The sequence below is a fragment of the Haemaphysalis longicornis genome, unplaced genomic scaffold (genome assembly GCF_048455015.1).
Source record: "Haemaphysalis longicornis isolate Haplotype H1 unplaced genomic scaffold, Haemaphysalis longicornis Haplotype H1 scaffold_5, whole genome shotgun sequence".
Lineage (NCBI taxonomy): Eukaryota > Metazoa > Arthropoda > Arachnida > Ixodida > Ixodidae > Haemaphysalis > Haemaphysalis longicornis.
Window position 1 is genome coordinate 124,422,280 of NW_027526385.1, and position 144,179 is coordinate 124,566,458.

A 144,179-nucleotide genomic window follows, 5' to 3' on the forward strand; every position below is an offset into this window, starting at 1 on the left:
TAAAGAAAGAACTGATCAGGCTGGAGACAAAGAAGTTAGGAACTATGGTGTGGGCTGTAGAAATAGCAGGGGGGACCTACTAGTTGAGTTTGCAGAACGGAATAACCTACGCATAATGAATACCTTCTTCTGTAAACGAGAGAGTCGGAAGTGGACCGGAGGAGCCCGCATGGGGAGCACAAAAATGAAATACGCTTCAAATTATGCGATAACCCTTGCGTCGTACAGGATTTGGAAGTGTTCGGAAGGGTAAGGTGTAGTGACTCCCGTATGGTAAGATCGCGAATTAGGCTAGATTTGAGAAGGGACCGCAACAAGCTAGTATGAAAGAAGCCGATAAATGAGCAAACAGTAAGACGTAAAGTAGAAGAATTCAGCATCGCGCTGCAGAACCGATATTCCGCTCTTAATGAGGAAGCCGAGCTTACGACACAGGAAGCCCGCGACAACCTTACACGCATTATCACGGAGTGTGCAGTAGAAGTCCGGGGCACTATGGCTGGACAGGATACTGGTAAACTTTTACAGGACACGAAAGATCTAATCAGGAAACGGCAAACCATGACAATCTCTACCGCAGCTGACCAAATAGAACTAGCGGAGCTCTAGACGTTAATCAATTAGCGTAAGACAGCTGACAGACGGAAGTGTAATATGGACAGGATCGAATACGCTGTAAAGAAGGGAGGTAGCCTGAAAGCAGTGAAGAGACATCTTGGCGTGGGGAAAAATCCGATCTATGTACTTAAGGATAAGCAAGGCAATGTCATCACAAATAGGGATAAAATAGTCACATTGGACGAGGAGTTCTATAGGGATCTGTACAGTAGCCGGGACATCCAGGATAATGCCGAACAAGACAGTAGTTCAGAGGAGATAGACATTCCACCAGTAACGACCGAAGTAGTGAGGAAGGCTTTAAAAGAAATGAAAGGGGGCAAAGCACCTGGTGAGGATCAGATAACAGCAGACCTCTTGAAGGATCGCGAAGAAATTGTACTTGAAAAACTGGCAAACCTGTATACGCAATGCCTTATGACCGCAATGATACCAGAATCTTGGAAGAACGCGAACATCATCCAAATTCATAGGAAAGGCGACATGAGGGACTTGAAAAATTACAGGCCGATCAGTTTACTGTCAGTCGTCTAGAAGGTATTTACCAAGGTATTCGCTAACCGAATTTCTGCAACCTTAGATTTCAGTCAACCTAAAGAACAAGCACGGTTCCGTAAAGGTTATTCAACAATTGACCATATTCACACCATCAATCAGGTGATAGAGAAGTGCGCTGAGTATACTGAACCCCTATATGTAGCCTTCAAAGATTATGAGAAAGCATTTGACTCGGTCGAAATCCTAGCAGTAATTCAGGCATTACGGAAACAGGGGGTAGATGAGCATTATGTAGATGAGCATTAGGATGAGCATTAGGATGAGCTACCATCATCCTCCACAGGAAGAGCAGTAAAATACCTATAAGGAAGGGTGTCAGACAAGGAGACACAATCTCTCCAGTGTTATTCACAGCATGTTTACAAGAAGTATTCAGAACATTAGATTGGGAACAGGTGGGAGTAAAGGTTAACGGAGAATACCTCCGATACCTCACTTTTGCTGGTGACGTTGCCTTGCTAAGTAACTCGCGGGACGAATTGCAAAGCATGCTTTCCGCACTGGACGAACGGAGTAAACCATAGGCCTGAAATTTAATATGCAGAAAACTAAAGTAATGATCAATAACATCGGGACAGCACAGCGGTTTGAGACAGGTGGCTAGGCAGTGGAAGTGGTAAGCAGTCAGGGAGCAAACCGGTAATTAAGTATAAATTAAGAAGACATGGACGTGGGGAGGGCATGTAATGCGAAGGCAAGATAACCGCTGGTCATTAAGGGTAACAGAGCGGATCCCTAGAGAAGGCAGGCGTTGCAGGGGGTGGCAGAAAGTGAGATGGGCACATGAGATCAAGAACTTTGCGGGGATAAATTGGTCACAGTTGGCACAGGACCGAGGTAATTGGAGAATAATGGGAGAGGCCTTTGCCCTGCAGTGGGCTTAGATAGGCTGCTGCTGCTGCTGATGATGACGCTGACCTTGCGCGCTGCTACCGGTGGTCATGGTGGCCGAGCTGAGCGTATGTGCAGTCGCTCTCCTTGTTGCGGAGGGTAGAAGCCCGAACTCAGGCGCGGCACCTTGAAGCCGACGACTGCTCCGCTGATGGACGGGCGTGAACTCGTTGGCTGCAGTCGGGTGTCGGACAGAACTGTCATCTCGGGGAATGCAAAGGCTTTACAGGAGTCTACCCAGCACCTCTACCACAATTGTTATGGTAAAACAAATGTAATTAACCAATATACGTTTATTAGGGGCGAACTTGTGCTCAAAACAACACAAAAAAAACCAGCGTGGCGTTCACGTTGCGAAGCACTGCCCAGCTGCGCCCGCTTGATCCTCCACTTCTTTTTCTTCTACTAGACATCTCAGCGCATGCTCACGCTACCCCCTTCGCCTCAGAGAGCTCGCGATCCCGCTTCGAGAGGGGGGAGCACGGGCTGGTGCGACTCGCATTGCGCCAGTGCATGTGGCAATATATCGTCAGCTTTCCTCTCTGCAACCTTCACGTTTTCTTCCTAAACATTGGAAAACGACGCTTAAGCGATGACAATGTCTTGTGCCGATGGTTGCGGGGAAGCTGGGTTGTCTTCGTCGGAGTCAGGGTATCTATGGGGCACCACGGTCAGTTATTGCACGATCTTTTCTTCGATAAGCGCCGCGCCCAACACTATGTTCGTGCCCGCTGCAGCAAACTCGCCAAAGGTAACGGCAGCGGGAAAGTCCTTGCTACTGCTGCAGAACTCATCAATCAGTTGCGCACCGTTATCGACTTCCTCGGTGCCCTATGACCACAAGCAAAATTGTGGCCTCCAACATCGAACTTGTTACCCAAGTGGGATTCAAGCCAGTCCCCATCCAATCTGAAGCTAGACGGGTGGCTTAAGTTTCAAAATGGCGTCGTCGTGGAGTCGCACGGTTGCTGTGTCTCGGAAAATGTCCGGAAAATTGAATGTTTTTGTCCTAAATATTCGTTGTGCACATACATTCTCCTATGAGACATCTCGCGGTTCCTCAGAAAAGGCTGCAATTTTAAGCATGTCGAATTTTTTTTTTTCTGAAAAAAACGGTTTTTTACTGTAGTGAGGAAGCGAAGTAAAAGAAAATCAGATCAGTTTCAAGTTCTTAAGAGCGACGTCTTAACAATGATTTCGGAACCAAGAAAGAAACAATTCAACAACACGCTTGGAGAGTTAATAAGAGACCATCTATTGAAATTCTGGCGCAACTTGGGCAACACTAAAATTGGGGTTTAGAAATTGAATGTTGAGGTCGTCTTTTCGACATGCTACAAGCATAGCGGAAATTTCCCCTCTGTACTCTCAAAGTGTATTTTCTGAGCATAGAGCATATCAACCCCGAACAAGCGCATCGAACTTGCCAAATAACTTTTGTATAAAGCCTGAAGGTGTTTTGAGGATGATTTTAAGTATGGCGCTGCGTAGGGTTCTTGGCCGGTTTGGCTCAGGAAACCAATTTGTAAGGCGATACACTGAACAATGTTCTCAGTACCTTACAAAAATTTACAGGATGTCGCCAGCAATGAGCGCGATTCCAGACGATGTGGCGTCAGAGACCTATATTTCCAATACACAGGGGCAGCTGTGTTGTGACTTATACCGACCCCGGTTTTGATGACAATCTAATGCTGTAAGATGATAGACAATGTGAGTTCTAAACACATACGGCATTTCCTTCTCGAAAAAAAGGTGTTGTCGCTTTTTGATACGTCTTTGGTGTTTTTATGTCAACTGTTACCTAGCTACATAAATATTACACGGTTTGTTTTTGGTTTCTGATTCGGCTGCCCGAATGAATTATTTATTTATCTTTGCAATTCCTCCGACAAACAACCCAAGGTTAAATTTTATAGAAGTTCGAGAGAATTGGACTTCTTTCCTGTTGATTTCCGTATATATTAAAAACGGAAAAGAGTTTGTACAAGTTCGAAATTTTCCTTTTAGTATGCTCCCTGTCGGCTATGTGGTACCAAAGGGCAGTGTGTTGCCATCTTTGTCGTTTTACTACCCTTGTCGTTTTACCGTCCTTGACAACTGTTGTGGCGATTCACCACTGGAGTGCCAACTCGCGCATGTCACTGAATAGGAAATAAATGGTCTTTCCGCGTGTAACAAGCACAATTATGAGAGATTTCACTCACCATTATAATGGAAACACTATGCATGAATAAAAAAATTCAAATACGTCCAGGTTTAAAATAAATTCAAATTCAATTCACCTATCGTGTGAGTGCACATTTAATATATCTGCTTGTAACCTTTACAAGAATGATGTTCTTCGAGAGCAACGCTACGCAAGACTCAAAGGATGCGCAACGCAAGACGCATTAGGTTTGATGTGTGACCAGAGTATTGTTGAGACTATAATGCGCCTTAACGATCTTAAGACGAAACGAGAAAAGGAGCAGATAATAGCTCGAGCACTGTGCAAAGAAGTAAAAGCAACGTTAGGCCTCTCAATGACGAGCAGTGGTGTTAGTGATGTGTTTGCAACGTTTCTACACGATTTACGAAAAAATGAAGTTAGGCTGATATTCCTCAACGAAGAAATCAAACCGTTTGTCGACATTTAGCATATAAACTAGGAAGTCGCTACCACCATCGAATACCAAGACGAAATATTTCAACTTATGTGCCGAATATATTACCAATTGAAAGGCAGAAAATATGACGTCCTGAAGCAAAGCCAGATCTTCGAATCATTAAATTTATCAACAAGCTTCAGAGAATTTTTGAAAATGACAGAACGATTTTATGACCCAAATAATTTGAAGAACTCCCGAGAAGCCTCGATGACCGAAACTTCTCATGTTTCACCGCTCCCACCTCAAGTAGAGCGTGATAATTCCACAGCTTTGTTGGCTGAACGTAATTTTCAGGCACAAGGCACCTTGTTATCGTGTGCCATTCAAGAGACAGCTAATATGAGCGCAAGCAAATCGACTTCTTTGCGTCAGCACAAGGTATGTTTCGGGGTTGCTTCCAAACTGAGATTACCGACGTACCACCGGGAGAACCAAATGTGAAGAATGAGAGACAAGTGTTGGCAACTAAAAGACAATTGATAGTCGACGCTGAAGAGTGAGGTACTGACCATCATGAGAGAAATCCCAAGAGGATCGCTGTTGCATGCATACTGCAACACAGACGAAGTGTTTGCAGCAAGCGCCCTTTTAAGACACGGAATGTATCACGCAATGATGGTCCAACCAGGAGAGTCCAAACATCCAGAAAGAAGCATCAAGGAATGAAGACAGTGTTTTCAGGACGAGATGTGCATAAATTGGTTGAATACACATCCCAGTTCAGCGGCGTCGAAGATCTACTTCGAATTTCCGCCTGGCTACGTCGTGTGCACCGAATCTACCGGCTTGGGCTCTGAAGGCGGCCCCTGATGCATCTTCGCCTACCGACTGCCTCAGAGTATCAAGAACGAGCGATCTCAAGGCACCTACTCGACGCGGACTGACCCTAGCTACTTTGTGGGCGGAGAAAATGGGTCCGGGGAAGATGTAGAAACTTTCTTATCATCATAGCGGCACCGAGGAGAATATCATCATCGAGGCCCATCATCTCTCGTGAGTAGCTTTCACTTGATCTTCTTCATCTTCCTACCATCCGCCATCTTATTAATAGAGCCGTCATCGCACCACCGTGACGTCTCGGCCCTTGGTCCTCTTATTCCTCATATTGGCGCCGATGAACCCGGGAAGAAGGCCCGGTGCGATTCGGAGGCATCCAAACTTTGGCCTATTAGAAGTAGGACCCCTCGATACCGATGACAGAACCTGGTGATCGCCAGGTCCACGGTGCTACCCGAAGCCTAACAACGCGATGAGCCGACGAGGCGATGGTGACTCCTTACCTGCGACGATTTTCCCCGATGACCTCTGGCAGCGACATTCTAAACGGTGAGGATAACTCCGCTGCTCATCGCGAGATGGAAGATTCAGCACCTTATATGCACGAACGGAGTATTATTCTATGACGCGGCTTCAGGAGCCTAAAGCAAGAAGAGAACAAAAACGTTTGATCACTCGAAGGGTATGCAGAGATGGGAAAGCAGCCCTAGAATTCTCCGTAACGACCAGTGATGTGGACGAAGTGGTGAAGAGATCTCTGCACGAGTTACGCAAAACTGAAGTACAACTAAGAACATTAAACGAAGAAATCAAACCGCTCATCGACAGTGACCACCTATATGAAGAATGTGCTACCAATATTGACTATTAAGACAAAATTAGGCATGTTATGATTCAATTATACTACCGATTCAAAGACAAAATATCTGAAGCCAACGACCAGTGCCAGAAAATGAAGAAGTTGCATTTGTCAACAAGCTTCAGTGAGTTTTTTCACTAAGTGAACTGATCGGCGACGCATGCTGTTTGAATGACCACAAGGAACAAACCATCTTACAAAAAACCTCGCCTCCGTCAGATTTATTATCTCAAACTGAATGTGAAAATAAAATCCCCTTTTGGGCGATGCCTGACATTCCATCGAAACATTCGTTACTATCGTGTTTCTTTGAAGAATTGCCCCAGATGACCGAGAAAAAAGTAAGCTGCTTGTCGGAGGCCGTAACGAAGACAGGAGATACCTGTACCGTATATCCTGAGCACAACGACACCTATGCTTCTGCTGAGAACTTGAAACGGGAAGAGGGCATTCAAGCGTTCGTAACTTACAACCAGGCGATGCCGCAAACCAAAGAAAGGGATCTTGATTGGTTTGTAAGAGACGCAAAGAAGACTGCTGCGGCACGCACCCCACAACCCGCTCGAACGCAGATAGCACTTCGCAGGCACCATTCGAACAACCAGGATACATCTCGCTGCGCCAGACGGATTACAAGACTACAGCGTTAGATAGAGAAGTAGAAGCTGTCAAAGCACTGCTATCCAGCCCCACTGAAAATACCTGAATCCACACCAGAATTCAAAAGCACCGACGACCACAGACGAATTTTAACCTGGCTGCATAGACTGCGCGGTCATTCTATTGGTGGGTAAAAAAAACGGCACCGGCGGCAGTTTACCTGTCTGAGTGCCTCATCGGATCGAACTGGACCGAACTTGAAGCACCGACAGGACGCGGACTCGTCACCGCTTCTTTGGGGCCGCGGAAGATGTAGAAACTTTATTGACAATCCTCGCGGCACCGGTGCCTGTCATCTCGCGGGAGCAGCTCAAGCTCGAGCTGCTCCGTCTTTCTCACATCGCCATGTTCTAAAATAGAACACCACCATCGCATTCACCGGGACGTCTCGGCCATTGGTCCTCTTATTCCACAATACTGTTTAATACGCCATCACCCCTAATTTCACAAACACTAATTTATGCAACATTATTTTTTCCCATAGCGGTGAGTGGATGCAATCTTTGGCACCAGTTTTGCTTATTGCCAACCATTTTTTCTGCATAATTGAAACAATTCTTTTGTGAGCAGCAGAAAGTGCAGTAGCGTTGGTCTTTGCATTGTTGGGGTTATGTTGTGATTGCGTATTATACAGTCTCTTTTCTTCGGTTTGAATTATGTTTTTTTACTATGTTGTGCTTTTTGCGTTCCCTGTTTGTGGTTCATATGGTTATTGGCTTTATTGTAGGCTGAACGCAAGGCAGACACAGTACGAGACAAGAGATCGGACGGACGAGCTCTCGTCCTCGTCCCATCTGTTATTTCGTCCGGCGTCTGCCTCGTGCATAGCCTACAAGAATGCATCACCAACAACCCCATTTTCACACTCTAGCGTATATTTGTATGTAATGCCCCTCCTGCCAGGTCCAGAAAATTGGAGGCCTAAATAAATAAATAATGATGGGGTTTATTGGCAGGTCTTGCAAGAGGCACGAACGACGTTTGACCGTTTCAGAGTCCAAACGAGGTCTGGTGTCCGCGCGCAGGTCTCGCGCCGAAGCACTGTCGATATAACTGCGGCTGTGTCGGTACTGGGACGTATACCCAGTGGGGAATTGACGCCACTCAGAAGGTCAGCCTCTGCTTTACCGAACACATACCCGCTCTAGGAGACTGGTGCTCTGACGGTTGCTCAGTATCTTTGTTACATTAGCCCCCGGGTACAGATGGAGCCATCCTTGGCGACTCAGGGCGATGCCACGATGAGCGGGTCGTAATATGGCTTGAGACGCTGAACGTGAACCGCCTCAAGGCCCCGGAAGCGACGATCGGTACTAGGAGTGACCGGCTCGACGATGTAATTGACGGGAGACGTTTTTTTCTACGACTCGGTAGGGACCCTGGTATTTCGTCTGAATTTTTCTTCAAAGGCCTGGGGCCGTGGACGGTATCCGTAGCCATAAAAGGGAGCAAGCAGCGTAAGTTGGCGTTCCACTACCGTCGCCGTGGCGATACTGCTGCGATACAGCTGCTCGGAGTGCTTCGGCCAGCAGTGGCGCTGTTGGAACTAACGCTGCTACTTTTAACTTTGCCCTTGCTGCGTCCGCCCAGCTGACTCTGTCAGATGAGTCATGGCCGCTGCATGCGCTGCGCGATGCACTACGGGAAGCGTGGCGTGACGCATGGCGATGCACTACGCGACGCGCGGTGTGATCCGCTACGGGAAGCATTGCGTGAGCGGGAATATCCAAGGCGTGGAAACGAGTTTGATTCAATTGCTTGTTTTTATCGTTCTTCGGCGTTACGACGTTCCCATCGCCTTCGCCGCACGCCGTATGGAAACTTGTATTTGGCTCTGCAGAAGCGATACCCGGTGGCGTGCTCTCCGCCGCAGAGCTTGCACTTGGGGACACACTTGTGGCCCTCTTTTGGATTACGAACGCCACATATAAGGCACACACGTACGGTTGATGTGGGGCGGACTTCGCGCCTGTGACCGACCTTCCCACATAATTGGGAAACTTCTATTTGCTTCCTGTGAAGACTGCACGGGTATGGCGCGGATCAGTAACGCACATGCCTGGGAACATTGGTACTGTTGAACACAACGATTACTGTCGTCGTGTTCCCGATACGCTTCGACCCTGCGGCAAGGGGTTGTACTTGGTAACGATCTGCTGCATTATTTCGGCTTCCCAGTCCTCGAGCCTCACGCCCCTGATCACACCATTGACTGCGTCGTGGGTGGTCGTTCCGTAAGCGCTGACGTCGTATATTTTGCTTTCGACTTTGATAGCTTGAATTCGAGTACACTTCTCCGCTTGCTCGACGCTCGGAGTGCTGAGCACCATAATATTCTGCTGGTTATTGGGACACGCCTTATCTTCAGCGCGATCTGTCTTCTCAATTCCTGCTGCGGCCATGATAGCGGTTGCCACACATGCAGCTCCTGTCTTGGAAATATCGAGTCCTCCGCGGGGCCGCACGACGATCTTAATTTCGTCTGCAGGGATGTCTGGCATACGAGCTGCCCAAAGAACTGCGGTCCGGAAGTTTTTGTTGAACTTAGGCTCCTGCTGAGAGCTCGGAGTATCGGTACGAGAAGTAGACTCACCCTGCGTTGCTTGATGTCGTTGTCGGATCTTGTGCCCGCCGATGTGCAGCCATCAGGGCGAGCGCTGAAAGTCCTGGGGTGTTTTTTTCTTCTCAGTCTACTTGCACGCACATTTGGGAAACCTGGGAACCGTGCCTCGAAGCGGCAGCGGAGCCCTCCATGTCGTCGTGGCAGAAGAACGGCTGGATACGCCTAGCTAGCCCTGGATTCAGAAGGCTCAGCGGCTCCTCGTGGTGATGAACCAAGAAAAATCCAACAAATCGATGAAAAACGCACCTTCGATGGAACGTCGGGTATGGGGTGATAGCGTATTCCTTCACAAACACATTGTAATCACATCTTCGGGATCGAATCTAATTAGCACTGCGAAAGCTGGCATTAAGAACGGAGCCGATATGAACACGCATGCTTACCACGGCGACCGCAGCGCCCCCCCCCCCCCCCCCAAAAAAAAAGGGAACATTCACTTACGAATGAAGAAGTTCGCGGGAACTTTTTATTGTAGGAAGTGATGACACTGCTCTTCATTTTATTGCGTGTGGACTGGCCACAAAAGTGCGCAAAATCTGAACCACGTGCCGCAGCAAGAAGATTTAGAGGAAAAGGAGGTGCTCGAAGTGCTGAACACGGTTCAGGTGGCGGTGGAGACAGGAATTCGAGGTGCAGGCGAGCAGACGAGGACCGGGGATGGACCTGCCGTTCAGGTGGTTTTAGTAGTTAAGAACACGTGAATCGGGGACCGCCAAGGGGTATGGGCCCCACAGACGACGGGGGCCCCATCGTAGGCCAGAGGAGGGCGCGCATAAGATCACGAGAAAAATAGCTGAAGCAATTCAGATAAGCCAGAAAGGTGAGGTACGTGTCAGTCGTCCATCTGTTTCCTTATACGCGAAGAAGATTGCATGTCGCGTCAGCTAGTCAGTTGCAGACCTCGTGATGGTTGTTTTTGTTTTTGGGAATTTTTCTATTTTTTGGGGGGGGGGGGATAGTTGTTCCAGTCTGGCTTTAGAGGCGGAGCTTCTTATGGTCGGGGCTATGTCCTTCCCTCCACCGTGCGATGTCCAAACCCCCAACGCGCATGCTCGGCTTGCTGAACGCCCGGTGGTGTCTTACCCTTTAAGGGCTCCTGGAGCTACAGTGTTGCCGGTGTCTTCCTGGGCCCGCACGAGACGAGCCTGGGGGTGCCACTGTAGCTCGTGGTGTAATTACGCGGCGCGCGCTCCGCTCCTTTCATTCTCCCACGCAACGCCGCGTTGAGTGCCACCGGTAACGCCAACGTCAACTCCAGTGTCAGCGCTGCGGGGTAGAGGGCCCGAAACGCTGCCGCGAAACGGCAGCGGTGAGAGGCTCTCGAAGCCCAAAGGGAACGTCAACGCCGCCAAGAAGCTGCTACTGATGCAACGAGGGCTCGCGCAGCTAAACAAATGGGAATTTGAGTCGACCCCATGGCTGCTTCGCATGCTACTGAGGTTTCTCCTACGGGAAGGGGGTGAATTTTTTTTTTCGTAACGAATGCGTGGTCTGATGCCTGAAAGGTTATAATGTTCTTCGTGTTTCCAGTGTAAACTCCAGTTTTGAGTGAGCGCTCAACATGCGTTCTTTTTGTTTCTGTCTCGCTTTGTCAGTGTTCCGCTTTTTTAAGGTTTCGACATGCAATGTCACTATCTAGACCAACTCGCCATTCTTCTGAAGCATATTTATGTGCGTTGGAACTTTAGCGAAAAAAGAAGTGATACCGAATGGTAGCGCTGGGCCTGCCCTTCATGTTTCGGTTATGCGCCCGGCTCGCGCACTTCATCTTTCCGGTCTTCATGTTCGGTCATAAACGCGGAGTGAAGATGGTGCCCGAGGGGCTCAATAAAACCTTCTTATGTCTTCTAAGGGCGCCGGTGTCTTGCCAAACGCGGTTGCGCGACCCGGGAGGACGAGGAACCTGCACCAAAAGGCGGACCAGCGTGTTAAGGCCACCGTAGCCGCAGTAGCTACACCTTCCGAACACCTCGGCGGGAACTATACCGGATCAGCTAAAAAGCAAGCTAAACTAGCAGGGCGCTGTCCTAACGAAGCTGATTTCTGAAAACGAGGCAGCTTTGGATCGAGACAGGGTGGGTCTTAAGGACTACGTTACCTTCCATGACCACGTTAGTTCAATGTCTACCGAGCTAAAGCAAACCGACCGTGACATCGAGCCTGATTTGCGGAAGCAGATTTGGGGCAAGAGTATCTACGAACCGCCGAGTAAAACGAAGCTAAACCAAAGCATGGAGGAGTTGAGAGCCGCAGCAGCTGTTTCTTCGGCCGCCTCAACGAAACCAGCTCTGACGAGCCCTGGCAGCCACGGAATCAAGCTTCCACGAATCGACTTACCGAAATATAACAGCCGTACGCGCAACTGGGACGGCTTCTGGAAGCAATTTGAGTCCACGGTCCACAAAATTCCGACACTTAAGGCGTGGTCATACTGGGCCGCCACGACGGCGACGAAGACGCGACAGCGACGATGACGAGACGCCCAACAATCGACCAACTGCTGAGTTTCGAGACCATGTTGGCATACTACGCTGACGGGAAGCAAAGAAGTCGGCCGACGCAAAAGTTCTGCGTAGTGTGAGTGGCTCACCGACCGAAGACGCCAACAAAACCGCCGGCCCGACCTGTCGCCCGACGTGTCTTCGGGAATCGACCCAGAAGCTCAAACTGCGCCCCGACAACACTATTACCGGAATGAATATGGCTTTATTTCATCACTTTCTTGACTGTAATAAACTGAGCAAGGTGCTGAAAATACACACGTCCTTTATTACCGTGGTTTAGTGGACAGAAGAGAACTGGGAGTGGGATTTCTAGTCCATAAGAGCATAGCTGGCAACATAGAAGAATGCTATAGCATTAACGAAAGGGTAGCAGTTCTCGTCGTAATGCCAAATAAGAGGTAAAACTGAAGGTGGTACAGGGATACGCCCCCACATCCAGCTCTGACGACCAGGTAGTTGAAAGCTTCTAAAAAGATGTGAAATCTGCAATGGCTAAAGTAAAAACACAGTATACCGTTGTTATTGTCGACTTCAATGCTAAAGTAGGCAAAAATCAGGCTGGAGACAAGGCAGTTGGGAACTATGGTCTGGGCTGTAGAAATAGAAGAGGGGACCTACTAGTCGAGTTCGCAGAAGGGAATAACCTACCCATCATGAATATTATCTTCTGCAAAGGGGAGAGCCGGAAGTAGACGTGGAGGAGCCCGAATGGGGACCACAAAAAAGAAATAAACTTCATAGTATGTAAAAACCCTGGCGTCGTGCAGGATGCGGGAGTGCTCGGAAAGAGAAGGTGTGGTGACCACCGAATGGTAATATCTCTAATTAGGCTAGATTTGAGGAGGGACCGTAACAAGCTAGTACGAAAGAAGCCGAGTAATGAGCTAACAGTAAGACGTCAAGTAGAAGAATTCAGGATCACGTTGCAGAACCGATATTCAGCTCTTGCCGAAGAAGGAGAATGCGGACCTTTTCATGTTTTTAAACGCCTTAATGACGATTTGTGGTTCTGCGAAGTAATTTGGCTGTTTGGGTAGCGTTTCTTTACATTATATTTAGGAACTCTCCATTTTTTTGGTCATTTAAAATAAGTAAACCATGCTCCCGTATTGCGCGAGACCTGTTGAATAGGTAGGGTGTTCTTGTATGTGTAGCCTACTGTTTGTCTTCTCCGGTTTAAAGGTTTGTGGTTCTAGCAAAGGTAACTCTTACTTAGAAGGTAACCATGAAACTCCTGCTTTTGGTGGCTTCTTCGACCACTACATGTATGCCTTGCTGGTGGACTTCCTCTTTATATACTCGTCACTGCCTCTGTTTGCCCAGAGGGTAATGTCATCCGCGTATAGGCTATGTTATAATGACCCTGCGATAGGCTCAGTTTTGTGGTATTGTTAGAATGGCCAGAATAAACAGAAGTGGTCATATGATGGCCCCCTGGGGCGCGCCGCGACACCCTATGTCGAAGGCGGGTGTGTTAAGGCGACCTACGTAAAGGGTGGCCATCTTGTCTGTTAGAAAATTCTTAACATTGTTATAGATTCGTTCCGGTCGGTTCACTCACCATAGGCCTTTAAGAAGGGCCATCATGGGTGATATAGTCAAAGGCTTTCTTGAGGTCAATAGTTAAAATTGCAGCAGAGTCATGACTCTGTTAAGTTATGTAATGTGATTGTAAAGCCTGGGCATGACGTGTTGGTAGACATGTTTGGCAGAAAGCCCAGCAAGGTTGGAGGAACTTCATTAGTATCATTTATATAATGCATGAATCGTGCATGGATGACATGCTCAATGAGCTTACCCAGACATGATGTCAGCGAGATAGGGCGGAGATGTTCAAATCCGAGGGGTTTATTTGACTTTGGAATTAGTATTGTTTGGGCGGGCTTCCGCGATTTCGGTATGGTGCCCGTTCTCCAGCATTCGATAATATTCTGCGTGAGTGATACGATTAACTTAACGTCGAGGTTGCGCAATGCTTTATTTATTATTTTTACCGGACCAGGAGCTGAGTTGGATCGGAGTTTGGCTAATGCAGCTCTGACTGCAGCTTATGTAATATCTGGGTCCAGCTCCCGATCGGCTACTCCCGAGTAGGGTGGTAGTTGCGATTTCGGGGTGGGCGGAAGGTAGATGTCTCGTAGTGCATTTAGGAATTCCGAATGCGATTCCTGGTACTTCGGTATTATCTGGGTTAGGCGACCACTTTGTTCTGTCTTACTGGTATTGGGGTGAATTAGGTGCCTATGTAGTTGCCACGTCTTCTTAAGGTGTAGGGTGCCCTGTATCTGGTCACATATCGGGTGCCAATGGCTTTGAGCAAGTTCCGCTGCGGCTTTGGATTTGCGTCTGAAGGAAGGTTAGTCGTAGTTTGAGCTTACGGCTGAATTTATTCTGTCTCCAGCGTGGTTGAATGCTTTGGAAAGCTTCCTAGAGATGGTAAAGCCTAGAGTCCAGTTTTAGAGAGGGAATATCTTTCTCTATATGTTTCGTTATGGTGTTGATATCAGACAGAACCTGCGAGGCCCAGTTATCAATGTCTGTAATGGGGGTTTCTTCTAAATTATTTTCTCGCAGCGTGCTAATCCTACAGCGTGAGTGCTTGTTGTCGGAGGACATATCTAATCCTGACAGTGTGCGCTCTAATCGTTTTTATGATATAGTGGTCACCGCCTAACGTATGTCTTCTGTTGTTCCATTTCGCTTGTTTGATGCGTAAAGTGAACGTACGATGGTGGCTGGTGTTTGCCTGCGCGCTTTTGCCGACTCTGGTGACAGTGTTTGGGTCGTTAAGGATATTAAGGTGGTGGTGTTGTATCTTATCCCAGAGGTCTGTCCCTATAGCACTGATTTTGTTGTAACCCCATGCCGTGTGGGGGGCAAGGAAGTTTATTAAGATTATGAGCGCATGCGGACCAGTTTCTTTACGAGTCAGCGTGAACAGGCGGTTGAACCTATCTATGCTCGCGGTGTTGTGGGGAACTTTATACGTTGAGAATGAAGAATTTGGCGTCCGGCCATGTGCTGGCGTATACTGTTATTTGGTAGTACTGAATATCAACACTGTCAAACTGGTGCCCGGATGCTGTGAGGCTACGGTTGACAAGTACTGCCGTTTTCAGGTGATTCTTATTTTGAAATTTCTTGTAGCCTGCTAACCTCGTGTGCCTATTTGCCTCTTACAACGCAATTACAGCGGGTGGACAGACTTAACATTGAATTAGTGATTGCAAAGCGGATCGTTTACGCTTGCTTATATCCACGGCAATCCCACTGCCATACTTTACCTGTATGGTTTGTTCCGCATTCGACATGTCGTGCTGGAGATTGTTGCGGGGTGCCTGTATGGTTTGTTCCGCATTCGACATGTCGTGCTGCAGATTGTTGCGGTGTGCCTGTTGGTACCTGAAGATGATGTGGTAATTTGATGCTTTTCATAATGTTGTTTAGGAGCTCCATGGTGTTGTGGAGTTTCTTGTCGATGTCCTGAAATCTAGTTTCAAGGGTTTGTGCCAACCTGTTGAGGAAGAAAGGATTGTCGATGACATCGAGTTCTTCGTCAAGGTCAGTGAGTTTACTAGTTAGCTCTTTCGGGAGTCTCTAAAACTCGTTTTCTGACAGGATGAGAGTTCAATTCTGCTACCGTTGTGGTTGCTGCCTGAGGTACGTGGTTGCGCAGTCTTTGATTCTCTGACTGCAAGGCCAAGTTATCTTTTTGTAGTTTTGACATGCTCTGTTTGAGCGCTTCAATTTCTGCCGGCATGCTAGCTAGTTCTTGTGAATGGGCCATGGGGGGATGGAGTGTTTGGTATTGATTCTGAGAAGCATGGCGCCCGCGCCACCCCAGCTCACCTGCTTGTTTTTGTGCAGGGTAGGAGGGAGTGGTTGTTGGGTTTCTTCTTTCTCTTTGCTTTGCGAGCACCATTTTTTGTTGATCGATGAATTTGAGCAGCTTCTTTCACATTCCAGAAGACCAGGCCAACCTTCGGGGCTCCTGGGCTGAGGTGGTCGTCGTGGTGGAGGAGATAGTTGTTGCTAGGGTAACTATTTATTCAGGGGTGGTGGTCTGCATAGCTGGAACCTGGATCGGAATTCCGGAGCGCCAGTAATTTGAGCGTCGTTACACCATAGACATTTGGGCTGGCACTGGCGTTCCAGGTTTGGGTTGAGTAGTCCGCAGTTTGGACAACGACCTGGGACCTTGGGAAGACGTCCGGTTGATGTCCTGTCCGCCAGCATCGGGTGCATGCTTCTGTTCTTCTTCCGAAAGGTTGGCATTGCTAGGGTGCTCCTCGGTATGAGACGTGGTAGGGTATAATTGAACCATCGAACAGGATTTGCGCCGCGTGGAATTTGCCCATCCTTGTGGCGTTTAGAACGCTGCTTGTCGGGTTGAATTTTATGAGGCTTTCCGTAATGGCCTCAGGCGAGTCGTCAACGGGGAAGCTGAATAATATTATAGTTGCTGTGCAAGATGGGGCGGCAACATTCGTGGGGACCTCGAAGGTTCGGCCAATGATATTGATATGCTTTATTTAGGCGATTATTCTGCATCTTTCCTCCGAAGGGGAGTTCAACATGAAGTAGTTGGAAGTCACCATCGTTCTTAGTTTCTCACCTTGTACACATGACAGCCCCGCTTGTACACGGAATGCAGGATGTCGGCTTGGCTTGTGTGGAGATTGAGTCGCACCCGTCGTTGCAGCCCAGGGTTCAACGCTCCAGACTTCCGAGAATGAGACTTAACGAAATGGTTTGCACGTGTGATTCTGGGGCGAGGTGTCTTCCAGCGTACAAACAAACGGCAAGCTGGATGAACACAAGAAAGCGCCTTTTGCAGCTAAGGAAGATTCAGTGGCAGCAACCCTAACAGGCGACCAAAACGTGAATTCGAGAACTTGAATGAAAGGAAGGAGCCGCCTCCATGTGAGTTTATTTATTTATTTATTGTAAGGCTTAACGTACCGACACAACGCAGGCGATGAGGTGCGTCGTCGTGGTATGATACGGACTAATTTTTACCACCTGGGGATGTTTACTGGAATTCAAACAGTGCAAAAAGACAGGACGAGAAAATGACGACACAAGGCGCTTTACGTGCGCCATGTTTACGTGCACCGAAACCTTTTTCGCGTGAGTAAGAAAAGCGGCCACCGCAGCCGGGAATTGAACCCGCGTCCCCATGCTCAGCACGTGTGTGCTTGAGTTTGTGGGAATTACGGAGGTCCGCAATTTTTGTCTCTCTGCTCGCCACGGAGGCGAAAGGGGGAAGGTCTCCCTCTCTTTTTGTGACCGCCCGTTTCCTCACGCGGAAGGATGATGGCGGCGGCACTGCCAACTGCATGACGGGACCGGTTTTTCCTGCACGCTCCGGGCGGCCTGGTACCAGGACCGACGAGAGACGAAGGCCCTCATGGGATACCATCCAACTTTGGGAGCAGCCGTAAGTACGTGTTCCTCCTTTTTGGCCTTCCTTTGTCTGCCCTCGCGCATGTTTCTCTCGTCCTAAGCAAGGTGGTCTTGCCAGTAGTAAAGCGACGCGCCCGATGTTCCTTGTTACAGTGCAATAAACGTCGGGGTTGGCGATTTCTGTGTTTTGTGTGATCCTTGCTGTTAGCTGCGCTACTCCAAGTTGGGGGTCCATGGCGGCATTCTGTCGCCGTGAGAACTAAGTCGCCGTAAGAACCCTGGTCCCCAAAAGTTCGAGTACGTCTTTGTTCCAGCCATTAGGAAGGGTCGCAGACGTAGTCTGAGAGGTTGCACCCAAACGCAATCATGTTTCATTTCGTGTACCTTTAACCAGAAAAACTGAGCAGTCTCTGGAGACCATTCCTCGTCATTCTTCGGAGAATGACGGGGCTTGCCTGGACGACCCAAGCCAGGCCTGGTTGAGAAGCAAGAGAACCGAGTTGTGAGCTGACACTTATGAAGGAAATTCGATCGTCAGGAACAGCATTCACAGAACAGAAAACCCAACGGAGGCGCAAAACTGATCTAAGAGCACCGCTCGACGCCAAGACATTCCAAGTTTTCTGGGATGAGCGTCAGGGCAATCGCAGCAAGGCTGAGGGAGTTGAAGTGTTTTGTGAATCAGGGCGTAGAGTTCGGTTGTCGTCCCTGTCACCGTATCGGCGCTTGGCTGTCCTGAAAGCGGCAAGACGGCACAAGCACTCCTGGAGAAGAAAAGGGACAGCGTCTTCCGATAGCTGTACGAGGAATAGCTTTTTGGACGGAAAATAAAATTGTGGACGTATTTTAAATGCAGAGCATTTCAGTAACTCGCGATGTCACCCGCGTTGACGTCCGTAGTCCGCATGGCACCCCTCCCTACTATATAAAAAAAATGCTATCCGGCACCCGGTTTCGATCCTTTGACCCTGCGGGCGGAATGCAATGTACATGGTGCTCTACCCATTGCGCCACAAAGCCGACATAGAATGTAACGTTACGAACGCGCCTTATATCGTTGACGCATTCAAATTACTGCTGACGAGCGCTCTCTCGTCAGCAGTTGCTACAAGTGCAACAACATTAACGTAACGCAAAATACTTAACGTCGTGCGCCCCCGGAAATGCTCTGCATTTGATCGTGCCCCTCGCGAATGGGATGTTTCATTGCATCTTCTCTCGGTCGCGGGACCCGTGGCGCCATCTGGCGGAGGCGCGGCACAACTCGTAGCACTTTCTTTGAAAAAGCGCCTCGAAAGCGCGGCAAATATGAAATAGGGATGACGCGCTTTCGAGGCAATCCGCCGACGCAGCTGCTTTGTGTACAGACTCGGCGGCGAGCGTCCCGGGATTCTGCTACCGACCAAACCCCATTTTTGTACTCACCATAAATCATCCTATAGGCATTGAAGGTGGTATAATTACAGCCCAGTATTAGGCGCACCGCAGTTCAAACCTTGCATTCTCGTGAAGCGCCAAAGAACCAAAGCTCCCTATAGTTGAAGACGGCGTCTACCGGGTGCGAACGTTCACCTTGTGCCTCAGTGCCGTGGAGTCCCAGACGCGTCAAAGCGCCGCCTTCGTGCATACTACTACGACAAGCCCCCTGCTTCTCAAGATACTGGGTAGACTGGGCCTCACTCTGCGGGAATCGTCTCGAGGTGAACGCACCGGAGCACCGGTACGAGAAACTGCTTCGCCGGAACGTATTCGAGACAGCGCCAGCTCGTTAAGCTGATCAGCAGCTAGACAGTTGGGTGTGCGGTACAGCCCATACGTTTAAGGCTAGATGCGAGCGTTGCGGACGGGTGAGGATGTTGAATCTCCCGATGGGTATGCGTCAGTCAATCATCATCATCGTGTAGACCGTGTGTATAAAGTAACATCCCCGTTTTGGGCAGTCATGGCTCCTGTCTTGCTTTCATCGTGCTACCGTTACACACTTCTCTGATAGACCTTCAACCTCTCCTGCCCGGCATTTGCCGAATGTTTTTATTCTGTACCCACCAAATAAATGACCTCCCGTTTGTTGGGCCCACCTTTGGCTACTGTGCTTCTGTGGTTGTCCATGGGTTGTCATTTCATCTCACGGTAAAAACTGTGAGTTAAAGGTCCATCCTTTCTGCTTTCCTGATGACGGTGTTTACTTTAATTTCTTCGTTACGAGTAAGCTTTACGTGCGGTACCCTTTGCGATGTCAGACTCATAATGAGTGGCTAACATCGTTTCTTCTGCTCTTATGTTTGTTCTTTTCCTCGCTAGGGGTTTTATAATGTCGGCAATTGGATAAAGAGTCTCTGCTTTTTGAAGATTGTGACGTTGGTTCTGCCGCTTGACTATAGAGCTTCGGTGACATTGCTTACGTGACTGTTCTCTGGGAGGACAACCGTTCCTCTTTTTAGGGGGGAGGGGCCATTCGCGTTTTTCAAGCTAGCGGCGGAAACAGAAGAGCTGCAATCTCGATGAGTAGTTTTGAAATTTATTTTAATAAAATCAATATACTGGGGGTTGTGTAATTTTGTTTCCGCTAATAAATTCCACCTTTGAATATTGGAGTTAATGGCGTTAGTCCTTTGCTTGCAGTGTTTGTTACGTGGACCACTGTTGGTGCACGTACCAGTTCTGGTAAAAACACGGCACGGTGATTGATTGGGTAAGGAGCTGCGCTGCCAATTCCAAGGACGCAGGTACGATTCCAGGCACTCGCTCCTGTTGTTTTCTTAAACCAGAAAACAAAAACATATTCTGCATCGATATTCCGGCACACGGTAGATATCCCCAGGCGGTCAAACTTAACCTGGAGCTCTCCATCGTAGCGGTTGTTACAGCCCAGGTGTGGCCTCGGCACGTTGATTACCGAAAATTTGTTTTTCTTCCACTGAAGAGGTGCTTTGGTTTGATGGCGTGAGTTCCTGTCACGGCTAGCGGCCTTTGTCTCCCGAGCATGCCACTACCGACTTGGCGTTCGGCGAACTTCACCGAGCAGCTGCAGTACCTCCTAAAGATGCGTGGCCTTTGTTTCGTCTCCGGCATAGTACAAATTTTCTTCTCTCCACACATCAGTTGCCGCTACGTCACATTCCGCATTCAAAAGAGCCCTCTCATTCCACTGAATCGGTCGTAGCTTCCAGTCGCAGCGGTAACGCACTTTCGTTGACCTTTGGTGAGCACGGATGAAAGCGGATGGCTAGCAGCCATGGCGAAATCGCAAACGCATTTTTATAACGCTATCGCGTGAATAAAGGCAAGTTGAGCAGGCATATGCCTCAGATCGAGCACCTGCAGGGGCCTAAAAAGCACCGCCGGGTCGTCTGGAAAGTCACGTGTGGGCGCGCACGAGTATGTGTGTTACTATGTGCGGTTACAACAAGAGAGAGGGAGAAACCGACAAGGGAAATTGGGCAGCAGATCATGTCAAGACAGCGCAGTTGGCAACGGACAAAAATAGAGACTACTTGAGACATACGTGCGCTCGACAACGCTCGTGTATGTAAAGGGCCTCCCTTTTTGTTCATGTGCCGACTGCTCTGTCTTCACCTGATCATGTTGAACCAACATGCCCGAATAGCCACTTAAGTGGACAGCAGGGTCTAACTGATGGTCTATGAACATACCGATAAAATAAGTACTGCACGGCATTTGCGTATACACTACAAAGACGCTATAATTTTACGCACGGCATGTACCTTCTTTTTGCTGGGGCACTGTTTACCCGACGCCGCTGAATCTGAGGAATATATGCTTACTTCAACGAACAGTTGAGGCAGTGCTTACCGGCAACCTAAGCAATACAAGCACCCTATGCCGTTTGCACAGTTCACATATGTTTTAACGAACCTTCCAGCCGATGCACAAACTGACTGTTTGGCCGTCATCATGTGTGTAAAGCAACTTCGAGCTCCAATATACTTGGAACAAGTAGCGGGGATGTTTGAAAATTAAAACGGCATCTGCGCTCCCTGAGGGGCAGGGCTGGGCAGGGATACTTAAAAATGTATTCTGGAATACAGATATCGCGAAACATGCGCTAGGCGCCTAAAATACAGATACTAAGGTACATGTAACTTAGACGTAACTGGATAATTCTGCGATACTTGTGCAATTTGCACAAAAAAGTATTCTGGAATACATATACAAGATACAGATACAGATACAGATACTAAAATGCTTTTTTTTATTTCGGCGACATCAGGTTCTAAAGGACATTTACAATACTAACACAGATACAAACAATGTATACATACATGACAGGGTATAACTGACGTGCAGGTACTTGCAAGCAGTTGTGAACAAATCAAAGAAAAGAACAGCAAGTAAATACATGCAAAATCAAACTAAAATAAAACAAGAAAAAGAATAATAATACACAATCATCACAAGTTTGCACAATCATGCGGCGGAGGTCTTCAAAATAAATTGATTATACATCTTCATTTTTGTGTTTAACTAGGTCATTTACCATAATAAGTCAAAATTTCTGTGGTTGGTTCGTTAGTTATTTACACTTAAGCAAAAGCAGCTTCTCAAACAAGCTGTCTTCTAGACAACGTCGATTGGGTCTGAGCACGAGGCTCGCAAACGAGAAACGTCCCTCAACCAGTGCCGAAGAACACAATACTTAAAAATGTATTCTGGAATACAGATATCGCGAAACATGCGCTAGGCGCCTAAAATACAGATACTAAGGTACATTTAACTTAGACGTAACTGGATAATTCTGCGATACTTGTGCAATTTGCACAAAAAAGTATTCTGGAATACATATACAAGATACAGATACAGATACAGATACTAAAATGCTTTTTTTTATTTCGGCGACATCAGGTTCTAAAGGACATTTACAATACTAACACAGATACAAACAATGTATACATACATGACAGGGTATAACTGACGTGCAGGTACTTGCAAGCAGTTGTGAACAAATCAAAGAAAAGAACAGCAAGTAAATACATGCAAAATCAAACTAAAATAAAACAAGAAAAAGAATAATAATACACAATCATCATAAGTTTGCACAATCATGCGGCGGAGGTCTTCAAAATAAATTGATTATACATCTTCATTTTTGTGTTTAACTAGGTCATTTACCATAATAAGTCAAAATTTCTGTGGTTGGTTCGTTAGTTATTTACACTTAAGCAAAAGCAGCTTCTCAAACAAGCTGTCTTCTAGACAACGTCGATTGGGTCTGAGCACGAGGCTCGCAAACGAGAAACGTCCCTCAACCAGTGCCGAAGAACACAATTTTTTGTTGTAATGAACGAACACAGACTTAATGGCTGGGAAGTCCTGCAGCATAGTGAAATCCTTCCTCGGGTCGTCAAGGTACCGAAAAACCTTCGCTCGAACATGTGTCTGCTCTGACCATCCTGATGCCGGGAAGTCTTCACCTTCGAAGGCGTAGAAGCCGTGGTTCATCGCAGCTGACGACGTATTGCCGTAAGAGTTCTGATGGTCTGGTGTATGAGCTTCTGCTGCTCGTAAGAGCAAGCTTTCGACGTCTGAAGCTCTCGGAACTTCGTTTGGGGCCTACCGCATTTTGAAGTATAGGTGCGAGCACGATGAAATTATTGCCTCTTCATTTTCCATCCTTAAGAGGCCAGAGAACCGCTTCTGCAAGGCTGAGAGGCAGCTGTCTAGTATCACTGATGCGTGTCGTACCTTTCCTTTCTGCGCAAGCAGCTTTTTTTCTACTTTGACGATGGTTGGCAGAAGCTCTCATCCGTAGTATCCACTGCGGCTTTTCTGCAATACATCAAGTGCTGCAAAATATAGAATACAAAATATTTTGTCAATTTGTAAGCTACTTCCTACGCTTAGTGAGCGGAAACAAATGTCCCTAGGAATATACGACCAAAAGTACTTCACCTGCTGCAATCAGGTAGAGTACAACCCGATACTCGTCCAGGAAGGTGAGCTTTGTGTCTGAATTATGGGAGGTCGATGCGTTTCCGAGAGTGTCTTCACTTTTTCTTTATCGGTGAGCAGGACATCCAGGGCATGGACAAGAGAGCTCCAGCGTGTGACGCATGGTGTTGACAGCTGCCTTCCAAGAACTGATGCAACCACCTCTGCAGACTTTGGCCGATTCGATGAGCCCCAATACAGAGCGCATTTCGCCATTGCGGTGTCCTGGGGATGACTGCACACGGGGCTGATGGCGAGTGCCTTCTTGACATCTGCGGTTGCCACAAGGCTCAATGTATGGCATGCGCACCTCAGGTGATGAGGAAGCGATGGCCCGGGAAGTTCATGGCAGAAGGCGACGTCCTCTTCGGAATCTGAACAATCAAATAATATAAAAATACGCCCGAAATATCTGCGAAGAAAATAGCTTAGGGAGAAGATACTATTCTTTCGATGACACGCAAGCATACCGTCAGTTGCAGCGTCAATTCCGAATTCTTTGAAAGCTTTCACAAAATTGCTCCCGTTGTCGGTCACGGTGCCTACAATTTTGCTCGTTTCATGGTTGAAGTCTGCATAGACATCCAACAGCAAGTCACCTACACGGTCGTATGAATGCGTTCCAATGAAGCGTTTGCACTCCAGGGCTGCAGATCTTCGTTCAAGTGTGTCGAAGTCGATCTGCAAGTGGTAGATAAAAATTGAACACAAACATTAAATTCTGCGATCAGGCAAACGGTCAATTAACCGCTTACAACTTGACCGTCATACATTTTGTGTACAATCGCAATACGCAAAGACGCCCGTGCGCCATTACTTGCACCAAATAGCCTATAGAAATTAGTATATGACTTTACCCAGTGTGCTGTCACACCAAGGAAGCTCTTCGTGGAAGTGGACTACACGTCCGCCGTAGTGCACACGCTAGTCGCTTGTAGCAGTTTACGCTTAATGTCGCTTAGTGTTTGTTGAAATGCACCGTCTATTCTTCTTCCCAGCCTCCTACGAGACATCAGCGTGACTTCGGGGCATGTTTCTAAAAATAGGGAACATACGACGTGAATCGCATCCATAAGAATAAAACGAAACCAATTTGGGCAGAAAAAAAAACTAGCCACTACCTTTAACAAACTGCTGAAACGCCTCCTCCTCAATAAATTGCAGAGGCAGCATGGATTTCACTATCAAGTTCTGCTTGAGGTCATCCAACTTTTGTTATTCTACGTTGTTTATAGTTGCAAAAAAAATTGTACAGCCTTGGGTATTGCTGTAACAGGTTTGAACACTCGCTGTCGTTTGCTTTATTATGACTGGAAGTGTGCTTCCAGGGCCTCTTCAAGTACTGTTCATAATCAGTTGCTCCGCCCGGATGTTTCCTCTGGTAAATAAATAAAAACAAGAAAAACCGAATGTATACCGTTTACAAATATTAGCGAGTGAAACGCACAACACCAAAAATAGAAATGCACTAGCCCGTTTAACGTAAATGTGCCCGCTTACCTTCAGATGTATCTTGAAGTTTGACATCGACGTCCTGGAACCCGAAAGTGTTTTTCCGCAAAGTTTGCTTTATGCTTTGAAAGTAAAACCACTTGACTCGTTTTCCAAGGGTTCAAAGAACGTGCCATCCAGGATAGACCATGCTTCACTGCCTTCACCGGCCGCCATCGTTCGCCACCGACGAAAGCAACGGTCAACACGCCAGGAATCCTCGTTTTCCACAGCCAGCCCTTAAATACACCATGTCGCCCGAGCCGCCCCAGTGCGTAAACACGAAATTAAATGTCGACGAAATCCCTTGTGCAGCTAACACGCCCCTTCCTGGAAGTTCACGCCCATTCCGCAGTAAACGGAACGAAGCATGTGCTTTCTTTAGAGGGATCTTGCGCGGGGCGACGTGTGGCTATCGCTATCGCGCGAAACGCCGCACTCACTGACACGAAAATGAGTGGCAACGAAGCTCTTTCTAAGTACGCCCTCCGAATTTTTATTATAAAGGAAGAATCGACCATTTGGTTAAGCAGAGCTACCACCAACACATGTGCCTTGGGGTGGAAGTTATCTACCCGGCTGCCTAATCGCCACCGCGTCCGCAATGTCTAGGGTAACACTGCCACCCAGGGAAGGAAGCCAGGCGGTGTGGCGCCAACCTAAAAAAAAGTCGACTTCTTATGATACAAGAAACTGAATGTAACGAGATACTTTTCGGCGCCGGAGTACCGCGATATATTCGATACACCGTAAACGTATTTCCCTACCGAGATACAAATACATTTTTCAAATGTATTTTGATACTGGAATATAGATACTCAAAGGTATCTCTGAGATACTATCGCGATATCCAAGTATCGCGATACTGCCCATTCCTGCTGATGGGTTCCACCTTTGACGTCATAAACGGCGAAACCAATCAGACACGCCAAGCCGAAGCGCGGAAGGTATTCCAAACAAGTGCTCCCGTTTTACTAAGGTAAATTCCGGTGGGACTCGTATGTAATACAGTTCTACGCGATATTTGGGGTCAGCTGGTCAGAAACTATAGAGAAACTCTTCTTACTCATTATTGTTTTTGGGAACGCGTTTTCGGTCTTCTTTAATTTCTAAAGGCGTCAAGAATGTTCCTCATACGATGGTGTTTTCGACTGGTTTTCGTTCAAGGAGTTTGAAGGTGGACTGAATGACGAAGCATACAGGGTGCTTCGGGGACAATTGAGCTATAATTTAAAAAGCTTTCGTGAACAATGCGCTTTGTTCAACTTCAAACTTGACACGATTAGAAAAATCTGCGGCTTATTTTATTTACCACCGAGAAGGGTGGCATCACTTTCCCACGTATTCATCAAATAAAAGAAAACGACTTTCACCTACCGGAGAGTGGCAGCAATCATGTAAGTTTGCGGCCATCATGGAATGGCTGTGCCAATATCGGTATGCCCAGCAACGCGCTCATTGCCATTTCGCGAATAAAACTAGCTGGAGTTTAATTATAAACCACTGCACTCAAAGACGGCCCTACAAAATGCATGTGGCTCTATTTTGTGTGCAATGTGTAACACTATTTTATTTTAAATTTTGCTGAATCGGAGAATTAGTCAAGATTAATTAAGAGCATCTGAAGAAATGAAGCTAGGAAAAAACTTCCAATCTTCAAGTTGCAGAGCGACTTGCGGAACGTCCTAATTAGCCGTTTCGGTGTTTCTATCTATTCACAATTATTATTTTTTGCTTACTCATGATGCCCGCGAAATACAAAAAAAACGCCACGTGACATTCTCGCATGCATGGCTTTATTGCAGTGCTCCCAAACGTTCCCAATCTCGATGAATAAACACGGGTATTGCGCGAAAAACACAACAGACACAGGAAGGACGGGACGCGCGTGATTGAGCACACTTCCTGCGTGGGTTGTCTTTTTTGCCAAAGCCCGTGTTTATTCGCCAAGATGTACCAACTCGCCCAACAACAAGTTCTTCATAACCACGTTGCGAATCGCTGCCTATTTTGGCCAGCAAATCCTGATTATTATTCAGGGCTCCTGTAATGCTCCTGCCGTCCCCACAAAAGATGTGTTTTTTCATTGATGGGTCATCGTCTCGTCGTTGCATCAGTCCGTGATCCAAGTTAGTCGCATTTGTCGGTACTTGCGCACGTTACATTAGCGTTGAATAATAATCTGGATTTGCTGGCCAAAATAAGCAGCGATTCGCAGCGTAGTTATGAAGAACTTGTGGTTGGGCGAGTTGGTGAAAAAAAATTCCGCAATCTCCACGAAGTGATTGATGATGTGAGGGGTGAAGCAAAAAGGCTTATCAGTAAAACCGTGAAACGTTCGCCCGCACATAATATAGAGACTCGCCACGTCAAGCTTTCCACCGCTCCGTTGACAAGCCCGTCGACGACGTCAATGTTTGTGGTGGTTATGTAGGGGTTGTTTTGGACGATGAGAATCTCCATGGGTAAGTTGGCGAATTCTGTGGGTGACATTTTAGCCACATTGGTTGTCACCTTCTGCAGAGCTTCTTGTGTCGTGTACTCCCGGTACGTCTCTTCAAGCCCAGGTGACGAACGACAACCTCTTCTTCCTCTTCTTCTTGTTGGGTAGCAACGAACACGTTGAACGTTTTCTCGCTTCGGCCAATCTTTGGTTGGCCAATCCCTAGGGGGATCCTGCCACAATCATCATAACGTGACGTGCCATATACAGCAGCAACGATGGACGGGATAGGGCCCGAGCAGGAGGAGCTTCGCCCCTAAAACACGTCGCAAAACTTTCTGGAAATGTTCTGTAATCGTGCTGAAAGTTAACGGCCCATAGAGTTAAGCTCGTTCTTCAGCTACAGGTCGCTGTTGGCTGAACTAGGCGAAGAATAAATTGGAACTAGAAATAGGTAATTAGATAAGACGGGCTCACCGCGTAAAACAACCCCGATAACACACATACCAAATTACGAATCTCTATTATTCTGAATTCTTAGATACTAAAAAAATCCCGTGCCATCTCGACTAACGTGACACCTGGGGAAGGGAGAAGCATGCAGTGTATGAGTGTAATCTAGGCCCCTTGGTGTCTTTTTCCACGGATATGAAACCGTTGCGGTGGTAGAAATACACAGCTTTGCTGTAAAGGACTCGTGTCTTTGAAGGATGAAACGCTCGGGCGCGATGCTTTGGAAAGCAAGTGTCCCGGTGTTTCAGTACCATGCCTACATGAAACGACGACGACGACGAGAGGATACGCCGATATTCCGAGCCCCTAAGATGCTTGGTTTCTAAAATTATAGGCGCTCTCGTAAGCTCCCCTCTTCTCTCGAACCCTAATCTTTTGCCGAGGTTTCACCCTTTTGAGCTGTCCCGTGCATACGCTAGCACCGGAGGGGATATCTAAAAAATGGCTCACCCTGCCACTTACTACCAATGCTTTCTAGCGCAAGTATCGCGGCTGCAAAAGCTGCCATCACACCACGTGGCCGACCACAGAAGAAAAGACTAGAAAAGAGCACACCGAATGGGCAACATGTGGTCGTCTCCGGGAAGGATTGGAGCTTTCCCGCAATGTCTGAAGCTTCTCCGCTATACTCACTCTTTACACCCCTCAGAAAGCTTGTGGAACCAATAAACTGAAGCCATATTTCATAAACAGGTAGTTTTCACAACCTAGATAACTAGATAACAAGGGCAAAATCGCAGAGCATTTCGAAAATTATCTGTAATGGGGCTGAAGGGTCGCCGCCCTTAGAGTTACACTCGTTCCTGAGCCCTTAGTAGCCAATGGCTGAACTATGCGTGAGCCGGAAAGCTGGGAACGTAAGAAAAATAGTCAGAAACTGGAAATACTTTATGGATGAAGTAATTATATAGGATGTACTTGAGTGTTTTGAGTAGTGCCAAAACGCTTAGTAAAAGCATTAGTTCCGGTTTTATAGACAAATAACCTGGTAAAGCAACTCTTGTAAAAATAGTTGGCTTAGTGAGAGCATGGAAGTAGTTGGGACGATTGTCATAAAAATATTGGTTCTAAGCGGCACATTCATCTTTTTGAAATTCAACCCACTAAAGTATGCGCCCTGCGCCCCTCCCGTTTATTACCACTGCGACACCACACAGAAGGCATCAGGACTTGGACAATACACCTTTACCGGCTGTAGCTAAGAAAGGAGTATTTTCTGCTTCCCACAATAACACAAGCACAGCAATTATGGGAACGACAAATTCTGAGCAGTTTTTATTAAACTAATTTGGTTGTCAACCGTCGATGAATAAGCAATGTCGCGCTAATGGACGGATGGCTGTTTGTACCGCGCGGGCTCACTGTCACATGGGTGCAGCGGATTCAAAATGGTGAGTTTGTGCGGCTGCACAGTGCGACTGAGTCATCTGCTTGTGCTGCATGCAGTGATCGTCCACCGGCCTCAGTACAGGTAAGGAACGCGCTGTGGCTGAAATCTAATGCCCGGAGCATGGCCGAACTTCCGGCAGCTTTAGCCCGACTGAAGTCCCGCGAGCGTATCTCGACTGACATACTGTTTTCGTACTTTGGTCGCTGACTTGTGGCTTTCGGATGGCGGAAGCCCTACGGCGGGAATATGGTCGTATGAATATCAGCCGGTCGACTGTCCGACGGAGTCTTGCCGCTGGATAACCATAGTAATACAGCCGAATACGGCTAAAAGGCCCACATTTGGACCCGTCTGACAGAAAAAGGAAGTATAGAAAATGACTGGGCTAAGTAAACCGGCCTGAGTAGGCCGAACGGTCCTGTGCTGCCTTCGAACATGAGGTGGGATCGTTCCAATTTGTTTTCTTTGGAGTTATTATTTGTTAGTTTTCTGCAGATTTGCTTTTCTTTTAATATTTATTTTGGATTTCTTTGTAGTTCCGTCTGTGCTCTTGGTAGTTTTGTTGGCGTTGTGTATGTGTGAGAAAATGTTTACTTAATCTCTTTGCCGCAGCCCAAGGCCTATTATTGGCAGAATAGCCATTCCCAGTCAGCACGGAATCTCTCAAAGAACCTGCTTTTTCTTAAAAGTTTGCTACTCAGCGACAAAAAACTCAGAGGGCGTTGAACAACCACAAGCTAAGGGACTTGGCTCTGCAGTGCCACGGCGCTACGCTACAACTATACTGCAACAACTGGTTCTTCGATACAACCTACTTCTGGGTGAGAAGTGCGCGTATTTTGACTTAAAACAATAAACGTTCGCTGGTTATATTAATCTGAAAGTTTCTGACTCTGTGTCTTACTTTATAGTCAGCGTTGTACCCAAAAAAGTATACCTAACGGGGTGTGTAATAAAGGCGGCGCTTTTCCCAACCTCTAAATCTGAAACCCCACTACATACTTTTCAACGCTGTTAGATAAAAAAAACTGTAGGCATATTGAAGTAGAAGATAAACAGGCCTTATTTTCAGTGTTATGTTGCATAATAATATATATTGCAGCTCAGCTTCTACAAGAACACAAAAAGATACGCGGTCTAAAGAATGTTCGAATCAAAATATCGTAAGGCTTCAGCCACTGGCTCGAGATTCGTAAAGGACTTTTAAGACATTTATCACTATCAAAAAGTTCCAATAGGTAGCGGGAGAAGCGAAACGAGGGAAAATTTACATGATTGTTGCAAATGCCGTACGGCTTTATTGTGAGAGCCACCAAAGCTAGCGGAAGAGAATGCTAGGAGCAGGGGGTAGGGCAAGAGCTATTTTTTGGAAAAGGAAACCGAAGGGTATTGTCTCACGTCAAAATTTTAGGGATATCAGTACAAACTTGGCCATTTTTTGTTTGATTTGAGTACTATCGTTTCCGCCTTGGCCTTGCCCCCATTACATTTTATTCTGTTTGCGTATGTATTCGGTATTTGGGGCATTGGGTAGGAAATACACAAAACGGCTTGGTCAAGGAAAATAACTTTACTTTGATTGTTGTTCGAAGCTGACGTACACTGTAGGAGTTGGCGCACTAGCGCTTTTTTCGATAAATCCTCACAGGATTGGAAAATTTCAGATGGTTTGGTTTTCGAAAGAATTTTTTGCAAGTGGTCTCAAAAACGACCCAAGACTTGTCTTTGGATATTTTGACCTTTTAGATAACTCAGCCAACTACCCTTTGACGGTTAACAAGGTTGTATACATTACATACATAACTAAAAGACGCAGATACCTTGATCTCCCTGCAAAGCCATTCACTCCGTAACTATTAGTGATTGAAGTTTCATTTTTTATTACGCCTGCTAGTAAACAAGCTTAAAAGTTTCAATAAAACACAGTTTACCTCTCCAGGGAGCTTGCGGCCATGCACAAGGATCTTGCAGTAATGACGGTCCAATGGGCTTCTGTACTGAATAACCGTTTTTTTTTCTACTTTCATCTGGTAAAGTTAATTTATTTCTCGAGTTTAACATAACAAGAACACTCAGTATTAGTCTTGGTATTTTCCTAATTCATCCATCATACACACGAAGGATGATGATGAGGGCTTTACGTTTTTGGCGCAAGGCCAGCAGGGCAAACAGCGCCAAATGAAAGCAATTACCACAAAAAGTAGGTATTAATGACTGTAGCCAGACAAATAGTAAAATCAATAAAAGGCTATGGTAATGGCCGGTGTATAGGGCCAGTTTTTATTACGCATGACAGGAAATGAGGTATAAATTCTTAGGATCTGACTAATACTTAAAATGTGTTTCACAGAAACCATGCCATCGTCACTCAAAAACAACGATGTGTTGAGCCGAATGTGTTGTCTGTAGAGTTCTCGGAAGATTTTGTGTGGTGTTGCTTTTAGTGTCTTGCATGTGATTAGGATGTGGACTACGGATAGTCCCTTCCCACACCTGCTACACACGAGGCTTGAAGAACCAGTCAGCAGGTGTGAGTGCGCCGCATACGTGCGGCCTATTCGTCACCTGCACATACTGTAATCTGTGTGTCTGTTGCATTTGTGTGTGGTTTATGGTCCCAAGTGTGGTTTATTAGGTGCGACCGGTTGGCTCTCTCTGTATTCTAGTACGCTCGCCATGTATTGCGACGGTGCTTTATGATCTGTGGCACGGTACGTGTAGAGAACCGTTACTAAGAGCAGCGTATGGGAAAGTACTGCAGCAGCGGCCATCTCATTCATGGTTTCAATAAATGTTATCTCAGAGTGGCCAGGCACCCAACACACGATGAGTTCAGGTTTAGAGGTATGTGCAAAGATAATGGTGCGTAGGACTACACTCAACGTGTCGTCATCAATCACAGACTTAGGCATGTAGTGTTCAATGATACGATTTGCAGCAAGAAAGCAAGAAAAATTGCATATGCCTCTGCCGTAAAGATAGCCGTGATTATATTCATTGTTTTACTTGTATTAATATTGGGACCGTGCGGAGCTGAGGACACGAAGGAGGTTGTTTTGGACACATCGCTGTAAAATTCTGCTCCCTGATATTTATCTTGTAAAAACAAAAGGTCCTGCAGAATTGCGCTTCTTGGAACTCGACCTTTTTTTTAATTTCTATATTGGCAAGTCACATATCAAAAGGCAAACCTTCTATGGGGTAAAAGCGTGCTCCAGGATGTTTTACAGAGATCTGAAATGGAAACATCCAGTTCAGACACCTGCTCATTGACTCTGAGTGGGAAAGGTGGGAGTTGGTTGGGCGATTTAAAAAGATCTGGGATGAGGAGGTATCAGTAAAAACGGGTCTATAAAGATGGTTATCACAAGAGGGTTGACTGGTATTACTCAACGTGGCTACTTGGCATCGTGGGAATCATGGAGATTCGCGATCCGCATTCCCGAACAGGTGAGCGTGGGGAAAGACGTGACTTGCTGAAACTGGTCCCGCGCTTCGCTGGTTCGTCGGCGCCGTCGAGAGATGGCACCTCCGGTACGTGCGCAGCATAGACGCGCGGACACCGCGAACCTGTGCGCGTGGAAAGCGGAAAGAGACAGTTCAGAGGTGCGGTCCGGGTAGCGTCTGCGGAACAGCTTGCCGGTGGTTGCAACTGTGTATCCCAGGTGGAAACTGTTGTTTGTCGCGTGCTGTAAGTACTTGCCTCCCGTTCGCAATCACGACCAGGGCGGCGTGATTTGTGAGCGCTGTCAACCTTTGTGCTCGCATGATTTCAGAGGTTTAATTAAACGGCTGTGCTTTGGCACTACTGTCTACTCGGGCCTCATAAAGGCAAACCTCTCTGGTCTGCCGTTGGAGCGGGAGCCCGTGTGGTTGGCGCGCCGGAAGCTAGCGTGGGGGCCTACGCCGGGGCACTGGCTAGGTAAGCCCTATGAAACCCCGACATTACACATTGCGCCCAGCGTGCGGCTCATCATCAGACGAATTCGAGGTTGCTAGCTCCCTGAGACCAACGCCGAGCCTTCGGTGCTGATGGTGTCCGCGGACATTTTCGGCGAGGCCGGGCGGTCCCAATCTTTACTGCGTTATTGGCAACGATATGGGTCACGATACAGCTGTAATGGCCAATCCGTAAACCTTCGTACACCCACAAGGTGGTGCTTCGCAAGGCTAACTCCAAGCATCCACAGTCGCGGCTCGTTTGTGACACGGGAGGTAAAGGCGGCGGGGCGCCTTTATCGTAGCACCGTCTCTGTGCAGTCGTGCCGGAGGCACCGGGTAAAGTTTCCCGCAGCCGCGGAGGACCCTGCCGAACGAGGGTGTGGTGTTTGGGATATCGCAAACCGCACGATAAGCCCACTGCTACTGCGCTTCAAATTCAATGCGGAGTGTTTGCCTATTTGATGCCTGACAAAGAGCGATGGGAACGCTAAGAGTTGTTATTCTCCCTTCACTGAGGGGGATGCGGGAGCGATGGAACCGTTAGTTCTGCGCTTTTAGAGTGCGTGCGTCTCCATCCCGTGAAGTCTCCGCTCAAGATTGCGTTTAGGCACTAAGAGCTTCGCGCGGGCCGGCATGGGTATCGTTGGTCGCGAGAGATCGCCAGTCTTTGGAAGAGACGGACTCTCAGGTGACCTATACCGGTGATGTGCGCCCGTAAGCCGCTTGTATTGTGGACGGCGCTGGCTGTACGGTAGCTTGTATTGCTGCGAGTGAGTTGCAGGAGCCCCGCCTGCTTGTTGCTGACAGAGCTTTGCCACCCAACCCAACAGAACGAAATAACTAGGTTGGGTGTTTGAACGCCGAAAACCCGTGATAATCAGTCGACCGGCCTCCATGTTGGGGTGGCTGCTGGAACACACTTTCCTGGCTTGTGATTCTGCTAGCACGTGAAGTGCACGGTGAGGACCCCAGGCATGTAGGTTTCATAATTTATTTGGCGAGGTCGTCGATAAGGTTTCTCGCCAGTCACACATCAAGTATGGGACTCGTTTGCACCGGTTGGTGAGAGCGAGGCCTTTTGCAAATGGACACCAACAGCAAACACGCCTGCCACCACTACCTCCTACAGCGAAGATGACTTGCTGAACCACCGGCGATGCCGAGCGCTGCCTACGGCGCTACCGCCATTTGCTGCTCCTGCTGGCCAGGCCACCAACCTTCCGGCAGCCAACCGTTCGAGAAAAAGTGTGGTCCAGGAGGCCTCAGCACCCAGGAGGTGGCGGGATCTGGCACCTACGCGAGCGGGTGTGCCCTCGGGCAGCCGCAGAGGGCGCGGCCGTTGCTGTTACCGGCTCGACCTGGGGGAAGGTCATCATGGAGTGACCCCGGCCTTTGACGGCTGTGGCTGCAGCCTACCCCCGGGCCTTCCAACCTGCTGTGCTACCCAACCGCGAGCGAATCGAAACCAGTGCAATGTGTTTTCGGGTGTGTGAGGCGAGCATCACGACGTCGGCATTCTGGGCCAACATTTGAGTATACTGGCGTATGAGGGGCATTTAGTGACATTTTTGCTGACTTGAGCCATTGTGACGAGTCTGGAGTAACGTGGCGTCACTCGTGCTCAAGGGCCGTTCAGTCTTATGTGGGAAGGAGTGTTGGAATCGTGGAGAACCGCAACCCGCGATCCCGCGGCGGTGCGCGCGGGGACATGACATGATGCGCTGAAACCGGTCTGACCCTCCTCTGGTTTGTGGGCGCCCACTATAAATGGCACCACCGGTCCGTGCGCAGCATAGGGGCGCTGGCAGCGCGAAGGTGTGCGCGCAGAAGACGAAGAGAGCCAGGTCGGAGCTCCGGTATGGGTAGTGTCAGCGGAACAGTGTGACGGTGGCGGAGACCATATATCTTAGGTGGGAGCTGTTTGTTTCGCGGCATGAGTGCCTGCCTCCCGTTCGCGATTCCGACCAGGACGGCGTAATGCGCGAGCGCCGTCGAGCTTTGTGCTCGCATGCTTTGGGAAATATGAAATAAACGGTTGCGCTTCGGCTCTACTGTCTACTGTGTTCTCGTATAGGCGAACCTAGCTGGGCTGTCGAAGCTGCCGGAGCCCGCGTGGTTGACACTCGGGGAACCAGCGTGGTGGCCTACAGCGGAGTTCCAGCTAGGGCGCCCCTGAGAACCCCATGATATTTCGCAGCATATTTAACAGTGGGACTCTCTAAGAGGCTCCATAACCCTGATGCGGACTAAAGGAACAAAAACAGTGGGATCAAGTATGTACTTCGGGCCTCGTGCAAACTTTTTTGTGAAGATGCCGAGGTACTGCAAGGAAATGATGGCCATCTGGTTGAGGTTGTACCTCAAAAATGTGAACAAATAAATGGTTGAGTATCCTAATGAAAGGGGTCTAAAGAAGGCACGTGAGCCGGGGCCGAATATGCCGTAATACCACTTCTATCTGGTCGACGTTGTACTTGGCAGACAGATATAGGGTGTTACGGCTTCTTGTTAATTGCGGGGTCGAACTCACATATACTGTGGAACTGCTCGCTTGAGGGGACGATCGATGCCTTTGGTTTGAGCTGCAGCTAGTACGTGGACGTTACGTGGGACGGGAGGTGTTGTCTATATTTTCGGTAAAAGGAGATTTACATTGTTTAATGCATCTTATGGGTTTACTGGGAGTAAGCAGAGCCACTGACGTGCTGGATGCTTCAACTCCTCAACAGCAAGGTGCGTGCTAGTTCATGCAGCTACCGTGGGGTGGTAGTGATGTTCAGGCGTTTGCGGCGAACAGCAGTATTTTGGGATTGGAGGAGATTGTAATCTTGCAACATGAAGGTGGTGTTTGAATTAACGAATACCACGTTACGTACGTGTTAGTTTCCTCCAAAAACTCTATATTTTGTCTGAGCCGGAATTGTGCACGTGGCCGTTGAAAGCGCCTCCAACGCAGTGCTAAATGGAAGCTTGGGCTGCTGATGTTGACGCGTTGGTCTCGGTACTTGTGGAGTAACCGGGTTTCGAGAAGCAATGATTGCTCGGTGGGGAGAGCGCGTTTGAGGGTGTCATAAGCACTTTCCAGAGCAGTGTCCCATCTGATAGATATAGTACGCATCGGTCGCTGAGCTGGGGGTCGGGAGGGGGCCCGTCCGTCGCCACCAAATAGGGTACTTCCTGTCTCCGACAGTTGGGGCCCAGTTATCGGACCCTATGGGTGAGCGGTAACCCGTGGCAGGGACCGCATATTTGGCAATTGGCACTGTCTGATGCCCTCGCTGAGCAATCAGTCTTGGAAGAGAGTCAGACAAAAGGATTGGAGCAAAATTGCTTCCCTCATTCCCACCCTTCTTCCAATAACCCATCCTGATGGCTAAGTTCCCGTTCCCAGCAACCCACCCTATCCGGCTTTTTCCTAGGGGGGACAAGAGGGGTCCCCCCGGGCTCGTCCTCCTGGCGGTGGGTTGCAAGAAATCTTTTTCCCGTTAATTTCTCTCCACCTACGGGTGGACAAAATTCTCTTTGCCGGTTGGCGCTATTTTTGTACTGTTGCAATTGGGTATAACCGGTTGTACTACGGTGGTACCGGGGAGCTATTGAAAGCTCCATTTACTCGATGTAGTGAAAAGCTAAACTAAACGCCGCGACAGCATTGCCTGTCTGCATGCATCTAATTCAGCTTGTGAGATTCGTACTTCTTTTTAATTGAAAAGGCAATGCGTTCGTCGGAACTGCTGAAAATTTATTCGTATTAAACTGTCAGGAAATTTTTAACTACACTGACCGGTTAACTGGGTATTTTTCGATTAACTCCATTGAAATATTTCCCGAGCGGGAACTGTTCCTAAGATGTGGCTTCCACGTGTAAGGCTTGTGTACCAACTGGAAACCTGAGTGAATTATTTTATAGTATGGCACTCGTCGTTTCCGGAGCCTCGGGACCAAGTAAGAAAAAATGCCTTTGTCTCTGTTGTTGTCAGACGTTGTCTATCGGTGCAAAAATGCACATAAACTTACCCTAATAGAAAGCCGAATATCCGGCTGCTTGCGTTACGGTTCATTACTCAGCTCTGCATGACTGCGATTTCAGTTATGTATCGACTGAGAACGAGGATTGCGGGAACACCGAGGTTTCCATTGTAAGAGACACTTTCTGTCTGTGTGGTGTTAATATTGAAACCGCGGTAAAGCGCCCACGCGGTACTTATGGTGGTTTTTTTACATCGTAGACACCCCCGGCGTGTCAAGTGCTGTGCGCAGGCACCGTGCCATTCTGGCTTTCCCTCCCAAGAGACATGGCAGCGCATAGCTCTCATTTATTCGTTTGGTGCCATGGCAACCCAAGATAGGTTTTATGACGTAAATGATATCGCGTCGGCCGCTCATTACAGTATTGGAGGACCCAGAAATGGTTATTTTTTAATGTAAATCCTATACATGCGAAAGGAATTGTTTGCATCACTTACGTTAGTTACGTTAGATTAGTGAGGGTAGTTCCTAAATAGCTCAATTGTGCGAGTAGACGTTTTGTGCTGGAAAAAGCTACCAGACTAAATCTAACGCGGGTCCTGTAGTCTAGTAGTAGAAACTCTAGATTGACCATAAAATCCTAACTATGGAGAACAATCTTTGCTGAAGCTTAAAACAAGCCAGTTACGGGCCGAAACCCGGGGAGTCCTGTGGCCACAAAGGGCGTAAAGTGGGCTGATTTACTCAACGGTTCATCAAACTCTTAGATTGCTGAAGCACATATGAGATTTTCATTTCTATACTTTTAGGGAAAATAAATGTCGCTTTCCATACGCGCTGTGTGGCGTACTGTTACTGAGGAATTTTGGTTTCGCTAGAGATGTTTTCACAGTGTGCCCTAATTGCTTTCCTTACAAGAATGCAAAAGTCACGTCGAATTGAATCAAATAAATATGTACCGCAATTGACGGCCTCTTTAGACAAAAATCTGGCTTGAACGTGGTATAGAGAAGAGTGTGGCAGATGAAAGATTTGAGCTGTATTATTCTTTGCATTTACGCAAATACAACTATTAAAAGCAAGTAAAATTTCAGGGGAGTATTTATTCACTATGTGGAGTAGTGCTGCCAATAAAGCACAAAAACCTGTAACAAGAGATTTTTGATGGCGTAATACAGAGCACGAATGTTTCTGGTGATGGTGGTTGTAGTTTGCGGGAGAGAAAAAGGAAAGGAACAGCACTGGGGATATTTTGAGCTCGGCAGGGAGCTCACCTGCATAGAGCCTAGTGCGGGGTAAGGGAAGTAGAAAAGGAATGACTGGATAAAGTGTAGATAGAAAGAGAGAGACACAGAAACTTTTTTTAATTTTCACACCAAGGGCTCGCGCCGCAGCGCATTCAAATGCTGGCGGCAATGAAAAGTCCCGTACATTTAAAAACACTTTTACAGCCAGATTTTGAAGGCGCCTTCAAGTAAGTTCAACATCTAGAGGCAATTTTCACGCTCCTTTGCCGCTTGCCCTTGTGCTCCTCTAATCGACGAGGGGCATTTTCCGTGCAGCCATCTGCTATCTTGAGGTACCGAAGTGCCTGATGGCATGACAGTGGCTCATCAAAGTAGGGGTAAAAGAGGTTTATTGAGGTTCGAGAAAAATTTACTACTAGATGTTTCGAGAATTTATGCCATCTTTTCTATTAAGGACCAGATGCCCTTCACGCAGTCTACGAAATAGACTTGGTGCTTTGGGAGCCAGGCGACCTCGTGTCCCTGCCATTTTCTTCAGCTAGGGGCTTGTGGGAGCAGGTCTTCGTTCATGTGGGTTGGCTGCTGGCACCGCACTGGTGTGGACTGCTGTAGGGCTTCCTGCTGTAGTTATTAATGAAGCCTTGTTAAGAACAAGTGGAACGCAGGGTAATTTTCTGCATATAGTTTTCACAGGGCATGTGAAAAAGACATGTTTCAACTAATATGCACGCGAAGTTGTGAATATGGAATGGTTTTTCTAAGTCACCATAATTTATACCAGTATGATCTTATATAACAGACAGGTAACAATAATGGAGTGAGACATCAAGAAATACCAAAAATGCCCTAAGGGCGTAAGAAGGCTTCGGAGAACCCAGGAAACACTACTGGAAAAGTCGGATATGAGGCCCTAATCCTTTTGCTAAAACAACCTACGTCGTCATGTCCAAAGAAAAAATATTTTATTAATATTCGCAGTTTTTGTGGTATTCTTGCTAGCTTTAGCGCAACTATAATATTTTACTCAGAACTTGAAGAACTGAATTCATTATTCAAGCTTTCCCACTCCGCATCGCCGGTGTTCACGCTTGTGCAGTTCTAGTATTTAAGTGTGGAACATTCGCTAGCATCTGTAAGTCAAGGGTCAGTGAGTTTTTTTAAGCAATTAAGTTCACTACATGATAGCGGTACATAGCATGCTGGCCTTGTGCTGAGGACAGCTCAAAACGTGCGTCCAGGCGAGGTGACCTAAGCGAACAAAGCTGTGAAAACAGTTATACTATGAGAATATCGAACACTGAGAAAAAGCAAACGCGTAGTTGATTACGCCTAGGCTAGAATTGAACTGTGTTTTAGAACATTTGTAACGTTCTGTTCGGCCATAAAGCGACTGATGTCAAGTAAAAGCGCCATTCTGGTGCTTGTTGCAATGTCTATGCAAAGATTTTGCTGCAGCTTTCAAAGGCACCTGGTCCTTTGGTTGAGATCGGAATTCTGCAAACAAAAACAGTTTTTACCCTACTTTCCCGGAGACGTACGCCAGTCGTCATTAGAATATTGCAGTTTCTTCTTTTAAGAGGACAGACACTTTAACTTGAGTTTGATGTCTTAAACTTAAAAAAAAAATTTCGGCACCTATTTACGAACTGTCGAAAAAGACACTTTACTACAGCAAAAAAGCAGTAGGAATAGAGAACGGTGTATATTTATTAATATTCAAAATGCATGCATAGTTGTAGAGTGTTCTTAGACCAAGGATCTGTTACCAATACTCCTGCTACGTATGGACAAAACGTGTTATCATGTCTCTCACAAACTTCCTATACCTACACTTTATTAAATCAATTTAGAATACCTCAGGTATGGACTGCATTCGGCAGGAATTCTCAGATAATGAACAGCAAGTTTGAGGGCTGCAAGGTCGAGGGCTGCAGTTTCTTGCCAAAAGGTTAGGTGGGCGCCTTAACAGTTTTCCCTGGCATATCTGTTATTTGTATCTGTAAAAAACTGAACTTGACCACTGTGCTGTCCTCAAAAACTGACCACGGGACTTTATTCCTTCGCATTATGACATGTTTGTTTGAGAAAGGAACGGCAAAGAAAAGTATTGAGCAACATCAAAGTTTTCGTGCATTTTTTACTTATTCCGTTTTACCTACTGTTTGCGTAATGTTTTAAAACAACATGATTCGCCTTATCTTTTTTGTTGTTTTCTTTGTAAACACATTTAGAAAACTGGTGCATTTCATGCACCGTGCTATATCTCTGCTCTGAGGCGGAGCTTATGTTTCAGGCCAGCATACTTAATTTAACCAGCGGGTAATATGAAACGTGGCTCAAAATCTCGATACAAGGACGTTCTCAATTTCGATCTACTTCAGAAAAATGGTCGTAGGGAAGGGAGATCGAGGCCACTTGTGGTCAGCAGCAAACGGCTTAGCCATTGAGCAGCTCAGGCGGTCACACTTGTCAAGCATTAGCAATTTGCAGGTGTAGGACCTTTTAAATAAATTATGAAATAAAAAAGCCTGCACATATCAGGTGCGGGTCTTAGCTGTTGCGCAGTGGAGCACTCGCGCAGCCGGATTGTTCTAATAAAGTCGCAGCTAGGGAAGGACAGAGTAGTTTTATATTTTTTCTAAGCTGCCGAGAATGATATTTTGTTTGGTCAGCTTGCACTACGCTCGCGCCTCCAGCAGCAACAGACCATTGCTACATTGGCGCTCATTCATTTTCCCTGTTGGTACATTGAGCGTGATAAAGTTCAATGGCCTGGAGGAGAAAGTGCGCGGGCGGGTACGAAGTTAATTTGTACGTGAAAAAAAAAAGGCCTGAATTGCATTGACTGTGCAATATAAACAACAGAGGGTTGAACAGTTTCGGCAACAGAACAAACCGGTAAAGGTTATTTCTTTTTTGGTTCAGTTCCGGTTCGGGTTCAGCGTGCTCAAAAAATAACGGTTTCAGTTCTGTTTCAGTTTAGGCAAAGTTGCCTGTTCAGTTCCGGTTTTCTGTTCGGTTCGGTTCCGGTTAGACACCCTGGTTTAAATCTATCAATTTTAGCTTTTGAAACTGAAACAAAGCTCACCCCTGCATAATTATCGTTGTAATAAACAATTGCCCTCAGTATCGCCAGAAGGTTTAGATGATACCTTCTGAAATACGTTAAAATACTTGTGTAGACGCGCTGCTTTTGGAAAGAATAAGCAACGCCTTACGGGGCCCCACATGAGACTTGTTTATCCTGTAGCCGCTAAAATTGGTCGATGTTTTAGATGGTCATACTTCAGTATATAACTTAGGTTATTTTTTCTCTATTAGAAGGTGATATGTATGGTTTACCGTATACCGTCACCGTGTCTCTACATAGAAATGTATCATCGTCCTATTGAACGAGCATGATCGGCAAGGCAAACATTCTGCAAATTTTACTGTTCCTATGCTCAATCGGAGAATGAACAGTATCTGTACTTTTCAGGTGACCTGACAGCTCTCACAAAAAAAAGTGATGTCGGTCATGAAAATATTTTTGTTCTTTGATATATTTTCTTCCTTACCGCTCAATGTCTCTTAGGCACACATGGTCGGGCGTACAGCCTTTGTTAAATGCGCCGAAATATCAGTTGCTTTCTGAAAAATTTTTATTATACAGGATTTCCCACATAGCATGCACCAAGTTTTAAAAAAGAGCAATGACGTTACTCGAAGGAGACCTAGCGCATGATGTTTTCAGTACTGAGGGGAAGCGTACAGTACTTTTTTCGTAATAAGACTTAACAATGAATTATAATTAATTATCTAACTCAAAAAATTACTGTCCTCACAACTGAAGTGTTAATGAGGCACATGTAGGGTCCCCCGAGAGGCATCTAACTGCGGAATTTTTAGAAACTAACTAATTGCGTACTGATTTATTCTGACTCATAAAGAAAACGCGCGAAATATGAAAAATAGCACGTGACGGCGCTTCCGCACGCATCTTAAAGCAGCGTCCCCAAATAAGCTAATTGAAAGAAACTGCTTCGCCTGTCACCCGCCCGAAGAATCAGGGCATGACCTTGATAATGGCATGCATGGAAGACGCAGCAACAGCAAGATTCGGGGGGTGCGTGTGCAGATAAGGCACAAACTCGGTCGCGATTTCTTCTTTCTTTATTTTGTTTATTTCATTCTGGCAAACTCAGAGGCAGCCTGTTTGAGGGCAATGCTTTACGATGATCGCGGATGTGCCGTCAGGTGGTATTTTGAATATTTCGCGCGTTTTCGTATCAGCGAGAATAAATCAGTACGCAATTAGTTTGTCACTGAAAATACCGCAGCTAGATACCTTCGTGGGTACCTGCAAGTGCCTCATCGACACTTTAGTGATTGCGACAGTACTTGTCGAGTTGGATAATAATTACAATTCATAAGGTAAATCTCATTAACGAAACATTTACTGTCCGCTTCTCCACAGTACTGCAAACATTAAGCGCGAGGTTTTCTTCGAGTAACGTCATTGCTCTTTTTTAAGTCTTTTTGCATGATAGCTGGGACTCCCTTATAAAGCCACTGGTACATTTTTAGGCAAAGGGGAATATTTCTCCTAGATTGAAACTTGTCGGGTACGAATGTTTTACCCCCGGTGCGCTACCCAGAATCGCGCAGTATGCAATACAACAGCGGCATGAAAGGTTGAAAGAGCATTTATGAAGAAATCAACCTTCGGAAATGCTGTTCTGGACTTGCATTGTATACGTCACCCCGATTATTTACCAAAAAATTTCCCATCGCACTGCTGATGTTGTCCGCGCTCTGACAAGTATGTGATATCAGTAAACCGAAACATAACCAATTAACAACGAAGGCGCATGCCCGACACCTTTTAAATATTTGGTTTATACAGGTATAGAAAGCTCAGTCTTCGTGGGCTGGCTTTATGAAATAAGAGTAGTTACTATTGCAAAGATTGCTTCTGAAACTTAATAATAGGGCAGTAAATGTAAACTCTTGCACGCGAACACTGTGTCCGGTGTAATAACGCTTATTTGCGAACGCCGTATTTTATATATACGGCCCATTACCACAACACAAACACAATATTTCCTTCGATAAATACCTTTGAACAAATGCTCCGGACACCTAACATTGACAACCAGTGTGTGGGAGCGCCGATCCACGTCAGAATTTGTGTGACGTCATAGGAATCTTACACATTAGTTTGTTAATAGACTCCCTATAGATTAAACTGTAATAAATGTAGCACACGAGTACATTAAAAACCGTGATTGTCTTCCTAATCTAGCAAATTTCGAGGAAAGTTTCCAATTTTCTACTCTGCAAAAATTGCAATCAAATTCTTTGAAGAGTTTTACATGTGCTACAAGTATTATAGCCTGAACTTTTTGGCGCACAATAAAGCCAACGACAGAGGAGTGCAAGCCAGAGCTTTCTTCATGTTCACTACCAATATACATGCAAATAGCAGCGCTATGAGTACCCGTGTGAAAGCAAAAATTGTACCACCTCTCAGATGACGGGATGAAGATTTACCTTCGGCAATCTTCCCCCATATTACAGATATTAGGTGGTTCGTGCCTCACCCATCAAAAAAATTTAATTTCTGTAATGTATATACATTTCCATGGTCAGAGCTATTTTGGCGCACTCCGTTTTATAGCCGTCGTGGCAGATGTGCCTCTAAATATACTACTGAGCCAAAAACAACAACCGAAAAAACAAAGCCTGACGCAACGAAAAACCATAAAAGTAATGCACTCACTTTTTAGTGCTTCTAGTGGTGACCCACCAGCTACGGATAGGCCTAAGATAGAAGCTAGACATTGATTTGCGCTTCGTAAGACGTTATACCTTTTTTATATAAATCGATATCTTAGCTGAACTTTACCCTTTTTATGGACAAAAAACAAACATGTGCTAAAATTGTATTTTATGTGTTAAATGCTGACCAGATATAATTTACACAAACATCTGTAGAGATTACAAATTTGAACACGACAGCATCTAAAACAGGCGCTCAAATATCCGTTTTTTCCGGGGCTAGCTACACGGACTGCGTTTACATTAGGTGCTATGAAAATGTTCGTGCTCCCAGAGGTGACCGAGTGGCAGAAATGGTTCGCTTTGTGCTGACTGGTGCCAGGGTAGCCGAGGATACAGTTCTTCTACGTGAAATAACGCAGAACTTTTTGTATTGTTCGGCGAACGCGTAGTATGAGCGCTTCAAGGAAAATTCTTGTGTTCACATACGGTTCTCAAACACACAATGCTTTACGATATCCTACGTAAGAGTATATATTTCGATGTGATTGATTATTGCGTATAACGCGCCGATGCCACAAAGGCGCTGAGACACGCCGTAGGTGAAGGCTGCTAATTAATTTTGACCACCCGGCGATCTTTACGAGCGCCAAAGTCTCGAACAGAAGGGCGTTTTTTATATTTGTCTCCACAAGAAAAGCAGCCACGACGATCGAAAATTGAACCATTGTACTTGGGCTCAGCATCACAATGCCTTACCCAATTAGCCACAGCGGGGGGTTGAAATACGTTTGTAAGCTACACATGGACCCCATATTTTACTCCATGATCTGGCACGTAATCTAGGGAACCAAATATGAGTATATCGTCTTGTACCTATTCATGTCCTAAATTCAACATCGGGTGATTATAACGCTCTGTTATTTAGAGTATCCAGAAATATTTTTCACATACATTCTTTGCATAATAAATATTCCCTTTGCAGAACTTACAGAGGCTATATTCCTAATATAAGAAGCTGCACTTCTTTTTTATAAAATATTTTGTTATGGTGTGGAACGAGCTTTATAATAAATACGTACCATGGGAACCAGGAGGCCCGACCGGATGTGCCGGGTGAGGTCTTAAACGATGTACCTCATGCCCGCTATCATGGGAAGAAGGTTGTGGGCGGTTCGAATCTGGCAGGGGTGGAGATACAAACAGGCTTGAAAAAACAATACCACAAGTTTTGCTTGCTCGTGTCGTTGGTTGTGTTCAAGTACAATATATTTTTGTCTGAATACACGAGATGTAGCAAACTAATACCTCCTGCCCGGAAACTCAGTAGGAATGTTTGCAAGTACGAATGTAGTTAAAGATGTATACAGGGGAGGCGGTTGTGCTGCCTCTTTGGGTGATCAGTAGCACTAACAGTTTTATTTTATTTTCTCCTGGAATGAAAGGCCCCTGCTTTAAGTTAGAAAAACGTACTTTCTATGGTAGAGATGTTGCCGTTGAGTAAATTTTGTTTAACATGGTAAATTGTTTCAAACGAATATGTTGCAACATTGCATAGCAAGAAACAAAATATTGTGTTGTTTTAAATAAAAGTGCGTTCATATTAAACGCGTTTCTCGCTAAAAAGTTTGGAAAGCCCGGGAATAATTTACCTACATAAATCTTCAATGTCCGCAGCCCATATTCTGCGCAATTTGAGCATTTTTATGACGAAAATACGAGCAACGGTCACCCGCACTTTAGTACAAAAATCTGTAGTATAGATTCCCTAAACTCTGGTCACTGATTAGTTACATCGTAAAAAATTTATACCCTAACAAATTACATTGGAATGGCTTTCGTTAGCAATTTTGTGGAAAGAGTAGCGACATCGCATTGGCTTTAGGACGCTCCTTTTTGGATTAAAATTTAGGGAAAATCAAGAAATCACCGAAAGACTGTACTTACAAAAAATCTATGCAAAACATTATCAAGCCCAGGTATTTGGCAAATTTTGTGATTGCTATAAGTTACATTTTTTTGCGCTTATAAAATCTGGAGATTTATTAAACTGCATTGTTTAAACAAAGTAAGAAAGGAGAACAGGGATATTATCAATCTGCTAGAAGACAACAACGTGCAGATAACATTTTTGTGGCAAACATATACGTAATCCATAGATCCTACGAGTGCCACTTAAAAGCCCTAACATTGGAATATTTATACAGTACGCTTATCGGAAGGCCGGTCAAGGTATGCTTATGTTTTACAATACGTTCCATTGAAATCCGATTTCCTGCTCTTTTTTGCTTCGCAGTCATTTACATATAACAGTGTTGCATACATCGAAAACCTAAAAATGCGCAGCAAAGTGTTTTACCAACAAATACACTCATACATTGCAGCCCCTGCAGTGAGCGCCGGTGGCCACAAACCTTCGGCTGACTATTTTGCAGCACCCATTAGACATGAAAAGAGTGTTTCATTACATGCATTCAATTAAATTCGCATATACAATACCAGGTAAAGAAAACGTAGAATTGGGGTTCTGTTTTGTGTACTTAGGTTTCTATTATAAGTTACTACAACCATACTATGAATCTATAAACAAATATCTGCACCATATTTTTGTATTCCGCTAGCCTTTTTATATATTTAGGCTGGTTGTAGGAACATTAGAGGGGTCATCATTGTTGCACCGATGAGGTCGATTATCATCATCGGTGCCGGTCATCATTGTTGCACCGATGAGGTCGATTATCATCATCGGTGCCGGTCATCACGTGGGAGCACTTCTCGCTCTAGCTGCTTCGTCATCATCCATTCGCCATCTTGTAATTAGAGCACCATCGTACCACCGGGACGTCTCGGCCCTCGGTCTCTCCTCTTATTCCGTATTGTGCTTCCTTGGTTGAAATGTCGAACTAGCCAAGCGCCTGTGAAAAGTTCTCGTTGATGCACGTTTCTTTTGAGGAGGACAAAGGTATTTTGGTTGCTTGTTCAAGCCTCTCTGTCTAACAGTTCGAGATTCTACAACACTGGTAATACTTTCGAATGAAACATTAACTTGAACAGCAACAGCCCGCTTATGTTCACTGCAGGACGAAGGCTTCTCCTATTGGACTTCAACCACTCTTGTAATATTCTGCTCGACTGAATTCTTGGCTTCCGAATGTCCTTGTTTCGCAAAATTATAAGGTCATTGTCTTTCTCCTTCATTGTTACCCATCCCGCTGCATTCACTCTGTTATCCCGATGTTTCACTTGTTGCAATTTTGCTTCAAAAAGAGGCCAGCCCAACTCTACTGTTTTTTTTAATTATGATATAATCTAACAGAGTTTGTTCTCTGATGAAGGAAGCTCGTTTTTTCTCTATAATTATTACTCCTACCATTACTCGTTGCATGGACAGTTAGGCCGAGATAACTTTGTTTTACAGTAGTTTAGTAGGACCTCATATTTGTGCTTAATACATCCACACGTCAGGATACAGTGGTTGCATTCTTATTTTTTTGCGTGACAGAGTTAGCTTACGATTTAGTATATAGGAATGTCTGCCGAATCCACCCCAGCGCAAGCCAATTAATCGCCAGATTTCTCTCTTTTTTTTGGGATCAGCACTGGACATCTGTCCGAAAAAGATTTATTCTTGTAATTGATCTAGCTTTTCGTTACCTAATCTCAACAGGGCGCCATCGGCGGGCCGAAATGATATTTTATAATATTTATACATATTTTTACTTCTGGAGACATGAATTTTGATTGCAGTCACACAAGCACTTCCTGAAGTATTCATCACAGAAACTTTTCAAAACTCTGTCGTCTGTAAAAGTCACAAGCTTCAAATGTTTCAGTTTCTCCGTAACGCCGCGATTTCCTAGTCAACCTTTGTGAGTACCCGTTCCACATATCCTTCCAGTTGTTATCAACTTGACATACGTCCCGTAGGATCGGGATTTATTCTTTTGCTCGTGAAGAAGTGTGCTGCCCGCACGTACTTGATATACGCCGTGTACAAATCTTATGTAGGTTTTCTGTATTGCCCGGTCTGTCAGTGCTCTCTGCACTGCTCTGGTGGGTTCTAAATCAATCTCTATTTCATAGTCTATATATAATATATAAAGGGGTTCGCTCGCTCTGTGCATTTTTCTATCACTTGATTTATGGCGGCAACCTCATATATTGTTGAATATCCTCTTCTAAAGCTAGCGTGCGTCTGGGTTGCTGAAAAGATAGGCTGTCACTTATGTTGTTTAGTAATACTTTGTATATATGAAAAAGAGGGTTTGTGGCTTCGTGTTGGCAAGTTATATTGACATATATTTCACGACTTTGTGGTTTATTTTGGAAAGATATGACTTCCCAAGGATGTATCACGAAACCTTAAAATATTCTTGCTGCCAGGCAACGTGGTGGGCTGTATCAAAAGGCTCAATGAAAGAAGACAGTGATTGTCTCATTTCGGAAAAATTATTGTTGTAGTGTAAGTAAACAAGATTATCTGCGGCCCCTGCGAAGGAATAGATAAGTTGAGGGAGGTACTTAGGAAAAGGTATAGGTCATAAGAACAAAGCACAAAACTGCGGCACTATTTTTGCTAACATTGAAGTGACGGTAACTGAGGTCGTGGAGACTCCTGCACAATAGATGAAAAGAGAGCCTTTTGGTACAAGCTTTAACAGTGCACGGACAGCCACCGAACTTGGTCTACGCTACGCCTTCAAAAAATTATTACGCCTGGAACGTCACTCGCGAGCCTCTGCCTTCGCATTTTTCTCTTCCCATCAGGAACAAATGCAAGCGACTCTGGTGGCCGCTCCATGAAATCATGGGGGCGCGCGGCCACCGGGTGCCTAGCGGAGAGCTTCTAGCGAGCAGACGACACTCTGCTGAACACGCGTTGTTCCCTCTGCTGTATGCTAACGACGACATCCAAACGGTTTCTTTATCGTTTTGGTGAGATAACTGCTAAATGAAATAAAGTTTCTTCGTTTAAACTCAGTTTTTTTTAGGAAAAAATGTCTCCTTGTAATGGCCATAATTTCGACTGCTCAGCGCAGCAGCTTTGCATCTTTTTGGTCATCCGTTACTGCCGAGCAAGTGTTGCATATCATTTGAACGGTGATGGGAAGCTGTTTTGTAGAAGTCAGCTTTTCGAGTTGCCGACGGAAGCAACCGGGAGTGGCATTTCAGGAACTGACAGCTGATCTACTATTGCAACAGAAGTGCCTTCACGCAGTATTAGAAGACGCCTTTTCCATCACCGCACTCAAAGAGCACTCTGTGGTGTGTATCGTGAACTTTTCTACCACTGAGTTCAAGAATGACTTCAATAGGTGCTTACAAAAGCCCGATGCAGTGCCCAGTTGGTTCGGCGAGAATAGGCTCGGAACTTTACGCAAAGCGTCGGCAACACTACACCCGCCAGGGTTTGCGCTAGCACGAGTGCCAGCGGTACCCGTCGAAATATTTGTGTGCCCTCCACAACCAGAAACACGACAACAGCAACTATGTCTCCAAACACGCCAGTATCAACGGTGTTCGTCGTACTGGTAATTGCCTTTTCACAACCCGAAAGCACCACTCAAGGTAGAAAACAAAAGCGTAAGCTTAGTACCTCAAGCGCTTCGTTTTCACGAGGACCACCAGAACGCACAAATGAAGGGCCACCAAAATCTCGCATTATCAGAGTCACGACAGGAGCACTGAAGGAATGGAGCCAGCAGGCAATCTCGTCAAACCTCAGAAAGTGGAAATGGATCTAAAGGCTCCGGCTGGTATATTCAAAATGACAGGAACGGGAATGGTGTATGCTAAACGCTCGCTGAAGAAACAAGCGTCCTTAAAGCTCTATTGTATACGGCTTGATCTGCAGCAACATACCTTAAGAAGCCTGCTTCTATATGTTCTCTCTCTAACATTAAGCTATGTCATTATGGCGACCAAAGTATTTTACTACAAAACTGTATTAAAGGTTTCATCAATTCGTTATCTATTCAATTAATTTTTGCAATTCATCGAAGTCTTAGGTTGTTTTGTCTAGCAATTATATACTCATTTATGATATGGGCCATATCATTTTAAAACCTGAACACAAGATTTAAATTTTTTACTTACGGTGTATAGCATAACTGTTGGTATGGTCGCTAGGGTGTTTTAAACACATTGGTGAACTACCATGTATTGCATTCGTCCAACCACGACAATTAGGAGGGGACGGGCTGTGCGATACTGGCACTAGCGCCGCCATAACAAAGAGCAATAACAAACAGTAGCACTTTGTTTTGACGGGCTAAGATGTTCATACCACATTTTGGCTGTGTTGAATGTTCACGGGGTTCTTGTACATGCTTGAAATAAAGACCACAACAACGAACGTTTCCCTGGTACTCTTATTTTGAGCCACTGAAAATGTAATATTGTTCCTGTGCTGCCTCGAAACATTGCAAATGTAATATGAATTTGTTTTTTTGCTAACTTACGTCAGCTATTGTTTTAGACTAAAAGTCTTTTCTAGATTGACACAGGCTTCATAGCCGACTGAGATGTATTGTTGTGAAAGTGGGCGTGACTTAGTGAAAATACTGATAAATGCACTGGTGTGCATGCCCTCAAGCGGTCGTTCTGCCTGTTCTAGTGACATTGTACGGATGCAGCTTTCTATTTTTGCAACATGTCATCATACCTGTTTTGTGATGAGCAAAAATTATTCCTACAATTTCTCGCAAAGACTTGATGTGAAAGTTTTTAACGCGACGTAAGCTACCTAAACCACTGTTCATTCAAGTCAATCTAGTAACATTTCGCGGCAGAAAAGTAACATGATTTGCTGTATATAGCTTATAGCATTTTGAAGCAATTGTTGTACGTATTCACCATAGCACCATATATGTACTCAATATAAATCCCAAATGTCCCCCACATGTTTTACTAAGTGTTTCTGTCGTACAAATTATTCATGACAGGTAATGAAAGAGTGTAATATGCAGGTTATATTTTATCTTTTTTTACTGTGGTCGTCTAGCTGTGCTTTACCGCTCTACAAATGGGCCGTAAGCGCTTCTTGGACCTCGGGTAGATTTAAAACAGTTTGAAGAGTCCAGGTTTGTTTGTCGTGAAGCGTTTTTCTGGCATGTTCGACATTTAGCCCAAAACGATTTACGAAAACTAGTCTGGCGGACCAGCCGCGGTGGCTCGGTGGCTGCGGTATCAGGCTGCTAGGCCCAATGATGCGAGTTCCATTCCCGTTGGGGGCGGCCGCTTTTCCGATGGAGGCGAACAGTGAAAACGCCTGCTTGTTTGAGATTTTGGCGAATTTTAAAGATACCCTGTTCGTCAAAATAATTTGGTGCACTAAACTACGGCGGCCGGCATCGCTTGAGTAGCGCCGGCGCGGTAAAACTCACAATGAGCAATCAACTCGCCTGGACAAGGAAATAACATAGCCGGACCAAAGTGACACTCGCCGAACAGGTGAGAACAATGGCTAAAAATGACGTTTCGGTGCCCGTATGAGTTCCTTTATGATATATGAAAAAAAGAGGCTCGGCCTTAAGCGTGCAACGTACCAAAACGCATGCGTGGGCCGGTGGGCTGACGAATTCCTCATTATAATTACGCCCCCACCCACGGGAGAAGAGAGGGCCACCTTGGCTATTACATCATGCCTTCGAAGAAACGATCGGTTCTTTATAATGCTTAAAATGGTGCACGTGCACAGCTTCACGACCACGCCTTCGGAGGTCTGTAGAAGGGGTTACAGGCTCTGCAACGTAGTTGACTGTGGGAGCCCACGTGTTCAATTAAGAGCGTGCGGGGTTCATTGGATGTCGAAGGATTCTCGGAGTAGGCGCGTTGATAATGTTTTCTACCTAGCAATGAGACTGCCTGAGTCCCTTCCGAATGCGTGGCCGGTTTTGATGTGATGCTTTGATAACGCTTTTAGATTGGTGTGGTCGTTATCAACGTCGTTCTTGTGCTCCATTAGTTGCCATTCCAAGTTTCCAGTTGCGTCAATATAGGCTGCGTCGCAAGTGTGGGAAAAAAACTTTATACAACCCCCTGTGGTAACATTATCGGCTAGCGCTTCTTCGCCGTGTACAAGTTTCTGTCCGTTCTTACTTGCAGGCATGTGGAAAACTTGGACGTGGTAGTCAACTGTGAGTGTTTCTGTGTTTCTGATCGTGAAGACGTGCCGATACTTTTGCAAAACCTGAACCGCAACCAGCCGGCGATTCAGTTTACGACGGAAAAGAGGTTGCCGGCTGCATCCCTTCTCTCGATGGTGAAGTACAGTACAACAATACCGGCTTCGTGACGATGGTCTACGTGAAGCCCACGCATACCATTCAAAACCTGGAGTTTGCTTCTTCCCACCCGGTCGGACACAAGCGCCCTGTGTCCTCTGGACTGTTTACACGTGCGAAACGCCTCTGGTCTTCTACACAGGCGTGGAGGGCTGAAGAAAAGGAGATAAGAAATGACCCCGCAAGCAATGGGTACCGCGAAGAGCTCAGCTATGCAATTCGGAAAACCCACCGGCATCACAAAAAAAAAACGGAAGCGCGCAGCCATTCCTTCTTGTGTCAGTGTAAGCGAAATGCGACAAAGAATCCTCAATCACTCTGACATCCACGTTTCTTAGCGGCCACATTTCTGAATCAAGCGAAGTGCACAAAAACATCCATTTTTTAGAAATGTCATTTAATGCAAAGATCCCAAACTGGTCAAAATTAACTCGGGGCCCTCCACTACAGTGCCCCTCCTTTCCTGTGTAGTGTCAGCGCGTTAAAAAAACAGTCAATCAATCAACGATGTCAAGTTTGCAACGCACCTACAAGTAAGCTGGGACTGCAAATTATACACGCAAAGAAGCGCTAGACCGCAAAAGATACCCCGGGGTGGCCTATAAAATTTCTTGCCACACTTGGGACGCAGTTCAGACGAAACTGACAACTTCAAGCGGAAACTAAACGAGGACAAACACGACGTTGCTATCTCCCGGATCCAACTAAGAGTTTGGCAGAGCACCACAATGAAACCTCTCACGTAACTCGTCAAGGCTCGGCCACAATCACTGCCACCGAGAAAACGTTATCAACGCGTCTACTCCGGGAATTCTTCTACAACAAATCCACACTTCGAGATATAAGTCGGACATGTGGGCCCATGTCTACAGCATACGCTTGCGCTTTGCAACGTTCCCCGCAGGTATAAAGGCGGGCGAACCGCCTTTTGTTTCGTATGTAGACGTCATTTGTTTCTTCTATTGTTTTTATGTTTTTTAGAGTGTCAAGTTGGTCTGGGAATGTTTTATTGTAAAATGTTGCAAAACTCGCCGGGCGAGTTCCGGTCGTACCTTGGACTACATGCCAAATATACCAGAAAATGTTTTTCAGGGAACAAACACACGTGAATAAAGCCCGTGTAGACTTCCTGGCGGTTTTGCGGAATTTTCAGGAAATGGCGAAGGCTTCTACCAGGCGTAGTGTGTCTGCTCATGTCAGCCCCTGATGCCTAGTATCAACTTTCCGAATCATGTGGCCGAGTCGTTCCAATTGTTGCTTGAGGAAGTAAATCTAATGTCTCCGTATGTTGCTGGCTTGAATGTGGAGACCAGAATTCGGACTGGCTTGCATGTGGCGTATACCTATTTGTTTTTGGCGCTGAAGGAGACTTGTTGGATTCAAGGGTCTTGAGAATAGCCTCCCTTCATAAACAGTAGTTTGGTCTACTGTGGTGCACATTTGAGGCCGATGCCGTGCCCGCGCTTTTCTGCAAACACGGGCATGTCAGTGGCTTCTTAGAGTGTATCTTCTAACTTGCAAGCGCGTCCGGTGTGAGGGACCATATGATAATGTCATCTGCATGGAAGGATAATTTGAAGTTTAGGATGTGTTGCAGTTTCTGGTGGAGACAAAGATGAGAGAAGTTACAGAGGAGTGAAGAGAGGACCGCCCCTTGCGGGGTGCTCTTTTCTTGGATCAGAAAAGTGTCAAACCCAAAGCCACCTATCTAAATTTGCACTGTGCAGCGTGTTAAAAATGAGCAAATGTACTTATAGACGCGCTCACTTCAGTCAATTTGGCGTAGGGTAATAAGGATCTCCTTATGTGGCACGTTATCAAAGGCGACTTTTATGTCCAGTGCCAATGTACCACTGTAATGTTCCGGGTAGCTTCGTAGAATACGTATTCTTTTAGTTGGAGGAAGATATCCTGGGTGCTAAGATATCGGTTGAAGCCCACCATTTTGTGTGAGAGTTGCCCTGTCTCTTCGAGGAATTTTAGTAGTCACGCGTGCATAATTTTCAGCATGAACTTGGTCACTGGAGCACAGCGGGATATTGGTCTCAGATTTTCAATAGTGAGTGGTTTGCTTGCCTTCTGGATGAACGAAACACTCCAGTGTTGCAATTCCTCGATAATGGAAGATTGTTCCCAGACTTGGTTCCCGTGGTGCAAAACGGAAGGCGGGCATCTTTCCATTTCGCTGGGATCTGTATGTTGGAGAGTGGACTCCTGGGGCGCTTTTCTTATTAGTCGAGGCAAACGCTTTATTCAGTTCTCGCATCGACATGCGCCTATTATAGTGTGGCGTTGGGAAGGCCTCGGTAGTCCGGGTGTGATGTCTTTGGTGTAGGTATTTTGCATCGGAGATAGAGCGTGGCCAGGTTGTCCATAACCTGTGAATGGGTGCCCCTGCAGGCATTGATAGTGCAAGTGATCCCCTATTTTGCCTCCACTTTTTTTTTCGCTGCATCAATCAGGTCGCGAAAGAGGTTCCATGTTTGCTTGTGGGACAGGCGGCAAGTAAGCTCGTCACATATATTTACCAGTTTTCCTTGGCTAGGCCTTTGGCCTTGGCAGCTGCTTTGGCATTGACTTCGACGATACGTTTCTGTAGTTTTTTATTCTTTCGTTGTCGTTTCCATCGCTTTGTCAACTGCCGGCGGGCTTGGCAAATTCCAAAAAGATGCTTGTGAATGTAGGGTATATGTTCAGTGGTGTGGATCATGATGCTTTTCTTTAGTAGGCTGGCACAACTGCAGCCTCGGCCTGACTAGGCAGACTTTTTTCCACTTTATTTTCCAGACGTTTTTCCCTCTTAGTGTGACGTGGTTTACCAATGACTATCTTGTATTGGGTCCTTGGGACGCTAATTTCGAAAATACCGTTCTCTGATCCGAGATTTTTTGCCAGAGAATTTAGATGATATTGAGAGAGAGAGTGAGAGCGAGAGAGAGAGAGAAAGAAAAAAAACGCCATTCTTTAAACAGCCATAGTCCAGGCCCTCGTGCTACAGTCTCTTCTTTTACAGACCGCTGGCCCGTAGAACTCCCAATGTCCGCACTAACACGAAGGAAGTAGTCCGCCGGAAGTTCTTGCGTTTATTTGACGTCCACGCCAGGACCCGGGTTCAACCAGTCCTCCCAGGAAGCGATTCGCGAACACAGGTGTGGTGGTAGGTCTGGCGGATCGCACTCCCAGCAAAGGTGTCGTACTACCGGGTAGGAAGGGCAGTTGGGTGTAGGGCCACTGGCACGCCAGAGGTTCCCATGCACGTAGTAGATACGGGATGGAGTGATAAGAGGGAAGGTTGGCGCTTTCCGGACCACACCTGCGGCTTCACGGGAGAGTGCGGGGTGGGGAAACGGAAACACTGCCTGCTTGCGCGTAGCGCGCATAGATGCTGTCGGCGTGCCTGATGCCTGATCTTTTGAGTGTTAGGGTGGTACACATGTGGCCACAACTTGGATGAACCCGAGGAGAGTACCCGGGTAAGCTCGTGTGCCCGAGCGTTGCCGTCCAAGTTGGCGTGGCCGGGGACCCATAGCAGCGTTATCTTGTGTGTAGTATGGGACCGAAGGGCGCAGTTGAGGATGTCAGAGGTATGAGGGTCTGTGGTGTATCGAGAAATATTTTGTTGCGCCTCCTGCGAGTCCCTAAACACAAAAGGTAGGGTGGCAAGGGTCGAATACCCAGGGAAAGTCAATATCGAGTATAGACGGCTCAGGTACAAAAGCAATGGTCAGGCCATGTATTCCTAGGTGTGCTTGTTCCCAGTCTGGTTAATTTGTCAGGGCCGTTAACAAATCTGAGGTCTTTTTTCATTTTGAGTTTAATTGTTTCCTTCCCCGCGCTGAATACTAATGGTAGCCCCATGTTTGATCTTCATTGAAGTCGCTGGCAATGAGGAGAGTAGAGTAAATTAGCAGTAGCATCTTGAATTTTTTCAGCGAACGTATCATTGAAGCCCCAATGTTTCATCGCTTTGGATTGACAATATTAGTTGAGTATGAAGAGACCTCTTTCGTGTTTGTTGACCAACTTGAGGTGGAGATCTATGAGGGCTCTCTGAGGTGTCATATGGTGTGTAGCTGCGACGTTACTCTTGAATAGAGTGGCTGGGCATCATCCTTTAGGTAACTTGGTCTGCTATTGGGTTCGTGAAGCATGATGATGTCAGGAATAATTGTGGAGTGTTGGTAGAATCTGATTCCCTTTTCTGTTTGAGAAGCTCTTCCAATTTCAATGCCAAAGCAGGTCTTGTTTAGAATTCGGTTCATTATGGATCTGTGGAGAGGCCTGGGTTGAGGAGTGCTGCTTGAATTTCAAGGTGCTGTTCAGTGGCTTAAATTTGTAGTTGTCGCTGCGTTTGTTGCAGGATTTGTTGTTGGAACACTTGCATTTGATTTTTCATTTGGAACAAGAGGTTAGCGGTCTGTTTGGCCCGGAGATCATGGGCAGAATAATGAGTATATTGCTGGTTCTTATAAAGGTCCATCTCCTTGTCCCTGGGTAGCGGTGTAAGGTGGGCGCACCGAGCCTTTAGGGGATGGTGATTCATACTCCCTGAAACATCCGCTTCCTTGCGTACTGCGCGTCTCAGTTCACAAGATTAGTTTGGGAGGGACGTTGGCCATTGCGAGCTACTTCTATGGGTGTGTCGAGGACGGGCTATACATCCGTCCTATGCTGGGTGCTTCATCACCGGCTGCAGTGAATGGCCGATTTTATAAAGGGTGGCAACGAAGCTCTAACGGCGAGAAAAATATACCCGGCAGTCATTTTTCCAGAAAACGTTTCAGAGGCAAGTAGGATTTGCCTATTCTTGGAACAATGAAGAATGTGGCTTCGTGTGCACAGAGCATTTCCATTACACAGCCGGAGTCGGCAACGCCAGGAATGCCATGAATAACTTCACATGCCTAGGGGGCAATTTTGATAAGCCGGGCCTCGTACTCTATGGCTCAGTTGTGAAGGATATTTAGTGTGGCTAAGTTATTGAGAGCATGCTTCTGGGCTAGTTGGGACATTCATTCTTGTAAAAAGACTGCGCTAAATAGAAAACAACCAAGACGAAGGACGGCGCAACACATGATGCACACTTACGAAAGCGCAACAATAAAGGGGTCTTTAGTTTTTGACACTAACGGAAGACTTTGGAAACATAGACATAGAAATAGAAGCATTCAAAACCACCACCCAAAACTCTGTGTAATTCTTGATAGTTGTTGTCGTCACCTCTTGTTCTCGCGGTCTCACTCAGGGCTGGACCTACGCGAATGCATTACCCTCTCTCGCTCACCTACACACGGGGAACCTCTTTCTGCAACAGATTAACTTCCTTGTTCTTTAGAAGCACCGATGCCTCACTGACGCATGCGTTATGGCTTCCCGATGTCATACTGAAGGCTTCTACAACCCCCCTGGTCGTTCTACTGTTGGAGCGTGTAAATACTATTGTTCTTGGAACTTCGGTTCACACTTGCATTTTTTGCAGTGATCGGCCAAATGCCCAGGCGCTTCCCGCTTCGCGCAGGCGTTCTTATGCTCTCGCAGCCGCTCGTTGAGGAACCTTTCTGTTTGTCCTTTCTACGACCTTCCACAGTCCAACGACATTACCTAGATGACTTGTGACTTGTGACTCGTACATAACGGACGAGTTTCTGTGTTTACACTCATGGCGTGGGCGTTCCGCATCATCCTTGCTCCCCTGGTTGCACAGTCCCCTGAGCCTGTGGGAGGAGGAGGAAGCAACTTTCAGGTTGTATCTGTCGACGACTTTTTCAGCCAGTGTGAGACGTTATAGTAGTGTGGAATGACTGCCAGTGGTCTTGTGCTTTCCTTCTCTTGTTGATGCCCAACCCCGCGTTTTACTTTTTTCAGGCATTTCTCTGCCACGCCTAGGATGAGTGGTTCTGGAAAGCAGCTTCATTTGAGCCGTAAAATCGGCACATTCAGGCTTTCTTTTACTTCGGTGTGTAAGATTTCGACAGAGCCTCGTTTAAGCACCCTGCGGCTATTCTTTGTTTCACCAGTTTGAAGTGTCCAGATTCATTTGGGAGAAGTTTATTCTAGCTCCTGGTCAGGTACTTCCAACAAGCGTGGGGACCTTGCAGTTCTAGGCTGACGTCCAAAAACTGAAGACACAATTTTTTTGGGAGCTCGTATGTGAATTCAAGGCCTGCAAGGGCATTGTTAAAGGCTTCCAAAACCTTAGGTAATGTGTCTTCTCCTCCCCAAGGCAAGCAAATGAGGATGTCGCCTACGTATCGGAAGCAGCGCGTGACGCCCATCCCCTTCAAAACGGGCTGCAACATGAGGTGTTCTCTTGTCAGGTATATATCGCAGAGTACTGGAGCAATGCACTGTCCTATAGAAATTTCGTCCTTCTGCGCGAAGTCACTTTCTTCAAAGCACACCCGCATAGCATCCACGTAATGTTGAAGCAGCCCTAGAAAGTCACTGGTGGAAATCCCGCACTGGTTTTCAAAGCAGGCATTTTCGTAGGTGTCAGTACATTGCCCCAGGGCTTCGCTGACGCCTTTTTAGCGTACACTGCAAAACAACTCATTCACGTCAATGAAAAAACAGTGCAAGAGGGACGCCTGCTGCAGAAAGATCGCTGGTTCCTGAGAGTTGCTTAGACGCTATGGGTCATCCACATTGAGGGCGGTAAAGCGTTGCTGCAGAAACAGCGGTACACTACGCTGCCATGTCCCTTTCTCCTCAACGATAGCCGTAGGGGCATACCCTCTTTGTGGGTCTCCAAAAGCGAAGAAGACATTGAGGCAAACACCTTTACTCTCGGTAAGCTTAGACTGTCTTCACTCTGTAACTGCACACTGGTGAACAAGGATGGCGCTGACCCCCCACGCTGTGAGGTAAAACACAGAAACCCGTCCGTTGGGTGAAAGTCACAAGTCGTTTACGAAATTTCGTTGGACTGTGGCAGGTCCTATATATAAAAATCCTGAAGGTGCCTCAGCGAGGGGCTGCGAGAAAATAAGAACGCCTGCGTGAAGCTACAAGCTCCTGGACATTTAGCCGATGACTGCAAAAAATGCAAATGCGAACCGAAGTTCGAAGAAACAACAGTTTCGGCACGCTCCCAGAGCAGAACGACCAGGGAGATGATATAAGCCTTCAGTATGACATCGGGGTGCCATGGCGCATGCTTCAGCCAGCCATCGGTGCTTCTAAAGAACAACGAAATTAACTTCTTGTAGAGAGACGCTCACTCTCACAGGGAAAGGCCGGCGCGTGTGGCCAGGTCTGAGTGAAACTGCGAGAAAAAGAGGTGACAACAACTATCAAGAATTGAACCGAGACAGGGTTGTCTGGTGTCGTTTTGAATGTTTGTCTATCTATGTTTATGTTTCTAATGTTTCCCGATATGATGTGAAAATAAAGGCCAGTTGACAGTTGCGTTTTCATAAGTGTGCATTCTTGTCTTTCGCCGTTCTTAGTCTTCGTTGTTTTCAATTTTGCGCAGAGTTTTTATAAAAATTGGCGGAATTATTGGCTGCTACTTGGCTGCGCTTTTTCGATAATTGCAATGTTTTGGTGCGGTTCGATGCGCACCAATCTTTCATTGCTTGGTTATCGTTATCGGCGGCTCAGTGGTGAATTGAAGGGCAAGGAACAGTTGAACCGAGCTCACGTCCGCAAAGTTGAGACCTCTGTGAGACCTCTGTGGTGAAGAACGACTAATCGCTCACCTGTAACGGTGGCTGTCGTGACTTCTTTCGGGCAGGAGATGGCAAGCCAGGGGTTGTGCCGCTAGGCCACTATGATGAGTCTTCCTTGACGTATTTTCTGCCCGTAACCGTATTTTACTCGACGGAAGGGCCGGTGGAGGTGTCGGCGTCTTGGTGGTCCATGCTTGCTAAGTGGTTGTCATGTTTGATGAAGCCATTGAATCCGCGCCGCGGGACAGCTAACCCTTTACTTAGGGTTACCGTTGTGACCTTGTAGGCTCCGCTTGGGAACTTTCAGGGTTTGTAATACGAGACATAAAGGTCTGCCGGGGAAATTTTGCTCGCTGATCGTCTTCAGAATTTCTGTCGATTGGTACAGGTTTCGTGGCGTTGCACCCACCAGGTTCCTCATCGGTTGGCACCCTGGCACATCAAGCCAAGGCTCCGATAAGTGTTGCCCACTAACCACTGACTTCGTACAAATGTGCCGTAGGTGTGCCGAGAAGCGAGTGAACAATGGCGAGGGTAATTTGCATTTTTTGTCAGGCTAGCAGGTAGTGTAGGTACAGAGCGGCTTACCTGCAAAGTACTCCCAGCAGCCACACGATGTGCTCGTCGGTCCACGTAGGCCTTAAAAGTACCGACCCTGATGAAACCCGGTTCAGCAAGTATGAGGCACCTTAACCTAAAAGTATGAAATCATTGTGGGCAGGCTAACTTGGTCAGGTCACTTTTGTCGGGCTTTTCGACTTCCAGCCACAGAATTTTGGCCTAAAATGCGGGGAAAGCCAGACGGTTACCCCGCCTTTTGTAGTGACACGAATGTGACTGTCTAGGAAACGCTGTTTTCGCATATCTTGCTGCAGCCGTGGGGCTGAAACTCTAGAGCCGCCCCGCAACACCACGAACGGTCCCATCCACTCGTACGGCGCGGAGATAGGAACACTGGGTCATGGTAGTGACGGTACCATACCTTGCCCACCGGAAACGCAACGTGTCAGGGCGATGCATGCAACTCTCAGAATGTGCACTCTGCCTCCCTTCAAAAGTTTGTCATCGCCTGGCACCAAGCAAGACTGATGCCTGCTTCCCTTACAACTTCACCTTCGCAATTACAAACTTCCCCGAGACGGCCCAAACCGTGTACACATCGAGATGCGGGAGCTTAGACTAAATAACTGGTCCAGACAGCTGCGTTTGTGCGTGTGTGTGCATGGGAAGGCGCGAATTTTATTTTCTCATTTTTTTTTCTCTTCAAAGGGCAGAAGTGTAGGGCTCGTCTTGGTCGTTTCCTTCTTTGTCCTTGTTTGTATTTTGCGTAATCGGTGCCCTGGGTGTAAGAATTCTCCCCTGTGAATTTGCGCGTGGCTGTGTTTTAATTACTGCGCGTCACCTTCTCTGCCATATATAAAATAACTTTATAAATACTGTGCAATGGTGGGGAGTGGCCCTTCAAATATAACTAGATAAGCGCAGCATCGTTTGCCATCGCGGGGAAGTCGCCATCCGGGAGTGCCAGCAGCCAGGAGATACCAGCTGCCGCTAGCCACTTTCAGGAGTGCGCACAACAGCAAGCGGACAGGCGCTCATCAAGCCGGACGGTACGCTTACGACTATAAGTGCTGTTGCGAAGGAATCCCCTATTCTGTTATGTTTCTTTTCTGCTACATAAGTAAAGCCCGTATTTGAATTTCCCCTTTATGTGCTTCAATATGTTGACAAAGCTGTTGCCTCAATCGACCGAGTAGGCAGTAGTATCTGGAAGTTCATGTGGACTTGTGCTTCGGAATTCCTTAGTTTCGAATTTCATACCTAAGGAGCTTTAATTGCGGACATAAATTTACCTTGCACTGCCAGGATAAAGCCTCACTGCCAATCACTTCATTTTAAAGAAAGGACACCTAAAAAACCAACCTAAAGCAAGTGAATGCCACCAACTCCGCTATTTCCTCTGTCTTCATTTGTCAAATTCAAAGGTAGCCGACTAATGTTTGTGAAATGATGGGTTTGGTTCATTTTTGTTAGGCGCAAAAGCATCAAAGGCTTCCGAATTCGCTCTTGTGGTGTGTGTGTGTGTGTGTGTGTGTGTGTGTGTGTGTGTGTGTGTGTGTGTGTGTGTGTGTGTGTGTGTGTGTGTGTGTGTGTGTGTGTGTGTGTGTGTGTGTGTTGGCTCATCTTGAAAACATTTCGGTTTTCTTCATTGACAATAGTTGTACAAGCGTTGTGCAACATGCAGACATCCGTTAATTACGATCCGATCTGAATAGGCTGGGACAAAGTTGTCGATTCCGCCATGACCACTGTAAAGATACTATGACTGTGTTCGAAAACAACGGTTTCCAGACGGTACCAAACAGTCAGTTCTCGGTGTGTTTCAAAACTACGATAGAGCGATTTTTAGTGGGGCCTATTCAACGACCAATAACGTGCAAAAAATTAGAAAGGCAAACGCTCTCCCTTTCCGCCGGGCGCTATGTATGCCATGTGTTCCTAATAGTCGGATAATAGTGCGTGGTCCAGGGATTTTACCGTTCCCGCGTTCCCGCACACATCCACAGACCTTGCCTCACGCGCGTGAAGGGCTGCCGATGTAGTACACTTGGAAACGCAGAAATCGCACAAACTTCTTCGCACCTAGATGATTTGGCCATGTTTTGCATTTTTTTTTTTTGCGATATCCTGGGAACCCTTTTCGCATATTGCTAGTTCTATGAAGTTCTCTGTGAGCAGTTTTTTTAGAAATAACCATACGGTACTCCCAAGAAGTTGTTCAACCTACCCGTGTCGATTCTCCTTTCCATCACTGTAAAATATTATTTATTTCCACGAAGGAAACCGTGTGCATTATTCTTACCGACACTTTAATTTCTCTTCAGTTGTACTACATTGCAATATAACTGGCGGGGCTTTGACAGGATAAACTCAAGTGAGTGGATTGTTTTTGGGTACCCGCCTGGGTTAAATATGCTGCTTTCAAACTCCCTGCCTGAGTCCTACTAGGGAAAAGGGGTCGACGAGCGGGGTATTTTTCTTCCCCGATGGCTTGAATACTGCTCGTGCTAACGCAGTAAGACAGTAGGACGTAACGTGCGACTGTTTGGTTGGGCAATTCATATGATTGTACTCCAGCCCATTTGAAAAGAATTTACCTCGATTCGTAAGAGATTCTCTTACCCACCACAAATGACAAATGGTTGTCATATAAACTCACGGTGGATCTTACCGTGCACTTTATTTGGAAACAGAAAATTTAGAAGCTTCAAAGCGCTCTAAACTATATTTCGAGGATTCTAACGAAATCATTGTAGAAATTTGGCGGGTGCGATTGACCCCTTTCAATTGGCTATACGTACCAAAATTACCGCAAACCTAAAACAGCTTACGGTTCTTTTCTTCTACTAATCGCACATTTATCAGATTCGTAGATGTCAATACTTTGCTGTTTTTGCTGCATTATTTCGCTTTTTCTGCTTGCTCTCTGGTTTTCCTCTGCAGATATTTTCGATTAAATCAAAAACGCCAAAATGTGGCTTTACGGTGAAGCAGTATATGTTTAGCGTGTAAGTTTTCCTTTGGGTGAAGCCGCTTTTCTCGACGCCGCTCCTGGGCTTCTGGTCGCCACCGCAGACCGCCTTTGAGAAGTGTTATTCTGCTTGCCACCACAAATGCTTTTTTCAAAAGTTGCACTTGCAGCTGGCCAGCTAAGCTACACCGTTATCCGATAACTGCAGAGAATCAATGGAAGCGCGAATGGGCGTAAAAACGATCGAAAACCGCGTCCGCCTCTGCGGCCTCTAATTCCACATCGCCGAGTAGGTACGAATTAATCATAGTTGAAGAGCAACTCCCGCATTTGCAACACCGGTGTGAGCCTATAATTCTTCACAGCTTCAAACGCTTTCCAAGCTGCATTTTCCCCAATGCATTTAAAGTCGAGTTATGCTGCGATCACTGTTAAAATGCCTGCACAGGTTAGGGTGGAGCAGGAGGGCAAGCACGCACAGCTGAGTTTTATGCCGCTGCCGATTCAATGTGGAAGTCTTAAGATTTAAACGTGGAAGACTTAAACGTGGAATCCTCATGGCTCGATGCGCCCTATCAGGTCTCTTCCGTAATCGAGTGGTTTGGGTCTCGGTTGCTGTGTTACACAAACGGTAACAAACCTACGGCGGAGGTGTGAAAAAGACGGGCACGTATTTTTCCTAGAAAAGCGCTCATGGCCTTACATTTTTTAACTCTCTTGGGGACGGATGTATGTCGTTCGCTAGGAAGAAGAGCGTGAATTGAAGGAAGATTGGCCCGAACAGACGCCCGAATGGCGCGAAAACAACAGAAAGCGCTGACGCCGCCATTAGTGCATCAAGCTGCAGCTCGTCGGGTACCTACGAATCTCTCCGGTTGAACAACTTTGCAGGTTGGAACGAAGACGTATGTCATTATCATTATTTAAGCATAAAAAGCTTTCAGAGGAACACTTCGGATGGTTTCTTTAACTTCTACGAACACGCACAAAACCGCTTGTCAGTTTCTGCTTTTACTGGTAGGGACGGTGGGCGTTCAACCACCGCCATAGCTCACGCACCATTTCTTATGGTCTAGCGGATCAGGTTGGTGTGGTAGAGAAACAGTGAGATGCCCACGACGCTAAAGTCGAACAGACAGCAACAAGTTAGTACGAGAGAATAAAGCTAGGGATCTTACAGGCTTCGTTCCGGTCTAGTGTAAGAGACTATGGTCAATCGCAAAGTACAGAAGACGCGTTTTATTTCCTGCACCCCGTGCACTGCGCCCACATTTATAGGATATCCTTCTTCACACAGTAGAAGAGCCCAGTTTTATAACTTTATTCCATTTTGCCGGGAGCGCATAAGAAGATGCATAAACAGTCACAATTCCAGTTTGATATGGTATACAGTGCTTTCGCCATAACAAACCCAGCACATTGAATGCCGAGTGCAACTTATTCAACGTTATTTGCCGCATGTTGCGTACTCTTCTTTTCACCGATATCATGATGTTGGAATACATGTCTTTGACCTTCTCACCTTCGTTCGTTGTACGGTTAGTCGTTGTAGCGCAAGCATTGCGAGTCGCATAAGTGAAACAGATCGTTTTCAAAAAGGCGTTTTCTTCTAACCAAACCAGAGAAGACTTCATTTGCCAGCCGTTCTCTCAAGCACCGCACTCAAAGATTTAGTTCTTATCTCTCGAATACTATTTGCCGCAGCTGAACACGGTGAAAGGAAGCTTGTCGAACTACAGCTTGACTTTAGAGTGGTCAGCCCGCCGTGAACGTCCACGCTGCCTTGTCGCAATGCAAAAAACACAGGGCCTGATCGTAGAGGTTTCAAGTCGAGGGACAAACACGTAGTAACTTCGACGCAGCCAGCACACCCTTGCATCCCTTTCTGATAGTATGCTCTCCTACACTTTTACGCTGTCCCTCTTTGCACCTCCTTTGGAATACACGAGCTATCAGACATTAGACGCTTTCATTCACATTCGCAGGAAGACCATGACGTTTAGAATAAAGTGGGCGGGCGTTGTCTGTAAAAACATCTTGGGTAATGCAATTCACGCCTGGAATTCGGGTAACTTCTAGGACATTTGTGGTATGAGGTGAGCCGTAGTAAAACAGTACAGTGTATTTAAACCACTTCAGGATACAGAAGCTGCACAACATGTCCGCGCAAGGGCGGTCGTCGCTTCACACCCCACCTTAAACACAGTAGCCGGTGAAGAATTCAAAAACGCACCTCACCTTCCAGGTGTTTTTTCAGGTTTTGTTTCCTTATTCAATAAACATCTGCGGCGGGTGAAGTGCAGTATTTAGCTGGTGCTTTTCAGGTGAACTGCTTGGCCCGTTTTTGTACCCTGGATAGCCGGAAGGCTTCATGGTTTCAAATATATTTCGCCGAAACAAAAAAATCTGTACAAAGTCCAACCTGCACGTTTAGGTTCAGGAACCATGCCACGCATATATAATCTTGCAGGGTATATTCAGACAAGTGTCTGCCAATAGGGCATAAAGGCCTTACTATTATTTATGAAATTATATTTCCGAATTTAAAATGTTCTGAAACAATAATTAAATATCAGAAGCCTCTCCTCGAAACAGATATGGTGGTTGAAACGCAATTTTGCCATTTGTGGAAAAACGAAAAGGGAAATCGTCAAAGGTAAATCCGCTAGAATGAAAGTCTCAGCGCCAACGAACAAAGCGCAAACATTCCGATAGTGAAACCCAAAGTCAGACTACAGCAAATTAATTTCTCACGAGAACTGTGAGTGCTCACCCTCACCCATCATTATCGTTATATCATCGGGTCGTGCAAAATTAAAAATTCCATAGTGAAACCTGAATGCTCACTTCAAATTAGTCAGGGTCAGCCACGCAACAAGCTGAATGAATGGCGTAGTGAGCAGAATGCGATGATGGCGCAACCGGATCGACAGCGGCTTCATACGCAATGGTCTCATGTTTGATTCCGGTCACGGTAACAGTGTATTTTTTGTTGCATCATCGGCCTGTATGGTTTCACTGTGTGAAGTTGGATTTCTTCCAGTGCGTCCTGGTTACGATACTGCCGCCAGTTCAACCAACAATGTTTCGCGTTATAATAGTTTAATAGCACAATACTGCAGCTGCAGCATTGGCGGTGTATGGTGTACGCATTATATAGGAAGTTCTATTGCGCGGCAACAGTGACCCTGTCTCAAATTGTATGTACAGCACACACTGACATGAACCAAGATGGCGATAAATACTATTCAGCGCACATGTGGTACCTTTGAATAAAAAGAACACCCACCCATAGACGGACGTCAACCAGATCGACCGGGTGACTTGCCCTCGGTAACTTCTCTCGTTGAGGGCAGAGACGAAATTAAGCGCTTATGCTGTACCCAAGAACAGATGGCACGTTCGGCAGGGACATTACCACTGAGCGTAGAAATGGCAGAATTTGTAGCGCACCGGAACGACAATTCTGTAAACTGAATACAGATTAGGGTGTACCATCAAGAACACGCAAATCACACTTTGGTAGTCACCGGCTTTATTTTCAAGCCCTAATGGCCACATTAACCGCTGCCAATTAAACTTCAGAGAATCCCCACCCCCAGCAAATATTCAAAAGAGGACAGAGCTGTAAGCCTAGGTGAATCGAACCATGATATTCTTAACGTAATCTGATAAGATTGAAATAAGCGCTCTCAGTGCAAAGAGTCGTGGAAACAAACATTGCCACCCTTACTTTTGATGTACCAGGTATCCTTAACTTAGCGAAGTAGTCAGCAGCTGTCCATACCCTTGCGGATATATTGCGCTCTCTTCTGCTTGCCTTAGTGCCACACAAATGCTTTGTTGTCCACGTGAGCAAGAGGTTATATCCGCAGTTCTATCAAGTGATATACATGTCGGACGTTCCTATTCCAAAGAAAACCGGAATAATCAAGCTTATTCGATCACCGCTACACAGCAGCAAAAGCGCCAAACAATACATAAATCAGCGCAACTCAAGCTGTAAACCGATGTTACGCTAAGTGTCGCGTGTGTCGAATGATGATGGGGGAGCGACTCGAATGGCAACACTACGATGGCAAGGGCACTGCGTCGAAAATTTTATAGTACTCTGGTGTACATTCTAAGCGCCACCCCCACAAAACATCTTCACATTCTTCGTCTAGTGGTTAACCACACAATAGCTGGTCTACCTCGACCCAACAGTCTAACGCCGCTAGAAGATTTGGGGTTCTGCCAGCCCTGCCCGCATTATTCGAAGCGACCACCACCCAGAACGCTACAAGACTCGAACTCAGAAGCAACGCTTGGCTCTTGTGGCCTGGAACAGCAGAAAACTAAACAATTCTCCCACGCTGCCTGCTTCACCCCCGACACCATGGGAACGCACCACAGACGTTGTACTGCAGTAGAAGACCAACATATTAGGACGCAATTCCCTAGTCCAAAAATCCCAACAACCACTCCAAATCACGAAATGCTATGGGGAAATTGATGTCTACACTAACGGCACTATTTGTGCCAGACGCATTATTGTAGCATGGAGGGGGCACAGGTACCACACCTGTTAGCGCGGCTCTGCTATAGATGAATACCTGTTCATATTGTCACGTAGCCAAGGACGAAGCAGTTGTTTGGAAAAGAAACAAGTTTATTGGAGCGAACTTGTGCTCCCCTAACAACTGAAAAGAATACAGAGGCGGTGAAGCAGTGGTCAACAAAGTGACGTACGTGCGTCGGCGAGCGTCGCAGAATCGAATGCCCCGGCGTCTGCTCTGCAGGCTTTTTATCTTTCGGCGCGCGTGGTTCTGGAACCATCGATTCGCATCGAGAACATTGTAGATGCAAGAAGATTATTCCGGGCTGTTCACGTAAATCGGAATGCTCTCCCTATCACAACAGATAACACATGCGGCACAGAAAGAAGGAATGGAACACGCGCTTCCCTTGGCACGGAGATAACACAGACCGGCGCAGCCGGGCGGTAAAAGCAAAACACAAATAAACAAACCCAATGTATGGTTCGCGGCATTACCCCCCCTCTAAGAGTGCATCGACCCGATGCTAACATAAGCGACAGTCCGAAAATAAAAATCAAAGTTCGTCATCGTCCGTAGAAAGGTTTTAAGCGAACCACGTGGACGACTTCGGGCCGCGTACGTCGTCGTGATGTGCCGGAGTCACCATCGGGGATCACTTCGTAGGTAAGTTGGCCAACACGTCGTAGAATCTTGTAGGGTCCGAAATACCGTCGCAGGAGCTTCTCACTGAGTCCGCGTCGTCGGATGGGAGTCCAAACCCACACACGGTCCCCTGGGCGGTACTCGGCGTCTCGGCGTCGGAGGTTGTAGCGGCCGGCATCCACCAGCTGCTGGTCCCTTATACGAACTCGAGCGAGCTGGCGGGCCTCCTCCGCACGTTGAAGGTATCCTTGGACGTCGGCGTTGAGGTCGTCGTCTTCTAGATGCGGAAGCATGGCGTCGAGCATCGTAGTCGGTCGTCTTCCGTAGACAAGCTCGAACGGTGTCATCTGCGTAGTTTCCTGCGTCGCTGTATTGTACGCAAACGTGACATACGGGAGGACTTCGTCCCAAGTCTTATGTTCAACGTCGACGTACATGGACAGCATATCCGCAATCGTCTTGTTCAGACGTTCCGTTAGTCCGTTCGTTTGGGGGTGGTACGCCGTCGTTCTTCGGTGATCCGTGTTGCTGTAGCGTAAGATTCCTTGCATCAGCTCCGCGGTAAAGGCCGTTCCGCGGTCCGTGATTAAGACTTCAGGGGCTCCATGTCGCAGCACAACTTGGTTTATAAAGAACTTGGCGACTTCCTGTGCAGTCCCCCGCGGAAGAGCGGCGGTCTCTGCGTAGCGCGTCATGTAGTCTGTCGCTACGACAATCCACTTGTTCTGCGATCGTGACGTCGGGAACGGGCCTAGGAGGTCCATTCCAATCTGTTGAAAGGGCCTCGACGGGACGGTGATCGGTTGCAGAAGTCCGGCGGGTCTTGTCGGCGGCGTTTTTCGTCGCTGGCAGTCCCGGCAACTCCGAACGTAGTGGGTGACGTCGGATGTAAGGCGGGGCCAGAAGTACTTCGCCTTGATTTTTGCAATAGTGCGAGCTGTGCCGAGATGTCCGGAAGACGGGTCGTCGTGGGACGCTTCCAAAATTTCGTCACGAAGGTCTGCGGGGATGACAAGTAGATAATTCGTTCTTGTTCCGGGGCTGAAATTCTTCTTCACGAGGACGGAGTTTTTAAGGCTGAATGCTGGTAAGTTACGCTTGAACGCTCTAGGCACGGCGACGTTTCGTCCTTCGAGGTAGTCGATCATTACGCGCAAGTCGGGGTCGGCACGCTGCTGGGCGGCTAGGTCGCTCTCCGTAACAACCCCGAAGAACGCGCTGTCTTCATCGGAGTCTTGTGGTGGCGGGTCGACAGGGGCGCGGGACAGGCAGTCGGCGTCGGAGTGTTTCCTCCCGGATTTGTAAACGATTGTAACGTCGAACTCTTGCAGGCGCAGACTCCACCGCCCAAGACGGCCAGAGGGGTCCTTCAAATTGGTGAGCCAACACAGCGCATGATGGTCTGTTACAACCTTGAACGGTCTGCCATACACGTATGGGCGAAATTTTGAAATGGCCCATATAATAGCCAAGCACTCTTTTTCGGAGGCAGAGTAGTTTTTCTCCTCCTTCGACAGACCACGGCTGGCATAGGCGATTACGTTTTCGCACCCGCTTTGTTTTTGGACAAGGACGGCACCCAAGCCTATATCACTGGCGTCCGTGTGTATTTCCGTGTCGGCGTTTTCGTCGAAATGCGCGAGCACGGGCGGGCTTTGCAGATGTTTTTGCAGCTCGCAGAATGCCTTTTCTTGGTCGTCTTCCCAGCTGAAAGGGGTGCTGTCTTTCGTCAAGCGCGTGAGCGGCTCTGCAATGCGTGCGAAGTTTGCGACGAAGCGCCGGTAGTATGCGCACAGTCCAAGAAACCTGCGCACGCCCTTCTTATCTTTCGGCCTTGGGAAGTTCGCTATGGCTGAAGTTTTCAACGGGTCAGGCAGGACTCCCGCGGCGTTGACGACATGGCCCAAAAACTTCAGTTCCTCGTACGCGAAGCGGCACTTTTCAGGCTTCAGCGTTAACCCCGACGTACGGATGGCCTCGAGTACAGACTGCAACCTTGCGAGGTGTTCGTCGAAAGTCCTAGAGAATACCACAACGTCGTCGAGGTATACGAGGCAGGTGTGCCACTTCAGGCCAGCTAGCACAGTGTCCATGACTCTTTGGAACGTTGCTGGTGCCGTGCATAGCCCAAACGGCATCACCTTGAACTCGTATAGGCCATCCGGGGTTATGAATGCAGTCTTCTCTCGATCTCTCTCGTCCACTTCAATTTGCCAGTAGCCTGTCTTCAGATCCATCGATGAGAAGTACCTCGCATGGCAGAGGTGGTCGAGGGCGTCGTCGATTCGTGGAAGGGGGTACACGTCCTTTTTGGTGATCTTGTTCAATCGCCGGTAGTCAACGCAGAACCTCAGTGTGCCGTCTTTTTTCTTCACGAGTACGACCGGCGCAGCCCACGGACTTTTTGATGGCTGTATAATGTCGCCGTTGAGCATGTCGTCGACTTGAGTCCGGATGGCTTCACGCTCGTGGGAAGAGACGCGGTACGGTGACTGTCGGGTAGGTCGTGCTCCATCCTCGGTTATTATCCGGTGCTTCGCCAGAGGTGTTTGACGTAACTTTGAGTTCGACGAAAAACATTCGCTATAGCGACGCAGCAAAGCCAATAACTTGTTCCTTTCATCTTGCGGTAGCGCCGGATTCACGTCGAAGGGGTGCGGAAGCTTGGTGGTATCGTCGGGTGCGCGTTCAAAGTCGGCGACTGCTAACACGTCGCTTGCTTGTTGCATTTCTTCGACGAACGCAATTGCAGCGCCCTTGTTTAAATGCTGGTACTCCTCGGTGAAATTGGTGACCAAAACGTGGGCTTTGCGCTGCTTAAACCGTGCAATGCCTCTTGCGACAGATACACCGCGGTCAAGAAGCAACCTTTGGTCACTCTCCACGATAGCGTCGACGTCGGGAGCAGCACCTTCACAGTGGACGGTGATCATCAAGCTTGCGCGGGGTGGCAGGGTGACGTGATCATCGGCGATCCTTACAGCTGCACGGTGTTCGGGGTTCGATTCCGGCGTCATGGAGTGGTCGCAGGAAAAAGTTATCGACTTCGTCTGCAGATCGATTATTGCGCCGTTGTCCGTCAAAAAGTCCATTCCGAGAATTACGTCGCGGGAGCAGTTGGGCAAAACGACGAACACCGCAGGGTACGTCGTGCCGTCTATGGTGACGCGCGATGTGCACGTTCCACTTGGCGTCACGAGGTGGCCTCCTGCTGTGCGTATGTGCGGACCATCCCATCTGGTCATAACTTTCTTCAGTTTAGACGCAAATGGTCCGCTCATTACCGAATAGTCAGCTCCCGTGTCTACGAGGGCGACTACGTCAAAGCCGTCGATGGACACCTTGACGTCAGACGCAGTCTTCCTCGAGTTCCGGGTTCGTCGGGGCGTCGTATCTCGGCTTGTGCGTGTTGGCGGTCGGGCACTGTGCGTCGTCGTTGTCGTCGTCTTCTTAACGGACGTCTCGGTCAGGTCGGGTACGCGTCGCGGCGTGTAGCTGTCGTCGTGTTCGGGAGTCTCGTCAGGGTTAGGTCGGGTCGTCGGGATGAGGGCATGTCGTGAATCATTGTCTTCACCGCGTCCTTGCGTCGTTGGAGGGTTTCCAGTTTTCCGCCGTAGAGCAACTTCACCTCCAGAAGTTGCTGCTTTTAGTTTCCCCCGCGTGGGCTGGGGGACCTTCCACGGGCGAAGTCAGCGTTGCTACGGCGGTTCGGCGATTGGTATGGGTAGGGCGACGGCGAACGGTTGAAACCTGCTGGTCGACGGCTGGTGTTGGACAGGTACTCTTCGATCTCCGATGGGCGCTGGCCAGTTCGGGGGCGGGGTGCGTCGACGGAGAACCCTCGCAAACCGAGCCTCCTGTAGGGGCAGCGACGGTAGACGTGGTCGGCCTCTCCGCAGTGGTAGCACAGCGGGCGATTGTCTGACGTTCGCCACACGTCGGTCTTCCTTGGGGCAGGGGGTTGCGCCGCAGGTGGTCGGGCCGGCGAGAGGGGACGACGGTACGGAGCCTCGTGACGATAGGGTGCAGGTGGGCGAGGGCGATGTACAGCAGCTGCGTAGGTCATGGCTTGCGGCTCGCGAGGTGCTACTGGCGTCGTTGAAGTTCCCAGCGCTTGCTGCACTTCTTCTCTAATGACGTCGGTAAGAGAAGCGACTTGTGGTTGCGGCGGCGTCGGGAGCAGTTTCCGCAGCTCCTCCCTCACTATTTCGCGGATAGCCTCGCGTAGGCTGTCGGCCGGGATCCGCGTGCTGCCAAAGTCGTTCGCATTGGCCGCGCCAACAAAGTTGCGGTCATACTGCTTAGCACGCATCTCGAGGGCTTTCTCAATGGTGCTGGCTTCGGTAACGAATTCGGCGACGGTTTTGGGCGGATTTCGGACAAGTCCGGCAAACAGTTCCTCCTTCACTCCGCGCATTAAGAACCGCAACTTCTTTTCTTCCGTCATTTCGGGATCCGCGCGGCGAAATAGCTGCTTCATCTCCTCAACGAAGATCAAGACGCCTTCATTGGGGTGTTGCGTGCGCGTTTCCAACAAAAGGGCGGCTCTTTCTTTCCGCACGACGGTAGTGAAGGTCTTAGTGAACTCGCTTTTGAACTGAGCCCAGTTTGTCAAGGAGCTCTCGTGGTTCTCGAACCAAGTGCGAGCCGAATCTTCCAAGTAAAAGAAAACGTGCCGGAACGTTTCTGCGTCGTCCCACCTGTTGAATTTCCGGACGCGCTCCAGTTTCTCCAACCATTCTTCTGGGTCTTCTGCGGGGGCTCCTCGGAATGATGGCGGTTCCCGTGGCTGCTGCAGAACGACAGGAGGATTGCCTTGGTTGAGCATGGTGCTGGTTGCGACGTTTTTCTTCTTCGTCTTCTCCGGTAGTAGACCGAACTCGGGTGGTAAATCTTGCACGCGGAGGCTGGCTCTTGTTGGACTGGCTTGGCGGCTTCCAGAGGTTGTAGTGGGCATGAAGGGTGCGTACCCAGCACCTCCACCAGATGTCACGTAGCCAAGGACGAAGCAGTTGTTTGGAAAAGAAACAAGTTTATTGGAGCGAACTTGTGCTCCCCTAACAACTGAAAAGAATACAGAGGCGGTGAAGCAGTGGTCAACAAAGTGACGTACGTGCGTCGGCGAGCGTCGCAGAATCGAATGCCCCGGCGTCTGCTCTGCAGGCTTTTTATCTTTCGGCGCGCGTGGTTCTGGAACCATCGATTCGCATCGAGAACATTGTAGATGCAAGAAGATTATTCCGGGCTGTTCACGTAAATCGGAATGCTCTCCCTATCACAACAGATAACACATGCGGCACAGAAAGAAGGAATGGAACACGCGCTTCCCTTGGCACGGAGATAACACAGACCGGCGCAGCCGGGCGGTAAAAGCAAAACACAAATAAACAAACCCAATGTATGGTTCGCGGCAATATGTTAATGCAGATGTGCAAGGCACACTGGTCGTACCTGAGCTTTTAATGGATTTTGTGAATACACCTCAAATGGCGTGGTTATAAGATTGCCATGACGTCATGCAAGAACGTCTAAAATCACACTTTTACCATCCTACAGCCAGCATAATTACGTACTTTCTACATGATCTCTCGCGCTACGGTGTAACGTTATGCCTGGCGTGAACACCGCGTCACACGCATTTCCGGTCGGAGGAACGAAGCCGCACATGAGGACAGCAGGGAGAGCGTATCATTACCTCCCTCCCATTCTGTCGTCTTGCCTTGTACAAATAGACGCCTGGAGCCGGATGATCAGTGTGTTCAACGGAAGATGACACTAATACGTCAAACTCCAGAAAACATCTTTCACAGAGCCTTCAGATACCCAGGGTTGTCGAGGTATCCATTTACAAAATCTAGCGAACATTTCGTACACGCCTCCTGTTGCAAAGGAATGGCGACATCTGAATAGGCATCCATCCCCGACTTCCCGTTATTGCCAACAAAACGTTTTGTCTGCTCTTCACCACCTCAACAGGGTGTGCAGTCATTTCACGCTTCAAAAACAAAACTACTTTTGTCCCGTCCATCCGGACATGAACATTCTGCACCCTCAAAATCACCAAATGGATTTTTCCGAAATGGATTATGGTATACCGAGTGGCCTTCCGAGATTACCATATTTCGGAGGTGACAACTCATTCCGAAAATAGCCTTATCAACATTATGGACCCAACGTCTGTGCTTAAGGAGGCATTCAATTGTGTTGCGAAGAACTTTGCTCCCTCTTTCCTTCATTTTGCGCTCTTATGCAGGGCCTTCGGACCTTTCATTTTTTCCAATAAAGGTTTGAAGCAGTGTTTCGAACCAAAAAAAAATACCGGTTCGGTTACGGTTCTGGTTCAGGCGAAATCACTTTGTTCCGGTTAAGTTTCGGTTCGACAAAATTATGTACAAACCAGTTCGCGAACGGTTCAGAAGCTTGAACCGGTTCGCGAACCGGTTCGACGAGTTGAATTATCACGGAAATTAGGAAAAAATAGTTAGTAGTTTAAAGCGGCGATCAAATCAAAATACAAAGAAAAATTCAAAATGCTGCTGTTTTTTAAGGGCAATGGTGCAATCGCAAAGCGAACGTTAAACAATTACGAGTTATTATAAAAACAGATGAAGTGGCGACGGTTTACCACATGCTTTATCGCCCAGATTTCACGTTGTCCTAGCGACTATTCATAGAGCCACCGCCAAGAGATAGGAGTGTAAGATATACTTCCCGCCATTTCCTTTTTTGTTGAGATCGCAAACGTCGCTATAGAATCACCCATCACGCTAACCCTAAAGCCTAAATTTATATTTGCGTACTGGCGAGTTCAAATACCAGCGCTTAATACCAATGGCCCACATTTTTGTGATATTGCAACAAAACAGAAAAATCCTACAACAGGCAGATAAATACTACCAATGAGTTAGATTATTCGGTCACCCTGAATAGTTTGTTAGCTGTTACCTTATCAAATGTATGAGCCACACTTTTGTGAAAACTACTCGTTAGTTAACGTTCAGTCACTGCATTATTGCTCTGACATTTGCAATTCCTTTTTCGAAAGCTATAGCGGATGTGTGCATTGCAATCAGTATGTCATCATGCCGCCTGACCCTCCGGCCATCGTTCCAAGTGCTACATTGCGGAATTTTTTAACAGATTATGCTGTTACAAAATGAAACGGAAATTTGACGCCTCTTGGGAAAAAGTGCGAAAACTCGCCCAACTTTCAATTGTGTTAAATTTGACGCGCGGAGCACGAGATGGGGCTTTTTTGGGGTAGACGCGCTGAATTGCTCCACAGCAGTACTCCCCTCCGGAACGAGCAGCAGTAAAAGTAATGTACCGAGTTGGACTGTTAGTACAAGTGCACCTTCAAAAAAATGAGATCTTAAAGAGACAAAACTGAGCAACAAGCAGAAAAGAAGATCGCAGGAGAATTGGACCGTGTGAGGTACCGACCTGTCTTTCTGCACGTGCCATCTGCTTTGTTACTGTTTCTGCTTCTAAAACAAGGTCGAGGGCTGCGAGGCACGTGCGAGCTACCGAGCGGTGAGGACGTGTTCCAAATCGGCTCAGCAGATTTTCGGTGATTGCGACGAAAATTCACCTTCCGCCCCCAAATTTTTTCATCAAGTGCTCCGGGGAGGGCCCAGGACCACGTGGATACCTACTTCTGAGGTAGGAAACCATTCATCGGGACTCTGGACACTATCTTCTACCAGCGCGGGCCGCGCGGGAGCTAAGCATAACGGCTCCGCCGGCCACTAGGCCTGACGGTCGAAGCCGACGGCACTAAAAACGGTTCCCTCTTCGAGCCGGGACAACGCCACGTCAACCAAGATGCAAGTAGAAGTGGAGGGGGAAGCTATCGACCACGACCAAGTCACCAAGTCGCTCGTATGGCGTATCACCGGCGAGCACAAGGCCCCGCCACGTAAGCAATACTCAAGCGTCATCGCCCAAAAACCGAAGTCCAATTGAGCCACCCGACAAGGGCGAGCTAAAGACAAGGTAATTAAGAACGCCCGTATGCCAGCGCTACCACGCGGAGACACCAATATCGTGCTGAGACCCTGTGGGGGACTTGATATCTCCAAGTATATAAGGCAGCAGGGATCACGGGGGACGAAGGAGCACGGGATGTCATCTGCCCGAACTATCAGCAAAATATCATCGTCGTTAGCACGCCGAAGAGAGAACACGCCGATAAGTATGTCAACATCGAGAAGATCGTCATCAGAGAGAAGGCTTACGAGCTCAGTGCATACGAGTCGGCCCCCCATGGAATGGTGAAAGGGGTAATACGTGGCATACCTCTCGAAGACACCATCCGCGAAATAAACGCAAATGTGGTGAATAAATTTACCCAGCGGCAGTGGAAGCAAACCGCAGAAGCAACAAGAAGACGGTGGTGATCGCGTTCGCCGGTAACAAGGTCCCCAACTTCGTGAGGTACGGCGGAATTCTAATTAGGTGCTCGCTCTAAAGAAAGCAAGTCGACGTGTGTTATCAGTGCGGAAGGCTGGGACACCGAAGGGACGTGTGCCCAAATCCAGCGGACCGCATCATCAGAGGGTGCGGAACACCCAACCCACCCGACGGACACGAGAACGAGTGTAACCCCAAATGCAACCTGTGCGGAGGTGAACATCAAACAGGCGACAAGAAGTGCCGCGCTCGCTTCAAAACGCCGTACGTGGTGAGGAAACGGCAGTGGGAGCGCCAACGAGCTTACGACGCCCAGACGGAAAGTTCAGGAATGCCATCGAGCCGGGAGAGGCGCCGAACTCGCGACGCCGCTCCAAATCCCGAGAGGGTAGGAGGGAGCGCAGCCGCTCATCGCGACGCCCGAGCTCGAGAGTGACGACACCGGAGGGAACAGCCGGAACACGCAGACGCTCCCGGTCCAAGTCGAGGAGACCCAGGTCCGCAACCAGGGAGCCACCGAGGACCACTGCCGCCAAACAGGTAGGCTGGGCAGCGGGGTCTCCCATCGCTGTCGGTAGCAACCGGGACTTCCCGCCCCTCCTATCCCCATCACCACCCTTTCCCGCAAAGAACACAGAGAAGAAAGATTGCGACGAATGTACACAGCTCAAAGCATTAATCGCCCAGAAAAATCGACAGATTAGCGAACTCCTTGCTAGAACAGAAGCCCTGGAAAAATCCAAAACAGTGGAGAACGATAATACCAAGCGCAAGACGGCCAGGAAGGAGATCCAACCACACCCACCCACAACAGCAGAAATGGAAACAGAGGCTGCGACCACTGCACAACCACATCAAGCGAGCGAACCGGACTGGGCAAAACCATTCCAATGCCTCACACAAATGATGGAAAAACTCACCAGCCAGATCAACACCATCGCGAGCCAGGGCGAGCAACTGTCCTCCAAGATAGGAACAATCGCAAACAAGATGGACAACAATGTCAAGCAACTGAGGCTAAAGGTTAACGCGGTGACCGCTCGCGGAGGCGGCACAACGCGCAAAAGACTGTACAAGAGAAATACGAACACAACCAACTTCCAAATGCCTAACGATGGGGAAGAAGAATAGTGGAAAATACAAGGAGAACACGATAATCTATCAATGGAACTGCAGAGGCATAAAAGACAAGATTTGGGAATTGCAAGCATACATAGATAACGCAGAAAACAAGCCAGACATCATAGAACTACAGGAAACGAACACAAAACCCAAACTCCCGGGCTACGTGTCATACACGGATCCCAGTGGTAAAGGAACGGCAACACTAGTCAGAAATAACATTGCAGCCACAAAACACCTCACTCCACAGAGGGGAGGAGAACACGTACTGTTGGAAACACACAGCAAGAATATAGGCAACAAAGAGAACATATTTATCCTCAACACATACTGCAGGCCAGTGAAGAAAGAACTAAAACTAGAAGAACTCTTCCAGGATAGCCTCGACACCACCCAAGGGAAGCCGATTGTCATTCTTGGGGACTTCAACGCCCCACACTCCATGTGGGGATACAAGTTTAACTACAGAAGGGGCAAAACATTAGTCAGCATTATAGAGCAACAAGGCATCGCCCTTCTCAACTAACCAAACACCCCAAAGCGTATGGGAACAAGTACGTCGAGAGACACTACCCCCGACCTCACTATGGTGCAAGGGATCCTCGACACCACTTGGCAAAACACAGGGACCAGTCTGTGCTCAGACCACGATATCATTTCGATCCAGATCAGAGGGCCGAGATTCAAGACGCAAACATGCACAGCGCGGCTTACAGACTGGGGCAAACTCAGGAAAGAAGCAGAAGAAGACAAAACAGAAACAGACACCTATGAAGAATGGGCTAAACACCAATCCTAAATGACCAAAAGACACACACAAACCATAGCGACCACAACGCAGACTCCCTTCCTATACGCCAAACTCCTTCACATATGGGAGGCACGACATGGCTTAACGAGGAGGTGGAAAAAACAAAGACATAATAAAAAACTTCGGAAGCGCATTCACGAACTGAACAAACTGGCGACAGAATATGCGAAGCAACTCTGCACAGAAAACTGGCTACAGTTCTGCGACAGCCTGCAAAGCACACTCTGAACCAGGAAGACGTGGAGCCTGCTCGGACATCTGATCGACCCACTTGGAAGCAAGAGCGCAAAAAACCGCACCCTCACAGCCACCCTCAACAATTACAAGGGAAGTGCGAGCGACGTAATCAAAGACCTCAAAAAAAGTATCTCAAAACGGAAAGAGAAGAAGGAGAAATCGAAGGCTACTCCGGTCCGCAAAACAAATTTCTCGACAAACTTTTCACCGAAACAGAACTGCTTCCAGCCATAGACGAAAGCAACAAGACCAGCGCCCCAGGGCCCGATGCGATCACGTACAGGCTGCTACATAATCTCAGCGACATAAGCCGGACGGAACTCCTCAATCACATGAACAAGACATGGGAGACGGGAACCCTCCCACCGGAATGGAAAGAAGCAGAAGTACGCTTTATACCCAAACCAGGAAAAACCCCGCACATCGACAACATCAGACCGATCTCTCTCACCCCGTGCGCCGGAAAAGTGATGGAGCGAATGGTACTCAAACGACTCTAAAGACATCTGGACGAACACGACATCATGCCCCAAACAATGTATGGTTTCCACAAGGACCTCTGAACGCAAGACGTCCTCGTAAAACTCAACGAACTGGTAGTCAAACCAGCAACACAGCAAGCCCCGAGAGCGATACTCGCACTAGATTTAAAGGGAGCATTCGACAACGTGACGCACAGAAGCATCCTCAGCAACCTAAAAGCAACAGGATCTGGAGTGCGCACGTACAACTATGTAAAAGACTTCCTCAACCAGAGAACAGCCAAAATCAAGTTCGGAGAGGAGAGGTCCGAACCTATCTCCTTTGGGAACAGAGGAACCCTGCAAGGATCGGTCCTCTCTCCCCTGCTTTTCAACTTGGCCCTACTCCCACTGCCGAAACTTCTAGGCAAAATAGAACACCTGGGACATGCGTTGTACGCAGACGATATAACGATATGGCTCGAAACAACAGGATCCCAAGGATGGATGGAAGTGACGCTCCAAAAGGCAGCCGACACAGTCAACGAATACGCTCAAAAATGCGGACTTAGCTGCTCCCCTCAAAAGTCTGAGCTAGTCATCATAGGACCGAGAAACACCGAGAGAGCATGCAATGTCGAAGTCGAAATAGACGGGGCAAGGATTACCTCCAGCACCCATACCAAAATCCTTCGCTTGATAATACAAGCAGACGGCAAGGCGTCGAAAACCGTGAAAAAACTCAAGACCACAACGGACCAGATTCTCAACATCATACGTAGAGTCTCCAACCGAAGAAGAGGTATGAAAGAGGACGACACATTACGTCTGGTGCAGGCCTTAGTGATATCAAGAATAACATACGCAGCACCATACCTGAATCTCAGAAAGGCAGAAACCATATATCTAGATATTTTAACCAGAAAAGCGACCAAACAAGCCCTGGGGATACTGCAAAACGCGTCAACAGCGCGACTTCTGCCCAATGCAATCCACAACACGCTTGACGAGCTAGTAGAAGCCTCCCTTTCGAATCAACGAGTTCGCCTCAGCAAAACAGACGCCAGAAGGGCTGTACGTAAGAAGATAGTATGGCAAGAACCGCCACACGTCACGGAGCGACAAGTCCCAGACCAATGTACTTCACAAATCGAGAGCAAACCAACCCCAAAGAACATAGACCCCAACGGAAACAAAGGAAGAAGGGAGGCGAGAGTAAAAGCAATTAACAAACTGTTGGAAGAAAAGAGACATGAGGGAATACTCTACACTGATGCTACGCTGCCCAAAATCCACAACAAAGCAACTATAGTAGTGACCAAAAGAAACGAAATAGTGAACTGTGCATCATTGTACACCACGGAGCCAGAGGAAGCGGAAGAGGCCGCCATAGCACTGGCGCTAACGCAACCTGGTACAGCGACAATGCTCACTGACTCAATGAAAGCCTACAACTGATACAGAACAGGAGGGATCTCAGAAACTGCCGCCAAAATCCTGACAAGCGGGAAACCCCCAGAAACAACAATCGAACTCATTTGGGTCCCTGCGTATTCCTCGATCGAGGGCAACAAATTCGCCCATCGACAGGCCCGAGACATAAACCTCCGGACCACAGAGGAAACGGAAGAAGGGATGCACCCAATAGCAAAATATGCAGAAATCCTCAAACATTACAGGGAGAACAGAAGAAGCCTTCCGCGTCCTCACCCTGAACTGTCCAGGGAAGAACAATCAATTTATCGACAGATACAGGCAGCCTCTTTCCCACACCCTCTACTCCTGAACCGCATGTTCACAATTAGATACGCAAAAGAATGTCCCCTGTACTCAAAACCAAGCACCCTGAAACACACCATCCGAGAATGCACAAAACTCAAGTCCCCCCCCATTCTTGTTGACTCCGTCAGAATAGAGGATGAGCGATGGGAGAACTTGCTGACTAGCCCCGCCCTGGAAGACCAACTTCGGCTGATCAACAGGGGCCAGGAGGCTCGGGAAGCATATGGGAACCTGTGAATAAGGAAGCACTTCGCCTGAGCGGAAATAGCTCCATCGCAACCCTTTTTCTAACAATAAAGTTTAATCTCTCTCTCTCTCTCTCTCTCTCTCTCTCTCTCTCTCTCTCTCTCGAGGGCTGAAGTTTCTTGCCAAAGGAATAAGTGCGCAGCTTAACAGTTTTCCCTGGTATATTTGTTGTTATTTGTATCGGTAAAAAACAGAACTTGTCCACTGCCCTGCCCTCAAAAACTAACCACGGAGCTCTCTTCCTTTGCATGATGACACGTTTGTTAGTGAAAGGCAAGGCAAAGAAAAGTATAGAGCAATATTGTTACAATGCCAAACACGACGCGGTGGTCTTGAAGAAAAACAAGTTTATTGGAGCGAACTTGTGCTCCCCCAACAAGTGAAAGAATACACCTGCGGCGAAACAGCAGACAGCAATGTGACGTATACGCAAGCGAGCGTCGGCGATCGAATGACGCGGCGTCTGCTCTGCAGGCTTTTATCTTTCGGCGCAAGTGTTTCTGGAACCATCCATTCACATCCAGAACATTGTAGATCACAGAAGATATTTCTGGGCTAGTGACCTTAGGGTGAAACAGTCTGTTTATCTCAATGTGATAGCCCGTGCGGCCATAAAAGTACAGAATGGAAGCCGCGCTTTGCTTGAAACGCAGACAACACAGGCGGGCGTGGAACGCCAGTAAAAACAAACAATAAATAAAAACCCATGCATGGTTGGCAGCATTACCCACCATCTAAGAGTGCATCGACCCGATGCTAAAATAGAAGACAGTCCAAACAAACAACAAGGAAAGCCCGTCATATTGCATAGTAAGGTTTGCGAACAACGTGGACGACTTTGGCCGCGTGCGTCGTCGTTTTTTTGGAATCACCATCGGGGATCACCTCGTAGTTAAGTTGGCCGACACGCCGTAAAATCTGGTAGGGTCCGAAATACCGTCGCAGAAGCTTCTCACTGAGTCCGCGTCGTCGGATGGGAGTCCAAAACCAAACACGGTCCTCTGGGTGGTACATGACATCTCGGCGTCGGAGGTTGTAGCAGCCGGCATCCAACAGTTGCTGGTCTGTTGTACGAACTCGAGCGAGCTGGCGGGCCTCCTCCGCGCGCTGAAGGTATCCTTGGACGTCGGGGTTGAGGTCCTCGTCTTCTACATGCGGAAGCATGGCGTCAAGCATCGCAGTCGGCAATCTCTTGTAGACAAGCTCGAACGGCGTCATTTGCGAAGTTTCCTGGATAGCCGTGTTGTAACGCACACGTGACATACGGGAGCACTTCGTCCAAAGTCTTATGTTCAACGTCGACGTACATTGACAGCATATCCGCGATAGTCTTATTCAGGCGTTCTGTTAGTCCGTTCGTTTAGGGGTGGTACATCGTCGTTCTTCGGTGATCCGTGTTGCTGCAGCGTAAGATTCCTTGCATAAGCTCCGCAGTGAAGGCTGTTCCGCTGTCTGTGATTAGGACTTCCGAGGCTCTATGTCGCAGCACAGCTAGATTCATGAAGAACTTCGCGACTTCTTGTGCAGTCCCCCTCGGTAGAGCGGCGGTCTCTGCGTAACACGACATGTAGTCTGTCGCTACGACAATCCACTTGTTCTCGGATTGCGATGTAGGGAACGGGCCCAGAAGGTCCATTCCAATCTGTTGGCAGGGCCTCGACGGGACTGCAATCGGCTGCAGAAGTCGGGCGGGTCTCGTAGGTGGCGTTTTTCGTCGCTGGCAGTCACGGCAGCTCCGGACGTAGTGGTTGACGTCGGATGTAAGGCGGGGCGAGTAGTTCCTCGAGTTGATTTTTCCAATCGTGCGAGCTGTGCAGAGATGTCCGGAAGACGGGTCGTCGTGGCACGCTTCCAAAATTCTGTCACGAAGATCTTCAGGCATGACAAGGAGGTAATTCGTTCTCGTTCTGGGGCTGAAATTTTTCTTCACGAGTTCGGAGTTTATCAGGCTGAATGCTGGTAAGGTTCATTTGAAAGCCCTAGGCACGGCGACATTGAGTCCTTCCAGGGAGTCGATCATGACGTGTAACTCGGGGTCGGAACGCTGTTGCGCGGCTACATCGCTCTCCGTCACGACTCCAAAGAACGCGCTGTCGGCATCGGAGTGTTGAGGTGGTTGATCGAAGGGGGCACGGTACAGACAGTCAGCGTCGGAGTGTTTCGTGCCGGATTTATGAACAATTGTAACATCGAATTCCTGCAGGCGCAAGCTCCATCGCCCGAGGCGGCCAGAGGGGGATTTCTAATTGGCGAGCCAACACAGAGCATGGTGGTCTGTCAACCTTGAACAGTCTACCATACACATATGGGCGAAATTTTGGAATTGCCCGTCGTCGAGATATACGAGGCAAGTGTGCCACTTCAGGCCAGCTAGCAGAGTATCCATGACTCTTTGAAACGTTGCTGGCGCCGTGTACGGCCCAAAAGGCATCACCTTGAACTCGTATAGACCGTCCGGGGTTATAAATGCAGTCTTCTCTCGGTCTCTCTCGTCCACTTCAATTGGCCAGTACCCCGTCTTCAGATCCATCGATGAGAAGTACTTGGCATGGCAGAGGTGGTCGAGGGCGTCGTCAATTCGTAGCAGGGGTACATGTCCTTCTTGGTGATTTTGTTCAGTCACCGGTAGTCAGCGCAGAACCTAATGTGCCGTTTTTTTCTTGACGAGTACGACTGGTGCAGCCCAGGGGCTTTTCTATGGCTGTGTAATGTCGTCCCTGAGCATGTCGTCCACTTGAGTCCGGATGGCTTCCCGCTCGTGTGAAGAGACGGGGTACGGAGACTGTCGGGTAGTTGGTGCTACATCGTCCGTTATAATTCGGTGTTTCGCTAGGAGTGTCAGACGTAATTTTGAACTCGACGAAAAACACTCACTGCAGCGACGCAGCAAATCAAATAATCTGTGCCGGTGTTCTTGCGGCAGCGCCGGGTTCAAGTCGAAAGGATGCGGCAGCTTACAAAGATCGGCGCGTGCGCATTCACAGTTTGCGACCGCGATCACTTGAATTGCTTTTTCCGTTTCTTCAAGGAACGCAATTTCAGCACCTTTGTTTAGATGCTGGTACTCCTCAGCGAAATTGGTGACTAAAACGTTGGATTTGCATTGCCTGAAGCGCTTAATGCCTCTTGCGACGGAGACACCGCAGTTGAGAAGCAACCTTTGGTCACTCTTTATAATAGCGTCGATGTCAGGAGCAGTGTTTTCATAGTATCCGGCGATTATCAAGCTTGCGTGGTGTGGCAGGGTGACGTGATCGTCGGCGATCCTTACAGCATCACGGTCATCGAGGTTCGGCTGCGGCGTCGTGGAGTAATCGGAGGAAAAAGTTATCGACATGTTCTGCAGGTCAATTATTGCGCCGTTGTCCGTCAAAAAGTCCATTCCGAGAATTACGTCCCGGGAACAGCTAGGCAAAATGACGAGCTCAGCAGGGTACGTGGTCCCGCCTATGGTGACGCGTAAGGTGCACGTTCCACTTGGCGTTACGAGATGGCCTCCTGCTGTGCCTATATGCGGACCGTCCCATGTTCTCGTAACAAATGCCGCGATCCATGTATGGGTTTGTTTATTTATTGTTTTCTTTTACTGGCGGGCCACGCCCGGCTGTGTTATCTGCGTTTCTACGAAAGCGCAGCTTCCATTCTTAACTTTTATGTCGCACGGGCTATCACATTCAGATAAGCAGACTGTTTCAGCCTAACGTCGCTAGAACAGAATATTATTCTGTGATCTACAATGTTCTGGATGTAAATCTCGATGGTTCCAAAAACACTTGCGCCGAAAGATAAAAGGCTGCAGAGCAGACGCCGCGACATTCGATCGCCGACGCTCGCTTGCGTATACTTCACTTTGCTGACTGCTGTTTCGCAGCCTGTGTATTCTTTCAGTTGTTATTGGAGCACAAGTTCACTCCAATAAACTTGTTTTCCTTCAAGACCACTGCGTCGTCTTTGGCGTCGTGACATCTGGTGTAGGTTTTGGTTACATGAACCCTAAGCCATCGTCAAGTCGACAAGCAAGCCCAACACGTGTCAGCCGCCGACAACAAGGTCTTCAACCAGAGTTTAGACTGCTTCCGGACATTGTGAAGAAAGAAGACGACGTAAAAACCTCCATGATCAACGCAGGCCCCATGACCAGCGCTTCTAATCCGGCCCTCGTCCTGCGACAGCCTCGGGAAGCACCATCATTCCGCGGATCTCCCGGAGAGGACCCGGAGGAGTTGTTGGAGAAAGTGAAGCGCGTCCGCATCTTTATTAGGTGGGATGACGAAGAAACTTTCAGAAATGTTTCCCTCTATTTGTAAGATACAACTATACATGGTTCGCGGTAATATGTATGTTTTGGGTCTTTTTACTTATTCATTTTACATAGTTTTTGCGTAATGTTCTAAAACAACGTCATTCGGCTTTTCTTTTTGGTTGTTTACCGTGTAAATAAAATTCAAAAACTGCCGCTATTGATGCCCCGGGCTACATCTCTGCTCCGACGCTCAGCTTATGTTGCAGGCCTGCGGAAATATTTTAACCAGCTGTTGATGTTAACGGTGAAACAAAATCTTGGTACACGGACGTTCTCAATTTCCATCTACTTCAGAAAAACGGTCGTGGGGAGCGCAGATCGAGGCCACTTGTGGTCAGCAGCAAACGGCTTGGCCACTGAGAAGCTGCGGCGGTCACACTTGTCAAGTATTAACAATTCGCACATGTCGGGCCTTTTAAACAAATTATGAAATGCAAAATGTTTACACATATCGGGTGCAGGCCTTCGCTGTTGCGCAGTGGAGCACTCCTGCAGCCTGATTGCTCCAATAAAGTCACAAGTAGTGAAGATCAAAGTCGTTTTATATTCTTTGCAAGCTGCCGAGAATGATATTTCGTTTGGTCCGTTTGCAGTACGCTCGCGCTTCCAGCAGCAACCGACTACTGCTACATTGGTGCTCATTTATTTCCCCTGTTGTTAAACAGAGCGTGATGATGTTCAATGATCGGAAGTTGAAAGCGCGCGAGCGGGTACGAATTTGATGGTACGTGAAAAAAAGGCCTGAATTGCATTAATTGATTGATTGTGGGGTTAAACGCGCCGACGCAACGCAGGCAATGAAGCGGGCCGTAGTGGAGGGCTCCGGATTAATTTTGACCACCTGGGGATTTTTATTGTGCGCCGAAATCTCGTACACACGGGCGTTTTTGCGTTTCGCTCCATCAGAAAAGCGGCCGCCGCGGCCGGGAATCGAACCCGCGACCTCGTGCTCAGCAGCGCAACGCCTTAGCTACTGAGCCACCGCGGCGGGTCCTGAATTGGATTGACTGTGCAATATAAAAAATACGAAGGGTCGAACCTTCTCGGCATAAACCGGTAAAGGTTATTTCTTGTTTCGGTTCAGTTCCGGTTCGGATTCAGCGTGATCAAAAAATAACGGTTTGGGTTCGGGTTCAGTTCTGTCAAAAATACCGGTTCAGTTCCGGTTTTCGGTTCTGTTAGGTTCCGGTTGGACACCCTAGTTTGAATAAATCAATTCGGGCTTTCTAAGCTTAAACAAACCTCACTGCTCCATAATTATCGTTGTAGTAAACAATTGCCCGCAGGATCGCCAAAAGGTTTAGATGATACCTTGCGAAATTCATTTAAATACTTGTGTACACGCGCTGCTTTTGGAAAGAATAAGCAACACCTTACGGGGCCCCACATGTGACTTGTTTATCCTATAGCCATTAAAATTGATCGGTGTTTTAGTTAGTGATACTTCAGTATTTCATTTAGGTTATTTTTTCTTTATTTAAGGTGATATATTTGGTTTGCCCAATACCTTCACCGTGTTTCTACATAGAAATATATCATCGTCCTATTGAACGAGCATGATCGCTAAGGCAAATATTCTGCACATTATACTGTTTTTAGGCTCAATCGGAGAATTAACGGTATCTGTACTCTTCTGGTGACCGGATAGCTCTCACAAAAAAAGAGTTGTCGATAATGCAAATATTTTGTTTATTGATATATTTTCTTCTTTACCGCTCAATGTGTTTTAACCTTACATGGTCGTGCGTACAGCTTTTGTGAAATGGGTCGAAATATCAGTTGCTTGCTGAAAAATTGTTTATTACATAAAGCTCTGGTACGTATTCACGCAAAGGTGTAGATTTCTCTCATATTGACACTTGTCGAGTACGAATATTTTATCCCCGGTGCGCTACCCGGAATCGCGCATTATGCGAAAGAACAAAAGTGGCATGAAAGGGTCAAAGTGCATTTATGAAGAAAACAACCCTTCCATATTCTGTTCTGGATATGCCTTGTATAAGTCACCCCGAGTGTTTACCAGTTAATTTCCGACCGCCGTTGGTGATGTCCGCGCTGGGACAAGTACGTGTATTAGTAAAACGAAACATAACCCATTACAACGAAGTCGCATGCCCAACACCTTTTAAATATTTGGTTTAAATAAGTATAGAAAGCATAGTCTTCGTGGGCTGGCTTTATTAAGTAAGAGTAGTTAACATTGCAAAGACTGCTTCTCAAACTTGATAATAGTGCAGTGATTGTAAACTCTTCCACGCGAACATTGAGTCCGGTGTAATAAAAGTTATCTGGAAAAGCCGTATTTTAAATATAGGGCCACTTAGCATAACGTACGATAATATTACCTTCGATAAATACTTTTGAACAAATGCTCCTTACCCCTATCAGTGACAATGAGTGTGTGGGCGCACCGAACTGCGTCGGAATTTTCGGGACGTCAGAGGAACCGTACACATAATTGTTAATAACTTCGCTATAGATTAGATTCTAATAAACGTAGCACACGAGTAGAATAAAAACCATGATTGTCTTCCTAATTTAGCAAATTTAGGAGATATGTTTTAATTTTCTACTCGGCCAAAATTGCAATCAAATTCTTGGAAGAATTTTACATCTGCTACAGGTATTATAGCCTGAACGTTTGGGCGACCGCAATTATATTTTCTATAAAACGACTGATCTATTTTTAAAGTAGTTCTGCGCAGCTTTGAGGGGTGTTGTGCAGCCGTTTGTGACAACAATCAAGCCTACGACAGAAGAGCATAAGCCAGAGATTTCTTCATGTTCACTACCAATGTACATTCAAAAAGCCGAGGTTTGAGTACCCGTGCGAAAGCGAAAACTTTACCACCTCCCAGATGATGGGATCAACTTCTGCAGTCCTCGCCCATATTACTCATATTTGGTCGTTCGTGCCGTACACGTCAAACATATTTAATTTGTGTATTGGATATATAATTCCGTGATGTGAGATATTTTGGCGCACTCCGTTTTATAGCCGTCATATCAGGTTGAACTCTAAATCTTCTACTGGGCGAAAAACAGAAACACCAAAAAAACTAACTGTGACGCAACGAAGAACGATAGGTGTAAAGCTCTCACTTTTTAGTTCTTCAAGTGGTCACCCACCAGATAAAGATAGGCCTAAGCTAGAAGCTAGACTTTGATTTGCACTTCGTAAGAGATTATACCCATTTTTATATAAATCTACATCTAAGCTCAATTCTACCCACGTTGCGGGACAGACATGTGCTAAAATTGTATTTTATGTGGTAAATGCAGATCAGATATAACTTTCGCAAACATTTGTTAAAGATTACAAATTTGAACGCTCACAGAATCGAAAACAGGCGCTCCAATATCCGTTTTTTTTTCTTGGGCTAGCTACATGTACCGCGTTTTGATAAGGGGCTATGAAAATGTACGTGCTCCCAGCTGGTGACCGAAAGGCAGAAATGGTTCGCGTTGTGCTGACTGGCGACAGGTGAGGCGAGGATACAGTTCTGCTACGTGAAATACCGCGGAATGTTTTTGTATCGTGCTGCGAACACGTAGTGCCAGAGTTTCAAGGAAAATCCTTGTGTTCACATACGGTTCTCAAACACACAATGCTTCACGATATCCTACGTATGAGTATATATTTCGATGTGATTGATTATGGCGTTTAACGCGCGGACACTACAAAGACGCTGCGGCGCGCCGTAGGTGAAAGCTCCTAATTATTTTGACCACCCGGGGACATTTACGAGCGGAAAAATCTCAGAAACAAGGGCGTTTTAGATGTTTACCTCCATCAGAAAAGCAGCCACGACGGTCAGAAATCGAGGTATTGTACTCGGGCTCAGCATCACAACGCCTTACCCAATGAGCCACAGCGGGGGGTTAAAATACGTTTTTAAGCTACGCATGGACACCGTATTTTGCTCCATGATCTGGCACGTAATCTAGGGAACAAAATATGAGTATATCATCTTGTACCTATTCATGTCCGAAATTCAACATAGGGTGATTATACCCCTTTGTTACTTAGAGTATCCTAACATACTTTCTATATACATTCCTTGGAAAATAAATCTTCACTTTGCAGAACTTACAGAGGCTATATTCCTAAATATTAGGGAGCTGCACTTCTTTTTTATAAAAAAAATTGTTATGGTGTGGAACCAGCTTTATAATAAATACGTACCATGGGAACCAGGAGGCCCGACCGGATGTGCCGGATGAGGTCTTAAACGATGTACCTCATGCCCGCTATCGTGGGAAGAAGGTTGTGGGCGGTTCGAATCTGGCAGGGGTGGAGATACAAACAGGCTTGAAAAAACAGTACCACAAGTTTTGCTTGCTCATATCGTTGGTTGTGTTCAAGTGCAATATATTTTTGTCTGAATATACGACATGTAGCAAACTAACACCTCGTGCCCGGAAAATCAGTAGGAATGTTTGGAAGTACGAAGGAAGTAAAGGTGTAAACGTGGAAGGCGGTATAGCTGCCTCCTTGGGTGATCATTTGCCCTAGCAATTTTATTTTTTTCTTCGAGAATGAAATGCCCCTGCATTAAGTTAGAAAAACGTACTTTCTATGGTAGAGATGTTGCCGTTGAGTAAATTTTGTTTAACATGGTAAATTGTTACAAACTAATCTGCTACAACATTTCATAGCAAGAAACAAAATAATATGTGGTTTTAAATAAAAGTTTGTTCATATTAAACGCGTTTTTCGCTGAAAATTTTGGAATGCCCGGGAAATATTTACTTGAATAAATCTTTAATGTCCGCAGCCCATATTCTGCGCAATTTTAGCATTTTATGACGAAAATACGAACAATGGTAACGCCCAGTCTCGTACCAAAAATCTGTACAGTTGAACACGGATATATCGAACACGGATATATCGAATTATTGTCTATATCGAACAGTGCAAACATCCCCTTGAAAATCCTATGCAAAAGTATAGAGCTGTTGTGCGCGTGTATCGAACTCCTGATCAAGGGCAAATCCGATATATCGAATTCCGCACCGAAGGTGGCCCTGAAAGTTTGCTTCCTTTGATGGGGTGGAGTTGATGGTAATGTTTACTCATCGCAGGAGCTGCCTGGCTTGGTGAGACAGAGGCGGCGTCCGCGGCATTATGTAGCTTCGATGGCCTTCAACAGCTGTTTTCACGTTAGCACGAGGGGCAGCTCCATGAGCCAGACCGCGGATAGTGGTTGGGGCGAAAGGACATAAAGGAGCAAAAGAAATTGTCCGGAGGCCCTCTTTTTCTGTGTTAGAGCTTGTTGGTGGCTCGTGCAGGGGGACCGATGCGGCGTTTTATGGTTGTTTTGTCCAAGGCATTCATTTCGGAGCAACGAAGGCGGCAATTCGTCGGGGGCAGGCTGCTGAAAAGATGTTGGTTGAAAAGGCGTTCGGAATTTCTCGCAGTAGTTTTGAGGGCGATGCACGCATCAACGTTGACGTAAAGGCCAATGCAGCACAACCCGCCCCCAGCTATTGCTGAGCATGTCGGGTGCAAAGCGGCTTCGTTGCACGCCTCCAGATGGGGGACGTGTTCGGTTCAGATACTGAAGATAACGGCACTCAGTGCCTGACAACGTTCCCAACCATCTACTGCAGCCGAAGTTCCGTCAGCGTTATTCGCCTCTGTTGTGGCACAGTGTACAGCGTTGATTTTCTCATTTGTGCGTGTTCGTAATCTTGAAGACAATTTGGCGAACTTTACGACGCAGAAAAAAAAACAAGCGAAGCCCAAAGACATTTCAATGATAAATAAAGTGCGGTGGTCATCATGCTGCGCTTCTGATTTTCTGTGCTTTGAGGGACAAAACGATAAACTACCGTTTTCCACGACTTCAGAAAACTCTCACTGGTGTGCGGAGTTGTCAGATAATCTTCAGATAGGCGTATTTTATATATCGAATTATCGATATATCGAATTCTTTCGCGATCCCCTTGGAGTTCGATATATCCGTGTTCGACTGTAGTATACATTCCCTAAACTGCCGCCGCTGAGTAATTACATGGCAAAGAATTTAAACCCTAATCAATAACTTTGGGATGGCTTTCCTTAGGAATTTCCTTGAAAGAGTAGGGACACCATATTTTCTTTAGGACGCTCCTTTCTTGGAATAAAATTTAGGCAAAATGCAGAAATCAACGAAAGAATGTAGTTACAAAAAATCTATGCAAAACCTAAGCAAGCCCAGTTATTACACAAATTTTGTAATTGCTTTTAGTTACCTTTCTTTATGCCCATGAAAAGACAGATCTTTATTTTTATGACCTTGATGGGATCTTTATAACAGGGATCATTATCAATCTGCTAGTAGACAACAACGTGCAGATACCTTTTTTGCGGCAAACATATACGTAATGAATAGGTCCTACGAATGTCAATTAAAAGCGCTAACAATCAATTTTTTTTATAGTAGGCTTCTTGGAAAGCTGATCACAGTATGCTCATGGTTTATAATACGTTCCATTGAAATCCGATTTCCTTTTCATTTATGCTTCGCACTCATTTACATATCAGTGTTCCCAAAATCAATTACCCAAAAATCTGCAGCAAAATATTTTATGAACAAATACAGCCATACATTGTAGCCCCTCCAGTGCGCAGCGGCGCCAAAAAACCTTCGGCTGACTATTTTGCAACACCCATAAGACAACAAAAGAGTGTTTCATTACATGCATTCAATTAAATTCGCATATACAATACCAGGTAAAGAAAGTGTAGATTTGGGGCGCTGTTGTGAGAATTTAGGTTTCTAGTATAAGTTACTACAGCCATACCATGAATCTATAAACAGATATCTACACCATATTTTTGTATTCCGCTGCCATTTTTATATATGGAAGCTGGTTGTTGAATCTCTATAGGGGTCATCGTTCCTGCACCTATGAGATAGATTACCATCATCGGTGCCTGTCATCACGCGGGGGCAGCTCTCGCTCGAGCTGTTTCGTCATCATCCATCCCCACCTTGTAAATAAAGCATAATCGTACCATCGGGACGTCTCGGCTCTCGGTCTCTCCTCTTAATCTATATTTTGGTGGCGATATACCCGCCATGAAGGCCCCTCTGCGATTCATAGTTATCTGAACTTGGACCTATTAGATGGAGGAGGACTCATATATGTACCACGGACCGCTGGGGTTGAAAGCCCCGATGGTGCTAACGAACGCCGACCAACGTCATGGCCAGATGAGGCGAGGATGCACCCTCACCCCCGAAGTATTCCCGATGGGTCGAGGTTCCGATTTTGTGAACAGTGAGGTACATGCTAAACTCCATCCAAAAATGCAAGCTGCACAATCCGAACAAAGTATTCCTTTGTCTACGAGCCGCCTCTGCGAACTGAAGAATGAAAAAGAAAAAAGGGGGTTAATCGCACAGAACTGTTCCGAAACGCAAAAGCGATATTTGACTCGTCCGTCAAGATCACTGATGTTGACGGTGTGTTAACAGCATTTCTTAGCCAGCAACGGAAAAATGAAGTTGAATTGAGGTTGTTGAACAAGGACATCGAACCACTGACTGATATCAAAGATTTAAACCAGGAATGTACTACCAACATTGACTATGAAGACGAAATTACGCATTGTATGATCCGATTGCACTACCGATTGAGAGACAAGAAGCATAAAACCATCGAACAGTGCGATATCATCGAGAAATTATATTCTTCCAAAAACTTCAATGAGTTTGTTGCACTTACGGAACAATGCTACGGCAGGCCTGAATTTACGACCCTTGGTGAACCAGCCTTCTTGCCAGAAAGTACACCGCTGTTAGATTTCTTTCCTCAGACAGAAGGTCAGCATCTGACCCCTTCGTTGACTGCTTCTGAACTTCAAACGAAAGGCGCTCTACATTCGTGTGAACTTGAAGAGTGCGCTAATGAGACCGCGAGTTAGATAACCGGCTCATCGATTCCAATGACGTTGGCAGAAGCTGGGTATGGCAAATACCTCGAACATGATGCTATCAATGTTGCACTAGTAGTGGTCAAAGTGCAAGATATGACGGAAATATTATCAACCTACATAAGAGCGATGCACGAAACTGGAGAGAGGGATGAGTGCGTTTTTTAAGCTATGTCATAAAGATGGCCGCGGCATGTATTCGGCAATACCATCTAAAGAAAACGATACACTGCGGACATCTCAACAACAAGGCACGTGACGACGACAATCGAATTACTAATGTCCAGAACTTTAAAAAGAAACACAAGCCTCCAAGACACTATTTTGAGAACGCAGCGAACGCACCTGAAAAAAATACATCTGGGTAAAAGACCATAAAATACAGGCTTCGAATTTCGACCTCGCTACGTGAACTGCATCGACAGGCTCTGCATGTGCTCAGTAGGTGGAACATTGACTGTTTCGCCCTCTGACTACCACACTAAATCAAACTGGAACGAACATATGTACTCAAAGGAGACAGACTGTCAATATGGGCCGGGGAAGATGTAGAAACTTCATAAGGGTCATTATTGCTGCACCGATGAGATATATTGTCATCATCACTGCCTCTCATCACGTGGGAGCAGCTCTTGCTCGAACGGCTTCGTCCTCATCCATCCGCCAACTTGTAAATAGAGCACCAACGTACCACTGGGACGTATCGGCCCTCGGTCTCACCTATTATTCTATATTGTGCTTTTTTGGTTGAACGCTCGAACTAGCTGAGCGCCTGTGAAAAGTTCTCGTTGATGCACGTTTCTTTTGAGGAGGACAAAGGTATTTGGTTGCTTGTTCACGCTTCTCTGTCGAACAGTTCCAGATTCCACAGCAGTGGTTATACCTTAGAATGAAACATTAACTTCAACAGCAACAGCCCCCTTATGGTCACTGCAGGACGAAAGCTTCTCCTGTTGCACTTCAACCACTCTTGTAATATCCTGCTCGAATCAACTTTGTTCTTCCGAATTTCCTTGTTTCGCCCAATTATCAGGTCATTCTCTTTCTCCTTTCTTAATACCCATCCCACGTCATTCGCTCTGCTATCCCGATGTTCCACTTCTTCCCATTTCGCTTACCATCGAGGCCAGCCCAAGTCCATTCTTTGTCATTTTAATTATGATATCGTCTACCAGAGTTTGTTCGTTCCCTGATGAAGGAAGCTCGTTTTCTCTACATAAATAATACTCCTACCTATATTCGTTGCATGGACAGTTAGGCCGAGATACGTTTGTTTTACAGTAGTTTAGTAAGACCGCAAGTTTGGTGCTTCATACGTCAACACCCCGGCATACTGTGGTTGCATTGGTATTATTTTTGCGTTATAGAGTTAGCTTACGATTTAGTATATAGGAATGTCTGCCGAATGCACCCCAGCGCTCGCCTATTCATCGCCAGTTTTCCCTATAGTTTTGGTGTTCAGCACTGGATATCGGTCCGAAAATGTTTTATTCTTGTAATTGTTCTACCTTCTCGTTACCTAATCTCAACACGGCGCCATCGGCGGAATGAAATATTAATTTGTAATTTTTATATGGATGTTTATCTTCGGAGCTAGAAATTTTGATTACAGTCAGAGAAGCATTTTTTGAAGTGTTCTTCAGAGAAACTTTGCAAAACTGTGTCGTCTGTAAACGTCACAATTTTCAAATAGTTAGGTTTGTGCGTAACACCGCGCTTTCCTAGCAAAACTTCGCCACTACCCCCTCCACATATACTTCGAGTTGTTATTATCTTGACATACGTCCCATAGGATCGAGATCTATTCCTTTGCTTTGAAGGATTATACTTCCCCTACATCCTTGATATACGCCGTACACAAATCTTATGTAGGTTTTCGGAATTGCCTGGTTTTTCACTGCTCTCTGCAGTCTTGCGGTGTTTTCTAAATACAGCTCTATTTCATAGTCTACAAATCATTACTAAAGACATTTGCTCACTCTATGCATTTTTCTGTTACTTCATTTAGGGCGGGAACCTGATATATTGTTGAACATTCTCATCTACACCTAGCGTGCGTCTGGGCTGCTGCGAAGGTAGGGTGTCAGTTACGTGGTTTGGTATTACTTTGTATATATGAGAAAGATGGTTTGTGGCTTCGTGTAGGCAGGTTAGCTGGACATAATTTTTATGAGTTTGTGGTTTATATCGAAATGATATGACTTCCCGAAGATGTATCAGGAAACCCTATAATATTCTTACTGCCAGGCAACGCGGTGGGCTGTATCAAGGGGCTAAATGACAAGGAGACAATGATTGTAGAGTTTCGGAAAAAGTGTTGGAATGTCAGTAAACAAGTTTATCGTGCGGCCCCTTCGAAGGAATGAATAATGTTGGGAGAGGTACTTTGGAAAAGTTGTAGGTCATAAGAAGAAAGCAGAAAACTGCGGAACTTTCTTCGCTAACTTTATAGCGACGGTAACTGAGGTCCTGGAGACTCCTGCATAAGAGATAAAAAGACAGCCCATTGGTCGAACATTTAACAGTGCACGGATGGCCACCGAAATTGGTCTACCCCACGCCTTCAAAAAATTATTACGCCTGGAACATCACTCGCGCAGCCTCTACACTCGCATTTTTCTCTTCCCATCCGGAACGAATGCAAGCGACTGTGGCGGCCGCTCCATGTAATCATGCAAGTGCGCGGCCACCGGATGCGTAGCGGTGGGCTTCTAGCGAGTAGACTACACTCTGCTGAACACGCGTTGTTCCCTCTGCTATATGGAAACGACGACACTAAAACAGTTTCTTTATCGCTTTGGTGTGAAAACTGCTTAAGGTAATGAACTTCCTTCATTGAAACTCAATTTTTCAAGGAAAAAGTGTTTCCTTGTAATGGCCATAATTTCGCCTGCTCAGCGCAGCAGCTTTGAATCTTTTTTGTCGTCCGTTACTGCCGAGCCAGTGTTGCATTTCATTTTAATGGGTATAAAGTGCCGTTTTGTACAAGCGAGCTTTTCGAGTTACCGACGGAAGAAACCGGGAGTGGTATTTCAGGAAGTGACAGCTGATATACTATTGCAACAGAAGTGCCTTCACGCAGTATTAGAAGACGCCTTTTCATTCACCGCACTCAAGGAACACTCTGTGGGGTCTATCGTGAACTTTTCTACCACTGAGTTCAAGAATGACTTCACGAGGTGCTTACAAAAGCCCGATGCACTGCCGCGTGGGTTCGGCAAGAATAGGCGCAGAACCTTACGCAAAGCGTCGGCAACACTACACCCGCCAGGGTTTGCGCTAGCACGAGTGCCAGTGGTACCCGTCAAAATAATTCTGGGATCTCCACAACCAGAAACACGACCACAGCAACTTTGTCTCCAATCATGCCAGTGGCAACAGTGTCCGGGATACTGGTGATGGCCTTTTCACAACCCGAAAGCACTACTCAAGGCCGAACACAAAAGCATAAGCTTAGTACCTCAAGCGCTTCGTTGTAACGAGGACCACCAGAACGCACACATGAAGGGCAACCCAAATCTCGCATAATCACAGTCACGACAGAAGCATTGAAGGAATGGAGCCAGCAGACATTGTCGTCAAACCTCAGCACGTGGAAATTGATCTGAAAGCTGCGGCTGGTATACTCAAAATGACAGGAACGGGAATAGTGAATACTAAACGCTCGCTGAAAACACAAGCATTATGAAAGGTCCATTTTATAAGGAGTGATCAGCAGCAACATAGGTTAAGACGCCTGCTTCTATGTGTTCTGTCCGTAAGTCTAACATTAACCTGTTTCATTGGAGCACACAAAGTATTTAGGTAAAACTTTTATTAACGTTTTGATCAATTTGTTACCTATTCAATTATATTTTGCAATTCATCGAAGTCATACGCCGTTATGTATAGCAATTATAAAACTCTTTTATGATATCGGCCTTAACATTTTAAAACCTCAAAACAAGAAATAAATTTTATACGTACGGTGTGTAGCATGACCGTTGGTACGGTCGCTAGGGTCTTCAAAAGGCACTGCTGCACTAGAATGTATAACATTCGGCCTACCGCTGTGATTAGGAGGGGACCGGCTGTGCGATACTGGCAGTAGCGCCGCCAGAACAAAGAGCAATAATAAACAGTAGCCCTTTGTTTTTGACATGATAAGATCTTTACACAACCCTTTGGCGATGTTGAATGTTCACAGGGTTTATATACATGCTTGAAATCAAGACCGCAACAAAAAAGTTTCTCTGGTACTCCTATTTTGAGTTACAGAAAATGTATTATTGTTCCTGTGCTGCCTCGAAACATTTCAAATGTTATATTCAGTTTTTTTTTCTATCTTACGTCATCAATTGTTCAGATTATAAGTGTTTTCTAGTTTAACACAGCCTTGATGTCGACTGAGATTCATTGTTGTGAAAGTGGCTGTGACTTTGAAAAAATATTGGGAAATGCACTGGTGGTCATGCCGTCAAACGGTCGTTTGCCTGTTCTTGTGACATTGTACGCATGCACCATTTTTTATTGCAACATGCCCTCATGCCTAACTGTTTTGTCATGTGCAAAAATTATTCCATACAATTTCTTGCAAAGACTTGATGTGAAAGTTTTTAACGCGACGTAAGCTACCTAAACTACCCTAATCTTTCAGGTCAATGTAGCGTACCTTTTCGCGGCAGAAGCCTAACATGATTTTCTTTATATAGCTGCTTGCGTTTTAAAGCGATTTCTTGTACGTATTCGCAACAGCACCATATATATACTCAATTTAAATCCCAAATGTCCCCCTCTTTTATACACCGTGTTTCTGTCGTAGAAATTTTGCATGAAAGGTAATAGAAGAGTCTATCATATTGGGTATATTCTATTGTTATTTACTGTGATCGGCTAGCTGTGTTTCATAAAAAGGTGCGACAAACCTAAAACTCTCAAAATTGGCAGTAAGCGTTTCTTCGACCGCGAGGAGGTTTTAAACGGGTTGAAGAGTCCAAGGTAATTTCTCCTGAAACCTTTTTCTGGCATGTCCAAGAATTAGCCCCAAAGATTTACCAAAGCTTCTCTGGCGGACCCGCCGCTGTGCCTCGGTGGCTAGGGCGTCCGGCTGCTAAGCCCAAGGACGCGGGTTCTATTTTCGTTGGTGGCGGCCACATTTCCGATTGAGGCGAACAGTGAAAACGCCTGCTTGTTTGAGATTTTGGCCAATTTTAAAGATACCCCGGTTATCAAAATTAATCCGGAGCGCCCCAGTACGGCAGCCCGCATCACTGGGATATACGTCGGCGCGGTAAAACCTACAATACGCAATCAACTCGGCTGCCCAGGAAATTACATAGCCGGACCAAACTGACACTCGCCGAACAGGTAAGAACAATGGGTAAAAACAACATTTCGGTACCCGTATGGGTCCATTGATGACATATGAAATAAAACGCGTCTCGGCCGTATGATTGCAACGTACAAAACCGCCAGCGTGGGCCAGTGGGCTCACACATTCTTAATTCTAATTGCGCGCCCACCTCGGGAAAAGAGAGGGCCATCCTGGCTATTACATCATGACTTCGACGAAACGATCGGTTTGTTATACTGCTTAAAATGTTGCACGTGCACAGTTTCACGACCATGCCTTCGGAGGTCTGTAGAAGGGTTCACAGGATCTGCAACGTAGTTGACTGTGGGAGCCCACGTGTTCGATTAAGAGCGTGCAGGTTGATTGGATTTCGAAGGTGTCTCGGGGTAGGCGCGTTGATAATGTTTTCTCGCTGGCAATGAGACTGCCCCCGTCCCACCTGAATGCGTGACGAATTTTTTTGTGGTGCTTAGATAAGACGTTTATTTGGGTGCGGCCGTTAGTAACGTCGTTCTTGTGCTCGATTAGTTGCCACTTGAAGTTTTCAGTTTTGCCAATATAGGCGGCGTCACAAATGTGGGAATAATCTTTATACAACACCCTGTGGTAATTTTATCGGCTAGTGCATCTTCACCGTGTACAAGTTGCTGTCCGAGCTCAATAGCAGGCACGTGGCAAACTTTGACGTAGTAGTCAACTGTGACTGTTTCTGGGTTTCCGATCGTGAAGACGCGCCACTACTTTTCTAACAACTGAACCGCAACCAGCTGACGATCAAGTTCACGATGCAAAAGGAGGTTGCAGGCTGTATGCCTTCTCTCAATGGTGAAGTACAGTACAAAAATAACGACTTCGTGACGATGGTCTACCGGAGTCCCAAGCATACCGCTCAAAACCTGGAGTTTGCTTCTGCGCACCCGGTCGGACCTAAGAGCCCTGTGTTTTCCGCACTCTTAACACGCGCGAAACTCCTGTGGTGTTCTACACAGTCGCGGAGGGCTGAAGAAAAGGAGAGAAGAAATGACCTCACCAAAAATGGCTACCGGGAAGAGCTGAGCAATGCAAATCGGAAAACCCACCCGCACCACAAAGAAAAAACAGAAGCGGGCAGCCATTCCTTATGTTGTCAGTGTAAGTGAAATTCGACCAAGAATCACCACTGACTCTGACATCCACGTTTCTTGGCGGCCGCTGTTCTGAATCCGCCGAAAAGCGCAAAAACACCAATTTGTTAGAGATTTCGGTTAGTGTAAAGATCCCCGTCTGGTCAAACTTAACCCGGAGCCCTCCACTACGCTGCGCTTCATTGCCTGTGTTGTGTCACCGCCTTAAACTTACAATGAATTAATCAACGACGTCGAATTTTCAACGTGCCTGCAAGTAAGCTCGAACTGCAAATTATACACGCAATAAAGCGATGGACAACAAAACACAACCCGGGGTGGCCTATAAAATTCCTTGCCACACTTACGACGCAGCCTTGGCGAAACTAAAAGCTTCAAGAGGCGACTAAGTAGCACAAACACGACGTTGCTAACTCCCGCCCCCAGCTAATCATTTGGCAGAACAACACAATGAAACCGCTCGCGCAACTCCTCAAGATTCGGCCACAATCACTGCCACCGAGAAAACGTTATCGAAGTCCCTACTCCGGGAATCCTTCCACAACCAATCAAGCCTTCGAGCTCTTAATCGGACATGTGGGCCAATGCCTACAGCATGCGTTTGCGTTTTGCAACGTTCCCCGCATGTAAAAACGAGGGAGAGCCGCCTTTTGTTTCGTATGTAGACGACATTTATTTCTCCTATTGTTTTTATCTTTCCAAGAGTGTCAAGTTGGTCCGGGAATATTTGATTGCAAATTTTTGCAAAACTCACCCCCCGAGTTTCGGTCGTACTTTGAACTACATGCAAAAATACAAGAAAATGTTTTTGCGGGGACAAACACACTTGGCTAAATCTGGTGTAAAGACTTCCTAGTGGTTAAAGAGCTTTGTACCTTGAATAAAATATATTTTTAAACAGATGCTTTAACAAGACTGCGTTTTCTTCGCTGCTTTTGATAATACTTCCATTTAGAGATCTGAGATAAAGCAACGCGTGGGGCCAGGGAGGTTGTTTAATTTGTAGTATCTACTTTCGTTTCTTTGCATCTGAAAAAAGTGATACAGTAGGGCACTTCAATCTGACCAACTTTGGCATGAAGCTCCAAAGTATTTAAAAATAAAACTTGCTGAGAAGATATATTTTATGGAGATCGGTACAATCTCAGCACGCGGTCATCGTAGACAGTCGCCATGCCAGTGTGTTTATTCACTTCAAAATTTATTACTTTCAATTTACTCAGAGAAATCGCTTCTAATTACAATTCACTATATGGCGACATTTGTGCGAAGCGTGAACTGCAGTCTTGTACGTCACGGAGCATAGCTGCTGCGTCTCACGAAGCGATCGCGTAATCGGCGAAAGCACGCCGCCGCACCACCATTGTCGAACAGCACGTCGCTACCGCCCAGCATATTGCTATAACTATTGTTTCAACCTCCCGCGCAAATGTGAAGCGGTTCAGATGTACCACACAAATGAGGTGGACGCTCATGGACCGATGTAAAGGTATTACGCGGCGCGCGTTTCCTTTCTGTGTCGCAGCCTCAGCATAATACGCTGCCCCTAACATTTCCGCGGTACGTTCATCCTCCGCTTTCTTTCGGGATCACATTCGGCTGCCTTTTCTTTGTACCTTCAGTTCCCTTGTGGCCCGTAAACATCAGGAAGTGGCTCGCGCCGCCTGGGTATACCACCCTCGCCCTCACGCTTTCGTCACACTTTCCACAATTGTTTTCCTGTTGTCTTCGCTCTCTCACTCGTGCGCTTGGATATGAGGCCGGCAACGTCGCCCAATGACATTGTCGGACGCATAAGTGCTGCGCACTGAAGAATAGTTACAGATAATATTTCAAACGCAGCCGAACTGTACCACAGCTACATATGAGAATTGCCCACGCCAATATATTTGTTGACCAACTATGCATCTAATTTCACCAAGTAATATATGCCATCTGAGGACAAAAGCAGGTCCGAAATACATGTACTCAGTGGGAATATTGTATCTGTTTGTTAACCACACAACAGAAAAAATTCGTAAAATGAACTTAACTGTAATGATGTTCACATGAGAATCCGTTTTATATCTTCACACTAGGTACACATCTAATATCTCAACGCCGGTTCGGAAATACCACGGGAGCTATAATTGGACTACGCGACAGCGAAACTCTGTTTAAACCTTGTGCTGTCATACAGGCAGAAAAGATGACTAAATGTTTTGTAGAAATTAAGAAAGTTTAGAAACATAGGCAGAAACGTAAAAAAAAAACTTTCTGTTTTACTAGGAGAACTTGCTTTTAGGTACATAAATGCACCAAAACAAGCTGATAAAACTGAGGTGTATGGTTTGCTTAGCTTATTTCTATGGGTAGAGACAACTCTAATTATAATGCGGTGACACAGACAAACACAACTACATACGAAGAGGGAGAGGTCAAGCCCTGTGATAAATTTGTGCCTATTACGAAGTCCCGCCACGCAAGACAAGGGGGAATCTTCCGCCTCCTTACATACCGAGATTTTGTAGTTGAAAACTCCACCTTCCCAAAGCGAGGGCTGATCAGGCACCCCGGTATTGGAAAGGGTGGTGGTGCATATGCAGGGCATAGCGGTAACGGAGAGCATGGTGGGTCGTGCATTTCATAGGAACGGCTACCGTTTTGCCTGAATATGCACTGATGTATCCGCGCCATGAGGGACAGTGTTGCTGCCAAAAGTGCAATACGAAATGCTAATGCAATGCAAGTATTTTGGCTTGTTAAATCATACTTCAAACAAACAAGAGCACTCAAGACTGGACACAATAAAGGAGGTTACATGAACATAGAGCTAACTATCAAAAATGTGTTTTTTTGCCTCTCGGCCATGAGGCGAAAAGCTTAAACCAAGATAGGGGCGGAAAGAATACAGAAACACAAAAGATTGCAAAAAACCGTTAAAAGCATAGACAAGAAACAGCACCTTTGCGTTATCATATTACTAGTTCGAAAATTTTGCTTAGTTTTCAAAAACGCTATCTCCCTCGGAGACAAGGTAACAGAAGGAGTGCTGACGCAATAGGTTCCACTCTTATAAATCGAAGATGCTTCCAGAAGCTCACACGTACGCTGATTTCCGTAGTACTTTATCACTTTACATCCCTCAAATTCAGCAGTACACTTGCAAGACGGCACGTGCGAGGGGAGCCAGCCACCAGATTTTGCTTTGACACTGTAAGTGTGCTCCATAAGCCGTACGTTCAGGCACCGCCCAGTTTGGCGTACATACTGGCGGCCACAATTCTTCGGAATGAAGTAAACCACGCCGGCCTTGCACTTGGTGAAGGGTCGCAAGTCGTTTATGTCACATTATCTACGGGAAGGCGAACCATCATCAACTCGCGCACACATCTTGCTGAGTTTGTTGGGATCCGAGAAAATCAAGTGCACACCTGCTTTTCCCACAAACTTCTTCAGCCTTGTCTAACACCATGTATAAGACATCACAGCAATTTAAATCCTTGACCCTTTAAGGTTCTTTATGTACGATGGAGTTCGAAGTTTCCGCCAAATTTTGTTCTCAACACTCTGGACGACGGGTTCAGCGTACCCAGCTGAGCGGAAACGGCCCACCGGCGCCTGAAAGCTGTCAGTGATACATTTGTGGCAAGACGAGCGCGAGGCATTTTTCAAAGCTCCGGTGGTGCCACTGCGTTCTAATAACTTAGAGCAAGCAGACGTTAAAGGCAGTAGTGCCTTCTTTGTTCTTGGTGCGTAGCTCCAGCATAAGTGCGTTTCCTCTATATGCGGCTTCATGTGAAGGAATGGGAGCTCCTCATTCTTTTGTGTTTCTTTTGTCTGGTCAAACTCCATCAAATGGGTAGAAAAGGTACTCAGCGCATCGTGTACAAGCTTGCAAGTGTTGCCACCCGCCGGTTTAGAGACAATGAAAAAATCATCTACAAAGTGAAACACCTTTAACACCGGACACCCTCGTAAAACGGCTTGTAAGAGATTATCCCAGCGGGCTATAACAAGGTCGCTGAGTATGGACGCTAAGCACGAGCTAATAAAATATTGTACTCCAGGTGGGTGAGTGCGTTTTCGATTCACGTGAACGATATGTACTACTCGTTGTCACATGCGTCTATCGTTGAACCTTTTTAGGAAGCAATTGAAATAGCTACCACTGTACGGTTACAGAATGCTTGCGGCATCACTGTGAGCAGGTTCCCTGAGCTGGTGTCTTACTATTTGCAGTTTACATTCGTGGAATAAGAAGGCAGCCTATACATACCGCAAACGAATGTGTGCATTAGCTCGTGCGTAGCGCCCATACTCACAGACCTTGTTGTAGCCTGCTCCGATAGGCTGTTATAAGCCGCTTTAAGAGGGTCGCCGGTCATCAAGGTGTTGCGCTGTGTAGGTGATTTTTTTATTGTTTTCGAAGCTGCGGGTGACGATGCTTGGAATCTTGTACACGATGTGCTGAGTATATTCTTTACCCATCTGATGGCATTTCAGCTCAAAAAAGAAACGATAAAGAATAAGGAGCTCCAATTCCTTGACATGAAGCTGCATATAGAGGAAACGCACTTAAGCTGGATCTACGCACCAAAATCAAAGAAGGCACTACTACCCCCAACGTCTGGTCAATCGCAGATAGTAAAACGAAGCTTTGCCATGGCAGCTTTGAAAAAATGCCTTGCGCAGGTGTTGGCACCATCGAATGAGTGACGGCATTCACGCACAGGTTGGCCGTTCGTGCTTCGCTGGGTACCCTGAACCCGCTCTATAGAGTATGGGCAACAAACTTTGGCGGGAACTGCGCATTTTTTCATATATTAACGAACAGGAAAGGGACAGGGATAACAATGCCAGGACGCCTTATAGTCATAGTGTCAGCCAAAGGCTGGAGAAGGTTGTGGAAAGAGCAGGTTTGCGCTTGGTATTCTCGGCTGCTAACAAAATTACCAAAATGTTTTCGCGAGGTAATAATGGTTCTCCTTCCCGAGAAGACTGTGACATAAACCAAGTACGACCCTTTACCAAGTGCAGGGCCGGCGTGGTTTATTCCATTCCGTTGAATTGTGGCTGCTAGTATGCAGACCAAACTTGGTGGTGCCTGAACGTACGCGTCATAGAGCACACGTCCAGTGTGAAAGCAAACTCTGTTGGCTGAATCCAGTCGCACTTGTCGTCTTGCAAATGCACTCCTAAATATGGGCAGTTTAAAGCACAACGACATCAGCGCACACGTGAGCTTCTGGAAGCGTATACGATTTTAAGAGTTCAACAGGTTGCGTAAGCACCCCTTCTGTTACCTTGTCTTCAAAGGAGATAGTGTTTATTAAATCCTGATTTAAATTGTGGGACTAGTAATATGATAACGAAAATATGCTGTTTCGTATCTATACCTTTACGTTTATTGTAAACTTTTATGTTTCTGTATTCTTTCCGATCTTACCTTGATGTAACCTTTTCTTTTATATTGCCGAGAGGCAAATAAACACTTCATTGGTAGTCAGCGCCATGTTTGCCTTGCTGATTCTCAGTGTGCCGTCTTGAGCGATGTTTTCGTTTGAATGTTAAAGCCGCAGTTCACGTACCAGCTTTCTTGTTCTGATCAGATCCTTTTCTCGGGGCCTCCTCTGTAAATGAGCTGCGCAGGTACTGATGGAACTGTGGGCGCACATTCTACCTGGGGATTCTGAAAGTAAAAAGCAGGCCACATGGCTGGCCGAGTAATAAAAAAACATCAGGCCAGATTAATTGATTTACACATTTGAAAGAGTAAGAACATGCGTTCCGGAGAGAGAGAACAGACTTTATTTTCATCCCTTTTAAGACCATTGTACCATGTGGAAAAGTCCGGTATCTTAGACGGCGGTCAGGAAACCGTGGTCCCTGGCTCCGTCCTCTGCCAGTTGGATGACCGCAGCGTGTATCCCGGGAAGAGAGCTGAGCTTTGCGGCCTCCCACTGCTCACTACTTCTTATATGTATTACTTGTTCAAAGGCCCGTGGTTTATTGGTACATTGCCGGACCTTATGTTGTAGTGTGGCTGCTGCAATGTTGCACCACTTGCATCTGTCCGTGTACCTATCCTGATAGCTGCGGTGACACAGGGCGGGGTGAGGGAACGTATTTGATTGTCACCTGCGCCAAACAACTGTTTGCCATTTGTTTAGAGCAGTGTGGGCAGCCGGAAATTTCAGTCGGCTTAGCCTATAGTGTGGCGTAATCTCTGGGTAAGTTGCCAGTCTCCGGAAGAATGAACCAATTAAGTGTTGCCGTCCAAAATACTAGGTGCCTATCAGGTTCAACGCACGTATTTTCCTTAATTTCCTTGACCAGTCAGGCCTCCTACGCCGCGTGAGCGCATAGCTTCCAGGAATTGAAGACACCACCAAAGTTTCTCCCCTTTTTTGCAGAAAAAAACTTTTTGTCTCCTTCTCAATAAAGTCTTAGGGCACCTCTCCTTTCTTAAGTAAAAAGAGCACTGAGCCTGATCTAAGGATCTAGCAATGAAAGTTACTGTAACGTAAACAACTTGCGCAAATAAAGTTCAACCCGTAAATTTTCCGCATTTCATCAAGTCTCAATTCTCTTTTGATTGCATGAATAGAAACAACCGCTCAGCCTGGTTCATTTTTGAAGAACTAGGGGCACGTTTTTTTGTACGAAAATATCATGACCCCAAAGGAAAAATGTCAACGTAAAAAAAGGACGAAAGCAGGTGGCAGTTATTATCTGCCCACCCGGTCGCATTCGATTGCGAACCAGCCTGCAAAGCAAATATTTGTGCACAATAGAGTTTGAAAATTTCATTAAGCTTTAAATATTATCTTAGCTCCCTTTTTACTGAAGGATACAGAGTCACAGTACAAACGGTCGCGTACTTTTAGATTCGATGAAGCTAATGGTGGCGCCTGTTTCCTCCGCCGCGCACAACGGCGCCCACACCCCCACTGCGCATGCCTGGCCAGGCACCGCTGAAGATAATTGTGGCAGGATGCCCCTAGGGATTGGCCAAACAAAGAATCTATCACGAGATAGCTTCACCTTCAGCCGCCGTTGTCATCTTCCAGTAGGCGAACCTCCTCCCGCAACACCGCGCTGAGTGCCATGGGCAACACCGCCAGTAACGCCGCCGGTAACGCCACCTGCAACGCCAGCGTCAACGCCAGTGTCAGCGCCGCGAACAGCGCCGTGAAGAAGAGCGCACAACAAGACAACAAGAAGGAGAAGGAGCGGCCCCTCCTCCTGCGGTGATCGTCCACCCGGAACATGAAGACGCCTACCTTATTCCGAGCAAAGACTTGGTGCGCCTGATCAAACACGCGAGACCGTGCGCGGCCGTGTGCAAGCGCTTGACATCATGGGCCGGGACGAATGCTACAAATTGATAAGGATGACTAACGCGAACAACATCAGCTACTGCACGAGATCATCCACTGGTAGAAGACGCCGTCAGTACCTCATTTACGGGTCTTCTTCACCGGACCGGCCCGTTGCGGCAAGACGTTCGTCGTCCGGCTTGCGATCGACCTCTACAACCGGTACAGCAACACCGGAAACAACACCGCCTACAACGCGTTCGTCATCTGCACGAGCACCGGAAAGGCGGCTGTGGCATTTGCAGAAACCACGCTGCACGCGGCTTTCAAGCTCTCTCGAAAGACTGCCAGCTCCAACAAAGATGGAGGCCTCAGCGCCAGCGAGTTCAACACCTTCCGCCTGGCCTTCCGCAACGGGAAATGAGTGATCATAGACGAGGTGAACATAAAGTCTGCGGACAACCTAAACGCAGTCGACTTGAGTCGACCTCATGGCTGCTTCGCATACTACTCAGGGTTCCCCTACGGGAAGATGGTGACATTTTTTTTACATGTTATACATTGACGGAACATGCGGTTTTTGCAATTGCCCTCACCGTCCTGTGTGAAGTCTGACCGCCACGTCCTTCATAGCAGCTTCTGTAGGGTCGCCAAATCTAGACAAATTTTTCTATAGGATGCGTTTCGTATCAACTAGTTTATTTCACGTCGGGCACATCCAGCGTTGGTCCAATCTGCGGCTGCATTGAGAAAACCATGCGACATATATTTTAGCTCCCAGCCGATCAATTTGAATCCTTGGAAGCACATCCAGGTGACCCATTCTGTGTTGAGGTAGCACGTCGTTTTATTATCAAGCAAATGTAACGATACAATACAAAGGTCATTGTGAGTTGCGCATTCTCTGTCGTCCTTCCTGTGTTTGTCGTTTTTGCGCAATTTGAGTAATTTATATCGAACAAATTGGTGAAGCGACTGTCATTGCTGCGCTCTGGAACGCGCTATTCTTCTAACATTTCGGAAAGCCTGAAGGAAAGCTCTGCAGATCCTGCTTAAGCTAGTTTGAATTATTCACGTCAACTCGCTACTTCTCGATATCGAAGCCCTCCAGAATGGTTTGGCACACTGGATATTTTCAAATTTTGCACAGCTATCATCACTTTCATAAAAGTGAACGTGATTTTCGCGAATCTATTGGTGCAGAGGAAAATCTCGTGACTGTATTGTGTAAAAAAAATATTTCACACCAATCTAACGATACAAAAATGGCTCTTTCACTTTGCCACACAGTTATTGCGGAGCGCAAAAGAAAAGAAGCGGCATCTGCACAATGTAAACTCGCACGCGTAGTACACGCTTCTGGTACAGATAGTTTATTCGCCAGGGTCTGTCAAAAACTATGATCAATCGGTATCTGATGGCGACAACACAAACTACCACTCCTGAACTGTTACGGTACGCCCAGAGAAGATAAAAACAGGCGATTTCAAATGAAGTGAAGAGTCTTGCAAAAAGAACACAAGTTTAAAACGATAAAATTTGTTTTTAGTAGCTAATACGCTAAGAGCACTGTAGCAGCACGGCAAAAGCTGACAATAGCCAAAACACCTTATGGTTATGCATATAGCAAAAACTTCTACACAGAGAACGACGCAGACTAGCGCCAAACATTTCAGATAAAAAATATCAGAAGTTGGATCGACTTCACCATAGTGTGACCAAATTTATTTTAAGAACTTCACGAGCAAAACGTATTCAAAAACCCTTCTGCTGTTACCACTGCTATTACCGATCTTCCCAGTATACCTTCTCACCTCCCTTATCTACCCTGAACTCCTGCTTTTCCTCAGCCTGATCGTGAACTCCGCCCCTTTTTCGCTCCGTCTCGCCACAGGCGTTCTCGTCTTCTCCCTCCTTTCTCTTCTTTGCGAGACCCTCAACACCTAACACAAAGATCACATTCTTGTGGAAATTTTGAGCATAATTTGGAACGCGGCTGGCCGCAAGGCTTTCCTACGCGACGCCCGTCTCCGTTCCAGCGATTAGAATTTGGGGTTCTCATCAAGAGAGCGGGATCGTTCTGTTCTAGCTCAGATTTTGTTGCTAAGGCAGTTGGCACCACTTCCGTCGGAGCAAGAGGAGTAGATTTCAACTCTACAATTTCACCGGACACCCTAGCTTCAGCACTCCTCATGCACGCGTCCGTTTCCACGCAGCTGTTCCCGGTCGAATCGCTCGATTTCTGGGCGCAGTCACGAATGCTTACCTCGCACCGCTAAGCCTTAATATAAAAACGTGCTACGCACATTCAACTTTATGGTCAATACATAACTGGACCAGTACGAGGGGTTCTGCCTGATGCGCTCCATTTGCATGCCTAAATTTTGCTTCGAGGCTGCTCGTCATATTCTACCTTCGCTTCACTGCACAGCTCCACGGTATCGCTGGACGGGCTTACCTCGGTGATACTCATCCTAACTTCCGTCTCCACGCATTCGACCTCGGCGGAAATGCTAGCCTGCTGTAGGGATTCACGGCTGCTTAGTTTGACATTGCCAAGTTTCATTCGAAACATTGCCGGCCTCATTCAACTTGGCTGTCGCTATACAACTGGCTGGGTCTATGCCCCATTTGTTCTGGACGCCAGTGTCCGAACCTGATGTGCTTTGCCTTCTCCGCTCCAGCGCCCACTGATGCCTTCGCAACCACTCTTCAGACTCGAGCCCCAGTTTTTGTGTACGCTTCTCTGATTCATGCGCATCTTTTCTCTATAATCTCTCACACTCCGCAGATTCGAGTTTCATTTTTCGAATCTCGAATTCCATTTGTCTAAGAAATATTGCCTCAGACTCCGCTTGGGGAAGTCCTCCTGCGTCAGGTCCTTCTTGGAGTGACTCCTCGTGCGTCTGACCATTTCCGTCTCCTTCTGGAACGTCCGCCAGCATGCTCCTTCTGACTATCGGGGACACAATGGCTCAGCCAAGGAGGTTAAAAAAATGCGACGAAGCCCGAGAAATCCAACTCACCGGCACTTCAGGGGTCGACTGCTGCGTCGTAGACTCCATGCGCTGTCATGTCACGACCGCTCCTCTCCGCGCGAAGCTCGGCTGGTGCCGATGAAGGCGGGCTTGTGTCCAGACGCTGCTCTTGGCTGCGGCCTGGTGATTCTTTAGCCACAACCTGCCGACTGTGCAAGTAAAGATTGATGATCTTCGTTTCCCTGAAGCCGGTGCCGATCAGGAACCCAATTTCTCGGGCTGCGGTTGATTTGGCAGGAGGCTCGCCAGGCAATGGTTTGAATTTCTCGGAGAGGGTGGCGGGATTGATGAACATGAGGTGTTTGTATTTCGTGAAGGGAAAATAATATTTTATATACATCTATTTACATTACAGCATCTGGATGCAGGAGTAACAAAAAGGAGAAACTTCCAACTTCAGTTAGACGCAAGCTCTAAGAGCATACAAGTCACTCGAGCTACTCCACTCTGTCTAACTCCCCTATGCTCCGAGCGTGGCAAAACCACTCGGCCGACGGATCCGTCTACATTCCCGGTACAAAACTGCACCCCTAACTTGTGACGCTAGCCGCAAATATACTTCTCGCTTAGGGGCTCAGACATCCCAACCAAGCTTCAACAGTCGAGACTCCTGCCTCATCGGGAACTTCTTTGATGAAAGCTCAGATAAGGACACCTGTTTAACGGCCGATTTTGGACTGATAACACTTCAGAATTACTCGCTGTCTCTCGGTAACGAACCTGTACCCTGAGTAAACGCGTAGGGGAGGGCCCAAATTCACGTTGACAGCTGTCACTCAGCCATTTGCTATATATAAATTACCCGCCAGCACCTTCGCGACAAAAGCTTGTGCGCAGGCGAGCAAGCACGCGGCGGAGAGTACACATGACTCCTAAGGGTGGGGACGCAAAGCGGCGGCTGCCGAAAGGCAGCCGTTCCTACGGTAGCGCGCGAGCTTGGGATCTCGCGGGAAAGCCGTCGCTGCCATGCAGGCACACAACGTATATTACGCCCCTGTTGTCCACTACGCAAAAAAATCCTTGGAACTTTGTGGGCTGTGTGCCTTCTTAAAAGAGATTCTTCCCGCGCCATTCTAGGCGTCCAGACTAGCCGTCTCCCGAACGTGCCGCACCGAATTGGCTACGTCTATAGCGTAGTGTTGGTAGTGCTGTTCCTCTAGATCGAGCGGCAGGGAGCTAACGTTTCACCCGCAATGCCGGGGTGCCTGGCCACTGACCTCGTAAGTGGACCTTACAGATTCCCTACACACAATTAACGGCAGTAAGTGTTCAAACTCAGAAATGACTCCGAAGTTCTAGGTTTTAATATGTATGTCGAGACGGCCTAAATAATATATTGTACCTAAAAAATTCGTTCAGGTTTGCGGTAATGAAACGAATCCAGTGTTTTTATTTTGTTCTGATATTTTTAATTGTTGTCAGGCTGACAAGAGATGTAATATATGCTGCAATAATATAAGAAGGCGGGTTATATTTACTTTCGTCCTTTACATTTCTTTACATTTCTTTACATTTCTTTACAAGAGCTTTACATTTCTCAACCCGGAAATATCTAGGAAGTTTTGGTTAGTTTGGTTTCCGGGATAATAATGTACACATAAATATACGCGCTGTTTGTACAGGGTATTTAAGGCATTGATTTCAAAATCAGTGTGACTGTACGTGGTTTTGTGCCATTCTGAAAGCCGAAGTATTATTCACCCGTGTGGTTTCTACCAGAACACATTCATTCTCAGTCACAAGGACCACAGCTAAATATAAGAAATTCTGAACTTTCACCTTTTTTGTATGTCACTTAATGTAAGAGTTTGAAAATGGTAGTTTAAACTGATAAAAAGTATTTATTTTCGCGGCAGGAGAAACGGCTTGGTATTTTTTACCTATTAGGTCACCAGTGTACCGTGAAAAGAAAATAGTAAATAGCGTTATAGCCTGGTTGTTACTTCAGTATTTCGGGTTTGTCAGGGTAAAGTCCCTGCTCCCTTGACCTTCTATTCCAGCTACATGAGAATCTTTTCAGAACTACCTGCTAGGAGGACAGTAAAAATAAACAGTATGTAAGTTGAATACAGCCTTAAAAAGTTGTACAAAAATCACTTTGGTAGGTGACAATCGTGAGGGTCCGGTATTGTTTTCTCGGGGAACTGAAATTTGTACATCCGCAAAAAGATAGCAACCTTCAGGTGCTTTAAAACGCTATTCTCAGAATATTTGAAATGATCTCGCATTTTTTTCGCTGAAGTTCTTGCCGAAGTTCTTGGTAGCTTATGAAAACAATGTATTTTATATTACGCCATATATTTGTTTGAACAATTTGGTTAAGCACACGACTGGGGGAAAATCTGAGCAAGAGTACTTCCCAACAAAGCTCAATAATTTAGTAGACACAATCGTAACACGGCAGAATTAGAAAAGTCAGCAGCTCAACTTGGTTAGGAGTGCATAAAACTTGCTTGGTCTTTTCTACTAAATATTGTAATTCTATCCTAGAAAAATAACCTACCATATAGTATGTCATATTTTTTTAGTGTTGGGCATTGCACAGGTGTTTATATTACCGGATTACCAACGTATCTCAGTAGGCAAAGGTCGCATTCTGATAGCCACTGGTCGTGTGCCGGAGTGGTATTCTAGTCGCTTAGCAGCATCTAAGCTATAAATATATACACTGTCAATAATGAGAACGCTTATTATTATTATAAAAAGTTCAGAGTTATTTTTGTTCCTCTCCGGTGGGCATACATTTGCCTTGCACCCTCCAAATAAATACAAAAATACCTCAAACGTCTGTTACACTTTAACAACCATTATCATATTGTCATGAAAAGACGTTGAAGAGGGAAGCGAAGCGTGGCTCTGTTATCCCAGTCTACGACGACAAAAAAGTCGGTGGGTGCGTGCTGCATGCGAGGGTTCTGGCTTAGCCACCATGTAAATAGTCTGTAAATACACCGGTCGACTGTCTCATCATTCATGTCGTCTGTCCTGCCGCCACGTGAAAATATTATCGTAACCATTTGTTTAGTGTGCACGCTGTCAGGCTTTAGCAGTGTGGTATAAACTATGTGGGCCTTACCTCAAAGCAAATTTCTTTTTGTAGGTAATGAAGAGCAGTCTAGTAACAGCTGGGAAGCTCAAATATAGAGAGATGGTTATTTATTATCTCCTAAAATGCTCATAACGCCTTCATCCTAAACTCAATGGGCGCACCGCTCATCTTCACGACATTTATTCTCCATAATATTTCTGCCATTCACATTAGCTTTGGTGGCTTCCCGCGACTAATTCAATCGGCTAAGATTCTCGAATTTGTGGTTGGTTGATCCGTCCATGCGCTCGAGCAGCTTATAAAGCAAGGCTACTAACTCCACCCCTGCAGCCGAGGGTCTTTATTGGTTGAAGTGAAATGTCTCAGGTCATCGTGCTCTATTTTTGAGAACTGGAGGAGCACGTGGCAGAGAGGCAATGAAGTACTCATGAACTCGTATTCTTGGCAATGTGTTTAAGCACTGGCTATCTGAGATGGCTGGAGTCAGTGCGTCACGCCTGGATGCTCTTCACAGCACCCGCTGCCAACCCACCTCTGCTTGGCGAGCCATGTATGCTGCGCTACTGCGCCCCCACATTTATCTTCTCGAGATAAACGTCCGCTAAACCGGCTCTGGTTTGCCGTGTCTGTCATTCCTTGTCAGAATATTTATTTTTGTTTTTGTTCTTTTGGATATAATTGGGTCTTCTTCGCTGTCTTCGCTTTTCATTCACTTCATTAGTTTCTAGCCAGGTTCACTTTTCCCTCTATTCGCCCTACCTGCTGTTCGCTCCGTAACAACACTGCGAAAAAATATGAACACGCACTAAACTACTTCCCCCCGTCATGTATTACATTATATGTTTTGATAGTGTATGAGCGCACTAAATATCATTCCAGCCCTATCGTGCCTTATTTCCATTACGAATGTTCAAGGTGGCCCACGTATTTACCTCGGGGTTTTCAAGTAATATTTTCTTCGAAACATGAATTCGTAGATTATAGTTTTGGTTCGCGACACTAAGAAACGTACGAACTCAGGCTGTTTGACTTATGAATATTGTCAGTTATGCTTGCCCATTTACATCAGGCCAAGCACTGTTTTATATATCTCACCCCAGAGGGCGGCCTTCAAGGTTTGAAACTTTTCTTTACCAAAAATGTGGCGGTACGGTCGCGTGACACCACCTTGAACAAAATATACTGTTCCTAGCCAACGCTTAGCTGGCAGCTAGAGTTTTAAACAACATGTATCTTGTTGTTGTAAAATTGCGAAGAAAGCTGCAGGTTTTAAGTAACTGACTACTTGTTGAATCTGGCAAAATAACTGCGTTTAGCCGCTCTAAGCGTTTTTTTGAACGCCATGGCTTCGCACGTGTGGGTGATGGATACTTTGCGACAGCTTGGCTGTAAGTTATGGTTGTGGCTATTCATTTTTTCCCCTGTAGAAACGCAGACTTAAATATGTTGATCCTGTTGGGTAGGTATATCGACAGAACAGCACGCGACGGAAGGGCACGCGACAGAAGAGCCCCGCCATAACAGCACGGCTTCAAAAGGGCACGCGTCAAAACAGGACACGACAGAACAGCACCCATCTTTCCATAGCAGCGCGCAAGCGCAAGAAAATGGAATAAACGTGTCTTCAATCAATCACTCACAGCGTCAGAAGAGCACAGCGTCAAAAACGCGCACGACGAAAAAGCACAGCGTCAGAACAGCACAGCGACAGAAGCGCACGCGTCAGAAAAGCACAGCGACAAAACAGCACACGGCAAAACGGCACACCGCATGGGCACAGCCCTGAAACAGTTGGATGTGGTGGTGTAGCTAGGTAGTCTGACGGAGTGCACTGGCGGGGTGGGCTCGGGCCGGGTAGCACGCATTTTCTCGGGCCCCGGCCGGGCTCAGGCTTGAACGAAAATTTTCGGGCCTTGCCATTCGAGGCCCGGCAATCCTGTGCCACAAATTATAAATTGTTGACAACAAAAAGACTTTTGTTGATCTGTCAGGTTAAGTGAAAACAAAAAGAAGTGAAGTGTAAATTCATTGCGGCGCTATGATAAGAGATATGGTGAAAGATGATTGCGCTTAGAAAGCCTTTACATAGTAAAATAAGTATCTGGGACCCATGAGCATAGTGGGCCAGACGACGACGGCACTGTAGCCACACAGTACAACATCATTGGTTTTTCCCTTTTTCTTTCAAACAAATACAAACAGAATAAACATGACCCGGACTTTGGACTATGTGCAGAGTTTGAAGGACCAAATTTTGAAGCAGAGCCAATGATTTCTTCTGGGAAGAATTTTTTTAAAACCATGAAAAGGTGCAAAAACGAACAGAAGCGCCGATAAAATATTGCTGCCAACGTAACTAGAGGAAAATACTAAAATGAAGTGGTAAAACCGGGCGCATCATCTGCTCGAATTTCGGCAAGCAATGGAACAGCGAAAGCTGCAGTATCTGTTGAAGAATTGCAGTATGACAAAAAATTATCTACATGCTCCGAATCATTTAAAGTATGCTCGGTGTGTCTTGATTTCGAAAACTGGAAAACGAAGTGGCAAATGGAGTTTACGGCTACTAAACGAACAGTTTCTAAGTGAGGATATTCAAGTTGTACAAAGTTCGGTCGAAGTTTAATAGAAATTTATATCCAAATTAGTCGTATTCGCTTTGTGCTTAAGCTTTTTAAGCTAACAGCCAACTTCTTGTTCATGTTTATAGCCTGCCAGACTAGGGAGGGCATTTAACAAGTATGGCGGGCTCGGGCTTATTTTATCAAATTCTGCAAGGCTCGGGTCTGGCTCGGGCCAACATTTTAGAAGTTTTCCGTGCCCGGGCCGGGACCACGCCCGGGCCGTGTCCCTGTCGGGGAGGTTCAGTCCGGGCCTAGAAATTGCTGCCCGGGTAGCGCTCCAGTTAGGGCACAGCTCGGGCCCGGGACGGTCCAAAAGGACGAGCCCGGCTCGGCCCACCCCGCGGGACGTGCTCGGGCCGGGTAGCACGCAATTTTTCGGGCCCGGGGCGGGCCTTGGACTTCAACGAAACCACTTTTTGGGCCGAGCCGGCCCGGGCAGACCCTGAATCCCGGCAGTGGTGTGCCACAAATTTAAAATATTTACAACAAAAATTCGGCTTATTGATCGCTTGGGTGAAATGAAAACAAAAAAAGCGAAGTGCTGTCAGTCTGTCACCGTTGTGACGCTAAAAAATTAAATGACGTATTGCACTTAAAAAGCCTTCAAACCTAAAAAACAAAACGCATGGACTTCATCAGCATAGTGGGGAGAACGGGTGAGAAAATGAGAGCACTCTGGTAGTAGAGTACATGATTTTCTGTTTCTTCTGTTTTTCAAATAAAAAAAAAGAACAAATGTGACCTGGACATCGGACTTTGTGCAGACCATACCACCAAAGATTAGTAATGTACACTTGGTTCTTTCTTACAAATTCTTATACACATACCTTTTTGCCCATAAAGCGACTTTTTGAGTAGAAAACTCGTGTTTCCACGCAGTTCCATTTGGCAGAATACTTTTAGCCCATTCGTGCTCTGAGATGTCGAAGCGTGAATTTTATTTGCCCTTCGTATTAATATGCATGCAAGACAGTGAAGACCAGGGCAAAGCTCCTCCTTTTTGTAACGCGCCTGCTGTGTACGGTGGTTAGTTCGACATAGAGGAGGAGGCATAAGAAAAAGTGATAACTGGCACCCTTTCAGTCTCTGCTGGCGTTATCGCAATCTGCTGTACTCGGAACACTATAGAAACACAGAGCAAAGGGGAGGAGCTTCGCGCCGGTCTTCACTATCTGGCATGCGTAATCATGCGAACGGTAATTAAACTTCGCAGTTCGATATCTCGGAGTACGGATGCGCTACAATAATTGTGCCACATGAAACTACTTGCAACTTCTTAATACAAACATGCCTGCTTACTGCAGCCACAAAAAAGTTAGTTATTCAAGTTTAGTTTATTAAGCCACCGACATCAATATTTAGCACCTCAGTCTGTGTCCCTCTGGACGCATACCCTCACTGTTGAGGTGGTCTTCACGTAATATAAACGCCTAAATAAAAAAACCTATCGTCTTAACTTTGGCCACCCTGTAAAATATATTTGCTAAGGCTGAATTTATTGAGTTTAATGCTGCCTATAAATCTGTCCTCGTACGTGTAAGTTCTCCCGTGTTTTCTTTGCGTGGTTCTTCTGTTTATTAAACCTTGTGAAGCGAGTCCCACTTGAGCCTGTGCGGGGAGCCTATTTAGAGTGGCAGTCTTATTTAGATTGTGAAGTATCCAAAATGTGAGTGGGACAGTACTGCTGAATATCAGACAACATAGAGCTGTACTAGTGCATCACGCTCGCCGATTCATCGCTATTTCAAAAAAAATTTTACGCGATGAATGGTATATTTTGTTAGCTAAGCTCCGTTACGGCGCTCTTCATCTGAAAGACTTGGATATCTGCAGTTCGGATCAAGCGATGCGGCGATCATAAAGATTTTGGACCTTGATAATTTGGCAGCTTGCAGTTTGGATTGATTAGATCCCCAATTAAATTTAGGCAGACCATTATTTAATCAATTATGATCCAACTAGCTCCGATTCTGCCTATTCCAGCTTAGATACTTCTGTTTTTCTATAAATATATGCAATGTAGCTATTATTATGCCTCATATCTTGCTGCAAGGTTTAGAAGAGTGCTGTTAACAAGATTTGTTAATTTTTCCGGCCTGTTGCGGGAGCGTAACAATTGCTAAGGGCAGCAGCTGAGCTCATTCAAACTGGTCACCTGCCATCAACAACAAACTTCATTGTTCGGAATTGCATTTCAGCACAAATATATGCAGTTTATTAGCGCAAATACAAAAACATGTTTTCGCTCGTCTTTCTGACGGCTTTACTTTCCCAGAAATTGCGAGAACCAAAGACTGTCATTTGTAATGGTTGAAGAAAGAGCCAACGATTGATGCAAGTTGATGCACCACGCCGCCAGACATGCCTTTTTGGTACGCCCCTTAAAAAGTAGCGAGATCAAACAGGAAGGAGCGGGCGGGGGGGAGTGTACGTGGTTCGCTTCGGTACAATACTTCTTTTATTTGAGCTGACCCCAGTTGCCCTCTTTAGAAGAAATTTGCCATGCTGCTGAATGTCGTGATAGCCACATTGGACCAGCGGCCCAGCCGATGGTGCGCGAGCTAGTCATAATCAGGCATGCCCACGTCTCGGAACTCTGCCTGCCACCAACCTCTCTTACTCGTGGCGGCTCCTTGCGACAGGTGCGCTTTCCTGAAACACGGCCGGACTCAAAAACTGTCTTGCTGGGTGAGAAAGGAGCGTGAAGTCTGGCCGTGCCTGGACTTAGTTGCTGTTAGCATAGTTGCTGTGGCAAGAAAAACCTCGGAGAGGGGTGGGAAGGACTAGCGAAAATATATAATGATCGGATATAACGGTTTAATAGTTATTATAGTGTAAATAGAGATAAACTGTAGTGCGGAATTTTGATAAATACAAAAATAATAAAGAAATAACTTATACGAAAGAAATACAAGAGTAAAAAATACTACAAACAACTAAAGAAATAAAAATGTATTTTCCGACATCTACAACAAAGAATGAAATGAAAAGCCAGAAAATAACAGCGGAAACAAATAAAAAATAACAAAAAACAGGCCAACTGTGTTACGCCTTGCATTTGCATTTGCGCAAAAATGCATACTAAAATGAAGCCATGGTTTACTGAAAGTTTTTGTTACAGAAGGCAATGCACCAACTTCAGCAAGATGCAACAAATTTAAACAAAGAGCCAACATAAGGTTTTGTGAAATCATTTTGCCCAAAGAGGTGCCCGGGACCATTTGTTCCGGAGTCATAAGTTCCGGACCATTTGTTCTTACTTTGAAGTTAGGGCCATTTGTTCCAGGACCATAAGTTCCATATAAGGTACGTCCTCACTCGCGACGCCGCACACGCGCAGCTCCGCGCGCGCAAAAACGCCGCCGCATTTTGAAGTTCGAACTACTGGGAGCGCGCGCGCGCAAAAGCGGCAGCGGCGGCGGAGAGAACCGGTCCTATAACCCCTCTCGGATAGCGGACCAGGGGAGGAACGGGTATGCGCGCTTCGCGCCGGCCAGCTGCGCGGGGAGAGCACTGAACTCTCAGCACACGTGAACCGGGCGCTGATGGGCTTGTTGAGTTTTGCGCAAAGCGGCTTGCCGCAAAAACCGGTCACAGAGCTATCACTGCGGGGCAGAGGAATCTTGCCGCGAAAGGGTGTTTTGCGGCGCGGGCGCGGCGCCGCAAATGAGGACGTACCTATATGGACCATAACTATCCACGGCAAGCAAATCAGCTAAGGCATTTGGGCGGTGTTCACTAGGGTATAATGCATTGTTAATTATATTTGCTGAAAATAAAAAGCACTCTCCCTTTACAAAGAAAGAAGCTTTACAAACACTCACTTGCCCCCCAAAATGGCGAAAATCTTATGAAAAGTTTTAAGTAAACTGCGTTGTCACAATAAACTAAATTTTCAAACACTGTTGTCCCTAGTTTTTTCTCCAGACAAACCTGCGAAATTGTCGTGGAGGACGAACAGACCTTTATGAAAGCACGTGCACGTATTGTACGTCCCCGCGCGCGCCCTGTAATATCCCTTGGTTGTTGTTGTGTCGGAATAGGGGGGGGGGGGGGCATTGTATAGCCCAGGGCAGGGATGGCACTGCCCCTTTGTTCCTCTTGGGTGTAACAAAAGCAGACCACCTACTTGTTTTCACTCAGGAGAGGGCGCAGTCGAGGTTACACGAACGGGGGCAAATTCTGACGTGTGTATTTGAGAGGAGGGATTGCGAACACGAGTGCAAACAGCCCGGTTATTTTCAAAGGGGGATTCTTGCACTGGCAAAGGGCGTTCGGGTTGTTTCGTGGTCCACCCACCGCAATGTTCGTGCACCGAAATGTTGGCACCGAAACGTCCTGCACGGACATGTCCTACACAGAAATGTCCGGATACCGGCTGGGGGTCCTTGCTTGTTTTTCCAGTCATTTTCATCACTTTAATAAGCCGGCACGACATACCCATGTTCGCAAGCTCAAGAAGCGGCTGTGTTGATTTACTCGCGTCATATCGTTCCCGTTCTTTTTTTGTGCGGATTCCGTGACCCCCGAGGGGGACACTGGGACTCGTTGGAATTGAAAAGACGAGATTGAACCCTCCGGGTCATTATACCATCATTGCTTGTGCATCACTAGTTTATTACAACTTTGCGTATACATAGTATTCACGTGACGTCACATCCGCTGTGACGTCACATTCAGTGGTGCTGCCGCCATCTTAGGGAACCTCACCAACAGGCGCGCGCATGGCATGGCGCGCGGTTATCACGTCGTTATTTTTTTCGTGGCCTCCGTCTCAGCAGCTGCAGTGTGTTTGAGGCAGTGATGGCAACAAACAATCGTGCTGGGCTTTGCCCATCGTATTTCAACGGCCTTGTCGGCCCTGCGCGAGCCAGGTACAAGTCGAAAATCAAAATGTGTGACAACATCGACCCGTACATGTTGAGCATTGGAACCGCTGCCACCACGGACGCGGCATTTTTGCCAGCCACGACCTACCTGGACATTTATAATTATCGTGTGCTTTCGACGAACTACGCCACAAAGGATCAGATGAGAAGACTACCAGTGCCACCACCACCAACAGAGGAAGAACAGAAGCAGTTCTATGCGAATGTTGCACAATCAGGCATTAGGCCAGCACTCTTCATGATGACACCCGAGTACAGTGAGCTCTTTCAGCCACCACGACAAAGGGAGCCGCAACTTCTTCGCAATCTGGCATGTGCAGAAGCGTGTTCTGAGGACCTGCCTGCGCTAATTACACGCGCAGAAAAGTTCCTTGCAGAGCTCACAGTAAACGGAGAAATGGTTGAGCATGTCGAAGGCAATACAAGAAATCAAACAAAATGCCAAAAGTGGTATGCATACTGAGCTGGGCGTATCACTGCATCAATTAAGAAGAATGTGTGCACAACAACAGTTAGCAAACCTTCTTTAAGCATGCTAAAGCAAATTTGTTACCCTGAAGAGCATCAATTTTCTTCCTCAGCAACAGCTTGGGGACTTCAGCACGAAAGTGATGCATTGCACAGCTATGTGCAAGAAATGATGAAGAGGCACGTTAACTTCACACATCACAGGACAGGCGTGTACCTAAGCTCGGAACACCCATACCTAGCAGCAAGTCCAGATGCTTCGGTTGAATGTGCATGTTGCGGAAGAGGCACTGTCGAGGTTAAGTGCCCATACACTGTGGCTACTAAGGAAATACAAAGCGCATTGGATACCAACAACTTTTGCCTCGACCATACCAATGGCACCCTGCACTTGAAGCAGACACATGCATATTATTTTCAAGTTCAGTCTCAGGTGGTTGTGTGTCATGTTTCATATTGTGATTTTGTCGTATGGACGCCGCAATCCTTCCACATACAGAGAGTTAAGAGAGAAGATGCCTTTTTTGAAAAGATCTTACCATGTGCAAGATAGTTTTTCACTCATGTTGTCTTGCCGGAGCTCTTTGCACAGTACTTTACTAGGACAAACATGGTGTCCACCAGCAGAAATGACAAAAATAGTTTCTGCTACTGCCAAGACCCCGAAGCTGGGGAAATGTTGGCATGCGATGATCCTGGCTGCAAGTACAAGTGGTTCCGCTATACATGCCTAGGAATAAGACGTGCTCCAAAGCAAAAGTTATGGCTTTGCCACGAATGCGCACCATTGCTAGCAGCCAGGGACACGACCAGACAGAAGCCACAGCCAGTGTGGGGTAAAGAAAACCAGTAATGATGTACGCCTGACTCTTATCTAAACAACTTTTTACGTGTTAACTAAACACGAAAAGGACCGTGTCCTTGTCTACTTTCTATTATTACTAGGAAAAGTAGTTCCAATAACAACTGTGCTACCTGTGTTTTTTTTTCTTAGAAGGTTACCTATTGAAGGTTTCCGTTACTTGGCACTTGTGTATGCTAATAATATTGTGTGTTGAGTACGAGCTGCATATATGGCTTTTTAGTTTGTTCCCTTGTGTTGAAATTTTGTGTACTGTCTCCATAATTGTGTTAAGCTAATTATTATTTTTATGGTAAACTTTTTGCCACACTTGACTGCATTATTTGTAAGCTTTGCTGTTCTTTTAACAAAAATTGTATGAAATATTATTACGGGGTGTCTGAGTTTTAGTGTTTCCTGTATTCCACTGTAATATGCGATCATTGCATATTGTAAATGTTTTCTCCGTCTTTTTAATGACCTCACAAATGCTTTGCTTTATAAATGTGTCTGCTTTAAAGGTTTTGTTCGAAAAGTAATGTCAGTGATTATGTTGTGAAGTCACTATATGTCACAGCGCGCTAGGACCAGTTGGGATTGGTGAGCTGAAAGTTAGCTTATGCAAGCGTGGTTGCTCGGTCTGCTACCATCTGGAGAGTAAGCAGACATTTCCGTGAAACTCATTTTCATTTGCCATGCAAGCCGCAATGCAGCACTCACTGGAACAAAGGAATGCCATCAAGTTTTGTGTGAAACCACGCTCATTGTGTTCTTTGACATCAAGGGGCTCGTCCACCGTGAAATTGTACCATATAGCACAATCATCAACGCGAAATACTGCGTGGAAGTGCTCAAGAGACTCAAACGAAGGCTTCGTTGCGTCCGGCCTGACAACGCGGGGATTAGAAACTCCACCTTGACAACGCGCCAGCCCACACCACTTTTCTCGTGACACGCTTCCTGGTCGATTCAAAGGTGCCAACGGTTCCCCAGCCACCCTACAGTGCTGACGTGGCTCCTGCAGACTTTTTTGTTTTTGCGCCTGAAAACTCCCATGAAAGGAAGTCAAAGAGGCTTGCACCAGGGTTCGTAAAGACATTCCGCAAAAGGCCTACGTTGACGTCTTCGATGCCTGGATATCTCGCTGGAAGCAATGTATTGACGCAGGAGGAGCGTATTTTGAAACCCTTTAATGTGCTGTACTGATCTGATCAAAAAATTGATTTTATTCCACTCACTATACATTACTTTTCAGACATGCCCTGTATGCTATGATCTGTGATGAGCTTGGCAGTACTGTCCGTAAACTAGGCCAACAGTACCTGTATATTTTCTGTTTATTTGTTGTACTACCACCACTTATTTTGAAGGGCAGGGAGGGGTAACTACACATTCTCATGTAAAAAGTACAAAATAAAATGACAATGTGGAATGACCTCAGAACCAGGAAAGAACATAAAACAGCAATAATATAAAGCAAATCACAGATACAGCAATAATGATACAACATGAAGCGGTAATAATGAAGTAAACAACCATGTAGAACACGTGCTTAACAAACATGCATCAGAGGCAAGAGCATCACGTAATGGAGAGTACTGCTTAGCGAGTTGTCTACATGCTAGCTTTGCCATAACTGAAAGAGAGTAACTGAAAGCTTAAACGATTTCTCACTGATCACTCACAGTTCGTGCAAATAAACAAGAAGGCATCTGGTCCACTTCTAGTGATATCAGACATTCTACAGGGTTCAGTGTTTGGTTAAAAGGATCTGCCTCTTTGTGTACCTAAACGTATCTAAACGTGTAGTTTCACATCAAAAGTACACTGAAAGAAAACATCCGATAAGAATTCTGCTAGCATGCACAAATGACAGCAAGAAAGCCTCACTACAGAATGCTGCAACGAGGACTGAATCATGCACCTGCTACTGTATTATCGGGTACAACAGAAGGGCACAAATTTGTGAGAGCGCAGCACGCTGTTACAATCTTGTCCAGTGCTGTGTACTCATCTCCTTGCTTGCACAAGGAAAAGTCGATCGGTTGAATGGATTTCGTAATAGTGAATTTGTTACGTACTAAGCCGATCACCCTCTCGACATGGATCCTTACATTTGCTAACTTTCGTGTGCGAGCAACATCGAGTGCTGAAAGTTGGCTTTTGCCTTTAGTGAATGCAGGGATGTGCAATGTTGCACAATACAGGCCCACACTGTCGGCAATGTCAAGCCCTCGGTCTGCCAAAACAACGTCCCCTTGTGTCAGATTGTCCAAGATGCCGCTGTGCTCGGTGAGGTGCTTCTCGCTTGATCTTGCCCCCCCAGCCTTCCGATATGCATGCAATTACACCTTGGGGGGTTATTCCGATTAAACATTTCGCAGTATCGCTCCCCTTGTATTGAGACCATGTCTCACTTCGGGGTACCAAAGATGATGGCCTTTCAATATTGATTTAAAAACAGTCAAGTACGACCGCCACCTTTGTCCCAAATGAGTCTACGAATGCTTGTGGCATTGTTTGCTGGATTTCCTTCCTTGATGGCCAGACTATCTGTGATTTAATCTCCAAAACGAAGCATGAAGCCAGTTCTCCAAAATCCTGCTTGCAGTGGACTGCGAAACACCAAATCTGTAAGCGAGATACCGCAGAGGAAAGTTCCACTTCAACTTCATTAAAAAAATAACAAACTCCTCAAACTTAGCCAAGCTATTTTGGGGCGTGTGGTTCACCACCACTTCAATAAAATGAAAAAAAAATGTCATCAAAAGCGAGAAATTTGATACTCCTGCGTAAAACATCACTTTGCCACTATCATCACGGAGCGATGACTCAGTTATTCTTAGCTGTTCCTTCTGCTTCTCTGACTCTCGAATCTCAGTGGCAAGCCTCTGGTTGTCTGTGTTGAAGGAGTTCAGAGTTGCTTCCAACTGCCGTGCTTGCTCTGATGACAACTCAAGGTCTCATGCGAGCCGTTGCTTGTCCACCTCGATGGTCGCAATGTCATACATTGTGAGGTCCGTCTGGGTGACAGCATCTGCAAGAATTAAAGGGAATGTGCGTTTGTTTTTATTCGAAGGATGTTGAAACAAAAGGACATCGCTGCCAGACAGGCTGCTAGTAAAAACCTTTCTTTGTGCCATGGTCAGCCGAGCAGCTTGAGGATTGACACTCGTCCGGTGTACAATCCATCACACTGTTTAGCCCTGACCCACTGCCACAATCTAGCTGGGGTGCATCCACCCTAGCAGCACATGAGGTCTCGTCTGTGGTGCTTGTACTTGAGGCGGTGGCCTTCCTAGAACGTCGTCTGCGTCGGTTGTAGCGCTTGGTCAATTGGCCTGCTGAGGGACTATCGCGTCCGTGACCCAAGAGCTGCGACGGCGCCAAATCGGGGTTCCCGTAATCCATCAACGCTGCGGGCTTGCCCGCAAACCGAACGAGGCTATGCATATTTCTCACAGCGCGAGTGCTCGAACGCGGTACATTCACCAACGAATCGCGAAAACGTTCGGCATGCATCTTCGCAAAACGCAGTAAAAACTTACAAAAAATTAATGCTCGCCTGGCCCGGCGGGGAGCGTGAGGTGCACTTAACGTAAAGCAAACTCTCAACCAGGAGATTCTGTACGATCGTATTTAAGCTACATACAGATTAAAATACCAGAGCAGCAGGAGCTTGATGTGGGCGAATTGGTGTTACTTAAAGAAAATACAGCGCTAAAAAGACGAGAACGAAAAGACAGGTACAACGGACGCCGGCGCTGTATTCCCTAAAGCACATTAAAATACATATATTTCGGTTACCTGAGATAAAATGACGACCGCACACACGAATGTTGTTGAGGTTCTTTAAATCCTGGCGGTTTATAAGGGCAAGCCACTCGCGTCGCCGTTTCTCCGGCAAACTGCCTCGTCCTTTCACATTGCCAAGTTATGACTTTCAGCAAATAAAACATTCCCGTTCCCGGGACTCTGTTATTTGCCTTTTCAGACGAGTTGCTGTGGCTGCGGCAGCCGTACATAGCCCATATAATCATGATATCACACAGCAGAGCACATTAACAACTTGACATGCATACAAGCGCAGCCACGGCCAGCGGCCTATAGGTTCCCGAACATGGCGCCGCGGGATACCTGAAGTCACGGGGTGTCATCGAATGACGCACTTGCATACTATGTATATTGGAAGGCGATAACTACTGCCGGCCTCTCTGGTTAACGTCTTCGTCTACACTCCCATTTTCCCACCTCATCAGGTTTTTCCCCTTAACAAGATGACGACCCACGCCAATACAATGACGACCGTCGATGGCCCGCGGGGCGCCCGGAATTGCTTCCTTGGAATTTGGGTTCGTCGACCTTTCCCCTGCGAGCCGAGGCACGCACGTGAAGTTGGCGAGTCTAAAGTGTTCTGTACAAGAGCGTCTCAATTATTTTCCTCGGGCTCTTCGGCCACCACCAACACTCCCTTCACCCCCTCTCATCTGTGGCATTCCTGAAATAAAAAAACATGGGAGACTTCCACAGGTACTACGAAAGCATACGCGCAGACAACATGACGGCAGGCAGTTGGTCCAATAAAGTTTTGAACGCCCAAAACTAGAAAGAACAAACTTACAAAAATTACTTAACGAAATAACAAGTGTGCATCTTATAGATATTTTAAAAGTAAGAAAGAATGAAAGAGAAAATCCCGGAAAATAACATTGAAAATATGATTGAAATCGCGATATCATATTTCGGCATGTTTTCCGAAACAATATCTTCTGCGAATATTTAATGAGGATCGCTCGTCGATCCTTTTTCATTTGTTGAACTTTCCTTTAGGCGATTTTTCAACCGCACTCACTTGAATTACGCAGGCCGTGGCGCTATGTCACCCAGCTGTTGTCGCAGGTTGCTCAAAACCATACGGCAATAAGTCGTTACAAGAAACCAGTGAAAAAAAAATACACGATGATACTGTCACTGATTTGTTCTAGAAATAAGTCCCTACAAAAAAAGAAATAAAGAACAAAATTGACTTAAAGCTTCAAATATGTCAGCTCATTTTCCACAAATAAATGTACATTTTTGGAAAGGCCGCATAACCATCCGCTGGCCTAAAATAACGCAGAATTGCGAGCAAGAACATCTCTAATAAATAGTTCAGAATGGCATGCTTTCTCATTCGAATTATACTCCCAGCCGCTATAACATCTGAATAAATTGAATTCAAAGAAAGGAAACGCAAGCGCCCACTTTCAGCATTTAAACCAGAGAAAGCTTAGTGTTTCAGCTTTCTTCCTCATTAAATGACTTTGATTATTTTTTTGTGTTCTGGAGCCATGCTTGCATGTAGCATTTGAAAGGCAGCAACTCAAACAAGGCATACATTTTTGCCATGTTAAAAAAATGCATGCAACTATCCCGCACAAGCCCGAAGAGCTAAGCCCTTCATAGTTATAAATTTGTTTTGAAAGAAATAAATGAGCGGCATGGATACCTACAGTGTACAACAAAATAGGAACACAAGATTGCTGTCGAAATACCAAATTTAATGCAGTAAGCGTGAATATAATACAACAACCTCACTTATCTTTGTTCATCTGCGCAAAAGACGCTTCTCTAAATGTGTATGATTTAATTCAACGAAACGTCGTCTTGACAGAACACTCCTTCTACGAAAATGCCATTCGCTAAGAAAGGCATTATTTGGTGGTGGTTTATTTCATCGCGTTAACTGATTGTAGGCGTACTCGTTTAAAGCCACCGGTATAGTTTTATGCCCGCGGGGGAAGGGTTTTGCCTTGAATATCAGCTGTACAAGAATAATTTGCGTTGAATTGAATAACTACATTCCTTGCCGCAGTGTCTGCATACATACTGTTTAGTTTGCAACCTGCTACACTGAATGTCATTTATGGTAGGTTGGAGCCAATGATCTGATTCTGTTTTATTCGCAATCGCTGTCCTGTATGTTAAGCCAATCATCGGTCACTACTTCATCGCACTAGGTTATGTGTATTTGGTCCATGTTTTTTTAGGGGCGAAGCCTCTTAGGGGCTCAGGCTTTCTGCGTCTCCTGTCGTTGTCGTCATTGAAGCCACGGTGCTAAAACACCGGAGCAATCGTTTTCCAACGACTCGCGCTCGGAAGTGACATCACCATGGGAAAAACGCGTACTAAAATAACCCACCGAGACACTCGTTTTCCAACGCCTCGCTCTAGAACGCTTCCTGCTTGAAAGAAACGAGACTTTTTCAGCGAAGCTGTATATCTCTAGGCTCTACCCCCAAAGGATTCATCTGCATGGGCAAAAACGCCAAGGCGCCAAGAATACTGTTAACACTGCATGCTTTGCCCCTCCACAGGTTTCACATGAGTAGAGATGGTACGGGATTTTTTCTTCTTTCGCTAACACTGTTCCATATTATGCTCAAACTTTGTGTGTTGGTTGCTATAACGTCTTATCTTGGTATATAGCGAATTTGAATTTTCCAATTTTTTACAAGGTACACATTCCAGACAACATCGTATTGTTTATATTGTAAATATTTCCACACTGAAGGTATATGCAGTGTAAGCCATGCCATTTATTGAATCCTTGGTCCCAGTCAAGCTATGTTTAAAGCTTTTTTGCCTAAGAACCCATCTTGGTCTTTTAGAAAATAGGTAGGTAGCTGGGTTAACTGGTTTATTTAGAGGAAGGGTTGGAAGCCAGTAAAACCCGGCTACTCCAAGGGCTATAGATCCAATTAACAAAACTCACAGGTACATGACAACGTCCAGAAGGTTGCCGAGGTTTAGTTGGTCCCTCTGGGTTCGTATCCAGGAATTCGCGGTGAAAGGCTTGAACTATCCGTCGTTAGTTTGAAGGGATACCTGTTGAGTTAAAGAATGGATTCAAGGTACGGAAAACCTTATTTTGACGTTCAGCGTCAGGCCATATACCTAATAGTTTCTGCACCCACCATAATATGGTTAGGTACTGCTATTGTTTGCGGCGAAGTTCACTTTTTAGCCGGGAGTATATTGGGCAGTCTAAAATAACACGCTGGAAACATTTTCCTTGTGCTCTCCGCATGCACGGGATGGTGAATTTTCGCAGCCATTTTAACAGCAGAACTGGTTAGGCCCAGCTTTGTCCGTCAGTCTCACCAAAAAGCCTCTAAGCCTGAGAAATAACCGTGGTTCGGGAGGGCATGAAACCACAAACCAGAAACACCATCAAACCGGAAACCGAACACTGTGCCACCGCAAAGGCCCGAGGGTGGCATGGTTGTAGCGGCGGCAGTGAACAACACATCAACAATAATTGGAAAGAAAAAATCGTGGCATATCTTTACTAACGTGAAACCTGAGGTGGGGCAATGCATGCAGTGTATAAGTGCAATCTTCCCGCCTTGTCACGGAGATGAAACCCCCGGGGGTAGAGGTATACAGCTTTGCTGTAAAATTCTCTCGTCTTTGAAGCACGAAGCTCTATTGCGCGAGGCTCAAACTAGTGTCCCGGTGTTTTTTTAGTAATCGTTAGGAAGTGCTCCAGCGCGAGGGGTAAACGAGTGTCCCGGTTTTTTTATTACGCGTTACGTTCTAGCGCGAGGCGTAAACGACTTTTCCTGTGTTTTAGCACCATGACTACGTAAAAAGGCGATTACGACGATGAAGACGACGACGAAGGCAATGACAGGAGACGCCAACATCCCCAGCCCCTAAGCGGCCCCTGCCCGCGGTCGGTATCGAACCTGGAATCCTCGCGTTATGGATACTGATGGAGCATCGCATTCCGGGCGCACCGCATTTCCTTTGGGTTCGTAGCGCGGGCGTTGACTTTAGACTCGGCCGCCAGCTCTAGCGTGGGCGGCCTACTTGGGGAAAGATGTGGAAGCCTGCAGACGAAACGATCCGGGCCTGCCAGTCTTGGAGACTTTTCAGCGGTAAGTTCGAAAATAAATGTGAGATGCAATAGCGTGGTCTCCGACGGAGGGAGCGGATTGCCAGCTCTGTTTTTTCCCTTGCAGTGCAAGCTGCGCCATTTATTAAACAAGAAAAAAATGTTTAGGGAACACCGAGTCACATAAGGTGGAAGAGAACTTCCACATATTGGGGCACCTCTACATTCAATCGCAACTGCAAGGCTGGAAAATATTTGAATAGAATCTAAAGAACTGTGGTACGCAGAGACTTCCAAAAAGTTTTGTAAGGGGGTCTGAAGGCAATAGCTTGTTATTATTATTTTTTATTATTATTATACTCCAATATTACACCCAAAAACTAAAGCGCTTCTTCAAAAACGATTAGCGTAAGGGATCGTTTGTATAAACCTTGATGTTGAAAAGGAAACAAAAGCCATTTTGAGTTTTATATAGACCAACCTTTCGTCTTTCCTTTTTGAATTTTTGTTTATACACAAGTTCGTTTTCTCTCGGTGTCTGAGTAGGTTTACCAAATGACGGCCCTGGGTTTTGCCGCTTTCATTTAAAACATCCTACATAGTGTAAAAATTAAAGCCGGAACATGTTTTCCGAGAAAGAGTAGCGGAACGTGAAGAGAAACTACTACAGAGCATCTTCCACCCTCTATAATGTTTGTATGCGCTTTAAAATCTAACCAATTGCCCAGTTAGGCATTTCATAAAATCGTGGTCTTCTGTCGCTGTGCTGTTTTGACGTTGTGCTGTTCTGGCGATGTGCTCTTCCGTCGCATTCACTTTTGAAGCCGTGCTGTTTTGACGCGTGCTGTTTTGACGCGTGCCCTTTTGACGCTGTGCTGTTATGACGGTGCTCTTCTGTCGCGTGCCCTTTCGTCATGTGCTGTTTTGACGGCGCCCCTGTTGGGTAACCTGTAAAAGGAAAATTATCTATTGCTATATGAATGCTGTTTACCTGAACATCAAAATCTCGAATTCAACTTCCTGCTCCCGACGCCTGGAAGATGTTTGACGAGTGCGCCACGCCAAATAAAATTTACGATGCCACTGGTGTAAGTTCTCGCGCTCGCCCACGGGTATACCTGGAAAAAGCTTTGTTGATATAAAAGCTTTCATAGCGTTTATAGGACAATTATTTGGGGATGTAGCGGCACTGTGGACAAAACACATCCATAGTTGTCATCACTTCGTTTCGGCCATTGTGCAGAGCTGGACCTGTTAAGAATCCGGCTTCATTTTTAACGAGATAATGAGACCTTTAATTTTACCTTATCTTGAGCAATAAGCTGCCAGGTGAAGTGAAGGTGGAGTACTCATTTGTTCAGGTTAGTTGGAGTTATAGCAAGTGACACAAACAATTATGCACGTCGTTTTTGGAATGTCGCTTGCATAGTAGCCACATTTCGGCAGCAGTTGCAATGAATGGAAATTTAGCTTATTTATAGGGCCTAAATTGCGAGCATCCCTGAGGTCACGGCACCGCGTCGAATACGCACAAACATCAGCCACTGCTCTTTCAGGTGACCATCCCGTGGGCCGTTTGCACAGCGCTGCCCGGCAAGTGCAGACTGCGCCCCGATTACGCGACACCGCCTTGGCCCGGATGGACACCTGCAGTGCAGAACAGCAATTGGAACTTCGCGCGCATCTGGAAGCTGCGCTTTGGGACAAAAACGGACACCGCCGAAAGAGGATTCAAATACGAGCCAGCGAACCTCCACTTCGGGAATGACACCGCAGCGAATATCCACAAACATCAGCAACGGCTCGTTCAGGTGACCGTCACTTGGGCCCTTTGCTCAGAGCTACCCGGCGCGTGCGGACTGCGCCTTGATGCAGCGACACCAAATAGCCCGGATCGACACCTCAAGAGCAGAACAGCAATTCGAACCTCGCGCGCATCTGGCAGCAGGGCTCTTGAATAACGACGGACACCACCGACAGAGGACTGAAATACGAGCAAGCCATCTTCGACTTCGGGCACGGCACCACATCGAATATGCACAAATATGAGCTACTGATCTTTCAGGTTAGTTACCTACGACGCGCTTCATGTATTCGGCGCGACAACTGTTGTTTGATTATGGTGTCATGGCCCGTTGACTGTGGTTACATGTTAAAGCGCTCCGTTTACCTTCTATGTTCTACCAACACTGCGATATTCGATATGCTCATCTTGCTTTGTGGGGATGTAGAATCTAACCCCTGTCCGATGTCCAAAACGGTGGCGGAGCAGTTCGCCGCTACTTTTGAGTCGATTGAGAAACTCGTGGCAGTACAAGCTGAAGTGTTGGCAGAATTTCAGAGCATAAAAGATAAACAAGCTTCTACTGATAATAAAATGGTTGTTCTGAATTTTAGTGTTGCGGATCTTCAGTTACTCTTGGGGTCCAAAAAACACCGGTGTCCCGCAGTGACGTAAAAGAAAAAATGATGTTGCAGGATGCCACGGCTCAGCTCACTACAAATACATCGAGGTGTGAGAACGCAGAAAATAGGCACAGACGAAGTACTTTACCATTTTTTGTGATAGAAGATGAGCCTAAAGAGGACTGGACTGTGCCTGAAAAGAAACTTCTTGAGTTCTGCTCCGACAAACTGGAAATCCAAATAAGAGTTTGAGCGAGCACACAGGCTTGGGAAATATCAAGAAGGGAAAAACAGACCTGTAATAGCCAAATTGACCTTCTTTGAAGACAAACAACGAGTCTTGTTATCCGCGCACAAGGTTAAAGTTTCCGATTATTGATTGGCAAATACTTTTTGCCGGCTACGCGACAAGGTAGAAGTAAGCTGCTTGAATTTGCGAACCAAACAGTGCCTTGTAAACTGTCAGTTGATATCTTGCTCATTAATAAGAAGACTCACATATACCACAAAGTCACTGATACAGATGTCATGTCAGATGGATAACCAGATATGAGCACGTGCCAGGGGCAAAAGCTGAGCCGAAGCCACCCATATCCGGGATATTGTTGGCAGTATATTTTGCTAAGAATCGTAGCATTCTGCCTAAACGTGACTTAGTCTCTTCTCTACTTGACGATAACGAATATATTATTCTTGTTTTCACGGAAACATGGCCTAATCCTGACATAACTAATCATGAAATTCTACCACATACCCAGTCTTACAATATCTATCGCAAAGATCGATGTGGCAAAAGAGGCGGCGGCGTTCTTCTCGGTATTAGAAAATATTTAACATCTTTTCTTGTAGACGCTAACTCATCTTTGAAATTCTGTGTGTGGCAGTATTAATAAATACAACAAAACTACTAATCGATATTTGCTACCGTCCGCGTTACGCCAGCGCAGCATTCGTTCCGTTTACGCAGTAGTTCAGCCACGGCTGTTCATCTCTGTCCCACGCATTGTGTTTGTTCGGTGATTTCAACTTTCGGCTCATTAATTGTGATTACCTATCTTCGCCTTGTCGAACATCAGTTGAATTTATAAACCTTGCCTTAGATTTTATCTTGTTTCAGTTGTTTTACGAATCTACCCGTGGTAGAAACGTTTTTGACCTTTTACTCACGAGCGCTCCCGGAACAATCGGAATCGTAGCACACCTAAACGGCTTTAGTGATCACGATTTACTGCAAGTACACATAAATGTTCCTTTACCTTTTACGTGTGTCTCACAGGAGATAATACGCGACAATATTAAATTTAAATTCCTGAAAAAAAAAATGAAGAGCTTGAAATATTTCTGAATGATACGCTGCTGCCCTCTTTTACATTCAATCTGTGGAAGATAACTCGGTTTCTTTCAAGAATACAATGTCTGCTCTAATAACCCGTATATATCCCATTGATCTCGATAACTAACGACATATAGAATCCGCGGTTCACTAAAGCTCTTTGTAAGCTTACGAACAAAAAGAAACGGCTGTACAATACAGCTAAACATGTAAACAGACCTTCTGCCTGGGAAAGGTACATGCAATCCTGAAAAACCTACTGTTCTGCCATTACTGCAGCTTAAAATAAATACTTTTGCAAAGACTTCCTTTCTCTTCTTCAATATAATCCAAACAATTTCTGGCAAGTAATATTTCCAAACCACAAATCAAACAAGAAATATTTCCATAGTGAATCCAACGCTCCCCTCTCCGATAAGGATTGTACCTCTGCCTTCAATGCATTTTTTCCAATAGTTTTCACCCGAGAACATCTTACCAATTTACCTAACGCTGATGACTATGACTGGCAGTACATGTAAATTATTGAGGTCACAGTGGAGGGAGTAGCATGCCTCATCAATAATCTCAAGTTATCTACTTCAGCTGGCGTTGATAACATCTGCTCTAAAATATTAAATAAATACAATATCTGTGTCTAGTACAATTTTGTGTATGATATTCAAGCAGAATGTATTCTTTGGGCGGCTGCCCAGTGAGTGGAAAATACGTAAAGTGATCCCCGTATTTAAATCTGGAAATAGAAAAAAAGGCAGCATTTCAACTCCGTGGATGTTGGCGAGGGAGTGGAGTACGGGGACTCAAAATGACATCCATGTTTCTTCCCGAGTAACATCCGAGTTTCAGGGTTCATTTCTTGTTGTGGTTTATGTAAGACCGTCGGCGTCGTTAGGTACCGTTCCAAACAATAAATGCTCTATGAAGTGCAGAGTAATTGTTTCGTCCGTGTAATTTTACACAAGAAATAGCGGCAGTTGCACCTAACAATAGTTATACAAAATAACATATTGATCAGTTCGGACCCCGGGAGCAGAATAGCCAGGGCCTGAAGACAATTCCTGCATGGGAGCGAATAACTTTTTGTGTATGTAAACAATATACCTTACGCATAAAATGCTAAAAAAGTCTTCAATGACTTAGCCCTTTTTGCTGCATTGTGCAAGAGGATTTCTAATATTGGGTCATCGTTGCGCTGGTCTAGGCAAGTAAGGCTATGAACTTGTAGCGTCGTGTTTCTCAACAGAGTTTTTATATACTCTTCCTGTGTACATGAAGGATATCGCTGTTGCCAAGGGGAATGTACAATACTAGCAATATTCGTGGAGGTATAAGATGTTGTGTATCAGAATATTAAACAAAACTCTCAAGTTTTGAATCCTCTGGCTGACTGGGTGTAGCTACGTTTTCGCTGGAACTGCACTCTGGAAGCAATCACCCTCCCCCACTTACAATATGCTGGATAAGACGACTTAGGATCTATAGTAGTGAAGCTTGTTTCGCGCTGACAGCTGACAAATAACTCTTTTTGCCCCCACGACGTCACAACGCTGGTTTAAAACCTCTCCAAATAAGCCCCGCGTCTCAAAAGTTATCTCATATAAAGCCTTGGTCCTTCCAAATGGTGAAATCTTAGTCTTCTTGTAGGTGTTTGGAAGCATTGTTTGTGACACGTCCAGGATGATCACTACAAACGAACCCCTTTTCGCCATCAGCTGCCGTGCAGACTCACAAACGTCGTCTTAATTGATTCAGTGGTGTACCTGTATATTTTGTCCTTTGGACCTCCTCTGACTGCTTACTCGGCTATTCTCTATAAAAAATGAAATGTCTACACACCGTGCTTCACCCATAATCTCCAAATGATGTACCATTTAATACGTATACTAAGTGCAACTGGTGCAGAGAAAGGCGAATTTGGCCTAATTTCTGTACTAGTGCATGAACATGTCAAAAAAAGTTCAAACATATCTTCACGCTGCCTTTTTGTTAAATAAGGCTGTGTAGGCTATGATAAAAATTAAGGCATCATATCTGAGTTTATTTCCTCTGCATCTCAAAAGCCTGCGTCGTAGCACTTTATCGAAGCTAGAGGCCTTAGGGTGAGCACGGTATTTTTGGAAGATAGGTTGATCTTCGAGGTTACGAGGAAAGTTTATGCGATTGAAAGTGATTGCAGGTGTTTGAGTTTTGGTTGCGAAAACCAAATACACTGCAGAAGTAATTGTTACTAACTCTTCTCCACATCCTGTCGCCTTAGATATCATTTGCTGACCTTTACGAGTAGACATAATCACATTACTAATTTTTGTGCATATAACTCTCGGTTATCCGTACACATCCACTGAAGAATGTATAAAATAAAATATACGTATATTGACACAGCCAACTATAAAAACTTCCCATTTCAAACGAAAAAGCACAAAGGTGTACTTAACAGTACAAGAACTTTAAGAATACCTATCATCCTTGAACAAAAGTGGTGATTTTTGTTTGCATTGCTCTTGCTGTGTTCAATTCTACTATAGAGGAAACTATTTAAGAGGTATCCGGGGCGAAGTTCTTTCTAAGCTTTTTATTGGAAAGCCTTTCGTGGGAGGTGGTCAAAGCATGCTTATATTCATGTAGTGCTGCACTGCTTGACTCGCACAACGCTCTTCGCGCGCGAAACCTTGCAATGGGAAAATACATTCGAATATGTTCGGAAGAATAGTGTTATTCGAATGTTTCTTTTCCACATAGATCAGTGCGTACAGCTTGGAACCGTGTTACCGTTCTCTGGAACTTTAGATGTACATATTTATGCAGCCTCGGGAAATTGTGTCTCGTACCGAGTACATCAATAGTACCACCAGGCGAGTGACGGATAATATTAAGGTAAATCATTTAAATTAGGCTCTTGTCTGCTCGGCAATATCCATAAAAGAATCTGAAATGTAAGTAAAGGCGCAACATAACAATTATTGCCATCCACCGTTTGGAACCGAACTCCATATAATTTCATCTGCATGAAATGTTGTTAAATGCAGCACTTTCAAGAACAGTAAAAAAGTCATCTTTTTTTTCAAAACAAAAACTTAAAAACGTGAAGCATTCTTGGAAAAAAGACATCCGCAATGGGTACTGAGACGTCTGTCATGTGCTAGCATTTACTTCCGTCTGACGAACTCCTGGTGTCCGTACGACACTAACAAGGAACCTCACTATAATGCTCATGGGCGGCGGCTCACATGACCTGCCTCCTTTCACCCCAACAAACCACCTGTGGCCTGCAATAAACCTGCGGTTGCGACTTTAAGACATCAGTCTCAGGGATAATTATGGTAGCCTTTACTATATGAAGGTGGGCAACCACCTCTTCGGGTGATTCTTTTCTTGCCATTTTCCTGGCCTGCCATCATCATCAACATAGCTTCTTACAACCGGCTTTACCATATGGCTTTATGTAAACTTCGCACGCCACATTGGCTATTTTCACCTTCGCTTGAAAAGTAAACACTTTCTAGATCACCCAAGAATAGTGTGCAACAGGATACGGCCAAACTCCTGAAAGACCAAAAGTAACTCCATCATTTTGTTAGAAGCTAACGCTTCGTACTGTCATTCTGTCATAAAAGCATAGATAGATACACTCACGTATTGTATGTTAAAATATTGCGTTTTTTTAAAAGACCAGTTGGGTTTGTAGAACAAAATGAATAAAAAACCGAACCAGTTCACCATTGGCGTGGTGAGGCGTGAGCAGAATTAACTTAAGAACTTCCCGCTATCTGTCATCATGCCGTTAACCCAACTTCTGCAGCAACATTCAAGGCATGTTTACCACCACTTCAGAAATTTTGCTGTGATAAAAACGTTACCGATGAAGCGTATGCTGAGGGCATGTATAAGATTTCAGTAAGTACCAACAGGAAATCACGGAATCTATTTTCGGTGGCTTTTTTGCCTCGTTTGGCGATGAGTAGCTGCTTTTATGTTGCACACCCGCAAATCAGCTGGAGAATATCCCACGGGTGTTGTACATATGCTTCCCTGCCCCCTAAACATCAACTGCTATTACGTACGGCACCGTGGCATCGAAATTTGTAGTTGAGTGTATTCCATAGAAAAGATCGAACGTGCTCATCTTTATAATTTCTGCATAAAATATTTTTCCCTAACGAGATATAACAGAGGGAGCATTTCATCGCGGACCTTATGCTCAACCTCGAAGGGTAACGTCGACGGGCATAGGCGCTATTAGTTGATGAACTTGTTTAGACCATCACATGACTCATCCGCTTGGTTCTGGCACGCTCAGGTTCTGTGACTGTCTTTTTGTGATGCCGATATGTATGGTTATTAGTACGGCATAAATAGTAGCAGCTGTTGTGAAGTCGAAGATAAAAATGTCAGATGCTGAGTTTTGCTGCAACTAAGTGGATATGAAATTTGATAAATTTGGTGCAGTTTTATTTGGAATAATGGTATCTTTATGGTGGTGGTGCCTAATACGGTACAACTATACAGCACTCCTCAGATTGCGACACTCAAGAAGGACATTGCAATCTGTCGAAATAATTTTCATGTCGAGGCGATAAGCTTCGTTACTCCGCTAGATCTCTTAGGCCACTTATACCGCCGCTAGCAGTCGCTGCAGCTACGCACATGTTTTAAATGCGGCGTTGAGAAGGGACAGTTGCACTGGTATTTGAGGTTTCTGTTTGCGCGTTAAGCTACGCCTCCAAAACATTTCCAATAATTTATTTAAGTGTTAATAAGAAGTAATTCGCACACAATCGACAGGACTTGGTGAGAATCTCGCTATATTGGCAAGAAATAGGTCATTCCAGAGGTGAAAACTGAACTACGATCAATTTCTATTTCAATGCAATTGTTACCCTATGTAGAACACTGTTTGATCCCGCATTAAAAAATACGTATAAAATGTGTAACAGCCTCAGCTCCCTCTACAGTAGTCGTGTACAGATTGTCACGCTTGAATACAGCTCAAGCAATGCTTGATTACAGATCTATTTCTTTATCTAGTATTAGCCCAGTGCATTGACATGTTTTTTTCGCTGCCTAATAGAGGAGATTTCACGTTTTATACTGTTTCTCTCATGAATTTAGTGCTGTGGTCCTGTGGAATGGTACCGCGTAGCTGTCATGGTACAGTACATATTCGGACGTAGCGCCCAGATACCCCCTGTTTCCCTGGTCAACGTGCCAAGTTGCTTCCGCAACAATTCGAGGCGGCAGCGCTTCGTGTCCCGTAACTATACTCCCCTATTTCAAAAGAATATGATTAACCCAGATCATAAAGAACATTCCTTGGAAAAACAATTTAGTTGAACGCACTTGAGCCTGCTGTGCACACGATGCTCTCCACTCGCACTTTTGTTAGATTCAATTCCAGCAAAACGCTACTAGACATGCTCAACGCCAGAATCGGGGTTTTGTCATCACCGACACGGACTGGCCAAACGGAATATTGCCTTGGAGTGAGGGATTTCTCTGAAACTCGCAAAATCCTGTACTATGTCGTGCAACTGCTAATTATTTAAAGTTGTTTTTTTACCTCCAACAACGGAACCAATGAAAACGTGGCTTGCTTTAAAGAACCGCTGTCCAACTAAGTCCATTTTGCAAATGTTGCATTGCTGTTTTCTTTGACTCCTCATAAAATGTGCTTCACATCAATATTCAAACATAGCCAACCAAGTTAAGACAACCCCTTCTAAAACACGTGTCTAAACATCCAGGCCGAGGCAGTCACCACGTATCGCCCGCACTCAGGGCCATCATGCGGGAATGTGCACGCGTATTTCGATATCTTTCCAGAAAAATCGAGCTAGACACAATTTTGTCACAAGTCGCATGTGAACTACCCCAGTTCTCCAAACTGGAATGGCCGTTGTAGGGCACAGAAATCATTATTCTTGAGATCCGGTGAAGCTATATCAAATAATTGTCCCAAACAGTGTTTATTGAATCAAGTAGCAGACAAGCATCACAAATATTGATGGATAAAAATGGCCCAATATGATCCCCGAAGACAATAGATAAGGGCACTATTGTCCACCTCGGGGAAAGGTTATATATCTTAGTGCTTTTTCTACAAAAGCTCCTTCTAAATGCCACTATGGCACGGATTAAACGCTGTACTTTTAAACTTCGTAGCATAAAAATATCCTTACAACCGTTTGTGTGTGCAAATCACATCGGACTGGTTGGTTACCACTGCAAGACTAACCTGCATTCAGCAAGGCTTGGGAGTGGGCTAGTTCTTGCATGGGCATTCTTCCACTACTACAGCTTTCCCCTCTGGTCCAATATTTGCTTTCTATAGACAAAAATATTTGTCATGAGGAGGGCAAAATAGACCCCGAGCCTTTGCCAAACACAGACAGTGGAAGTGATACCGATGATCAGAAACCATGGTGCTCGTGTGCACGGTGATATATATGCGCATTGTCGGAAAATTAGTGCCACCTCAGTGAAGCAGGACCGGATTGGATAAGGATGAATGCATTTAAGGTGGTATGTTACCTCGAAGTTTCTGTAAATGTCCGCTTCTTAGACACTATACAAAACACCCCTCACTTTGTTTCGTGTCGAACTGCAGACGAGACACGACCAGAGGCTCCGAGCAAGGCGAGCAGAAGAACCGCCCCTTTATTCAACGGCCGTGCATATATACACTCAAGTGGGAGAGGAGGGTGTGTTCCCTCACCAACATATTACAACCGTGAGACATACCGCGTACGTCACGTGGGCCGTAGATATGAGACCCGCGCGCACCAGATATGATACATCCCCCTTTCTTTCGAGGTAAAATAGAAACAAAACATTGGGAGCGATGTTTAGGAAACCTGCACAAAGTTTCGATCATATGCAAGTCTGTGCGGTGGCCTTCGTTCTCTATTTGACCTTCTTGGCACAGGTTCTTGGTGCTGAGGAACGCCTGCAGGAACGTTGAAGGAGGCAGGAATGCTATTCGTTGGGGCCGGTGACATTGCTGGATCATTTCTACGAGGTGCTGAACTAGAACCTTGAGCTGTTTCTTGGTTCAGGACCTCATCGGGCTCATAAAGGCTTCTTTGTCGAAACGCCTCTTTCGTAGGCAGCAGATGCCGCCGATTGCGCCGCATGATTGTTCCGTCTTCGGTGACTACGTTGTACGACCTGGGGTATCCTGACGCTTGAACGACTTGACCTTTAATAGCCCATGCCCCCTTTTTGATGCGAACCGTGTCTCCAGGGTTGAGCGGTGGTAGTTGCCGAATGGAACGGTCGGTCTGGCGATGCTTCTGTACGCTGCTATTAGGACACGGCCGGACGTCGGGCAACGTTGTCCGCAGTCTTCTTCCTTGAAGTACCTCGCCAGGTGATGGTCCGGATTCCAGTGGAGTTGATCTGTAGGCAAGGAGACCAAGCCAAAAATCTTGCTTCATTTCAGTGCTTTTCTTTAGAATCCGCTTAACTATTTGAACGCCTTTTTCTGCCAAACCGTTGGACTGGGGGTACCTAGGGCTGGAAGTGATGTGGTTGAAGTCGTACGTCTGAGAAAATTCAACAAAAGCACGGCTAGAAAATTGTGGACCATTGTCCGACAAAACATCAACTGGTATGCCGTATCTGGCAAAAATCGCACTTGTTGCTTCAATAACTGTCTTTGCGGTAGTGTCTTTGAGTAGCTCTACCTCAGGAAAATTTGATAATGCGTCATAGACGCACAGGTATGACCTTCCTGCATATTCAAAAATATCGATGCCGACACGATGCCAGGGCTTATCGGGTACCGGGCGCAACATTAATGGCTCTTGTGGCTGTCTGTACGCGTACTTCTTGCATGCAGAACACGCCTGCGCGAAAGATTCTATGTCAGCATTGATTCCTGGCCAGAAAACCAGATTTCTTGCCCTTGCTTTGCACTTATTGATGCCTAGATGGCCTTGATGAATTCTTTGCAACGTTTCTTTCCTCATGTTAGCCGGCACCACAACTTTACACCCTTTTAAGAGGACTCCCTTTACGTGAGAGAGTTCGCCTTCAAACGACTTCCACTGGCCTTGAAGTGGTTTTCCGGCCCCCAGGTCCTCGATAACTTGCTTCAAGTCTTCATCCCGACTAGTTTCAGTAGCCAACCTTTTCCAGGTGTTGTCGGTGACGAGTGAGGAGACTACACTTACTGCGTGCACCTCAGTGTCGTCATTGGTGACGTCGTTTTCGGCGCTGGTCGCGGTTGTTGCTCGTGACAGCATGTCGGCAAGGAGAAGCTGCTTCCCCGGTGTGAACTGCAGTTTTATGTCGTAGCGAAGAAGGCGCAGAAAAAACCTCTGCAACCTCGGGGGCATATCTCCAATGGCCTTCTGCGAGATGGCAATCAAAGGGTGATGGTCAGTCTCAAGAATAACCGGCCGACCGTACACAAAATGATTGAATTTCTCACAGCCATATGCGACCGCCATGGCCTCCTTTTCAATTTGCGAGTAGCGCTGTTCGCACTCTGTGAGCGCCCGTGAAGCATACGCGACAGGCTTCCACGAGTCCTTGTGACACTGCAACAGTGCTGCGCCAATCCCATTTCGTGACGCATCGCAAGACACCTTTGTTGCTTTTGTTGGATCGAACACGGTTAGCAAAGGCTCTCTGCTTAAACTGTCGCAAAGCTGCCTCCATTCTTCCGCATGATTAGGCGTCCAGTCAAACGCAACACTTTGCTTGACAAGATTTCTGAGTAGCGTCGTCCTCTGGGCCAATGACGGCATGAACTTACTGAAATAATTCACGACACCCAGCATTCTCTGTACCGCGAGCTTGTCAGCCGGCGGTGGCATTTCTGCCATACATTTTATCAGTGATAGGCTTGGTCTGATTCCTTCCTTGTCAATGACGTCACCCAGAAACTCGATTTTGCTGACGCCAATCGAACACTTGTCCGGGTTAAATGTCAATCCGCCGCGTTCTGCTGCCCGCAATACCGACTGTAGGCGCATGTCATGCTCCTGCCTCGACGACCCCCAGACTAGCACGTCATCAACGTATACTCTGACGCCGGGAAGGCCTTCGAAAATTTCATTTAAAGTTTTCTGAAATACCTCAGACGCCGACGATATTCCAAAGGGTAAGCGCAGAAATCTATAGCGCCCGAATGGCATGGCAAAGGTGCAAATTCTCGAGGTCTCGTCGTCCAACGGAATTTGATGAAAACCAGAGTTTGCGTCCAGACGCGTAAAGACTGTGGCGCCCGCTAACTCTGCCTCTATGTCTTCACGTCGCGGCATTGCGTAATGCTCCCTCTTGATACATTGGTTAATTCTCCTGGGGTCGATACACACTCGAATTTTCCCGTCTTTCTTTCGAACAATGACCAATGGGCTTACCCAGTCTGTGGGCTCGGTGACTTTCGTTATGATGACTGCACGCTCCATGCGTCCCAGTTCTCCTCCCAAGGGTTCCTGGAGGGCCAGCGGTACTCGTCGGGCTGCTTGGACGACTGGCCTGGCTTCGTCACACAAAACCATTCGGTAGACCCTTTCCACGCATCTAGTTCCTGTGAACAGGTGGTGAAAGTTGTTTGCGACTTCCTCAGAACTGTTCTGAGAGACGGCGTGAACGCGTGACACGAGTCCAAGATTTTCGCTGGCCTGTAGTCCCAGGATGGCCTGATGCCCCTTGGAAACCACGAAGAAGT

The 144,179-nt window shown here is 46.3% G+C and overlaps 1 pseudogene; it reads right to left on the reverse strand.

Annotated features, from left to right (window-relative positions):
- Positions 1-23,428: 23,428 nt before the first annotated feature.
- On the reverse strand, positions 23,429-77,899 carry LOC144139879 (uncharacterized; annotated as a pseudogene).
- Between the last annotated feature and the right edge of the window lie 66,280 nt (positions 77,900-144,179).